The sequence below is a fragment of the Populus alba genome, chromosome 3 (assembly GCF_005239225.2).
Source record: "Populus alba chromosome 3, ASM523922v2, whole genome shotgun sequence".
Taxonomy (NCBI): Eukaryota; Viridiplantae; Streptophyta; class Magnoliopsida; order Malpighiales; family Salicaceae; genus Populus; species Populus alba.
In genome coordinates this window covers 12,276,713-12,397,592 of record NC_133286.1, presented here as the reverse complement: position 1 = coordinate 12,397,592, position 120,880 = coordinate 12,276,713, and the positions used below count along the sequence as shown (strand labels likewise).

The 120,880-nt window shown below is 33.7% G+C and overlaps 11 protein-coding genes and 1 pseudogene across 17 annotated transcripts in view; 4 read left to right on the top strand and 8 right to left on the bottom strand.

The window, feature by feature from the left end:
* Positions 1 to 8,429: 8,429 nt before the first annotated feature.
* On the bottom strand, positions 8,430 to 13,640 carry LOC118062948 ((S)-ureidoglycine aminohydrolase). Of its 2 annotated transcripts, none has more exons than XM_035076841.2 (13): positions 13,342 to 13,640; positions 13,107 to 13,256; positions 12,822 to 12,909; positions 12,632 to 12,708; positions 12,078 to 12,117; positions 11,919 to 11,985; positions 11,383 to 11,468; positions 10,940 to 11,021; positions 10,685 to 10,741; positions 9,861 to 9,899; positions 9,372 to 9,442; positions 8,754 to 8,807; positions 8,430 to 8,663 (listed from the first exon to the last, which is right to left on the bottom strand). In XM_035076841.2, the coding sequence occupies exons 1-13, from the start codon at positions 13,391 to 13,393 to the stop codon at positions 8,594 to 8,596; spliced, it is 933 nt and encodes a 310-aa protein (XP_034932732.1). In that variant the 5' UTR covers positions 13,394 to 13,640; the 3' UTR covers positions 8,430 to 8,593. The 2 variants fall into 2 exon arrangements, with proteins under 2 accessions (XP_034932732.1, XP_034932733.1); XM_035076842.2 differs by having other exon boundaries at positions 13,107 to 13,241.
* Positions 13,641 to 14,406: 766 nt separating this feature from the next.
* LOC118062852 (subtilisin-like protease SBT2.6) lies at positions 14,407 to 16,488 on the top strand (annotated as a pseudogene).
* Positions 16,489 to 24,228: 7,740 nt separating this feature from the next.
* LOC118062947 (light-harvesting complex-like protein 3 isotype 1, chloroplastic) lies at positions 24,229 to 28,351 on the bottom strand. Of its 2 annotated transcripts, XM_035076839.2 has the most exons (4): positions 27,768 to 28,351; positions 24,798 to 24,935; positions 24,448 to 24,700; positions 24,229 to 24,353 (listed from the first exon to the last, which is right to left on the bottom strand). In XM_035076839.2, the coding sequence occupies exons 1-3, from the start codon at positions 28,153 to 28,155 to the stop codon at positions 24,450 to 24,452; spliced, it is 777 nt and encodes a 258-aa protein (XP_034932730.1). In that variant the 5' UTR covers positions 28,156 to 28,351; the 3' UTR covers positions 24,229 to 24,353; positions 24,448 to 24,449. The 2 variants fall into 2 exon arrangements, with proteins under 2 accessions (XP_034932730.1, XP_034932729.1); XM_035076838.2 differs by having other exon boundaries at positions 24,229 to 24,700.
* Positions 28,352 to 34,320: 5,969 nt separating this feature from the next.
* LOC118062946 (DNA repair protein RAD5B) lies at positions 34,321 to 40,499 on the bottom strand. Its single transcript, XM_035076837.2, has 18 exons — positions 40,190 to 40,499; positions 39,831 to 39,964; positions 39,587 to 39,722; positions 39,405 to 39,458; positions 38,803 to 38,943; positions 38,551 to 38,702; positions 38,383 to 38,473; positions 37,958 to 38,149; positions 37,584 to 37,727; positions 37,275 to 37,427; positions 36,983 to 37,050; positions 36,704 to 36,826; positions 36,498 to 36,597; positions 36,289 to 36,401; positions 35,543 to 36,194; positions 35,350 to 35,421; positions 35,170 to 35,268; positions 34,321 to 34,595 (listed from the first exon to the last, which is right to left on the bottom strand). The coding sequence occupies exons 1-18, from the start codon at positions 40,454 to 40,456 to the stop codon at positions 34,473 to 34,475; spliced, it is 2,814 nt and encodes a 937-aa protein (XP_034932728.1). The 5' UTR covers positions 40,457 to 40,499; the 3' UTR covers positions 34,321 to 34,472.
* Positions 40,500 to 41,481: 982 nt separating this feature from the next.
* On the top strand, positions 41,482 to 47,883 carry LOC118062943 (ATP-dependent Clp protease proteolytic subunit-related protein 4, chloroplastic). Of its 2 annotated transcripts, none has more exons than XM_035076834.2 (8): positions 41,482 to 41,831; positions 42,709 to 42,912; positions 43,969 to 44,024; positions 44,932 to 45,058; positions 45,191 to 45,268; positions 46,468 to 46,581; positions 46,668 to 46,782; positions 47,584 to 47,883. In XM_035076834.2, the coding sequence occupies exons 1-7, from the start codon at positions 41,550 to 41,552 to the stop codon at positions 46,737 to 46,739; spliced, it is 933 nt and encodes a 310-aa protein (XP_034932725.1). In that variant the 5' UTR covers positions 41,482 to 41,549; the 3' UTR covers positions 46,740 to 46,782; positions 47,584 to 47,883. The 2 variants fall into 2 exon arrangements, with proteins under 2 accessions (XP_034932725.1, XP_034932726.1); XM_035076835.2 differs by lacking the exon at positions 47,584 to 47,883 and adding an exon at positions 46,958 to 47,098.
* A 2,764-nt stretch (positions 47,884 to 50,647) lies between these two features.
* On the top strand, positions 50,648 to 52,340 carry LOC118062944 (expansin-like B1). The gene is made up of 4 exons (XM_035076836.1): positions 50,648 to 50,901; positions 51,061 to 51,167; positions 51,466 to 51,777; positions 51,908 to 52,340. The coding sequence occupies exons 1-4, from the start codon at positions 50,769 to 50,771 to the stop codon at positions 52,106 to 52,108; spliced, it is 753 nt and encodes a 250-aa protein (XP_034932727.1). The 5' UTR covers positions 50,648 to 50,768; the 3' UTR covers positions 52,109 to 52,340.
* A 1,697-nt stretch (positions 52,341 to 54,037) lies between these two features.
* On the bottom strand, positions 54,038 to 57,814 carry LOC118062942 (histone-lysine N-methyltransferase, H3 lysine-9 specific SUVH6). The gene is made up of 2 exons (XM_035076833.2): positions 57,571 to 57,814; positions 54,038 to 57,167 (listed from the first exon to the last, which is right to left on the bottom strand). Exon 2 carries the CDS (start codon positions 57,148 to 57,150, stop codon positions 54,157 to 54,159), a length of 2,994 nt encoding a protein of 997 aa, XP_034932724.1. The 5' UTR covers positions 57,151 to 57,167; positions 57,571 to 57,814; the 3' UTR covers positions 54,038 to 54,156.
* Positions 57,815 to 70,610: 12,796 nt separating this feature from the next.
* LOC118062941 (GATA transcription factor 26) lies at positions 70,611 to 76,743 on the bottom strand. The gene is made up of 8 exons (XM_035076832.2): positions 76,177 to 76,743; positions 74,450 to 74,809; positions 73,408 to 73,840; positions 72,986 to 73,058; positions 72,612 to 72,715; positions 72,041 to 72,227; positions 71,800 to 71,920; positions 70,611 to 71,221 (listed from the first exon to the last, which is right to left on the bottom strand). Exons 1-8 carry the CDS (start codon positions 76,214 to 76,216, stop codon positions 70,917 to 70,919), a joined length of 1,623 nt encoding a protein of 540 aa, XP_034932723.1. The 5' UTR covers positions 76,217 to 76,743; the 3' UTR covers positions 70,611 to 70,916.
* A 19,782-nt stretch (positions 76,744 to 96,525) lies between these two features.
* LOC118062879 (bax inhibitor 1) lies at positions 96,526 to 98,539 on the bottom strand. Its single transcript, XM_035076745.2, has 6 exons — positions 98,341 to 98,539; positions 97,942 to 98,085; positions 97,761 to 97,852; positions 97,239 to 97,425; positions 96,967 to 97,122; positions 96,526 to 96,848 (listed from the first exon to the last, which is right to left on the bottom strand). Exons 1-6 carry the CDS (start codon positions 98,455 to 98,457, stop codon positions 96,801 to 96,803), a joined length of 744 nt encoding a protein of 247 aa, XP_034932636.1. The 5' UTR covers positions 98,458 to 98,539; the 3' UTR covers positions 96,526 to 96,800.
* A 1,892-nt stretch (positions 98,540 to 100,431) lies between these two features.
* On the bottom strand, positions 100,432 to 107,349 carry LOC118062910 (uncharacterized). Of its 2 annotated transcripts, XM_035076794.2 has the most exons (16): positions 106,776 to 107,349; positions 106,638 to 106,699; positions 105,376 to 106,260; positions 105,161 to 105,224; positions 105,017 to 105,079; positions 103,992 to 104,055; positions 103,803 to 103,896; positions 103,644 to 103,727; positions 103,473 to 103,562; positions 103,328 to 103,355; positions 102,449 to 102,943; positions 102,309 to 102,370; positions 101,775 to 101,884; positions 101,599 to 101,686; positions 101,187 to 101,518; positions 100,432 to 100,968 (listed from the first exon to the last, which is right to left on the bottom strand). In XM_035076794.2, exons 1-15 carry the CDS (start codon positions 107,218 to 107,220, stop codon positions 101,201 to 101,203), a joined length of 2,952 nt encoding a protein of 983 aa, XP_034932685.1. In that variant the 5' UTR covers positions 107,221 to 107,349; the 3' UTR covers positions 100,432 to 100,968; positions 101,187 to 101,200. The 2 variants fall into 2 exon arrangements, with proteins under 2 accessions (XP_034932685.1, XP_034932684.1); XM_035076793.2 differs by lacking the exon at positions 100,432 to 100,968 and having other exon boundaries at positions 100,985 to 101,518; positions 106,776 to 107,348.
* A 978-nt stretch (positions 107,350 to 108,327) lies between these two features.
* LOC118062876 (vesicle-associated protein 2-1) lies at positions 108,328 to 114,265 on the bottom strand. The gene is made up of 8 exons (XM_035076742.2): positions 113,777 to 114,265; positions 113,499 to 113,592; positions 111,271 to 111,341; positions 111,091 to 111,172; positions 110,589 to 110,704; positions 110,351 to 110,485; positions 109,457 to 109,525; positions 108,328 to 108,642 (listed from the first exon to the last, which is right to left on the bottom strand). The coding sequence occupies exons 2-8, from the start codon at positions 113,557 to 113,559 to the stop codon at positions 108,508 to 108,510; spliced, it is 669 nt and encodes a 222-aa protein (XP_034932633.1). The 5' UTR covers positions 113,560 to 113,592; positions 113,777 to 114,265; the 3' UTR covers positions 108,328 to 108,507.
* Positions 114,266 to 120,305: 6,040 nt separating this feature from the next.
* LOC118062875 (putative glycerol-3-phosphate transporter 4) overlaps positions 120,306 to 120,880 on the top strand; it is a 5,433-nt gene continuing 4,858 nt past the window's right edge. For 2 of the 3 annotated variants that reach the window (XM_035076740.2, XM_035076739.2), the window contains exon 1: positions 120,306 to 120,880. This exon is cut by the window's right edge and continues 953 nt beyond it. In XM_035076740.2, the coding sequence (XP_034932631.1) occupies positions 120,801 to 120,880 (80 nt within the window). In that variant the 5' untranslated portion in view covers positions 120,306 to 120,800. The other variant, XM_035076738.2, reaches the window with a different exon arrangement.

Below are 120,880 nucleotides of genomic sequence, written 5' to 3'. Positions count from 1 at the left end.
TGTTTTTCGTTTAGAAATGCATTAAGATAATATATTTTTTAAAAAAATTTATTTTTAATATTAGTACATCAAAACGATCCAAAAATACTAAAAATATATTAATTTTAAGCAAAAATAAATTTAATTTTTTTTAAGAAATACAGGTTGAACCGATTCCAAACACTATCAAAGTTGAGGGGTTTCACGATGTTGGGAGACAAAACTAGCATATAGTTGTTACACTTCATTTATAGTAGAAGCACTTATATTCATCGACCCAAATCTATATTTTTATTTAAAATGATGTATTTAATAATAAGCAATAGCATGTATGGAAAGTAGGTCAATGGCAATTACGAATAAGCTCAGATTCACAACAAACAAAAAGAAAACTCCCCATTATAATTAATAGGCTTGATGTATTCGTCCTTTACACCAATAATTAGGTTGGCTTTTGTAACAATGGAGGGTAAAAACATAGCTCTAGTTAAATAATCAATATCTGGATGATGGTCTGCCATCATTGAAAAGAAAACCTATATATATATATATATATATATATAAATGATCATCTTCTACTTGCGATAAAGATCAAAAGCAAAATAATCATAAAATAATTTTGGCATGATCCACGCGGCACTAAAATCCAATGAGAGGTGGTCTATTTGCGTTTTCTTGCATGGAAAAATAAAACCCTAGTCTTGAATCAAATCAAATGATCTACTAACAAAGTGCCACCATGATCATCACCTCTTAATTTCTCCCATTATATCAGCTTATCTACCAAGAAATTTGAGGACAATGAGAAGACAGACGGCACCACGGATATTGTTAATAAACCATATTGAAAACTTTTTACCAAAAGATCGCATAATAAGACACAGATTTAGGGGGTGGAAAGCACAATTATATAGTTTGAGACATCTAGAATTTATTTCGGCACCCATAATCCAAATCCTTAATTTGTTAAGATTTACCCTTCAACCGACCCTTTTAATTAATAATGAACAAAAACCCATTTATTTCCACCTTTTAACTTGCTTGAAATTGACATCCAAATGGTCCACGTATTACAAGTCAATCATGTTTCATTTTACTGTCCACTTTGTTTTGTTATATCATCATTTATGTTTCTAGCTACTTTGTTTCGATCATTTATGAGGCATGCATATTGTAGGGCAAAAAATGCAAAGTTTAGTTTGATGTGATGTGATGAAGATAGTTATCATGCAATATTAACAGCCGTAATGAAGCTAAACATGTAAACAAAACTGATTTGAGTTTTCCACCATCCACATAAACTACATATATACAATAGTATTAAATATCTAGATGGCCGGTGGCCCGTTTATATATATATATATATATATATATATATTCTAGAAAAACGATGTTAAAGTGTTGCAAACATGATTTAAAGCAAAATAAAATTTCAAGTTATATACCTCAATACTAAAGGATGAATATGAAAAAAATGAAAAAAAAAAAAACCATAATCCAATCCAAGTTAGCATAAAAAACTTGTGACTTAAATTGTGAGGTTAAAACTTTAACATAAAATGCATATAGAAAAAATTAAAGAAAATAAATATTTAATAAACTTAAAATTAAAGATTGAAATTGAGAAAAAAAAAAGATGTATAAAAAGATAGAAAAAGAATATTGATGTCAGTCCAGGCTAACATCTCATACTCGTGACCTAAGTCATGAGATGAGGTTGATCGCTTAAAAAAAGTAACAAAACTCATTCTTCAACAATTAAAGGAAGGTCGAGGCTGAAAATCAAAAATGAAAATCAATTTAAAAGGGATAAAAGAACAATTAAAAAAATGAAGAGTAAATTTGACATAAAAAAAATATATAAAAGCCTTAAGTTAATCCAAGTTAGAATGACAAATATGTGACCCATACTACGAGGCTAAATAACATCATAAAAGCAAAACAAATAAAAATAAAGATGCTTAGTCTTTAATAAACTTAATGTTTAATAATGAAATTAAAAAATAAAATCAATGAAATATATATATATATATATATATATATATATATATATATATAAGATCAATTTCGATCCGGGTTAAAATTTCATACCTGAGACATGAGATCAGGGTCACCACTGAAAAAAAATTAACGAATCCCAATTCTAAACAAATAAAATATTGAAGGATGAAGTTGAAAAAAAATTCAAAAAAAAACAAGGAAAAAAACAATTAAAAGAATAAAGGTTAAATCTGATATAAAAATCAAATTAAATTAAATTAAATGATAAAGGATGTAATTGAAAAACAAATTAAAAAAATAACAATCAAAAGAATGAAGATTAAATTTGATAAAAATTTAAAATAGAATAAAATTCTTATAGATGAAATTGAAAAAAAAAAAAAAAATAGAATTCAAAACAAATAAAGTGCAATAGAAATAATAAGGGCCACAATTGATATAAGAAGAAAATGGAGAACTTTTAATTTTGGTTAGGCCGACATGTTTTTCGAGGGGAAGAGAGAGAAAATAAAGGGAGAGAAAAAAAATCTAACTACCACCTAACAACTACAAGAAGTGTTACATACGTTGCCACATGAACCATTGGTAAAGACATTGGTTGCTTGTTTTTGACCTCTAGGAGGCACCGCACGCACCACTCAAAAAGCGCTTAGAACAACTTTTCTTTTTTTATATATTTTATATATTAAAATACCCAAATTCCCAACCCTACATGATATTAACAAAAAAACCATAATAAAAAGACCAAAAAAACCCTCAACCTAAGCTATAGTTTTTTAATTCTAAGGGTACCTTATTACTTACACCATGCAAAGAAAGTTGAAAAAACAAAAGATGCCCCTACTCAAAGAGTTAAAGAGATTTAACTTTTATGGGTATTTTATGCATTATCTTATGCAAATAAAAGGCTAAAAGATCATTTTATCCCCATTCAATCTTGTAATGACAAATGAGTCCTATGAAAAAAAAAACAAATTTACCCCTACAAGTTAGTTATATGGTTTCAATTATGGAGGGAAAATGGTAAAATTACTCTGTGAATCCATAGTAAATTTTGAGTTTGTGCACAGTTTATTCCTAATCTCTTTTAGCTTTGGTTTTAACTATAGCATTGGTTCGCACTACGCCGTATGTTGGATTAAATTTTTTAATGTAAAAAAAATATTTAAGCATTGTTAAAATATTTTCTAACAAAAAAAATAATTTTGAATTCAAAATCTAATACTCATTGGATGACATATTTTAAAAACATATTGAGATGATATTATATTGAATCAGCCCTGGTCAATTACCTTGCTAAATATGCAACCCAAGTCATGAGATTGCGATAGCCCTATAAAAATTAAATAAAAATACATATATAAAGCCAAATATCGAATGATGAAAGTTGTCATAACCCATTTCTAAGTTATTCCCTAAAATATACTTTTTTTTTCTTAAAAAAAATCATAAAAGACAAAAGCCAGAATAACAAAAAGACGCAATGTGGCCCAAGTTGGCTAAAGAAGATCCTAGGTAAATACAAAAAAATCAAGCTGAAATTTTAGATAAATTTTAGAGCATAATTATACTCCATTGTACCCGAGACAATGGAAATAATACAGATTCAATGTCAAATTAAATTATTATTGGACAAATCTACATAAAAATTAAGTCTATGGACATAATTAGATTTCTAAATAGGCCAATTTGATTTAATTATGGGTCAAATTAAATTTTAATTATGTTTAAGAATTAATATGAGTCCAATTAAAAGATTTAATTAGGTTTAAGGACTTCATTGTGCTTTTAATGAGTCAAACTAATTTTATTAGGGACTTAATTGGTGAAAAAAATAAGTTTGGGTGCAATTTGAGCTTAAATGAGAATTTTAGAATTTTAAAAGACCAAATTTAATTTCTACAAAGTCAATTGATTGAAATCAGAGGTAAAATCGCAAGAAAATCAAAGCTTAGAGTCAATTAGGGATCAAATTGAAGAAATTTATAGCTATAAACCTTTTTTAAAAAAGGCGTTAAACTTTAGGGACTTAATTCGGTTGAAGACAGAGATGAAATTGATGAAATTAAAATTTTAATGATCAATTAAGGGTTAATTTGCATAAATCCAAAACCAATAACTATAATGAAAAATGCATTGAAGTTTAAGGCTGATGTTTTCATTTATCATGGGCAAAATTGCATGAAATCAAAAGTTTGGAGTAAATTAGGGATGCAATTGAAAAAAATCAAAAGCCAATAAAATAAATTGAACTATGGTCAAATTTCTAAATTAAATCCTTAATATCCAAAACGATGTCATTTCATTTAAGGGAAACAACACATTTTGACCAAAATGATGCTATTTTGCCAAATAGTAACAAAAAAAAAAAAAAAACAAAGACCAGACACCACCATGATGATTTAACATTGTACCATACCCCAGAGCAAGCCCTATTTTTTTTTCTTAAATAAATGGGACAGATGACGTGTTGCATGTCTCATTATCTGACAAAATAAAATAGATAACACATCGCCTGAAATCCCTAGAATCTAGCCATTGTGGTAGCCAGAAAAATAGGGTTGCTGGTTTTTCTCTTCTAGAAACTCATTTTTTACCTAAAACACCTAAAGAATACCTTAGAAACCTTGTTAAACAAATAAATAACCTCCAAAAATGAAACAAACCACGTCAAAACCAAAAATAAACTCGAAATAAGAAATCTTTCCATGCTCAAATCTCTTTTTCCATGCACTTTTCAAGGTCTAAAGATGCCTAATTTAAACTCCCCTCATTATATGAAATCGTTTGGTACAAAAGCATTCCATTTTGGTGGTCAAAAACACGCAATGAAAACTTCTCTTTCTATGCCATAATCGACGAACCTCTCTCTCTCTCTTTTCATGCCCAAAAAGAACTGAAAAATGATGAAAATAAAGTTTAGTACCGAAATTAATTTTTCTGAAATTAAAAAGACCTATCAACTGATAGATAAAAGATATGGGGGGGATAAAATGTACTTTTCAAATAAATTCTAAAGAATCACCTATGTTACTTAAGTTTTTCACTTCAATCCTCTATTTATCAATTTAACCTTTCCTCCGAAAAAAATCATGTAATTAGGAGCTCTAAAGAGCTTAATTGTGTAAAGAGAAAATTGAAAGACCAAAATGAAAAGTTACAATGTGGTTCACAATGCAAACACTCTATATACACAGTACCAACATGGTAATTTCACCACGTGTTTTAAGTTATAGTATAATAAGGAAAATCTCAATTTCTTCTTATGTTTAAGATTCAAAATCAGGCCTCTCTTCATCCAAATCTCTTAATGGTTAATTGTACATTTTATGGGGAAAAATGTGTTGTTATTTCAAAGGAAATTTGATATTTTTAGTCTAAAAATTGTTATGAATCTAAAGCAAAAGGAGTAATTTAGAGTTCTTGAATGTTTAGGAACCAATTTAAGACAAAAATTATTTTAAACTAATATGAGTATTTTCTATTATATATAAAAGTAATAATTTGACTCTTGGATTTAAAAAGTTTTGAACACACTTTATTAGTATGATCATTTAATTCGACAAAAAAAAAAAGAAGAAAAAGAAAAATATGCTTGAGAATACGATTGAAATCATATTTTTTAAATATTTAAAATTAATTTTTTATATTTTCAGATTATTTTATGTGTTGATGTTAAAAATAATTTATTTAAATAAAAAATATATTATTTTAATAAATATTTATAAGTAAATATATATTTTAAACTCTAACCGAAAAGGAAGAAGTTAAGGACCACAATTGGCATTTTTTAGAAGAACGATCGAGATTCCTTGAAAGATCAATTATAAGTTTAAGGAATTTATTAAGTGAATGCAGCTGTTAATAATAAACTGCAATCATTATACATGCCAAAAAAAGATTTGACATCTAAACATTCCCTCCAGCTATGAACATATAATGATCACAGGAACTGGTCCAGCAGAGAAGCAGTACAGGTAGCCAACCCCACAAGGCATTTAAAAAAAAATAAAAAAATAAAAACTTTTCGAGAATTGTTCATGACAGTTGTAGTAGTTATATTTTAAAATTATTTTATTTTAAAATAATATTTTTTATTTTAAATATTAACATTGTCTAGAGTGATGAATGATGCTGTGAGTCGAAACCTAGTCGTGGATATTTTCACGCTGATCATACAGCGCCCCCAAAAGTCACACCTTTACTTTAACCTTACCTGACTAAAGACGCTCATCTAGAATGGATCATTTAAATTATATTTTTTAAAATTAAATCTTTATAAATTTATTTGGTATTGTAATAGCATATTTAAAATATTTTTAAATATGATGGAAAATATTTAAAACGGGGCATCCCACTCTGTAAGTTGAGTCCTAAAGAGGGGGGAAATTTGGAGAAATGAGTGGTGAAGGGAATGGGACGGTGGTGGTGCTATAAAATGCTACTCCATGAGTGCTAGTTCTCATTTCACCAATGGCGATTTCTTGGGTTTATTCCTAGGTGGTCTATCAAGTGCCATGTGGCAGCCTAGGAACCAGTCTTTTTCTAAAATCTATGCCCATCATCATGTTGTTGGGGTGCGAGGATGCTGGCCTTTGAAAGGTTAAACACAGCATTTGATGATAATCTTGATAAATTAGCTTAAATCAAAGTGATTCCAATATTCCCTAATGGTGCTTCGCTACAGCATCCAATTGGCTTCTCGACCACAAATTCTGGGACTAAATTAGCGATCTTGCTTCAATTAACGTGGCAATATCTGCATCTTAATCGTGGTTTCCGGCTTCTAGTGTTGTTCCTCTTTCTGGAAGGAAGATAAGGATCTGCTATCTTCGTCACTAACGACAGTTTTTTATATGTTTTTGCACAGTTCTTGACCCCCCAGAATAATGCAAGAGAATTTCGAAAAGGCTGGTCAAGTCCCTGATGATGAAAAAGAAAAAGGAAAAACAAATTAAGTGTGGTTTTTCTTGGCCCAGCAAACGGAGGAATCTGGGTTCCAATATCATCTTGTGATTATCGAAACATTTATCCAATGATCATAAAGGTCAGAAGAATCTTCACATGTCCAGAGATGATTGGGTGCTAAACGATCTCCACTGGATATATATTTTTGCCAAAGATCCCTCCATTGAAGGACCTCCACGCGCCTCTTCACTCCACCGCGGATCATCCACCGTACAGCGCCAAGAAGGCGTTACTGATTGAGAAACTATGAGGTATTTTCTTGCAGAGCTTGACAGCATCCATCAAAGTCTTCTACGGATAAATATCCAGCACCGACAGAGAGAAGGCACTCACACAAGTTTATACCATGAACATAGAAAAAGGAGGGGAAATAACCTTTCATTAAAATAGAAATCGAGATGCTTCTCCCCAATTGAATATGTTTTATCAGATAGCAGAATTTTCAAGACCAGCATCGAGATATGTCTTGCTGTCACAAAATCTTAGTCGCACAGACAACTAGTGGATTTGCCATCAGGTTTCTCATATACTGCACGGTGCTTTTGTTTTGAGATGGTCGCTATCTCTCACCATGAATTCCAGACAACTTTTTGGTGGAATCATAACCGGGCTTTCTTAGATTATATGCCCGTGCTCCATTGCTTTCTTTTCGAATTTTTTTTAAAAATATATTTAAAAAAATGTTAAGACATTACTGTTGTTTTTTTGTTTCTGGTATAAAAAATATAAATTGTTAAGAGGCTGAACTAATATAAGCTTGGTTTATTTAAGATATTTAAAAATAATTTAAACAACTAATAAAAACATAGCTTAAAAAAAAATCTAAGACAGCATTTCTTAAAACATATTAAGAGATAATATATTAAATTAACCCGAATTAATTTATCAAAATCCACAACTTGAACCATAAAACATATCAAGAGATAATATATTAAATTAACTCGAATTAATTTGTCAAATCCACAACTTGAATCATAACACCATAATAATTTTATAAAAAACAAATTGAAATAAATTTTAATTTATATTTTCAATCAATCCAATGTTAAAAGATAAATTAAAAAAAATATACATTAAAATAAAAATAAAAATCCATAACCCGGATTATAACATCAGGACAATCTCATATAAAGCGTGAAAAAGCTTAATTTCAATAAATCTAATGTTAAATAATAAAAAATTTAAAAAAAAAAACCAATGAAAAAAAACACTAAAAATTACCTAGATTAATCTCATGGCTGAGACTAGAAAATAAATTCAAATAAATAATAAAATTTAATTTTCAATAAATAAAATATTTAGAAAATAAATTAAAATAATTAATAATATTTCATGAGAAATGCTAAGTAAAAACACCACCTTTTTAGTTTTAGCAAATAATAATTTTCATCTTTGAAATTACAGGTGCATTCCCACAATTTTCAGAATATTTTGTTTTTCTTAAACAGGGCAGAACAGCCACTTTTTTACCAAATAAGATCTGCAAGTTCAATTCCTTCCATCACGATTCCATTCACTACATGAAGATGACCATCATTCAGCTAAATAATGTTTACAGGCGTTATCTTTGCTTCAGAAACTAATAAATATATCCTTACTAGAATTAGGTCAATGAAACCAAACGACGGCTTTTCACGGCGTCTGATTACAATGGATTCCTATTGACGTCTTTGTACAGCAAATATCGTGAACGGGTCTTACCAAGTGCAGCGTACCTGAAAAGGTAGCAAAATATATCAGATTTGGGTTTGCAGGAGGAATAAAAATTCGTGTTTGCAGGGAGAAAGAAGGCTATGTTTTCTCACCATTGGGGTACAAATGGAGCCATCCAAATGGCATCCCCAGATTGAACTGGGTACCTGTAATAAAACAAAGTATATTGTTAAGCTACAAGAACACATTTTTTGAGAAGTTGCAGAAAACAGACTAGCGGGAACAACCGAACCGAATATGCAAGCTGAAACCAATGACTTAAAGAAATGTCTCAACAAATGAAGTTCCAGAAGCTCTGAGAACCCACTTAAAGCTTGAGTGTATTGTTAAAGATCCATGCACAGACACACAAATTCTTACCAACAAAGGAGCTTCCCAGCTGAAAACAAAATATCATTTATTGAATATAAATCTCAGATTTTTCTTTTTTCCCTTTCCCTTTTCTTTTATCTTTTTTCTTATTGTTTTTTTCTTACGTGGACAAAAGGTCCACATCTTTTGGCTAATACATTTGAAGCAGTTTATAAAAATGTTCTGTCGAAAAGCTTCATAGCATTGGAAACAGGACTTTTAAAGTGCTTTAGAATGTTAAAAAAATTCAGAATCTATCATATAGGCATTTAAATAGCATTAACACCAAATGGTTCTGGGGATTGTTTAAGAATGGCATTAATTATCTGAGAATCACAACTCTTGATTAAAATTCTTACCAGCTATCACCCAAACGATAAATACCCTGTCCCTCTAATAGCAGCAAACCATGCTGATTATAATGCACCTCCTACAAAGCAAACATGCAGGTGAGAAAAACGAGGAACATTATTCAAAATTCACATCACAAATTCAAGGGATATCAGCCAGAAGAAGCTGATGAGCTCCTTTTGTATGTCAGCCAGCCAAAATTTCACATAACAACTGGGCACATGTGGTAGAGAAACATGACACTTAAAAGATTATTGCACCATGAAGATGAACAGGCTGTTCATTTTAAATTATTTCCCTAAAATAAGTTCCTTCTGTACGTCAGCATTTGGCTGGACCCCAGACTTCTTAAAAACTGGTATTCACATTCTGTGGATTTTTAGGCCCTCTAAAGAATTCAATCAGTACATTGGTGAAACAATATAACAAATAACACTTACAACCTAAGATCTTGAAACAAATTATGGAGTTTCAATCGCCAAACAAGGAAAGCATACCTTCACATTAAGGAATTCTCCAGGTTGAAAATCCATTATCTGCACACAGGGAATCATACCAACCAACAATCCAGCTTATTAGAAAGAACACAACAATTCAGAAATGTTTATGATCCAATATTTCATCAATACTACCACAGAAGTTTCCTACATGATGTGAGAAAAGGAACCTGCACATGGCAAGTGATTATATGCATGGAATTCAGAACTCTTGAATTAAAACCATAGGATTGGGAGTTTCTAACAATTTCAGAACAACATTCCAGTACTGCACCATAATCCTAAATTTCTTGTCAAGATATTGTACAGTATAATATTTGAAGCATTGAGATATTGAAGATCCTACCCTACTGGCCCTTTTAACTTTGCAACCGACAACTTGTGTGATGTTTAAAGCATTAAACTAATTCTGTAAGGACTTCTTGCATCCAAATCTTTTGACAAGGTGAAATGTGAGGCATATAAATAGCTCATTCTATCATCAATCCACATTCTCATTGCTTCCAATCAATTGTGATTCATGTGTGCAAATATTGCTGGGAAGCATGCAAATGATATATAGACGTGCTGATCAAAACGGCTACTCAACCAAACAGGTTCATTAATCAAAGTTACTGTGTGCAGAGATATCTGAGTGTATAACTTCCAAAAATTGCTTATAAGTGCACGCAAATTTTGTCCAATTCTAAACCCTACCTATGAAAGCAATCTAAACTAATCTGTGAAAAAGTGCATCTCAGAAAGATAAGTTCCTCGGCATTTTTTCAAAATTTTAACCTACTAAAGTATAAAGATCGAAGGCTAGGAAGCAAATTAAGGCTTACATGGATATTGAAGTCATATGGCAATGATGGAGGCAGAAGCTTTCTGAGTTCAAAAACCTGTCAATAAGTATAGAGTGAGCAATATTGTCGCTTGTGCACACGACTAACCAAAATTTAATAAAATAATAACAGCACAATATGCTCAGGACGAGTAATAAGTATATCTATATTTATTGTTTGCTAAAGAAAAACACATATTTGTGTGTCATAAAATCCAAGTACCTTACAACAATAAGAAAAAAAATTGAAAGGTACCTCGCCTGGAGTTTCAAGAAGTGGCTGCTGGTCTGTTGAACCAACAATTTGCTTAGTAAAATGATTTTCAAGAGGAGAATACCTAACAGGACAAGAAACCCTTTTGGTAAACATAATTATTAAGGACAATATAGTAACTAGACTGCACTAGCAAGAAAATACTAAACTTAATGAAAGACATCTTTTTGACAAGCCTGATCAAACAGATATCTAAATAATAAGCCCTGCACCAACTTTCCCAGTCTTAGCAATGTCTGGATATTATGAACTTAGATGCCACCATAAAGATGCTTAAAGCAGAATAAAATTTAAATAAATCAATAGCGAAGGTGAGACAGCTGTGCATTCAGTAGATCACACTTCGAGGAGACAAGAACCTGCGTTCAGAGACAACTAGACTAGCTGACACATCACAGTCGATCACACTTTGAGGAGAAACGAACCTGCGTTCAAAGACAACTAGAGTAGCTGATGCATCACACTCCAGAGAATGTTTGGAATTTGGGGCTAGATAAGCATATGAATCCACCTATAAAACAAAAGGTATAACATCAAAATTTTGAAGCCAGCATAAACAAATCAGATACAGATTCCCTTTCTCTAATCTGTATATGTGTGAGTGGTTGAGCTTTCAAAAACATGGTACCAAGTATCTTGGGTTACAAAAGCATGATTCAAAAAGGAAACCAAATGTCTAAAATTTGCCTTTTGATTTTAAACCTGCCTTTCATCAACACTACTGAAAATCTAAATCATGGCTGAGCTTTTAAAGCAAATAGATACACGAGTGTGTGTGTGTGGGATTGAGTTTTTAAATAATTGGTTCTGAGTGCCAGGGATTTTAAAACCACGGTTTTAGAAAAGGAAATCAATTGTCTAAATCTGCCTTTCAATTTCAAACTTGCTTTTTGTCAACTCTACCAAAATTCCACACGCTTTCCTAATGTCCATACGCCCTAAATTCATAAATCACACTTGCCATCAGTTGGTGGTGGGCACCAGATGCATTAGTCAGAGCTGCAGAACCCTGAACCACGAACAAGAACCTAATGATTTAGGAAGTATGGGTTAGCCAGGATTGTAATCAGATCAACTCCATTGATAATAGAATTCATAAAAAAAAATAAACTATCATCACCTCTCTACATCATTTGGAGGGAGTCCAGACTTTGAATTTTCTGCACATGTTAGAGCTTATGTCAGCAAGCAAGCAAGCCAAATTAGTGGAAAAGCATAATAAGCTGCATCATATTTTTCACTTGAAAGTCACATAGAAGATGAATGATTCATACGTGTACTATACGTAAGAGGGAAGTGGGTTCACATCACACGGTGAAGAGAGTCCACAGATTTCAAGGCTTCTAAATAGTAAGAACAAGAAGTGCCTCAACTATACACATGTAGGGTGGCGTGCACTTTCAAGAGGAAGAAAAACTATTCAGCCAAATCAAATAAATGCAATTACACAAATCCTACAGGGTTAGAGTTTCTGATTTTTATGTTTTTATGAGAACAGAGTTCTGCAAAAATCTAAAGATGATAGCCAATTTCAACAGAAGGAAGGTATGCAGCTGAAGCCAATACCAAGGTTGGGCAACGACATTCAAGAAACTATGTGCATAAAGATAGAACTTGAACACAATCCGGTAAAATGTAATAATAATCAGTGAGAAAGGAGGGAGCGGAGCACACCTTGCATCTTTGCTAAGTACATCACAAAGTGGGAACCCATAGCTGGAGTAATTAGATATGCCCCCAATGTATTTGTCCTGTCATATATAAATTTGAATGACTCACTAAACCACCACCCAACATGCGGTAAGACATCATTTCTTCATATAAATCAATCAATCCAAAAAAAAGGCAAAGATGAAAGTAGTACCATCCTGGTAAAGGACTGAATACATGACTTTCTGGTGTTATCAAAGCATGGTCTCCTTTATAAACACTACGTGTGAAACCTGGCAAGTCTGGATAACCATAACCAAAAACTTCAGCAAACTATACTTCTGATTTCTTCTTTAATTACAAATAAAATTAATTTATGACTTATTTCGCTCATATTTTTGTTTATTTGCAATTGAACGAAATACATACATTTCTATTTAAATAGGATAGAATTAAAAAATGAAGATTGAGAGAGGAGAGAATAAACTGACTGCCCGACCTTGAAGGTGAGAGGGAGAGAGCGTTGGATTAGTGACTTTCCAATATAGAGGTTTGGAGGAGGAGGAGGAGGCCGTTTCGGTTTCAAATACTGAAGGAGCAGAACAGAATAATCCCCCGCCATCATCACTCAAAGCTTCATTCAAAAAATCTGAAAACAATCTCAAATCATGATGAGTTAAATAAATCAATAATAATAATAATAATAATAATAATAATAAACAGTTGTACTGTACTTGATGATAGAGAGAGTAGAAGGAGGAGAGACGGTAGCGATGAAGTTAGCATATTTTTGTTCCGGCCTGTTAAATGAGCGAGTGTGGAAAAAAACCCAACTAGGAGAATCTGTGTAGCAGGAGGTTCAGTCTGAGCCTGAAGCGAGTAGTGGACTGACAGGAGTCGTGTCGAAGGACCACTGCCCAGTGACAGGGAGTGGAATCCGCTGTGGAAAAATATTGGTGACTGCTGACTAGGAGGGACAGAGAGAGTGGATCTGATGTCTGAACTCTCAAGTGTTTTAGTGGGCTGTTGCTGATTATTTTGCCACTCGTAGAATCTTCTATTATTAACTATTTATTTATTTAATAAAAATAACAAAATCATTATATTCACATTGTTTCTTTTTATCTTATTCTTTAAGGAAGAAAAAAATTATTCTTCTTTATTTTTTTTTATTTTTTTAATTAAATTGTATACTTTGTCATGAATTTTTTTTCCCGATTTTAATCTTTAACATTAAATTTATTAGGAAAAAAGCTTTATTAATTTTTTTCAATGAATTTAATTTGATCTCATAATTTAAGTCTTCGGTTTGATAAGTTGATCTCGGTTGACTTATGGTTTTTTTTTTTTACAATGTTTTCTAATTGATTTTTTTTATCCTTTTAAAATTAAGTTGGATAGAAATTGAGCTTTTTAATTTTTTTTCAATTTACTTTCTGTGATTGTGACCCAGGTCATGGGTTTTACATGTTAATTCAAGTTGATTTTATTTGTTTTTTTATTCATTTTTAATTGAATTTCGTAATTTTTTTTAATTTACTTTTTATAAAGTTATCATAATCTCAAAATCAAAGTTGTTGATTGGCAAGCTGATCCAGATTAACTTTGTTTATTTTTTGAATTCCTTTTTAATTAAATATATTTTTTTAAAATTTCACCCTCAACAACTCAATTTTTTTTTTAGTTTGATCTCTAATATTAAGTTTTTTTTAGGATTAAGCATTGTAATTTTTTTAGTGAAGTTATTCTTTTTCTATAAATTTATTTTTTTTTAATTTTAACATTCAATATTAGATATAATGAAGTTTTATAAATTTTTTTTTTTTTTTACAAAGTTATCTTGGTTTCATAATTTAAATTATAAATTTAAAATAATAGCCGATTTAAGTTTTTTTAATTAATTTTTTATTTTATTATTTAATATATGTTGAATAAAAATTAGATTTCGTAAATTTTTAAAAATTTTCTTTTTATTACACTTCTCCATCGGGCATCTAGCGTCCCATCTGGTCCTTCTGCCTTCCTCAATGTTCTTGAAACGGAGCTTTTATTTGCTACAATCAGTCTTGGGAATTGACGGAGTTTTTGCTGTTCAAGCTGCTGGAAATGGCGGCCCTTTCTTTTAGTCCTTGGGTTACAAGTGCAGCTTCGTCCATCATCGATCGCAAGTACGACTACACGATCAGTCTTGGGAAGACGAAGCTTCTCTCGCACTGGCCTTGCCCGTACGTAATATTCCAACTTTCACTGCCCCTGTTTATTGATCATGCATGTGCGAACAAATAAGATGGTGTGGCTTTGTTTTCACTTCCGCGTTGTGTTCATCCATTCTTGAAATCAATGCTATACACCGCTCAAATTGGAGTAATTATTGGATTATAAAAAAAAAAATTGCAGCTCCAAGAGCAGGAGTTGATTATGTCTTACAGAATAGCTGCAGCAGCTGATATTCTCTCATAAGAACACCACCAGTGTTCTTGAAGTTGAGAGCTGTCAACATGCATCCAGAACAGCATCGGTTCGAAACATGCTGATTATCTGCACCTATAACCTTGACTTCGAATATTACAGAAGATGGGGGCTGCAGGTTTTATAACCACAATGGATCCCGACAGTGGTTCTGAGCAAGTCAAGGGAACCATGCACAATCACTGTGCAAGTCCCTGCCATTATCCTGAGCAACATGCAATCTTCCAGAGTATGGCAAACTATCATTCAATAAGATGTAATTACTTTACATGTAACCATTTTGAATGCGTAGCTCTGCATTTATCCTCTTTTTTTCCCACACCAAATGCGTAGTATTCCCACAGGATAATGATAGTACTTCACATTGATCTCATTTATTCCTATAATGCTTATTAAATTTCCTAGATTTATGGACGCCTGATGAAATGGCATTTATCCATACGTCTACAGGCTTTGTGGGAGTATTATAGCTCAAATACTATCAGGAGCAGCAGTGGACAAGCTGTGGGTTTTGCTGCAAGGGCAAGAATGTTGGACGGAAGGAAAGCATTCTTTGCTAGGCAGGCACCAATTATTGCATCTTATTCATCTAGAGGTCCCAGGTGAACAGTGCACTTTTGCAAACTGCTGATGTCCTCAAACCAAATGTCATGGCTTCAGGATCCTCGATCTGGGTTGCTTGGACCCCCGACAGCGAAGGAGATCCTTCTGTCAAGGGTACGGACACTGTTTTAATGTTGTTTGATGGGTAAACAGCATCACTACTTATGCCCTCTAAATTATCGGATGACTGGTCTCGAGATTAGAATGCAAGACTTGGTATCTTCATCTCACCCGACATTATTTGCGGAAGCAATGCAATTTTAAGTCCCTTAAGTTTGCAAATAGACACTGTAAAGTACTTTCAAGTGCATCATCTACTTCAATAGCGAGATGATGGTGGTGATGATGTTGGTATATCTCTGGGAAGAAAGTAGCTAAATCTTTGCTATCATTCTTCTTGGTTTTACTTTTTAATGCATTCATGCTACCATTCTTGCAGGGCAAAACTCTGCACTTGTATCCGGTACTGGCATGGCTGCTCCTCACATAGCTGCTGTGGCGGCTTTAATCAAGCAAAAACACCCTAGGTGGAGTCCTGCAGCTATCACACCAGCAATGATGACAACAGCTAACATTTGACCATTCTGGGTCTCCCATTTTAGCACAACTAGGTAACCAACTAGCTCCTGCTACTCCGTTCGATTTTGGTGATGGATCCATAAATCCAGCTCTCGACCCAGGAGATCATATTCAATTCTCATTTTGAAGAATATGTCCAGTTTCTTTGTGCTGTTCCAGGTGTTGATGAAGGTTCTGTAAGATGAGCAGTAGGAACTGTGAAACCAACCAATGTGAAACCAACCACCTAAGTCAACAATGGTGGGAGTCAACAATGGTGGTGAAGCCATCCTTCCTTAGTCACAAATTGTAGGCACCAAACTTGTGGCAAACTTGTGCCACTTGCCTACCCCTTGTATTTGCATGGATGTTTGCCTATAAATAGGCAATGCATCCAAGCATTGTAAACACACCATAAGAGAGAAACAAGAGAGGAAGAGGAGAGTGAAGAGGGAAAATAATCCCACAAATTTGTGAGGTATTTGTGAGAGAGTAAGTGAGGTGTTTTCTCCTAGTAATAGAGAGATTCTTAGTTGTTCTCCTATTATTTGAGAGAGGTTGTAATTCCCACATTACTTAGTAAAATCCTTCTGTACTTGCCCGTGGACGTAGCCTAATTGGGTGAACCACGTAAATTCTTGTGTGTCTCATTTCTCATTTTAGCCTTTTGTCTTGTCGGGTTTGCATGCCAGTATCCTAACAGTGGTATCAGAGCCTTCTTGGTTGGTGTTGTTAACACACAAAAGTTAGTCGTGTATACGGTTACTATTCACGTCTACGGCACTATTCACCTATACGGCACTATTCATCCATACGGTACTGTTCACTTACGTTACTGTTGGCGTATATAGAAAGTCAGTGCGGTGATTAAATACAGTCTAGGAAGTTCTGTCTAAGGAGATTGGGTTTTAAGCGGGACCGTTTGTGACCCCTCCAATCTTTCCTGGGAACTTACTTAGTGAAGTATTATTCACACGATACTATTTTTATATACGTTACAGATCTGTGAAACGGTGATAGCTGAATAGATCTCGGTGAATACAATGGCAGCAAAGTACGAGATTGAGAGGTTCAAGGGGAGTAATTTCTCACTGTGGAAAATGAGAATCAAGGCAATCTTGAGGAAAGACAATTGCTTGGCAGCAATTGGGGATCGGCCCGCGGAGATCACTGATAATGCAAAATGGAATGAGATGGATGGCAATGCTATTGCTAACATACATTTAGCATTAGCTGATGAAGTATTATCAAGTGTGGCGGAGAAGAAAACAGCTAAGGAGATATGGGAGACTCTAACAAAGCTATACGAGTCTAAGTCTTTGCACACTAAGATTTTCTTAAAGCGGAGACTTTATACCCTTCGAATGGCAGAAACCACGTCGGTGACTGACCACATCAACACAATCAGAACTCTATTTTCACAACTCACTACATTGGGTCAGCAAATAGAGGAAAATGAACGTGCAGAGCTTCTACTTCAAAGTCTTCCTGATTCGTATGATCAGCTCATTATCAACTTGACCAATAATATCCTCTCAGACTATTTAGTCTTCGATGATGTTGCAGCCGCTATCTTGGAAGAAGAAAATAGGCGAAAAAACAAAGGAGACAGAAACAGTTCAAACCAAGCAGAGGCATTATTGGTGTCAAGAGGAAGATCAACGGAGCGTGGCTCCAGTGGGAGTCAAAGGCAGGGGAGGTCCAAATCAAGAAGTAAGAAGATGGTGAAATGCTACAACTGTGGCAGAAAAGGGCACTTCAAAAAGGATTGTTGGTTTAAAAAGGGTATAGAGAATACTGCAGAGTCATCAAGACCTCAAGGATGTGTTGCAAGCACCTCAGAAGATGGAGAGATTTTATATAGTGAAGCAGCAACAAGCTCTACAGATAGAGAAGAGCTCACTGAGGTCTGGATTATGGATTCAGGAGCAACATGGCATATGACCCCTAGACGAGATTGGTTCCATACATATGAACCTATCTCTGGAGGTACAGTGTTCATGGGTGATAATCATGCTGTAGAGATTTCTGGCATTGGCACCATCAAATTGAAGATGTATGATGGCTTAATTCGTACTATTTCAGGAGTGCGACATGTGAAAGACTTAAAGAAGAATCTTTTGTCCGTAGGACAATTTGATAGTCTTGGCTGTAAGATCCGAACAGACAATGGAATCATGAAAATTGTCAAAGGCGCGCTGGTGGTTTTAAAGGCAAGAAAGACAGTTGCTAACATGTTTGTATTAATGGGAGAAACGCATCATGGGGCAGAAGCATCAATCGCATCAGCTAGTCCTGCAGAAGAGAAGACGATGATGTGGCATCAAAAACTAGGCCACATGTCAGAGAAAGGTTTAAAGGTTCTCTCTTATCAGAAGTTACTCCCTGGGCTTACAAAGGTTACTTTACCCTTTTGTGAGCACTGTGTTACAAGCAAACAACATAGGTTGAAGTTTGGCACGTCAACAACTAAGAGCAAATGCATCTTAGACCTGATTCACTCTGATGTTTGGCAAGCACCGGTTGTATCCTTGGGAGGAGCAAGATACTTTGTATCATTCATAGATGACTTCTCCAGGAGATGTTGGGTGTATCCGATTAGAAGGAAGGCAGATGTGTTCGTAGTTTTTAAAACCTTCAAAGCACAGGTAGAACTTGAATCTGAAAAGAAGATCAAGTGTTTGAGGACTGACAATGGAGGAGAATATACCAGTGATGAATTTGATAACTTCTGTCAACATGAAGGTATCAAAAGGCAGTTCACAACGGCATACACTCCACAACAAAATGGAGTGGCAGAGCGGATGAACAGAACTCTATTGGAAAGAACAAGAGCAATGTTGAAGGCTGCAGGTCTAGAAAAGTCATTCTGGGCAGAAGCAGTCAATACCGCCTGTTATGTAATAAATCGATCTCCGTCTACTGCAATTGAGTTGAAGACACCGATGGAGATGTGGACTGGAAAGCCAGCTGATTATTCTCGATTGCATATATTTGGAAGTCCTGTGTACGTGATGTACAATACTCAAGAGGTCAGCAAGCTGGATTCAAAATCCAGAAAATGTGTATTCTTGGGGTATGCTGATGGAGTGAAGGGGTATCGCTTGTGGGATCCCACTGCCCACAAGGTAGTCATCAGCAGAGATGTCATATTTGCAGAAGATAAAATGCAAATGGAAGAAAATAATAGCATTTTAAAGGAGACTACAGAAGTCCAGATGGAAAATACTCAGAATCGTACTTCTTCTGAAGTTGTACCAGAGCATGAAGAACAAGAACAAATAGAGTCTGAAACTCCTGAAGTTCGACGGTCAACTCGTGAAAGAAGACCACCGGCTTGGCACTCAGAATATGTTACTGAGAGCAACATTGCATACTGTCTTCTAACAGAGGATGGAGAGCCATCAACTTTCCATGAGGCTATCAAAAGCACAGATGTATCTATGTGGATGACAGCAATGCAAGAGGAGATTGAAGCTCTGCACAAGAATAACACTTGGGATCTTGTTCCGCTACCACAAGGAAGAAAGGCCATTGGCAACAAATGGGTTTACAAGATAAAGCGTGATGGCAATGATCAAGTGGAGCGGTATCGTGCAAGATTGGTGGTGAAAGGATATGCTCAGAAAGAAGGAATAGACTTCAATGAGATATTTTCTCCGGTGGTACGACTTACTACAATCAGAGTAGTCTTGGCAATGTGTGCTATATTTGATCTTCACTTAGAGCAGTTAGATGTGAAAACTGCATTTCTTCATGGAGAACTTGAAGAAGAAATTTATATGCTCCAACCAGAGGGTTTTGCTGAAACAGGCAAGGAGAACTTGGTTTGCAGGTTGAACAAATCTCTATACGGTCTCAAACAGGCGCCGAGGTGTTGGTACAAGAGATTTGATTCCTTCATAATTAGCCTTGGGTACAACAGACTCAGTTCAGACCATTGTACGTATTACAAGAGGTTTGAAGAAAATGATGTTTTCATCATTCTGTTGTTGTACGTGGATGACATGTTGGTAATAGGCCCCAACAAAGATCGAGTCCAAGAATTGAAGGCACAGTTGGCTAGGGAGTTTGATATGAAGGACTTGGGACCAGCAAACAAGATTCTAGGGATGCAAATTCACCGAGATAGAAGTAAGAGGAAGATTTGGCTTTCTCAGAAGAATTATTTAAAGAAGATCTTGCGACGCTTCAACATGCAAGATTGTAAGCCAATTTCCACCCCACTTCCTGTTAACTTCAAATTATCCTCAAGTATGTCTCCTAGCAATGAAGCAGAGAGGATGGAGATGTCTCGAGTACCGTATGCATCAGCAGTGGGAAGTTTAATGTTTTCCATGATATGTACAAGACCAGACATTGCACAAGCAGTGGGAGCAACTAGTCGATACATGGCAAATCCTGGTAGAGAGCATTGGGAATACTATTAAGAGGATCTTGAGATACATCAAGGGTACCTCAGATGCCGCATTATGTTATGGAGGATCAGAATTTACTATCAGAGGTTATGTTGACTCAGATTTTGCTGGTGACCTTGAGAAAAGAAAATCCACTACAGGCTATGTGTTCATAATTGCAGGAGGAGCTGTGAGCTGGGTCTCTAAACTTCAGACTGTTGTAGCGTTATCCACAACAGAAGCTGAGTATATGGCAGCTACACAAGCTTGTAAGGAAGCAATATGGATGAAGAAACTTATGGAGGAGCTCGGGCACAAACAAGAGAAGATTCTTTTGTATTGTGATAGTCAGAGTGCCTTGCATATTGCAAGGAATCCAGCGTTTCATTCAAGAACAAAACATATAGATGTTCAGTATCACTTTGTTCGCGAAGTGGTGGAAGATGGAAGTGTGGATTTTCAGAAGGTTCACACAAAGGAAAACCCAGCAGATGCTTTAACCAAACCAGTCAACACTGATAAGTATATATGGTGCAGATCCTCTTGTGGCCTAGCAGAAACGTAAGCAGCATGAAGATGGCAAGTATTGAAAGGATAGAAGAATCACAAATGATGAAGTGTGAAGACTTGATTCAATCATCAAAGTCTTCAAGTGGGAGAATGTGAAACCAACCAATGTGAAACCAACCACCTAAGTCAACAATGGTGGGAGTCAACAATGGTGGTGAAGCCATCCTTCCTTAGTCACAAATTGTAGGCACCAAACTTGTGGCAAACTTGTGCCACTTGCCTACCCCTTGTATTTGCATGGATGTTTGCCTATAAATAGGCAATGCATCCAAGCATTGTAAACACACCATAAGAGAGAAACAAGAGAGGAAGAGGAGAGTGAAGAGGGAAAATAATCCCACAAATTTGTGAGGTATTTGTGAGAGAGTAAGTGAGGTGTTTTCTCCTAGTAATAGAGAGATTCTTAGTTGTTCTCCTATTATTTGAGAGAGGTTGTAATTCCCACATTACTTAGTAAAATCCTTCTGTACTTGCCCGTGGACGTAGCCTAATTGGGTGAACCACGTAAATTCTTGTGTGTCTCATTTCTCATTTTAGCCTTTTATCTTGTCGGGTTTGCATGCCAGTATCCTAACAGGAACTGATTGTCCAACAAAGAAATTAAGGTCCTCAGACGTATTACAAACGTCAGTAGCAGGAAGTTTATAGAGTGACTGTGAGGCAACCATCAGGTGCAAACGTTACTGTCCCCCCTAAGTTTCTATGATAAATTCCAATGCTTCCAAGCATCTTAGGATCGTGTTGACAGCAAATAAAGGCAACGAGAACTTACCATTTTGTTTGGCATGGTGATTCTGGCAGGCAGGAGAATTAATGTTTTTCTTTGTTTTGGGGGAGAGAAATGAAGTAAGACATGCATGTCTTTATAAATTATGTAGTATAATATTTGAATGCTTGCTTGAATGAGTAGGGCATAAAAATAGTGGTGGATGAGAACCGGCTGATGGAGATGGGAGGCCAAATAAGGAGGGCCACCATTAAAGTCTTTGGTTGGATCGAGCAACCGAATACAGTGATTCTGTAAGTGATAAAGTTTTAAACAAGACCAAAACAAAAAAGAATATTTTTACGGAGTGGTCTGATTGATTTGGAGCACGTAGAGAAAAATCAAATACTCAAGTAGCGGAATACTTATGGCTCGGAACTTGTTAATTTGGATCTTCGATTGATGGGCTGGAGTCACAGGTTCTTAACCCCAAAAAATCTCTCACTCATTTGTTTCTTCTTCTGGATGTGCATTTTTTGTCAATTATGATCAGTTCGACGCCTTTGAAATCCTAGAACCCCTTATGGTGAAATCGCGACTGCTCGAATCCTACTCCTTCATTGCTGCTGTAAACAGTGGCAGCCCCGCCGTTTTTGGATTTGTAGGCACAGCCTAGATAAACAGCAGGGGAGGGCTGTCTTATATGGTGGTTCCAGAGGTTTCAGAGGGCTTTAGGGGAAGCTTTTTTTAGCTGAAGGTGCAGTATATCAAAGCTAGAGATTTGAAATTCTTGCTTGTTTCTTTACTTTGGTGGCATATCTTGAATATATACAGGAGGAACAAATTTACAAGAGAGGAAAATACTAAAAACAGAACCATGGTTCTAGCCTATATATAGATTATTTTGCAACTTCATGATTTGCTAGAGTTGATTTTCCTGTTATCTTGTTTTGGAAACTCAAGATTTTCAGTTGTCTTGCTGCAGGTCGTCTTTTACAGCTTACTATCAGTGGTGCCATTCCTGGAAGCAGCCTTAACACACACCCGCAAGATTGAGCCACCATCAAGGAGGCCAATCTTGGAACGAAGTGTGTCTGTGCGCTAACGAGACAGTGGCTTGGTCAGGAGGTCACCTAACTGATCATTGGAGGTCAGCAATGGCTCGCTGTTTCTTAGAACTCCAAGAGATGGGATTGGAGCCTAGAAGAATTATATAGGCAGAGGTAGAGGTACGAATTGGTCCAACAATGTCGCGAAACTCCGAGCCAATGCCCTGAAGAACATAGAGTGTGGTGTCGCCATTGGAGACTGGACGATAGATGAGAGTGAGTTCATCAATAAGCTTTTTGACTGCATGAGAAACTCTGTGACTGAACGAGAGTTGCGTTGGATGGTAGAGAGTTCTCCCTTTAATTGAAGAACACGTGTACGCGATTTGCTCACGTAGAGCTCTTTCAGTTTATTCCAGTCTTCACTGGAGGTTGCAACAATGGCAATTGAGGGTTTGATGTTGGCACTGACCAAAGAGAAAATAGCCCAAAGCAAGAGTTCAAAAAAGTTCACGGCTTTTTTATTCTTTTTTCTATTGACATGTTGAGGTCGAATAAATTTATTCCTTTATTTTTTTTTTTTAACTTGAATTAGTTTAAATCTCAGGTCAACCAATTAAAATAATCATAGTTTTATAACTAAAATTATTGTAATATTATTAGTTTAAACACTTGATATAAACTAAAATTAAAAAAATACTATTTAATTATTTTTAAAAATATACAAGTTTGAAAAAATATATATTAATATATATTATGAGTAAAATATATTTTTTTATATATTTTTTTTTGTTTTAGAGATAATCGTTTTATCTTGTATATTATTATCAAACATAATTATCTTCTCTATCTCCACTATTTTCGTTTTTTTTTCAATCTCAAAAGAATCAATACAATTTTCTACTATAATTTCCTAGAGAATACTTGTTTCCATTTGCCACTACCGAGTATGGTGATTTCCCTTTTTTCGGTTTGATTTGATGTTATGGGCTGTCATTTGTCAAGCAAATAAATCAACATGAACTAAATGATGGAATGGGAGTTTTACACCGAGGGTCACTGCAAGGTTTCATTTATCGTGGCGTTTGGATTTTACAAACGAAGTGTTTGATAAAAAGCCTCAAAGAAATGAAATACCAATTATCAAGATTAGTTCTTTTTAAAATTTTAGCAAAGTTATAATATTAATTTGATAATAAACTTATCATATTAGTAATTTATCTAATCTTATTTTACTTTGTGTGCAAAGAGGGAATTTGAGACGTGTGATTTGTGAAAACAGTTGATAAATGAAACTGCCGACCAACCCTCCTAGGACAATTATTTGTCATCATGCAATCCACTAACATTCAGGAAAACAGCAACAGTGCTGTGCATATGAACTTCGAGGAAACCTATATTACAATGAAAATTTCGCTCTTATCAAGGATACTACAATAGCACAGGAGAAATTAGAACACAAAGAAGCAAAGTTTGAATTTTCCTTACAGCTAATCATCTTTGGGGCTGGTGGATTTCTCATCCTGCCAGGTTGCTTGCCATTGTTTGTCATAGAAGGTTGTCTCCTCCAGCAACTTTTTTATGGTTTCTAAATCCTCATTCTTCCGTATTAGAAGCACTCCTACCACAGCTACAAACAATAGAGTTTTGCAGAAGAAGTTGCTCATCTGGTCAACCAGACCAACACCAGTCAAGCTATCAACCAGGTAAGCCATGAAAAAACCAATCATTGCAGCACGGCCTGCATAATAGAATACATGAAACCACATTAAATAGTTTCTCGTGAGCCAGAGGGGCTGTTTCCTCGTGAACAATCGAAGAAAACCATCTTAACAAACCATTGAGAAGTTCTGCTTCAGGCAGATGGAATCTTCTCATCCATGTCCACCATGGTATTATTGAGGTATCGAAAACAACAGGGTCGTTGTTGCTTGATGATTCTGGGTTATACTGGAGCCATTTCCTCCTCCTAGCCTCTGAAAAGATTAACAAAGCATGTAAATATATGCTGAGTAATACCATCAAGAGTTGCTAGAGATTGGATGTCAAGGAAATAATTACACAAATCAACTAACTACTCCAGGGCTAACATGTACCTAGAACAGAAAAGATATCGCTTCATTGATAGACAGACATGAACTCTGAACAAAATAGATACTACAATACAAATCATGTTATGGCATCCGCAATAATATACTACCTTTATACTGAGTGGAAAGATTGGTTGAAGATGAACAATGAATAGACTTGTACACCGTTCAATACAGACATGAACTCCAAAATAAATCAAATCTTTTAGCACATGTTAGCGACTGCCTCACATATCATAAATATAATATTCCCTACATCGAGGAAAAAGAACCACGAAAACACTAGTTATGCTAGTTTGCATCAGTAAAAACAATAAATGCAGTTTCAAATGGAAACCAACAATTCTTTATAAATTTGGTATCCATAAGCACATCTTTCGTATATTATGTGTATGATGCCTCATTCCTCCCTGTACAGAGGGATCTCATTTAAGTAGCAAAGCTTGTGCAATCAATACAATGATGGTGGCAGCGCACTCTTTCTTCACATAGCATGCGAATTCATATCACAAACCCGGGACATAACAATAAGATGCACACTGGTTCGGAACACCCATTATTCCAAGCTGTTGGATGAGTAGTTCCTGTCTGGAGTTTGGACCCACTATTTGATCTGCCAGTCACAAGATTTATTTTTTAATATATTGATACGACCCACTATTTGATCTGCCAGTCACAAAATTTGGTCAAGTTTGGACCCACTATTTTTACATCCACACTACAAGTCGGATCAATCTTTTTTTAATATAAAAAAATATCTAAGCATTACTAATATGTTTTATAATAATAAATATTTAATCATAAATTCAAAATATAATAAATATTATACGATATTTAAAAAAAAATATTGATACGATAATATATTAGATGATATTTGTTTTTAAATATTAAGACAACATATTAAATCGACCTAAGTTAACCTTTCAAATCTTTTGACCATGGTCATGAGACTATAATAATCCTATAGAAATCAAATCAAAATAAGTTATAAAAGTTAATTTATTACCAATCTAATATTGAAGGAAGAAATTAAAAAAATATATTAAATTCAAAAAATGACAAAAAAAACACACAGGTTCACCCGAAATAACATGTCAAACTAGCAACACAGACAACAAGATTGAGATATCCTCATGGAAAAAATAAAAATATTCAATTAACTTAATTTTAAAAGATGAAATCGAAAAAAAATAAATTAAAAAAAAAACATAACTTAAATCAACTTGGGCTAAAATGTTAAACTCGAGACTTCAATCATGAAATCATAATAACTTCATAAAAACAAATAAATTTTTTAATAAAACTCCATTTCCAAAAGATCCAATGTTTAAAAAAAAAAAAAAAAAACAAACTAAAGCCAAGAGACTGGGATAACTCAATAAAAAGCAAATTAAAAAAATTATGAAGCTCAATTCCCAAACAATCTAATATTAAAGGATATAATCAAAAAATAATTAATAGAAGATTGAGTTATTGGAGGGTGACATTAAAAATAAAAAAAAATATGAATTGAGGTTAACCGTTAAACTCACAATATGGGTCATGAGATCATGATAATTGATAGATAACAAATAAATAAAAAATTATGAAACTTAATTGAAAAAATATTCAATTAAAAAAAAACTAAAAAATTAACAGTGCTAATTCGAGTCAGCTAGCCAAACTCGTGACTCGGGTAATGATATCGAGATAATCTTTGAAAAAAATCAAAAAAACTATGAAGCCTGATTTTCAACCAACTCAATATTAAAAAATAAAATAAAAAAGTCAATTAAAAAAAGTAACCCAAAAAAAAAGACCCAAGCTATCCCGAGATAAGAGGAGTCATGAAATCAAAATAAATTCATAAAAAACAATCAAGAAAAATATAAAGCCTCACTTCTAATAAATCAAATATTAAAGATTGAAATTAATAAAGATAAATAAATAAATAAACTCATGAGATTGTTATATAACCTAACAAAAATTACAAAGTATAATTTTTAAAACAATTAATATTAAAGAATAAAATAAAAAAACAAACTAAAAAAAATTAGGTTTATGGAAAAAAAAAAACAACTATTCTAATAGATGTGGCCCTTCAGTACTCTGTTAACATGGCTGTAGCCACACCGATTTAGCCACAATTTTTTAAATTCTGCTAATAATTAATTCTATGCACAGAAATTATGAACAAGTTGGTGGTTGAAGACCGTGACGCCAGTCAGTTCCAAACAACAACAGGGCAGCCACTTCCATTTTTTTCTCCTTCTACACATAAATTCACAAACGCAGCCACTAAGATGGCCATGACTTCTGCTAAGAGAAAATTTTCCTTAATTACCTAGTCCATGTCTAACCTAACAAATCCAATGGCAGATCAAACATTTATAGAACCATCTGCAAAAACATTGGACTTTCAGTTTTACACAACTGACTCTATTCAGCTGCAAATGATGTTAAATTTTTCTCCAAAGGAAACAAATTCCACAAAAACATGGAGAGAAAAGGAGAGCAATTCAGAATATCATTTGAAACTACAACACACACACCCTTTGTTTCTCCTTAATTGCATGAGAACTAAGTGGCTAAAAGAAAAAACAAAAACTCAATTAAGAAACAAAATTGCAGCACTAAGAATCCACAAACCAATCCATGCAAACAATTAGAAACTGGATGCTAGTCATGAAGCAGATACTCACTCAAACTAGAATCCAAAACCCAATAAAAAAATCTCACCAGCATCGATAACAGCATCCCAATCGGTTTTCCCATCTTTCTGAAACTGCTTCAAGTCCCAAGTCCCTGAAATCCACCTGGGGTCCCCAAATTTACTCACTTCAACCTTCTCCTCTCCCCCAGCAGCCACAGCTCCATTAGAGCTATTTTCAGCCACAGGAACTGAATCAGAAGACTCTGGTGTCTTCTGCTCCAATTTTGGTTCCTCTACACTGGCAGCGGAGGCTGAAACTCCAGCTCCTCCATTGTCTGTAGAGGCCTTGGGAGTGGATAGGAGAAAAGGACGGTTCGTGGGTCCGAGAGAGAGTGTCGATTTGTAGGTGAAATGGGGTTTGGAAGGTGGAGAGCGAGTTAGTGGCGGAGAGAACAAAGACATTGATATGGACATTGTTTTTTTGGTTAATGGAGCTTGAGCTTGAGCTTGTGTTTGTTTGTGTCAGTTTGGATCTAGTTATCCTCAACCTTACAAGTTACAAAATACATACAAATGAAAATGGGGTTTTTCTAATTTAGGTTTCTTCTCATCATATAGGCTGAATCACAGGAGAGATGGTGTTTTCTAAACTAAGCCAAATATAGGTGTTAAGCAGAACCTTATAAGATAAAGAAAGAAGTCGCTACTATTTTGTAAATATAAATTTAACACTAAACTTACTTACTTTTTCAATATTCAAACTAAAAATATATGATTTTAAAAGATCGTGATGAAATTAAATTTAAAAGTAACAATAATGATGATGAAATGTCACCTCTCGAAGATACTAGCAATAAAAATGTAGAATATTTCATCAAGAGGAATCATTGGTTAGTTAACATGTACTAAATGTTTAAATTAAAAAAGATGACTTTGGGAAGCAAATGGAGGATATTTTTCATATGATATGTTATTTCATAATAAGGGTATGTAGTATGATTATTAATAGTAAAAATTATATTAATATTGTTAGTATTATTTTTATTAGAAATTTGAATATGAACACTATTAAATAGTATAGTTCATATAGGAAATATCATGATAAAATTTTATGTGATGTGGTGTCTATACATACGAGTCCCTTGTTATTGAAAAGGTCATGGCAATTTGACAGTAAATTTTACTACATGATGAGTTTAAAAATAAATATATTTTTTGTAAAAGATGAAAAAATAATCATTATCATCAAACTAGTTTCATTATCACCAAAACAGGTTTATAAAACCCGATTGAAAGGGAAAGGGAAAGTGAGGCTAAGAGGAGTGAAAATAATAGAAAGATAGAGAAGAGAGAAAATAAGGTAAGTTATAAGGGAAAAATAAAGAAGCATATGAGTTTTTATGCAAAATTGAGTGAGATCAAAAGTTTTTTTTATCCTAACCAACCAATGATTGTACTTTTATACAAAGAGACTTTTCTTAACACTAATGAACTTGATTCTTGTCTCCCTAGTATGTTTTTTTTTTAATTATTATTATAGGAGTTCAAAAATGTATTTCCCGAAAAGTTTCCTAGTGGTCTGTCACTGATAAAGGGAATCGAATATCAAATCAATCTTGTATTTAGCATCGCTTTTCCTAACCGACTAGCTTATCAAAGTAAGACAAAGAGTTCAAAAACAAGTTGTGAAGTTGAAGGGGTATATAAGGAAAAGCATAAATCTATGTGTTGTTTTGATGTTACATGTGCTTAAAAATGATGGAACTTGAAGGATATGTGTTAATTATTGTGTTGTCAACAATACTATAATAAAGTATAAACATTTCATTCCTAAGCTTAGTGATATGTTAAAATGCATGGTAATTGTGGTTTTACAAAGAATGATTTAAAGAGTGGATATCTTCATATTAGATAAAAGAAAAAGATGAATGAAAAGTGCCTTTAAAACTAAGTATGAACTTTATGAATGGTTGGTGATGTCATTTGAACTTACTAATGTACCTAATATTTTTATGAGATTGATGAATAATGTTTTGAGTGCATTTATTGGTAGATTCGTTGTTAAGTATTTTTAATGATATCTTAGTTTATAGCAAAAGCTTGAATAAGCATTTGCATTGTGTAGTGAGTGTTTTAAGAAAGGAAATGCTATTTCCTAATCTAAAAAAATATACTTTTTGCAAAGAAAAAACTGTATTTCTTAGTTATATATATTGTAAGTGTAAAAAGTATTAAAATAAATGAGAAAAAAGTTAAGATTATCCAAAAATGACCCATACCTTAGTCAATAGCTAAGATAAGAAGTTTTTATGGTTTGACAAGTTTTTATAGGAGGTTTGTTAAGGAGTTTAGCATACTAGTTATATATACCACTCACCGAAATCGTTAAAAAGTCAATTGATTTTAAATAGGGTATTGAACAAAATAAAACATTTTATCTTCTTAAAAAAGGTTAAGCTCAACACCTTTATTAACATTAGTTGACTTTTCTAAAGCTTTTGAAATTAAGTGTGATGTCTCAATAATAGGTGTTGGGGCCATTTTAATATTAGATAAATGGTTGATTTTCTATTTTAGTGAAAAATTTAATGTTATAACATTGAACTACCCTACTTATAACAAGAAGCTTTATGCATTGATGAAGACTTTAGAGACTTGGCGGAACTACTTATAGCAAAAAACATTGTGATCCATTCAAATAACAAGTTGCTGAAACACTTGAATAGACAAGATAAGTTGAATCAATGACATGTTAAGATGGACTTTATTAGGAACTTTTTGTATGTGATTAAATACAAAATAAGGTAATAAAAATATAGTGGTTAATGTACTATTTAGAAGATATGTTCTTTTTTCTATTATAAATGTGAAATTGTTGGGATTTGACTATGTGAAAAAAAAAAATAGTATGCCAATGATAGTGATTTCACTAATATATACGTTGCTTGTGAAAAGTAAAAATTTTGAAAGTTCAATAGACTTAATGGTTACTTGTTTGAATAGAATAAATTATGAGTGTCTAATAGTTATATGTGTGACTTATTTGTTCATAAGGCTTGTGGGGGTGGTTTAATGTGGGTATTTTAATGTTAAAAAGACTTTAGATGTTTTGCGTAAACACTTTTATTAGCTTAAAATGAAATGTGATGTGCAAAAAATATGTAATAAATGCATTACATATAGACAAGCTAAGTCTAAAGTCTTATTGTTACTCTTTTGCATGTACCTAAGAAACCTTGGATATATATTTATATGGACTTTATTTTAGAGTTACCTAGGTTAAAAAAGGGTTGCTATTTTATATTTGTAGTTATAATTGAGTTTTCTAAGATGACACATTTCATACCATGTCATAAAATCAATGATGAGACCAATATAACTAATTTATTCTTTAGGAATATAGTGTGGCTTCATGGGATTCTTAGGAACATAGCTTCAAACCACGATATTAAGTTTATTAGATATTTTAAAAAGGTTTTATGGAAAAAATTAGGAACTAAGGTATTGTTTTCAATTATTTATCTTCCATAAATGGATGGGCAAACATAAGTTGTGAATAGAATTTTAACTACACTTTTGCATACTATCATTCAAAAGAATCTTAAAAATTAGAAATATTGTTTGTCATTCATTAAGTTTGCTTAAAATCAAAATGCTTGTTCCACTACTAATTATTTCTCATTTGAAATTGTTTATAATTTTAAATTAAATTAAATTCATTTACCTGTTGATGAATAGATAAGTTTTGATGGAAGTAGAAAAGCACAAGTGATAAAGGCACTCCAATAAAGTGTTTGGCAACATATAAAAAAAGAATATTAAGCAAATTGTAACCAAAGCTAATAAAGGGTGTTGACATGTTATTTTTTTACGAGGTGATTGATTTTGTGTGCATATGTGTAAAGAGAGGTTTCAATCCCATATGAGATCTAAGTTGCAGCTAAGAGGAGGTGGTTTACTCCTAGTTCTAGAGAGGATTAATGATAATATCTATAAAATAAATCTTTTAATTGAGTATGGTATCAGTGATATTTTAAATATTTTTTTTATCTTTTTCTATTTGATGTAGGTGATGATTCAAGATTGAATACTTTTAAGGAGAAGATGAATGATCCAAATCAACTTACAACATCAAAGGATCCACTAGAGGTGCTAAGTGGACCAATTATAAGGTTAAGGGTCAGTAAGCTCAAAAAGACACTTAATGAGTCAATTCATAATATTTAGGCCAAGAGAAGCTTTAAATCATCTACTTGATGATGATCAACTTAATTAATTTAATTCATGTAAAAAAAGGAGTTGATCTATGGGCTTGAATATTTTAGCAATTTTAGCTTGTAACTAAAGAGGTGGAAACTTTTCATAATGCTTCAATGATGTTTTTTCATACCATGCAAGAAAAATAGGTGGTAGAAAATAAAGAAATTAATTGTCAAAGTTTTCTTATTTGTTTAGAAACTTAAAATCAACATCAACTATTATAATGATTCCTGGAGGCTGAAGGATACAAGGGTTGGCAACAAGGCTTTTTAAGAGTATATTCTAGTCTTTGTATATTCTAGTTCATGACATATGGCATTAGTATTTTAAATATAAGACTTGAGTTTTGGTTTAAATTTTATGTTTTAGGCTTTATTTCACATATTTTAGGTTATATTTAAATTGAGTTTAATGCTAGCCATTAGTCCATTAGGTCAAGTTTATTTTAACTCTTTAAATATTTTTTTGTAAGGGTTTATTTTTTTTAATTTTAAAATGCATTGACTTTGCTAGATATTATGTGTGCTCTATGAAGATATCTCATGCCTATTAGTTTTTCATTGAACTAAGACTTATCTAGAATCAATTGTCTTTTGCCATGGTTTACCTTATACTACCGGTTTATGATTTTTTATAATAATTGAGTTGAGATTCTTTATTTCAATAATTTTTTGGTATTTTGATTCAGATAATTATTATATTAAGTTTATTATTTTTAAATATGATTTTAGCTTTTCAGGATTTGTTTATTTTACATGTGGATGCAATAGTTATTACTTTTCGGGCAGCATTATTTGTAAAATTTGAAAGTTGTTTTGTTGAAAACAATTAAATCGATTTTCAATGGTTATAGAACTCAAGGGAAGGGAGAGAAGGAAAGACCCTTTTCTTTTTATCTAATTTTTTCCGTTGTCTTTTCTGTCAAAGCTTTCTTGGCCATACGGAGAAGGAAAAACGAGTGGAAATCTGATCTTCCAAATTTTATGGCTGCTGACATTCAGTTAGTAGTCTTTTGATGGCTAATTGAAAAAAAGGGGGAAATAATTAATGAGTTAATTATTATGTGATTGGTTGCTGCTACAAAATAGGAAATCAAAATATTCTTAATTATATCCCAAAAGCAGGATATTTTCATAGTTTTTTTTATTGCTCCATGTGTTGAAAAATAATTAGATCTTCTTCACCTACAAAAAAAAAAAAAAAAAAAAAAAAAAAAAAAAAAAAAAATTTGTTTATAATTGTTTAGAAACATGATTATATTCATGTTTTTTAAAAATTTAATTTTTTTACTAAAAATTAAAATTTTTATATATTTTGGATCGTTTTAATGCGCTGATTTAAAAAATAATTTTTTTAAAATAAAAAAATATATTATTTTGATGTATTTCAGTATAAAAAAGTACTTTAAAAAACAATCACAACTACACTTTTAAATTAGACCCAAATCTTCTTATCATATTGTAACTCTAATTATTAATAGATTATTTTCTAGGTCTCCCTTACACATTAAAATGATATTCAATTAGTTTTTCAACGATTACTTTTTTAAAACAAACGTCTTGAGAGTTTGGAGGCCGTCATTACCTTGCAATATTTTTAATCCCATAACAAACGACATAAATCAAGCACTCATATAAAATACAGGAATAAGAATTGTGATTTAATTTTCACAATTAATTATGTATAAAGTTTGCAACTTATATCTGTGTTATGGAGTTGTTATATAACTATTTTGAAATGATTACGATTATTTTTCAAAGTATTTTTTGCTAAATATATTAAAATAATATTTTTTTTAAAAAATATTATTTTTAAAATCAGCATATCAAAACGATTCAAAATATATAAAAAATTAATTTTTAAAATTTTCTTTTTAAATTTTTAAAAATATAAATACAATCACGTTTCTAAACACTTAATAAAATAATATAGATGTGGTTGTAGAGAAGTATTTATGTTTTTTTTTATTTAGTTTTAAAATATATTTTAATAAAGGATAAAAATTAGTCAAATTTATAAATTATGAAATATAAAACCTATTTAGAAATAACTTATTCTGGATTCTTTCTTTCAAGTTCTCATTCCTTCACACATGATCTTTAATAGCTGCGAGTTATAAAAAATAATTATTGAATCGAAAGTTTACTTTAATTATCAGAGCCTAAAATATATAAGAAATTCATGTGTTATGTGAGGATAAATTAATTTTCAAAATCTTCGTTTTATTTCCCATGCCCTTGCAGTAAAAACATCACAAAAGAAAATTCTTGGAGCCACGAGCACAATACTGCATGAGCTTGTGTATATATTTGTAGGCTGGCAAAACGTTCTGAAATTGAAGAACACAATTATGCATGTGTTCCTGTGTGTAGAGAGAGGTTATGAAATGATGGATAAATCATAAATGCCATAATTTACAAAATGGGCCCTCACAGGACTCTATACATGAAGACACCGTAAGTGCATATGTTTTCAACATATTCTGATGCAGAATGGCTTTAAATTAATGATGACAACGTAGAAGCTGTAATTTATCTAAAGAGCATTTTGAGTTCCTCAATCCTGGCGGACCTGACTTCCTCGTCGGTGAGGGCACCGGCAATCATTCTCTGCTTCTTCGCCTGAACTTGCTGCAGGCGTTCCTCAACTGTGCTCTGTCACATCGGTCAGTGGCAAAACATTTGATTAGCAGCTAAGAAAGTGGAAGAGACAAGAATTTATGAGCACAGGCAAGATGACACTTGATAATACTCGTTAATGGACCTTTTTGCCAATCGAACTCCTGGCTACTTCAATTAAATGGTTGCCAAAGTTCGCAAGGTACTTGTTAATGAACCACTCAGTCACACAACATCACAAGTTCGTAACAGTAACTGCAGTTCATTACAGACCAATAATACAATCTCAGCAGCCTCGAGAAACAACTCAAAAGGTGCCTCTATCAGGAGCTTAAGAATCACTGAGATTTTTTTTTGGCTGTTCCAAGGCTTGAGCCTAATCCTCTTCAACTAGGTTCAGATCACCCACTTTTCCCCATGGTTTTGTTTTTTGTTCTGAATAATGCTTGGCCTAGATTACTTTGGTTCCTAAACTAAACTACAGATGAGTGTATCTTCATCAATCCGGCAAAATATAAATTAAACTAAATCACATTTCTGGTCCAAATGTTCACATATTCCAACTAGAAATTTGACGAGAACCCAAAGAAAATCCAAAGTATAATCTAACCTCAACAATGAATCTTCTAACAAAAACTGTTCGCTTCTGTCCTATCCGATGGATTCTCATTATTGCTTGCTCCTCGACTGCAGGATTCCACCATGGATCCTACATATTTTAAAACAACAGATTTTTAAGATAAAGGTGGGAAACTTTTTCCTGAAAAGAAATTAAGATATGAAAATGTACCATTAAGAAAACATTTGAGGCTGCAGTAAGATTCAGGCCCACGCCACCAGCTTTTAAAGACATCAATAATACCTGAGATATAGGAGTTAGGTATGACGATAATTGGTTAAGAAAATTATTAAACCATCGAGAACTGCAAAGACATCAAATTCCGGAAGGTAATTAACTACAACAGGCACTTGAAACTGCTTACCATTTTTTCCCTGGTTTCATTGAACTCCTTCAAAGTCCTCTCTCTCTGCTTCTGTGCAAGTTTTCCATCAAACCTTAAGAACCCAATTCCTCTCCTTTTCAATGGGATCTCTAAAAGATCAAAAAATGAAGTCCACTGGCTAAAAACAATGCTCTTTTCACCAAAGCCTGACCTATGGATATGTTCCAAGCATTCCAGAAGCTTGGAAACCTTTGAAGACTCCTTCCAGTCATTCTCAACATCAACCTGGAACTTACCCTCTGTTGGGCATGCTATCAGGTCATTTGCTTTCAGTGAAGTTCGACAGATTGGGCATATCCCTGATATTGGTGTTTGCCAGCAAGAGATGAGACATTCCCTGCACATCCTATGTACACATGGTGTGAGCACGGGGTCATCTGCAGACTCCATGCATATGGGACACTCGGTATTTTCACCCCTCCGGATGCCCTCAACAACCTCTTCAATGTATGCCGGAGTAGGTGCTGATGGACTTATGGTGGCAGAACTAGCATGGCGGATGGCCTCAACAACCCCTTCAATGCATGCTTCGGTGGCAGCTGACTGCCTTGGAGTGGAAGAATTAGAATTTGTGTCCACAAACCTTCTTGCATACTTGTTCAATTCCTCATATCGTTGGATATCAGTTCGACTGCACACTCACCATTTAGAAACAAAGAAACAAAAACAGAAAATTCGCTTTCTTTTTAACAAATAAAGGAAAATATCTTCAATTCTAGTCCCACCTCATAACAAGAAATGGGTGGTTGCAACACTGCCTCAGTCGTAGTAGCAGCTCAAGGACAGATGCATAGTTGTGCAGAACCTTGCCCTGAGCAACAAACTCGTCAAACTGGACCTGTTCAGATTTAAAAAAACACTCAGTTGAACTCTGTTTCCATCATATATTCAATATAATTCATCCTAATGGAAGGTGACAATAACTAACACTTACTTTTGATCTTCTAAAAAGGGCATCATAAAAATCACGTTCAGCTTCCGATTGTTCACACTTGATTATTTGAATGTCAGTTGGAGGAAGAACAAGTATGGGCCTAAATCAAATGCATCAAACAACAGAATGATGAAAAAGGGTTTTGCTGCGGTAAAAAATAAATAATGATAACAATAAGAAGAAAGGTTGAAAGACCAAGTGTTCACCTCCCCTCCTTATCCTTTGTATCCTTGGTCCTTCTCAACATTAGCGGCCTCAAAATAGCCTTGATCAACTTCATGGCTCTAGGGTCTCCATTTTCATGCGGTCTTTGAATTAATTTGTTCCACCTATTCCAAAGTCAGACCGTATTATGGACAAAGACATATGAAACTAATCCCACAATAAATGCCTGAGTAAATGATTAAAGTGCAGTCTAGGTGAAATTTAGAATCTTATTATTTTTTTACACCAATCAGCAAGGGGCAATGAGCGTGCAGTCCTACCATGGCCAGTTGCACCAAGGCTCAACATGCAAGAAGCACAGAAGGCTGTACAGATCTTCCAAGGTGTTCTGTAATAATAGATGAAGACAAAATTTTTTAATTGCTCAAGCAATGGGCATCCACTTTCTCGTTATCTAGGACACCAAAACCACGATAAATTGTTGAAAAAGAGAGTGCTTCTCAAAAATAGTTACTTAGAAAGGATAACATAAAGCAAGAGGAAAAACATTTAGTACTTCTGTGCATCAGCAATTTCAGAGAAAAATGTGCATTAATGAATAAGAAAACAGACCTGAATAGGTGTCCCAGTAAGACACCATTTGCAATATGACGACAATGAAAATGTAGCCTTAGCAGCTAAGGTCTTCCAGGACTTGATGGTATGAGCTTCATCTAGCACCACCCTATGCCACTCAACCCTATTAAAAATGCTGTTCTCCATATCCTGTATCAGATCAAAAGAAGTTTGAAGTTGGGAGAGAAACTACTAGAACAATTACTAAAAGAAAGATGAAATAACTGGTAAAACTACAGCTTAATAATTTAAATCTCTTGATATCCATATGAAATTGATTAATAAATGAAAGAAGTATGTTCTTACATGCTTGTAAGCTTCAGTTAGGACGCCATATGTTGTCAAGACCACATCATATCCAGATATAATCCTGGGGTTATTTGTTTTGTACCCGCCATAGTGAACAAAAATGGAAATGCTTCCTGGCTCTGAATGGGTTTCAAGCTCATCCTGGCATAAAAGACCTAATAAGATGTAGGAAAAAAAAAACATAAAAGAATAACAGTATCTCTACAATGTAAAATTCAAAGCATCTATCAATTAATTGAATTATTTTTCACCTTAGATATTGTGACACCATAGTTCGAAACATTCTATCTCGTAATCAGAGACTAGAAAAGAGACAGAGATATTATACATGATTCTTTTCATTATCTTACAACATGAGGGAAGAGATTAACCTTCCACTGGCCTAGCAAAGCCATGGGGCAGATAATAAGAGTGCCACCCTTTGCTTTAGGCATGGTTTTTGTGCGGGGATCTTCTATTCTGTTTACTCTTTCTTCGCAGTCAGAGCTTCCTTTGCCTGGTCTTGCTAGTATAAGAGCAATTGTCATCACTGTCTTTCCAAGACCCATTGCATCAGCTAGTATCTACAGAGGCACTTATCAAGTCAGACAACAACACCAGCTCCCCTCAAGAAAATGCACATGCAATGTGTCGCCCATGTGCAAATGAAAGGGAAAATGGGAAGAGTAAACAAGTCGAATCTCAACACAACATAATTATCAAGCAAGGAAAACAAGAAAAAAAACAATTGTTAGCACTATAATATGAGGCCAAGGCATATTGATCTGAGAATGAGCTGGACAGTTTAGAAACATACTCCCCCTTTTGTCATCTGAGATGCAGTTGGAAATTGAGTAGTGGCTTCCCCAGAAAATATGTTTAAATAAATGCTTGGCGATGAAGCCCTCCTGCATCAAGCATGCTTGGTCAAGTTTCATAATGTTAGCATGTGGAGCATACACTTCATTTGTTAGAAACTACGTACTTGTCTGATATGCGATACGCTGCCCAACATGGGTTTAGAGTTTCTGCTGCTTTCTCAGCTTTATTTCCCTTCTCTGATGCAGCCATCCAATAGAGAGCTTGTTTCTGATACGGTTTCAAATTACAGGTTAGGGTCCATGGAGGCTCCATCTCCTGCACAATTAAAAGAGAATGATTAGGGAAAGATGCTAAAGATGAGATTTGGAGCTAGATATTCCCTTGATCCTGGAAATAAGAGATTTAAAACTTTTACCTCCAAGTCATATGTATCTACGGCACCAACAAGTTTATTCAAAGATGACTCAGAGAAAGCTTGTTCATCCTTCTCTTGATCTTGCTGGCATCCTGATCCCCTTTTTACTACATGCAACATAACGGCATCTTCCTCTGGATCCTGTTTTTATCAACAATTTAAGTACTCGCGCTAAAATGAATGCACTCATAATTTATCCATATGCTTTAAATAGTTCAGATGCTGGAAACAACATTACTTTCAGCTCCATGTTATGAGATAAATTCAGTCATTTCAATAAGACTTAACAGATTAACAGTAGTTCTTTTTGTAAAAATTGGAATGTTAGAAGCAACTTCCATATGCACTATCAAATTCAAGATGTCAAATGCTGTTGCACGAAGGTTTCAACCACACGGAGCAATACAATGATAAGGCCAGATGCACTAAATTTTATCCAAGGTACAAAAAGGTCATCTTTAAATACCAGCTCTTGACATGGCATTTAATTAACCAATAATAATAACCGAAAATTAGATTCATAAGGTACATTTACATTCACAAGAGCAAGTGGAATATAACAAAACAACTCCATTGTTGGACAAAAGTATAGGCATACATACTTCATAGTTGAGGGGTCGCTTTCGAGAGTCAAGCTCTGCAGGACTAAATTCAGCCTGATTGAACAGGAACAAAAGGTCAAGAATAAAAAGCAAAAGTCACTTAAAAGACTCCATCAAAATCATAAACTGGTATATAACAGTTAAAATTTAACATTAGAAAGGAAAATAAAAATTAATGATACCTTCTGATATGGTTTCATGTCCAGTAACTTGAACAAGGTAGCAAGGGGGTGAGCTGTAGGATCAATGTTTGAAGGAGCATCTAGCCTCCAGGTTGAAATGCACAACTCAGTGAATATCGATTGGTGAACATAGAAACTGGCAAACAAATTAAAATAGGTACTATGAAAAATCAACCAATCAAGTCAAAATATTTGCCAAACAGATCCAAACTGAAACAATAAGAGGGAAAAAACAGAATTTTACCTCACATACAACACAACATCCTGCAACATTTGAAGGTTCTCTGGCGCAGCTACACATCGTCCACGAACTATAACCTTTCCAGAACTCACAAGTGGAACAACACTTTTTCCCCACTCCATCGGAAGCCTACCAATCTAACAAGAAAAAAAAAAAACAAACAATCAGGTGATTCGCAATCCTTGAAAATGAAAAAACCCCATGTTCAGAAATATATATTCAAATAAACAATCAACTTATAGCTCGTAAGTACTCTTGCACAGTTATAATACATGATAAAGATATAAAAAAAAGTTAAATCTTTTTTTATATTTCAAAAAATCTAAGACTCCAATAAAGAAACTGATAGCAATAAAACTGACCTCTCCAAATCTTTTAGTAGAGAATCGAATAATGCCCTGTCTATGATACTTGGAGCCAAAACTAGAGAAACCAAAATGGACGATTTCATTGTCCACCAATTTCCTTCCTTTAGTAGTTGATGAAGCTGTAATAAGAGAGCCACCAACCAAGTACCAATCTTTCTCTTCTGGAAAATCATCAGTTTCCACTTCAACAACATTCTCATCAGCCAATTCTTTTCTGACATGGGTTTGAACCCGAATCCCGGTGCCTGTTCGCGTGCTCATTTAATAGTTGCTTGCTTCTGGGTCGTAGGTGTTTTTGTTTTATCGGGAGCGGCGGGGGGGGGGGGGGTATCTATTTGTAGTGGGAACTTTTTGGCGCCAAAGTGAAAAGTTTGGCTGTCCTTTTCATATATTTTTACCTCCGTTAATTTGGTTTTGGAGCGAGCGAGGGAAAAAAAAAAGGAGTGGAGTAAATACTGGATGGCTGGGCCTACAGGCATGCGATTTTTTATTTTTAAAAAATATATAAATAATATTATTTTATTTTTTAAAAATTTATTTTTAATATTATCATATTAAAATATTTATAATTAATAAAAAATCAATTCAATCACAGCCCTAAACGAAACCATAATGAAGAAGATGATTTGCATTGTTAATGGCTATGAAATACAATCACAAGTCTAATTGTATCTTTTCAGTTTCTATCAAAAAATAATTTTTATTTTATTTTATTAAAGTTAACTTAATATACTCTAAAGTTTTTGTACATGTTTAGATTTAAGTGAAGTTCATCTTAACTTTTTTTTTTAATAAATAATTAAACTCAATTTTTTTTTTATCATCTAAATTATATTTAGGATGTGTTATAACGCTCAATTATTAATATTAAAAAATATATAAATATCGACTAACATGATTTAAAATGATATAAAAATAAAATTTGATAATTTTTAAAAACATCTAAGTTGAAATAAAAAAAAAGATTGGCATTTTAAAATTGCAAAACCCTATTTTTAGCTCCAAAATACCTTTGACTACACTATATAATAGATTTATAGATAAATACAATACACGAAAATCAGTAACCTTTCAGCCATTTTCTTTTTTATTTCAAAATACAAATCTCACTTCCAAAATTGTACTTATTGAAAAATATAAATCCACACAAAATTTAACAAAATCCAATTTCATTTTTATATAAAAAAATAGTAATCCTGTAAAACTAACTGGGCTTTGATGGTTGGGCCTCTGAGCCGATGCATGACCCATCAAACATTCAAAAACCAGAAACCCAACAACAACTACTTCGCTTCACTTCGATATCTTCTTCATTTCGCCTCTCTCTCACACCCACAGTCCAACACCACCGTCAATGGCGGTCGCAACTGCAACGGCATCGAGCTTCGGGTTCCACAAGCGCATGTTAGCATCACCCACGGTATCTTCACGAACTATAAATCCTAACAGAACCTTAGCTCTCTCTTCCTCCCCTTCTACTTCTTCTTCTTCAAGGGCCTCTCTTTCAACCTACTTTCTCTCTCCCTTCTCCGGGGGAAGCATCACCTGCGACTTCTCCGGCACTAAAATTCGACCCGAATGCCTCAATCCAGCTTCAATTTCGAGTTCCAAAGGCAAAAGAAGCGTTGTTACCATGGTATGAACTGTTGACTTCAATTATTTTTATCTTAAATTTTTCTCTTTTAGGTTTAAATTAACGATAGAATGCAATTAATTAGTAATTTTTATTGTTATTGTTTAAAGCATAAACATTGGAAAGTGGATAATCTAACTGTTTTGCCTACACTTGTGGTCGTGGCTCGCTATTGAGGATATGTTACTAATGGAATCTTTTATGGGTTTTGAGAGTTGGGAAAAAAAATCGAGCTGGTAAGGAAGGGTTGCACTGTGTTTGCAATTACATGGAGTTGAGATTATTTGCGATTGAGGATTTCTTATTAATGGAATCATCTTTTCTTTTGAATTCTTTGTTGTGTCTTTCTATTAGGGAAGGAGTTTCTTTAGCTTTTTGTTCTGCATGACTTCCCCAGTGCTCTCATTTCCCTTAAGATGATGCTTTATTTTCCTCCTTATACTTTTCCTCTAACATATGAAAAGTCAGTTAGCTGGTCCATGATCGTTCTTGATTGCACACACATCATCTCTTTCCTTCCTACATCCAAGACCTGGGATGGGTTATACATACCTTTCCAGTTGTTGTTGTCCATTCAAGAAATATCAAAGTTTCAAAATTTGTTGACCTAGGAGTGGCTGTTATTGCTTCTGTTCATGTTCCTAACCTGGTTGATCTCTGAAATAAACATTGCGTTTGTTACCATAAAGTTTTTTGCAGTGTGGGGACTTGACAAGCTCATTAGTTTGCGAATTTATTCTAAATCATGTATCAATCATGAGTTGAATCTTTACGGCATTCTTTATTCTATGTTCATGTTGAGTTGAACCTTTATTTCAACTATATCATTGAAATGTTCTCATAACTGCAAGCTCTTATTTGTCTGTTTGAATATGTCCAGGTTATTCCATATACCAGGGGGAGTGCATGGGAGCAACCTCCTCCTGACTTGGCATCTTACTTGTTCAAAAATCGGATTGTTTACTTGGGGATGTCTCTTGTTCCTTCTGTCACGGAGTTAATACTAGCAGAATTTCTTTACCTTCAGTATGAAGATGAAGAGAAACCTATTTACCTATACATAAACTCCACGGGCACAACTAAGGTTGAGTGTTTTTCATGTTCTTTTTTCTTCACATGACTTTGTGCGTGCATGTTTTTTTTCTCCCTATGCCAGTGTTTATTTATCCAGAATGTCATGTTGCTCCCATAGAGTTTTTCATAGTTGACTTTGATATGCAAAGTGGGCTACACTTGTAATCTTGTTGGTGATTGTGGGCAGCATATAGTCTTCTGTTTCAATCAGGACTTACAGTCCCGAGGAGGTGGAACTCCCTGGGAGTTCAACGAAAGACTTTAAAACTTAGTCATTCTGATAATTGCTATATATTTGTCTGTATTCAATAAAGAATCCACTCTTCTATAGAAGCTTGTTTATGCCAACTTATTTTATTTAGTTTTAATTTAAAGATATGTATCTAGTTAGAGTTCAGCTTGAAGAAAAATATTAGTACTTTAAGAAAACTTGAGAATTGGTAAATAGAAAGGTTGTTGTGTCAGAAACTTTAATCGCGTATTGAACTCACAACACTTGTTGATTCTAGAATTTCGTATTGTGTTCGTTAACTCTGGGTATTATTCAGATTTATGGAAATATTAAGGGCATGTTGGAAAAAAAATTACATTGTAATTTGTCTAGTGTGGTGTAAAATGTAGCAAATAAAATAAGAAGGTGAGTGATAAAGTAAAATAAAAAGGTTGTTTTTTCTTGGAGGCAAAAATGGTATTGTTTTTCTAGTGTATGCCATCTTTGTCAACACAAAATAAGATAAAAAATTGGTGTATTTCCATTTTAACATGAATGATGGTATAAGATCACAATTTGACATATATTGTTTGGATGCCATGAGTTTTGAATTATTCTATTTCTTTTCTCTTCTACCTTTCTTTATATAATATCAATTTAATGGCTGGATATCAACAACATTATATAACTATATATGATATTAGCTATTATGTCATTGGACCCAATGTAGACGCTGGTTTCGGCTTCACACATCTGTGTATCATTTTGAAAAGACTTTAAGAAGAAAGAGAAGCTTAAAAATTGTACCGGGCAATGGTATGCTGTTGACACTTATATATTCTCATGTTTTTTCAGGGTGGGGAAAAGCTGGGATACGAGACAGAGGCTTTTGCTATCTATGATGTTATGGGGTCATAAATCACCTTACCCTTATTTATAATTCCATGTTATTATGAAATCCAGTTTTGCAGTTCCTATTTTGCATTTAGAGTATTTCTCAATGATTCACAAAACTGCCTTTTATACCCTCAAGTTCTGTAGGTGGCACTTGATTTGTTTATGGTATGAATCATTCTGACACCTCATGGTAACCTGGCTGCCTTCTTAGGCTATAAAATCTAACTTTGCCTTCAAAAATAGTCCTTAAGATCCAGTCTGAATTTTCCCAAAATTGCATGTTCCTGTACTACTCGTTGATCTTTCTATCTGAGTTTCATTACTGAAGGGAAATATGTTTAAATCAGTGGAATCAATTCTTAATTTATTTTGAAAGGCTTGAACTGAAAGGATGGAATTATGAGAATAGTTTTTTGTAAATGCTTCCAAAGCAGCCTAACAGATTATGAATTGAGATGAGTTCCCCAAGTATGTTTATTGCGTTGGACTGGATGAGGAAGATGTTTGTGTTGGACTGTATGCCATCTTATTAATGTTAGCCATGTCCATGCTAAAAGCACAGTTTACTCTCCTGCTTTCTGAGTATTAATGTATGCTTCTGTAATATTTATATGCCTGTGAGTGCTTTTAATAATACCTTTTAATTTATCATCTTCAAAGCCTACGGGCTGATGGTGAGAGAGCAGACTAGTTTAGTTCTGACCTGAGCGTATCATATGTATGCCTTTATTGGCAATCAAGTTCAGCATATATCATAGTGATAATATTTTATTGGTGGCCTTTATTTCAGTGTGTTCTCTGCTTCGTGATGTTAAAAATAAGTCAATTGACATTTATGAATGCAAACCATTACACCTTCCCACCATTGAGGAAATTCTTGTACTGTATATTTTCTTTGATGACAGTTTTACACCACTGCAGGTATGTCAAGCCACCTATATTTACTCTTTGTGTTGGTAATGCTTGGGGAGAAGCAGCCTTGCTTTTGGCTGCTGGGTCAAGGGGAAACCGTTCTGCTTTACCCTCATCAACAATCATGTTGAAGCAGGTATTTCTTGGATAGGTGGTGCTGCTCAATTCTATCCAACTTCTTTCATCTTGCAAGTTTTTCTTTCTTGACTGCAATCATTCTCTAGAATTCAGAGTCAAAACTTTGTGCACTTTCTCAATGATTCTACAGCCAATTGGGAGATTTCAAGGTCAAGCAACAGATGTTGAACTTGCCAGGAAAGAAATAAAGAATGTGAAAACAGAATTGGTAAGATTTATGGTTACTTTCTATTACTTTTTTATAAGAACAGTTATAATTTTTGGCTACAAAGTTTCCAACCTCAATCTATGGTTGCTGGTTACTAGGAACTGTTTTTTTCTTTGGTGGGGTGTAGTCCCTATTTTGTGAGCTAGTCTGAACAACGACCTAGAATAGTGATGCGAAAATGTCTTCACATCTGTCAAAGATGAATGCGAAAAGATGTTCTATATTTCCTCTCTTTAGTAAAGCGATGAGGGATAATGATGGCAATTTACCACAAGAAGACGGGCCTCATCTTGAGCTCCCTTAACAAGGTAACTTGGTGATCTCAAGAGTTGGGTTGGGGAAGCACAGGTTCTCATCTCAACTCTCCTTGGTGTGGGGCATGATGGGTGGGGGGGTGGGGGGTTTAAGTAAATAAACAATCCAGGTTGAGTGGTGCTGTGACTAGGTTGGTTTTATGCATTTTACTCATATACCAGTTTTGCAAATTTACTTGTACATTTGTATTACAGGATACAGAACCAGTCAGAACATTGAGTTCATGTAAAATTGTTTCTTCATACCTCACCCAGTCATTATTTACTGGTTAACAATGAAAATTCCCGGGACTGGAGTGACATCAGAAAGAAAGATGTGAGAAAGGGATCCTTTTCTCCAACCACAAACCTCTATAATCAATTATTGTATGGCCAGCATGTACACACAATGGGTACATCATTCATGCACTTTTGCCTCTGCTTGACCTCCCTACAGTTGCAAGTGGAAGTTTAGCAAATACAACTGCAGGCTTGTTTGCACATGTATGTGTTTTTGTGTGTCTGTCCAAGCACATCCTGGAGGGAGGGAGTTGGTGATTTGTGTGTGCAGGGATGATGGGGGGAAAGAAACTGGGGGTATGAGGAGGATGTTGAGCTTCCTTTTGACTTCCCAAAAGCAACTGATATTTAATCTTAATCCAAGGTTCAGAGCCTTGGTTCAAAAACATAAACAATTTAATTTCTGGAAGAAGATGACATAGATTTACTTCCACAATTCAGAAGGCTTGAGAAATTTGCTATCTTATCAAGTGCTTTTTGGCTGTTGCAACTGCTGTGGTTATTCTGCATGGAAATTTTAAAATTTATCTGGAGTACTTATCACATGACTTTGTACTCTGAACTTCAGCTATTTTAGAAACACATTTATCATTTTCCATTTTATAGGTCAATCTCTTGGCAAAGCATATTGGAAAATTACCTGAGGAGATCGAAGCAGACATTAGTCGTCCAAAGTATTTTAGTCCAACTGAAGCAGTTGAATATGGCATCATAGACAAGGTACTTCTGTCATAAAAAAAAAATCTTTTGTTTTTATTTTAGTTCTGCCATCCTGAATTTTACCTTTTCCATGATTTTTTTTTCAGGTAATATACAATGAAAGGACCACTGAAGACCGTGGAGTTGTTTCTGACCTTAAAAAGGCACAACTGATTTGATTTGCTGTCAAAGTCGCAATTGATGATTATTAGGAGTAATCAGGTAAGCAACAACTGCTGGTCATTTTGCCACATCTTGGATTGTGTTAAAAATGCTTTCATGCATGTAAATTTTGTTTTCATGTCATAGATTGTCCATGACAAACTGACAATCTGTGCTTCCTTTCTTCCAGCAAGTGTGTGAGATTTGTCTGATTTTTTGTAAAATTCAATTACAGCACCCGTGATTGCTGCCATTACATTTGAAAATTCTGGATATACGAATCATTTGGTGACCTCAAGACATTGATCATGCTTGCATTGAGCACAGATCATTTTTTGGAAAAGTCAATGCCTGAATATGTTTTCATGGTGTTCTAGTGAAATGGTTATTACTTCCAATTCATTTATGTGCGAACCATTTAAATACTTCAAAAATAAAAGGAGAGAGAGAAAGGAACCAATTCTCTAGAACATGTATGTTCAATCACTGTCATATACCTCCTTTTCATTTGACGCACCAGCTTTGCATCAGTCCAGCTCGTAACCAATCCACTGCTCTTGCCCTGGAATGAAATGCAATTACTAGTTCTTTTCATGGCCACACCACCTCAGCATTATTGCTTCTTATTTCCTTAATGAGACACTTGGAAAGTGTTTTGACTTTTAGCTAAATTGCTGATTTGTTTATATAGCATGTATGCGTTACAATTTGGATTTTCTTTTCAATTGCTCTGTTAAGATTGCTGGATTTTGAGATCCAGAGTGATTGAAAGAGACAATGTTGGTTAGTGGTTTTCCTTATTGTCTGGCAATAGGAGCTTCATCCCCCATCATATATGACATTTTCCCTTTTCCATCACAGATTTGCAAGTGAAGGCAGGGAATGCTGGGTAGTAACACTTAAATAGATATCAACCAAACACATTTTGGCCCCAATTATCAACAGTGCCTCATCCATTATTTGCTTCAAGCGTTATAGCCCTGTCTTGAGGGTGATGTCATACCTCACAAATCTGTTATGGTGATTGTCACTATCTTCAAATTGGCCCTCTTTCTCTTAGCAGGGATCCTTTGTTATGTGTTTGAACTGCCAAATTATGAGAATGAACCGCTGAGCTGATAGTTGTTGAGAGTTAAAATTACTCATGGTTTTCTACTTCAAGTTCCTTCTTAAAAAAAATCTTAATTTCTAGGTTATTTTAATTAGCCTTTGGCTGGATGATCGGAGATTGAGTTGATTAAAGACTCGACAAGATGTGAACAGAAAACGTGCTTTGAAGGAGAAACAAGGCTGTGGGAATGGGAACCCCAGCAATAATACACTTGTAACATGTTTGTGGCATGATATATCTGCTGGACAGATGCGCGCATCCCTGTAGTTTCATTTGCTATTAATCTTGTTTTTGCAGTTAATCTTAGATTAATGAATCACATTTACAGTGTCAGCAAACTATTCCCAGCCAAATTCTGTTTGCAGGCATCAGTAAATATATTAGCACCATGTTTCGGTCCTCGGTTTTTGAAATCTGGAAACTTTGCCGGCACAGTTTTATTCAAGATTTGTTGGGGCAAGGAATGATTAGACTCCGTGAAAGTCACGGTCTTCGCATCGTGGATAAGAATCCGGCAACTGTGAGATTTCACTACTGCGAAGAAAATCTTGGATGTCCTCAGGAGTGATTTGACAGTGGTGATGCTGGCTGGTCAAGCTGCTCTGTTTCTCTACTATTTTTCTGACCTGGCGTGGTACGAAATCGCCAAGCGGACGACTAGGAAAAGCAGCTACCTGCCCCAATTTATCCCTGAAAAAAGTAGATTAATGCAGCCTATCCTACCCGGAAATAACACCTGGTGGTATCTTTTGTTCGCCTGGGTCGGCAGGAAGTGCGTCGGAGCTCAAAAGAGTTTTCCAAAAAATCAGCTCGTTATTAAACAAAACAAAAATGTGCAAGTGGTAGCAAAATGGTGAGTGCTCTAACTCCTAATTTCGAGTCTTATCCAGATATTGACACGAAGAAGATCTAAATGCAAAGCTTACCTAGTTTGACAGGCCTCCACTCAGTGCTTTACAACCAAACAATTAGTCTAAATGACCCTATCTCACTCCTCGGTCTAATGAATCTATCTGTTAATTAGCCCATAGCATTCGACTTTGACTCGGAGTCATGCAACTCAAGATAACAAATTTCGTCAGCACATGTGCATGTATGTTTCGAGGGAAATGGGGTGGTAGGATTTTTTTGCCAGTAAACCCTCGGCTTTGATTCAGTGTAAGAAATGATGACTAGATAATGGTATGTTTCCTGAGGATTATGAACTAAAAATTCCAAGTTTTCTACTTGCACTTGATAGATATCAACTCTCGTGTAGTCATAATAACATCCGAAGAAGCCGTGGCACCCAAGGCCTCCTCGAAAATGTCCGGCCATCAGATCACTGTGCTCCACCACTATCAACTGGTGGGGCCCCTCTCCTATCTTATTTAGATACCGATTGCTTTTGGGGTTGAAAAATATTTGTGTATAAATTTAAAATATATTTTAATTGTTTTATATTGTTTTTGATACGTTGATATTAAAAATAAATTTTAAAAATAAAAAAATATATTATTTTAAAGTATTTTTAAATAAAAAAATAATTACTATCATAATATGCCAACTAATCGAGTTAAATTTTTGATTGCAAGTAACTCCCTGGATTTTAAACGATGGCCAATAACAAAAACAAAGAAATAGATATCTAAAGACAAAAGAAAAAAAAGTTACAATATCACACTTCACAAATATATGTCGTAATGTTATTTAAAGTATTTGATATTGTAATAATTGTTATTTTTTAAAATATTTTTTTATATAAATATATTATAAAAATATTTTTCATTTTTTAAAATTTATTGTAGAGATCTATACATCAAAACGATTTAAAATCATAAAAAAAAATTAAATTTTGCAAAAACGTTTTTTTTCAAAAAAAAAAAAAAAAAAAAACAGATATTATCGTGTATATTATCATCACTTATCATATAAAACCACAAAAAAAAATTGTAAAAAAAAAATCGCAAAAGCACTTCAAAAAACAAACGGGCTGATATCGTAGTGTATTATCATCATTTATCATATACCAATTGGTATTGGCATCTAATTGACGAGAAGAAGTGTTGATTTCTGATAACTCTATAAGTTCTGATAACTCGCTCGCTCTGTATTTACTGAACTCAAAAAGAAATGATCACCTGTATTTGATTTCTGCTAACCTTCTTGAATGAACGGATTATACAACATGATGTAGTAATTATGTAACTCTCTTCTTTCTTAATCCCGTCTTGGTCTCGCCGAGCAGAAACTACTCTCAAATTTGATTTCTGTGCTTGCCTTTTCGTTTTATAATAATGGCAACAGTGGTGGACACGAGTTTTGATATGAACAAGTAACAAAATTAAAAATAATTAAATATTTTAAGAAGAAGATGCACATTTGAAGGCATGCACGCACCCTATATAGTGGGTTTTCTTCTTTTCCTTTCTTTTTTTTTTCTTCTTTTTCTTTTTTTTGAATGCCCAGAGCAAGTCGTTTTTCATACATTAAGATGATAATCCATTACGAGAAGTAGAATAATAATAGCATAATAATTAAGACTTATTTTAATTAATGCTTGGAGAGATTATTTTAAGCTCGGGGAGGTGGCAAAAAAAGTGAAAAGAGAGATAACAGCTAGGCAGGCTCTTGCAGATGTATCCTCTTTTGCTAATACCATGGAAAAAAGAGTCTAAGGGGTCAACAAAGGAGTCTACATTTACACCTCGTCATTAATCTAATCCTACCACCTAATTAGTCCTATTAATTTGAAAGAACAACTGGTTTTGATTCCTCAACAGCTACCACAGCCTCTCAGACCTCAGCTATAAATAGGGGGCGTGACAGTTCATAGGCTCTCATCCATCTTCTTCTTCTTCCTCCTCCTCCTCTCATAAACCCTCTCAACTAGCTAGTTACCTTGCTTATATATATTACTGCGGCAGCGTGATAGTACTTATCACTAAGATAAGTTATGGGATTTGCATTTAAATATGGCTATTCCCTTCTTTGTATCATGGCACTACTGCCTGCAATAAGTTACTCCCAAGACTACACATTCTCAAGAGCAACTTATTATGGCAGCCCTGATTGCTTAGGGACACCATGTAAGTATATATCGATGTCTCCTATTTATTCAGAGTTCATTATATTGTTTATCATCTAGTCATGCAAATGTACATAATTGAAAGAGGACTGTGTAAGCTTATATATATATGTTTTGCATGAAACAAGCACTGACATGCATGTACTGAATAATATTGCAGCTGGAGCTTGCGGGTTTGGAGAATACGGAAGGACGGTCAACGATGCTAATGTGGCCGGAGTTTCAAGACTCTACAAGAATGGCACTGGCTGCGGTGGTTGCTATCAGGTACTTACTCAAATTCAAGCCACGTAATTATCCCAGTCTTAATTAAAAGCAATTAGCTGTTAAAAATAAACTTCATCAAGATATTGTTTTTTCAATATAATAAGTAACTGGTACTGTTTGTGTGCGTGTCAGCTTGCTCTTGCTGAAGTGCCTGCGTTTACATACTCCTCAAACAATTGGAAATACTTAACAATTTACGATTTTATTAATTATTAGTTAGGCTAATAATAATAAAAGAAAAAAGTGCTTAGCATTGATAATGCTGGTTTTACGTTTTGTTAATTAATTACAATTTCAGGTTAGGTGCAAAGCACCAAATCTTTGCACCGATGATGGGGTGAACGTAGTGGTTACTGACTATGGTGAAGGAGACAAAACTGACTTCATCCTCAGCCCACGCGCCTATGCAAGAATGGCACGTCCAAACATGGCCGTAGAACTGATTGCGTACGGTGTTGTCGATGTAGAATTCCGGAGGATCCCTTGCCGTTACTCCGGTTACAACCTCATGTTCAAGGTCCATGAGCATAGCAGGTTTCCTGATTACTTGGCTATAATTCTCTTGTACCAAGCTGGCCAAAATGAAATTTTAGCTGTGGAGTTATGGCAGGTTTGTTTCGATTTTCTTCTTCTTTCCAGTTTCTTGATGTAACCCCATTTCACATACTATATTACACAGAAACTAGCATGCGCAAAAATTGATGTGGAGTCTCTGATTTTTTTTCTCAATTGACGTGCAGGAGGATTGCAAGGAATGGAGAGGCATGCGAAGAGCCTATGGAGCAGTGTGGGATATGCCTAACCCACCGAAGGGTGCCATCACCTTGAGGTTCCAAGTAAGTGGCAGTGCAGGCGTCGCATATTGGGCCCAAGCAGCAAATGTTATACCGAGTGATTGGAAGGCTGGGATTGCTTATGACTCTACCGTTCAGCTTTCTTAAATATATTGAAGAAATAAGTTATTGGTTTGTGCACTGGTAGGGCATCCAGGAACCTCCCAAGTAATTGTTTCTTGTTAGCTTGCTTCTGTCTTTAGTTATTGATGTATTTTGTAATCCAGCAAGTGCTCTTTGCTGTGAAGTGTGAGCAATAAAAAAATGGGGTTATGTACCTTGTATTGGTAAGAATATGAATATGAATATAATTCCACTTATTGGGATCTTTTTGTTGTCATTTGAGGAACGAATTGAGCATTACAAAACCACGTAATCACAGAGAGAAGCCTAGTTATGTTTTATACCTAACTCCCTTAAAAATTGTGCTCTGCCGGTTCCAAATTCTTTGATATAGCAGGGTAAATATACTACTATCGTGGCAAAGGGTTCAAGGACCACTTGAGCATACTCGGGTCTCTCTGATCTAAGTGACAAAATTGCCAAGCTGCAAGTCAGCGGTGTTTGGACACAGGTTTGACAGGCACAGCACCGTCTCCCCCACCACACCCATGACTCTTCTAACACCACAGAGCAAGCTCTGCAGAGATGTAGCAGATAAAGGCTACCTGCTCCAGGTTTTCAACGTCAAGAGTGACTCGTGACGTACATGAGAATATAGCAAAAAACGCCAAATCATTCACCACATGAAAGGGACAGGTGAAAGATATTTAGAAAACTTCTATCGTAGCTTTTTGAGAACCATATGAAAATTACAGGATACAGCTACAATTAATTTGTTTAAACCCATGGTAAAAGCATTTTGGGATTTCCCTTCTGAAAGCACAGATCCGGGAACAACAATATTACTTGTAACTACTTGAAGATTTTAATCACCAAGCAATCAAACTATCTGGGACCCCACTAATGCACAGGTGCTGCCTCTTTTCGCAGGGCAAATCTTAATACAAGACAAGTGTGAGCGATTTGTTTACTTTCCTTTATCCTGTTTGCTTCTTGCCAAAAGGCTCGAGCACACCATAAGGCTTCTAGAAGTCAGAAGTTTGATATCTTTGCGAAGATAAGAATTATAGAATTATACTTGTAAAAAAAAAAAAAAAAAACCGTTTCCTAAGAACTATGAATGTTGAAAAAAAGAAACTCCTCTCAACTACACAACCCTATTGATCGATTACTTACAGTCACAGCATTTATCCCCAGATTGATTAAAAAGTCAGGCTTAGATTGTGCTTACCAACTTGGTTTTAACAGGATTTTGAATTTTTTTTATGCAATGTCTTGAAAGAGTTGGCAAATTAAAGAGTTCAGTGCACATAAAGAACAGACTATGCTGTCTTTGTATATCTATTTATCTGTAGTGGCTTCGTCCAGTTTGCAGACTTTAATAGGCACCTACAACAAAAGTCCAGTCCAGAAATACTGACAAACACTAGACAGAACACAACTACTCGTATTAGAGCCAAATGCACATCATGCTCTCCCACGGTTCTAGTTTTTGTGTATCTTTTTTGATAAAGGACAAGGATGAGTGCATTGAAAAAAGTAGGGTAAAGTTACGGCAGAAGACTAGCCACTAAGAAGATGGCTAGAGAAGGGCAAGGAAAATAAAAGGAAACCAGTCCAAACCAAAACCAACCTTCAGAATTAAAACAAACAAATAAAGCCAGACAACAAAAGACAACTCTCTGGCAAAAGAAACATAATCGACTCTCTAGCAACAATTAACTACTTACTGCTTGCTAAATCAATCAGCTAAAATTTTGGCCCTTGAAAGCCTACAGAGAATGTAACACTGCAGTGTTCATACAACTCTATTTCAATAGTTTGCGTATCTATCAATCTATTTGTATTGCCCACATAAACATAAATTGATTTCTTTCATGGGAAATAGAATGTGATGCATAGGAAAGGGCAGAACAGCCCTGATGCACCGGAAGTAAGCAAAAAAACATGCATCAAAAATAGAGAAGAAAAAACAAGAGAAAGCAAACATATTTATATGGAGATACTATACCCATATCCATGATCCATTCAGGAACTTACAGAGAGAAAACTATCAATACCTCATCAGAGTCCAACTATTAGCAGTCAGCCTCTCAATACATCCTACCAGTGCACTCTGGAGAGCCACAATGGCAACTCTTCTTCTTTATATTGCCATTGGAGTCAAAAACCTGATCTATCATGTAATTGTAATGGTAGGTGAGCTCTTGCAAAGGAGGAATGTTCTCGACAGCAAAGAACATTATGTGAGGAATTCTTTTGTCATCATGGTCATAAAGAACATTTTGGGCATAAAGATTTGGGGAGCAACTGTGGTTAATGAATCTCCCCAAGTTACCGCACTGTGCTGCATCAATGGTGAAGCCACTGTTCTGCACTTCTACAACAGCATCTGACTGTGCTTCAGGCATGAGGGTTGTAAGTCCATCCCAAAGAGAATTGTCATTGAACTGATTTCCAATATCAAACAAATACTCATCGTTACCAGTTCTTTGTTCAGCTTCTTTCTCTTCAAGGAGCTCTCCTGCATACTCACAGATAAAACTTCCTGAAGGAATTGAATTTAAAGATCGCACGCCCCATCCCCTTGACTCAGTTTTAAAGATTTCAAGCTGAAATTTGATACCATGCTGACTGACTCTATTGTAGCATTTAGGAGAACACTTGCAAGAAGGACCACACTCATACACTAGGGGCTTCGCTTCCACTATTGCACCATTATAGTTATATGGGATACCTCCTCCATTCTTTTCCAAACAAGGACATTTCCTAGATTCAGAGCATCCATTAATACAATCACAGCCCTTGGGAGGCAAACGGCGGCACCAATGAGGATATATCATATGAGTTGTGTATTTAAATGGTGGAGGCTTCTCATCATTTATGGTGTTCACAGCACAAATGGGAATTTTCTCTTTCCCCTGTGAGATATCATCTACACAGACACCCTCCCGCACTTTAAATTTTTTGGACTTCTTCACTACATTCCAAGCAAGCTCTGGTTGACCTTGAATTCGAACGAGCTTAAACTTAAACACCAACTTACCATGTGACCCTATTTCCTGCCAGCACTTCTCCACCAGATACAGCCCATCATAGATATAGGTCCTCCCTCTTGCATCAACTGAATCAGCCCCCTTTGAATCACCACGAATCACCCTTACAGGATTCTTTGCATCCATACTGTTCTTCAAAGCTAGATTACCTCTCTCAAGCTTCTGATCTTCAGGTTCCTTGTCTCCACTCATCATGTTGCCTCCAGAACCCGTGTAAATCAAGACATCTGAGTTATCTGTGTCGTCGTCATAGGCCCCAGATGATACAATACTTGTCGCAAGGAGTTTTCCATCTTGTTTCATATAATCTATACCACCCTGAATTTGGCGATGCAGGCCAACAATATTAAGCTCCACCCTGTAAATAAACTCATCACCAACTTCAACTCCTGGGACAGAACCAATAATGCGCTCACCTATGTTGACATATTTTCCTTTCTCCTTAAGAATCTTTGATGCTTGTAAATCAACCCTCCTACGAGTATTTCCTCGCTCCTTGAAATTTGCTTCGTCTTCATGCAAGAGCTTCCTACAGATAGCCTGGAACAAACGCAATGTCTCCCTCACTTTGTTTCTAGTAACAACTGCATCATTGCCATTACCTTTTCCATGCGAAGTGGTGGGACAAGATGGAGGAAGGCTCACATGAAAATTGTGCGATCGTGCAACTGAACGAAAATCATCGGATTCCTCACCATTTTCTAGATAATCTTCTTTGTTACATTCAGTCATTTGGCCCACACCCCCTTCCACCTTTATAGTGGGAGATGAGATCTTTTTCATAATTCCTCTATGTTTGTCTAACTCATTTATCTTCGTTTTCAAAGCAGATTTTGATCGTTCGAGCACTATGAAATTATGTTTCTGACCTTTGCTTTCTCTTGCATCACCAGCCAACATAGTAGGCTTATGCACCATCTGCCCCTTCCTCCATGGACAATTCCGTTCAGCCGGAAGACCCTGCACTACTTCCCTACCTGATGCAAGCTTCAAAACCTCAAACTTGTCCTTACACGTTGAATTCTTACTACCATATAGGTCTGAAAGCTTTCTCTTGGAACTTTTATCCTCCAAGTAAACTGTAAGGTCCTTACCCAGATTCTTTTCTGGACCACCAACTTCCATATTGACTGATTTAGAGACTGCCATGGAATTGAGGTCATGCTGATTTAGAATGATTTCTCGAGGAGATTTGATGCACCTTTCATGTCTATTCTCTTCAGCCACCTTCGCCTTATTCACAGAGGAATCAGGTTCAATTCTAAATTTATCATCATCCATCCTAGAAGCACTTTCTAATCTAATTTCATTAAGATCTCCATCTTTAACATCACTACCCATTTGTTTCACAACAATCTTCACCATTTCTTTTGTTGGATTTTCTTCGGTACCAGATTTCTCTTGACCCAAACTCTTCTTCTGCACAACAACCAGCACTTTTGCAGCCTCTACCTTGTTAAGAAGCGGAGCATTAGGTCCACAAAATGGAGGGAAGTCTCTGATAGCAGAGATTCTTCTCCGAGGAGGATAATTGTGCTGGACAAAATTTTCAACTGGAGCAACAACGTCCACCTTACACAGATTCTCTGATGCATCAGCAGTTTCATGTTCTAAAGCTTTTACTGCTTCACCCACAACAGAAGCTCCTACCGATCCAACCACACTTACATCATTCAAAGCACCTACAGCCTCTGGAAGCAACATCCCTGCAGGCTCTTGCTTCACCAATCCATGCCCATTCACCTGATGAGAAGAAACTATTGGCTCCTTTCCCTTGGTTTCCACACGATTTATTTTTTCAAGACAGCCATCACAACTTTTCTCCTTGCTCGCTGCAACAAAGTTCTCATTTTGTTTAAAAATCCGAACAGCCAATGGTCCACAGCCAGGGGGGAAATCCCGGACAGCAGAAACTCTCCGCCTTTTGAACTTGGGAGCAACATCACCATTTTCCATGGAGCACATCCCAGATTTATCGGAAGATACCACCCTCGTAGACTCCATTTGCAGCAAATTGTCCACAAACCCCATTCAATGAACCACCCAAACTACTTAAAAGAAGATAATTACCATTAGCATTACCACCCATTTAATGCAAAACACACACACACACGCAGAGAAATTGAAACTAACCCTCCCCCTATTATTAATTACCAAACCTAGAACACCAAGTAGAAAACATTTTAACAAACCAAAATAACATAAAAAAAATCCCATGAATCATCAAGCATTGTCTCCTCAGTTTCAAATGTTTGCTTAAACCCTAAAAAAATTATTTAAAAAAATGCATGTGAATTTTGGGGTTCATTGATGTCTAAATTTGCACTTCATTAGAAATTCAATAAGCAGAAGAAATTAAAAAAAGAAGAAGAAGAAGAAAATGTGAGAGAAAAAATCGAACTTTAGAAAGTGATGCTCAAAAGAACCAAGATGATGCTGATGATAACTAACCTATAGGTGGTCCAGTGACCAAGCTAGTAGCGAACCTCGCATCTTTCAACAAAATCAACGGTTAGAAATGGCGGGGAGAGAGACTCATCGGCGGCAAAAAAATCAACAGTGGATAAAGAAAAAAGCTTCCCTTTCTTTTTGGTTTGTCTGTTGCAAATGCACACAGAGGTAAAGGAGAAAATTGGTTTGTACAGATGTGGCTAGTTTGCTATAATTCGTTCAGTGCACGCTCATGGAAATGGAATTTTCCTTGCACTTGTTGGCTGTTGCATATAACTGGGTTTGGCGTTCTGGGCTCTACATTACTAGGCCTATATCAACTTAGATACGTATTGGATTTAACGGATTTAGCCCGTTTAAAAGTATAGTACAAATAAAAATTTATAAAAAATTAATTTTTTATATATTTTTTTTCATGATAATATCTCAAAAAAAAAAATATATATATATATATATATATATTATTTTAATATATTTATAAACAAAAAACACTTTAAAAAATAATTACACTCTCAAACATCATCGTACTCATTTGTTTCATCCATTTACTATGATTTATATACTACTATCATTTTTTTTGTATTAAATATTAAACTGTGTAAAATAATTCTATCCTATATGAAAAAAAAATTGTTTTCCCGATATAGAAGTTAAACTAAAATTTTATATATATTGAAATGAGTTTGATAATTACCAAGATATTTTGAAGAAATTTTTGGATAGGGAAATATTTATAATAATTTTGGTAAATACCCTAAAGGCATTAGGTTGTCGGTTAAATCTTAACTCTATACACTAGTATTCTGTTATTTATTTATTTAGATATAGGATTATTCGATCTAACAATATCTCTCTTTTATAATTAATTCACCAACATATAATCCACTAAAATAAATCAAGTGGTTTGGATTTCAAGGTCTTTGTTAGATTGTTCATCTTGATGTGCCTATTATTATATTGATAGATTTTTATTTTTATTCACAATATTTGATGGGGGTATTGAGCTTCTCTAAGGCTTCGAAAGTAATTTTATATTAATTGATATCCTACCGTAATAATCTATGGAATCATGAAGCTATATGAAAAAAATCCATGAATTTTTATTATTTTTTTCTAGTCTAAGAGATCTAAGATATGTTGCTGAAAAATAAATGTTACTCCTACCTATGAATTGCATCACTGAATCATGTAAAAAAAATGACAATGCTTTACATTTTAATTAAATATCATTAGATACGCATGGAATAAATGTATAGAATTAGATTTTTGACATATTTTATTTTTATTGTTTTACTTCCTTAATTTTTTAGATTCTCTAGGATTTTTTATTTTTATTTAATTAAGCAAGTGGTTTCTTAAAAAAAATAGTATATTTTTTCTATTCGATATTATTAGTAGTGTCATGTTTTTTTTACAATAATACTTTGATGGATGAAAATGAAATATATTGGGGTGTTTCTCCATAGTTATGATGTTATTGATTTTTTAGGGTTTCAATTGATAATAAATCCCATATCTTTCATTATAACTGTATTTCAATTAGTATTATAATAGGATGGCTTGTTTAATGGATGAAGATATTAACAAACATCTTTCCACCTTATAAAAAATGGAGTGAAAGTTGCTTGAGAACTTATGAAAGCTCGAGATATATATCTTAAAAATTTGATTAGATGAATCAATTACCAAGGATGAGGTGTGAATATTGATCATGATAAAAAGATGTACATTCCTAGAGATTCACCTCGAGGTGAACTAGACCTTAAATCTATTTATGCATATCTATATAGGTATCATAACTTTCTAGAAAAGTAGTGTTTACAATAGGTGAAACATTGAAGACTTAACTTACAATCAACCTTTCTATAATGCTTTTCTTTTTTGTATGAGGATTTTTTAAAGAAAATATTTATTAGATGATGGTAGAGTTGGAATTATATTTTTAAATGAAAAAAAAAAAAACTCCTTGTTATCATAAAGAAGGGAACACAAACTCACTTAACATTGAAGATTGGTGGTACAATATTTTAAAAGATAAGAGTTCACACTAGTAAGCAAGTATTTCTATCATGAAAAAATATTAGAAAATTATTAATTTTAGAGTTTGTATAAAATGATTACAAAGTGATTTTGTGCTAAATATATACGAAGTTGGGTTATTATTACTTGATTTATATTCAAGCTTCTCAAATAGTAATGAGAAAGAGCATAAAGCTATTATAAATTTACAAGGATGCCTTATAAAGAAGCAAAAAATCAATAAGTATTGACGTCCTTAAATGAATCACTATAAAAAATCAATAAGTATTGACGTTCTTAAATCAATAAGTAACCCATTTGATTTCTCAAGCATCAATAATTTATGTCACCTCTTGATTTTTTAGATATTAAGAAGTTTTATCTATGTTCAAAAATTAAAAAAAATGAATCTTTTTTTTGCTAAAATTGGATTTAAGTTATTCAGAGCAAGTTATTTAATACATAAATAAGTAATTATGCTATATTTCAAAATATCTATTTTTTTTTATGAAAAAGTTCAATTTTTAATAGTTAACTCAAACACGAGTTTTTATCATATAGGAAAGCATGTAGTGGGATGTATATATAAGATATAATTTTTGACATAATTATTTTTACTGTATTACTTCCTTAAATATTTAAGAATTTTTAGGATTTGTTAGTTTTATCCAATTAGTCAAGTGGTTTATTAGACAATTAATAATAACAATAAGATTTTTTTTCATGTTTTATTTTCTTATTTAGTATTATTACTATTATCTAGCTTTTCTATTTAAAAGGTTGTAATGATATTTTGGCAAGAATATTTTGAAGAATAAAATTTAAAAATTTTAGAGTGCTTCTCCATAATTATAGTGTTCTTGATATTTGAGGATTTTAACTTATAATTATAAACCATGTTATTTTTCATTATACATTGCGTTATGAGTTTTTTAGTATGTAATAAACTTTTGAAAAATATATAGATATTTTTTTTTTTATCTATACAAAGACCGCAATATATGCCTTTAAAGTTGTTGAACTCTATTTTGATGAGATCATCAACGTGTATAGCCTTTTCAAAATCATAGTCTCATGTAATGGTGTGTGATTTATAAATTACCTTCAAAAGACCATCAGGCTAATGGTTAGTACCAAATTAAAATTCTCTAGTGCCTATCACCCCTAGTTAATGGGCAATCTAAGATTGTTAATAGAAGCTTGGATAATTTTTTAAGGCATTTAATGAGTTACCATAATAAAAATTGAGATTTGGTTATCAATATGAACTAGTTTGCTTACAATAGCTCACTCTACAAGTCTATAGGTATGATTTGTGAGAGGGATGGTTGGTAGAAATGATGAATACAATAATAATAAAATGATAATTACTTTAATAAAAAGTTGATTGAAGTGATGATGGTGATTATAGAGGCAATAAATGATGGTTGTTGATATTGTCATCGTGCTAAAAGGCGGTGATAAAATGATAGTAAAATGATGGATAGATTAATAATAAAATAGTAGGATAATCGTATTTATAAGATTGATTATAATAATAATAATATAATGATAAAAAATTATGATGAGATAATTATTGATAGAAAAAATGATAACTTAGAGTGATGAATGATGGGGTGATGATGATATAGTGATGGTTCTTGTTGTATTTGATGAATATGTATTGAGTATTTTTTACGAGGTTAAAATATATTTTATTTTGAATTGTAATTTAAAAAAATTAACTGAAAAATATTTTTTGTTGCCTTTTTTTAGTATTTATTTTATATATAAAAAATGAATAAAAACATCCTGCTAAACTTGTATCGTAATAAATTTACTTGAGGAATATATAGGTCTTGAACTTAGAAAAGTAATATTGCTATGAGGACTCGTGGAAAGGGTGGGTAAATCGTTCTAAGAGAAGAGGACTTGTACTTACACTCTTCATTTCGTATGAACACAGGCATAAGTTGTTGTTTGTGAATATTGTTTATGTAATAAGCAAACCAGAAATGTGTTTTCATTAATTTCTTATGAAAAAAATTAAAGTGATGGAATTGTCCTCGTAAATATACCCAGATTTAATTCTGTTTCCAAGCCTTCAAAATGCATCAAGGAAGCTTTCCCACCACAAGAAAAAAGCATAATATGCAGAAACTCTGAGTAAATTAAACAATTAATTATAGAAAAGCGAGAGCAAGATTGAATTCCAGCTATATCTACATTGAATATTACGCGAAAAGAATATTCACCAGTAGATTCTGTTTAATTATTTATATTTTGATAAAAAAAAAAAAACAACAATTCAGAAAAAAATCTTCAATTCACATGTTCTCCACGCCTGTTCATGTATACATCAAGGGCTTAATAAATTCCAAAATATTTCAGAAAAGCACAGACAGGCCAGTAAGCACGGCAGCCACCAAAGCTAGAGGCCCCTGACCAGCTGCAGCAAGGAAAGCGGGGGATCCACTGGCGGCATTGGCGGCTTTGGCGACGTCTTCAGCAGCGTCCTTGGTGTAATTGTAGGCATTTGTGGTGCTGTTGATGACGTTTCCAGCGAAGCTTGTGGTTTCGTTCATGGCGGATCCCACTGTATCCTTGGCTGAGCCAACAACGTCAACAATAGGATTCCATGATCGGACGGTGAGAGGGGAACAGAGGATGGTGATGACGAGAGCAAGGAGGAAGAGAGAAGAGATCGAAGGATATCTCGAGAACGCATGCATGGTGTCTGATCGATATTCCCTGATATGATCTCCTAGTTACTAGCTAGGAGAAGAGGGAAATCAAAAATATATAAAGGCAGCAGAATGCAGATGATACCTAATTAATCAATAACTTCATGATTTGTCATGTGGTGTGACACAGAAAATAACGTAGTACCCACCTCAAATGGAGAGGTTCCTGTTCCAAATTAAGCGTTCAGACAGAGAGCTTTAGCTGGTGAGCAATCCCGAGAGAAAACTACTAGCTTCGAAAAGGAGTCGAGTTCTTGATGCCTCGATATTTTCAGTTGTAGCAGGTCCACCTCGTTTTCATGGAGTCGAAGCAATGTCAAGGGTTCCTTCCGAGTAGGAGACAGCTTGTTATGAATTTTTTCCAACGGTTGGCCCGCCGAGAGTGTTATTTGTACCAAATTCACGGGCATTTAAATTTAAGTTCTTGATGTATTATTTTATAAAATATAATATATATATCATGAAACCATTTATAATTCCATTACATACGAGGTTGTAAAATATTTTTTACTATTCCATGGAAATACATCAGACAAAAACTATAACTTTAATAATATTTTTAGCATGTAATAAAATTGAATAAAATATTAAGGTATAAAATTTAAAAACTATTTTTTTTAAAATGTTAAAAAAAAATAGTGAACAGTGCAAGAGAACTGCACTGTTCACTATTTTTTAGTAAACAATATACGTAATTGCACTGTTCATGTTAATTGCACTGTTCATTGAACAGTGTGAACAGTTTCAGGAAAGTGTTTTCCAAGAACCGGAAAACACTTTCCTGAGATTAATGTTAACATTTCCTTTGACCAGAATATCCTTTCCTTTGACTCACTTTCCATGTGCCAAACATGGAAAAGTGAGGAAAATGGTTTCCAGGAAAGTGAATTCCTGGAAACAAACATGACCTTAATCTCAATGATAACCCTCGTGATAATTTGATAAACAAAGACAATGAAATTGCACGTGATCTTCGATTTTTAATCTCAATGCTAAAACAAAAGTGCTCAAGTTTCAAATTAAATTATTTTTTTATTGTTTTTAATTTTTCAAAACTGATAGACTTGTAATTCTTCTGGCCAAAACTTTCCTTACACTTGGTTTTGGCTAGTTAATTGAAATTGTTTTTAATATTTTAAGTAAAGATAATGCGTGAAACAAATTTGAATTGCCTAAATTGCTTGACCAAGTAAAGCAAATTTGAGGGGAAAAAAATAAAATTTTTCAACATTAAATAAGATGTTCAAGAATGAGGAATTTTTTAGTGTTGTTATTAAACTTAATTCATCTAGTCAAATCTAAAAAATTTTGCCTTGAATTTTTATTCAATCTCAATCTAAAATTAAATTATATAAAATTAGCTCATATAATCACATTAATTTAGCAAATTTAAAGGCTAAAATAACCAAAAACTAAGATCACAAGTCAAAAAAATAACATATATGACAAGTAAAAAACAGTTTGGCAATGAAAACAAATTTTTTTTATATTAAAATACACTTCTCTTTCTACTTAAATCCAAATCAAAATTTCAATGAAAGCATATATTCACTTTGAAGTCATTTATTCATAGCATTTACTAAAAAAATACAAGTTCATAAAATTCTCATGATATCACAATAAAATTAAGAAGAAATTCAGTTCATACTCAATATCCATATCACATTTTCTAGATCACAAGCCTAATTAACTAAGTTACAAGATTTTGAAACTTTTTATGGGTTTTATCCACCAATTTCAATTAAATCCTTCAATAGGTTTTTATCAAATTGATTATTAAATTCATCTTCATCGTCATTAACTGATAATACCTTGTTAATTTTCTTAGATAAGGAGGAGTGCATAAGATGAAAGGATGATTTTGGCTTAGAGGAGGAGATCTTTGTTTTTTATGATGACGAGGACATCTATTATTGTTTGTGAAAAGAGGCTTATTCTGATTCCTTCACTATCTCATCAATCACTCTTTTCTTGCTTTATTTTAGATATACACACACACACTAGTAAATCATCTCCTTTATACACCACTAATTTAGACATCTTTTTCCATAAAGTTTTCTTATAAAATATTTTAATATTTCAATATTTGCTTCAAAGTTTCAAGCTTTTGAATTTTAAGTCCATCGTATATCAATTTTCATGAAAGAAAGGCATTATATAATCTGAACTTGATTTCTTTGAAATTACAATAAGAAAACAGATCAAAGATAAAAATAAAATTAGAAAAACATTTTGTTGTTTTTTGTCAAGTTTTTAAGGTGAACAATGAAGATTAATGATGATGATCCAAGTTTTTGTTGGTTTTGGGTGGCCAAAATCTGACAAATATGGTGGAAAGGGTGGTGGTTAGGGCTTTATGCTTGGCAAAGAAAGGGAGGGTGCTAATTTTGTTATTTTAACATAAAAAGAGTTTTTTTAATCGTTAATTAAAATATAATAAAATTTCTTAAATAATCTAATTTTTTTTATTGATTTTTATTTGTGCGAATGTAGTGTATCATACAAGTTACAAACCATATGTGATGTGAACTATAGTTTTTTTTATATAAAAAAAATAAAAACAAAGTATAAAAATTATTAAAGGTTTGAGTAATTTTCTCAAACAAACAAGAAAAAGACACAGGCGACACATTAAATGCTATAATGCTATGAAAAACTAAACATTTCTAGTTAGTTGACCTAAAATTTAGCCATTATTGTGATGGCTGGAAAATCATAAGGGTTGAGGGTTTTTTGAGTTAAAAATTTATTTTTCAATTCATTTTCATTCAAAAACACTTAATAAATACCATAAAAACCTCTCTAAACCATCTACTAACCTCAAAAAAACTATAAATCACTCAAGAAAACTAAAACCAACTAAGCCAAAAAAAAAAAATCTAAATCGAACTTGATCTTCTTTTTCAAACATGTTCAGAGAGAAAACCATCATCATCAAATTACTTTTCTTATCGAATGAAACCTGTTGACACCAAGCTTTATCATTTTGATTTCTAAAATAGTGGTAACCAACCATTATCTCTCTTTCACGCTATTTTATGTTACTTTCTCTCTTCTCTCTCTAATCCATGAACTGGAAAAAGAATAAATTAAACTTTTTTATCAAAATAATAATTGGCATGACTTTGGGGTTAACCATATATTTTATCCTTGTTTTACAATTTAGTCTTATTTCTTTTAATTTGGTAAATTTATCGTAAATTTATCTAATTAGGCCATAGAAGAATGTAATTAAAAGAAAAAAAAAAAGAGTCTAAATAGTGAAGCTCCATAAACTTTCTCAAATCTTCTAGATGTACTAAGTTATCATCTCACAATACGTACAAACAAAAATGTAAAAAAAAAAAATATTCAGATCATGGGAAACTTATTGACATCTAATGGGTCAAACATGAAAGCTCCCGACCCTATTTGTATTTTTTTAAAACTATATTTTATTTAATAATATCATTAAAATAACACACTTGTAAAATGAAGGATTAACCCACGAGGGGGGCATTTTATAAATTGGAGGCATTGTTTCCTAAATAAAAAATCTATTTTAATCTCAAAAGAAAATTTAAAATAAAATATTCAAACAAAATTTTAATATTTTACATATGATTGAAGAAAAAAAACATTTATTAATTTGATAAAATTTTATTAAAAATCTTTAAAAAAAAACACATAAATTTTATGTTAAATAAACACTCACGAGTTCTTATTTCATATTAAGTATGTTATAGTTGAAAACGGAATGTTAAAATCCTTATAAAATCCTACAATATTATTTGATAAAGATGATAAAATTGAATAATAGTTTTTTTTTTTGTAGTGTATTTAAATCTAATTCTAAAAAATAATTAAAAAATAGGAGGAAAAAAAGGCTAGACACCCAAGCCTGGTCTTAATGGCTTGATGATATGTTAGATTGATCCGAATCAACTCGTCAAAGTCGTGTTCCGAGTTAACTTGACAAACTCGTGCCCCAGGTTTTGGGCTCTATTGGGTTTAATAATATATTTTTTATTTAACTATATAGTAAAACAGTTTGAAGATTAATTCAAACTCAACTAAATATTAAATAATGAAATTAAAAAAAAATCAAGAAAACTCAAAGTTGAAGAATAAAAAAAGAAAAAAGACTAAGCTTAAAACACAATAGCCTGACATTCTTGGGTTAATGTGTTATCTATAGGGTATCAACTCAAATTTCGACTACAAATGTTGTAGTTGAAAGAATAGGGAAGATGAACTTTGGGAACTAAAATCTTTTTTTATTCAAAATATATAAAAAACATCATAAAGACTTAAATAAATTCTTTTCCCCCCTAAAACCACCCAAAAACCGATATCAAAATCAAAACTCAATTTAAAACCTAAAAATTCTTGATGCGATATGTACTTTTTCAAGCAAAACATAAGACAAAAAAAATATAATGGAACTTTTCTCATTGAAAGAAACTTATCGATATCAAGATCGATCTTTTTTATGTGGTTGGAATCAGTTGCAACCACCAATTTGTTTTTCTTTTCTACTAGAATTCAATGAATCTCTCTCCTTTCTCAAAATAGAAATTAAAATATTAAAAAATATGTATTAAAAGTAAACCTTTGAAAACTAGCAAGATCAGAAAAGTCTTAAAAGTTGGAGGACAAAAAGTAATGTTTCTTACTAAACAACCACTTAATCTCTTTATATTTTTAAGTTTGATCCCTTACCTTAATTTTAATATTTTCCTTCATTAATAAATTTTGACTTATTAGTCATTAAATTAGGTATCAAGTGCCATAATTGAAAAAAAAAAAAAATAATGAAATTGAAGAAAAGAATGTTAACTACTGTTCATTTATAAAATTAGGTAATAAAAAAGAAAAGTCGTTTACGGAGGGGAAGCCAAGACAAGTCATTAGGAAAGAAGAAGTACACGACCCGACACGGCAAAGGAAACTAAACGACAGTTCGTTTATATGTGTGAAATAAATATAAAATACCGTTTATAATCACCGACCGTTGATAAAAGAACAAATGGCGGGAAAATCAATTCATGAAAAGTCCAATCCCTAGAAACCCCAAACAATCGCCCTCTCTCTCTCTTTAAAAAGAAAAGAAGGGGGGAAAACCCTAATCTTCATCTGCAAAAAAAATGGAGGAAAACGATCCATTCGCAGCAATAACAAAGCTGTGTCAAGTCTCATCTTCCCAAGAGCAATACTTAAACCACTGCCCCTTTGCTCTAGAACCTCAAACAAACGGTGAGCTTCTCTCCCTCGACGCCGAAATCCCAGTCGCTTCTACCGCTATCACCATGGTCTCCCCTCCTCAAACTCCCCGGGATAACCACAAGGACGGCCTATATGTCAATTCTACCCTTCAGAACGACGACGTTTTCACCACTCCACCTGAAGAACCCTTCCTCTCAAGCTCCAAAAAACAGCACGAGCAGCAGCAGGAGGAGGAGGAGGTTGCCTTTGATCACGGAAAGGAATATCGGAGGTTTGAGAGAGCTGTAACTGATGAAAATATTGCCGTTGATGATGGAGATTGTGAGGAAAGTTCGCGAGAGAAGGATCTAGGGTTTACTGTAGAGGGGGAATTGACGGAGAGAATTGAAATTGAAGGCGATTCGGGTGGTGGCGAGGATAATTCTCAAGACAAAGAGGTAATTCACTGTAATTATATGAAAGGTATGGTTTTGAAAAGAGTATTAGCTTCTTCAAATAATGTTTTAGGTGAGTCTTCGAGCAAAAGATCGAAACTGTATGATAAAAATTTGGGCATAGTGACACCAGAACCTAGCTTAAGAGCTGAAATAGGGAACAGTTTAAAGAGATTGGTGAAATCATTGGAGAAATTTAAGTGGACTCCAAGTGCTAGTGTAGGGGCTGAACCTGTGAAATATGACGAGAGGTTAGTGAAAACAGTGGATGTAACCATGACTGAGTCGAAAAGATCAAAACCTTTGGATAAAAATTCGGTTTTGGGGATTCCAAGCAGTAGTTTAGTTAGTGATATGGAGAGGATAAGGGAGGATTTGGGGGATTCTGTAGAGAAATTGGGCTCTGAGGGAGGGAATGGTTCTAATCATGGTTTGAAATCACCGCAAAATGAGCAAGTTGGAGAAATGGTGATTGAAGTCAGTAATAGTGATAGAGAATGTAGTGGAGGGAGCTCAGCAAAGAGGAAGTTGCAATTTTCTACTGAGGTGATAGAATCTGAGTTTGAAGAAACTGATGCAGCTTTGAGGTTTGTTGATGGAGGGGAAGAGAGGGAAGCTAATACTAGGGAGGAACATTCTGCTAGAAAAAGCATAGACGACCTTGACAAGTTTAGATATGTTGGTCCTGCAAATGTTTATGGCAAGGATGATGTCACAGAAAAACGTGTGTTGCCAGCATCTGTACAAGGAAGGAAGGAGAATGCAGGAGCAGGGAAAGCTGAGCATGTTACTGTTTTGTCTGAGATGACCTGTATGGATCTTGAGATCACACTATTAGATGTGTTGAAGATGCTTGCAGAGAACGAGCATTATGATCCAAGTCTGGAAAAGTTAAGTATCTTGGATGCTGCGAAGATAGGTGGCATGACTTTTCCGTAGGCCTTGTTGACTGCCAAAGGACTATTGATTCGGAGATGACAAAGTCAGGAAGGTGAGTTCTTAGCAGATGTTGTTTTTTTTGGGAGATTTGGTGTGGTGGGTCTGCTTGTTAACTTTGGAGGAGCATGGATATTTTGCTTTGAAGCTTCGTGTTAAAAATCCATAACGAGGCAGGTAGGTTTTTGAACTTGGAAATTAGAAATGGTTCTGCTTCTTTAACTTTTTGCTGGACAAATATGAATGTTAGGGGATGTCCCTTGGTAATGTTAGGAGATATCCCTTGGTATTTCCCTGGTTGTGACTTGTGAGGTGTAAATGGATTATTTTGTAGCACAGAAGCTGTATTGTACAGAACATGTATAAATGAATCGTTATTGTTAGTTGATGAGATGCGCGGTCTCGCTTTATTTTTCCTTTGTTATCTTAATTCATTCAAAAAGTCAAGTCTTTACTATGTAATCAAAGTTGACTTCAGATGAACTATGCCCTGGTTATCAAACTAGGAAACCGGTAAAAGCCACATTTTTTTCTTCCATGTTCCCTGAAACCAGGGAAACCTGTGTGAAGTGTGTACATGTTCAATTGAGCCAAACAAAGTAGCGGCTACTAAGTTACAATCATGAGCAGGTAATTGTGGATGATATGCAAGCAAAAAGTTGCCTTCCAAGGCCAAGTTAAAAACACAATGATTGGCCCACCATGATGCATGCCTGGGAGGGACAAAATTGACTTCCAGAGCGTTCTTTCATTGGTTTTAACTTTTAATGGTACTGTCGAAAGGATGCGAACAAGTTTTCCTCAGATAAGGCTTTCCATCTTAACTTGGGATCATTGGTCTTGTCTATTTTCTGAGCTCGTGTTGTCTGTTGAACATAACTCTACATCCTTGGTTTCCTAAGAGCCCTGACATTGCGGGAAATACACCACCATGTTTCTTTAATTGAATGAAAATGGTATGGTATGGTATTCTCCTTTTCTTTTTTGAGATTGAAAGATTGCAGCAAAGTTAGAAACCTGTATGAGAAAGTCAATTTGATCTTTATGGTATTCTTCTTTTAAATTTTCACAACCAATCGGAGTTTGCTCGGTTAAAACACGTCACGGTAGAAAGGGTGATCAATTATTGAGAACTATTTTCATAAAACACCAAACTTCTGCGATGATTTCGCTTTCAGCATTAAAAGCCATTGGAATCCTGACCCCCTCTATTCCTTTATTTTCTTGCCAACCAAACCGCTCCACATGCTATAAAATCTGCTTAGGGAACTCACAGAGGATTAGCAATATCTTGAATATGATTCGAAATCTAACTTCTCTAATTTGTATGCAAATTTTGACTTATTCCCAACCAGAGAGAAAGGCAACCAGCTTCAACTTTCCCCACGGATCAAAGGTGGTTTTAAAGAAATAGCACCGAACGCAGTAGTCATTCAAAAAAACAAAACTATTTCCTCGTGATTCCTCCTCCTCGTCACATTCAAAAACGCTATTCCACTGCAGATTTATATTCGTTTCTCTTTTTATCCTTTAGTAGTCCGCAGGGGGGTGCATCTTATCGTTTAGATGCAGGTAGGCATCCTCCAAAAGGTAAAAACAAAAGCTAAAATGTCTTACCTTTTTTTCCCTATGCAGCCTAGAAAGCCAATCCTCCTTTTCTTTTTGGTTTTTACTCCCCCTGAGTCGGAAAGTAAAAAGGCAACCAACCAAACCAACGAACGGGTTCTCAAAGTAATGTGCAATACAGCAACTATAATTGCATATATAAAAATCTTGAAATCACCAGCTGCTATCACTTTTCAGCCATATATAACAATCTGTAGTCAACCTATACAAAAACCCACCCAAAAGTCATCTCTTAGCATACCAAGTTCAAAATGATCCAAGGAAAAAACAGCAACCATCAAACCTCATTCACAGACTTGTTGGGTTTGGCATGCAAAACATGTGTAACCTAATCACCTGATTCAGCGGAAGGTGCATCTATTTTTGGCCCTAGTGATTAAAAGTATCAATTGGACAAACTTTGTTAGGGGCGGCCTAGGTGCGGGTATATTGAGCTACTACTAGTGCTTGCCTGTTGACCAAAACTATTAGTTGGGTAAAAGAGCTCTGCCTGTGCAAATGAACCATTGGATGGGATGTCCAGCAGCAGGTCCTGATCAGAACTTTCATCCACAAAATGGAGAGAATCCAGCATGAGGGAGCTACCATCAGGAGGCAGGGCAAATAGGCTTCTTGGACTAAAGCAAGATCCATCATTGTCTATGAGTTCTTTGTTCTCATACGTAGCCTTCATTATAATCCTTTTGGGGCTCTTCATTAACTTCACTTCTGAGAGAAGACAAAAGAAAAGGCTTGTGAGAATAGTTCCAATGCATGTAAGGGAAATGGTTGCAAAAAAGAATCAACTGACGTCCATGAAGACAATCACCTTTAACTTTCACCACACATGCTGGTGGTGACAAACTAGTAATCATCTCCAGAGGGATTCTACATGTTAACTATGTCCATGAAGTGTGCAATTCCTAATTGTAGTTGGCATGTTCATTGGGTGAATATCTACATCTACATCTACATCCATGTTATATGTGTTCTTTAACATACACTGTTCTGATTAAAATGAACTTATAATAGATATGACGTGAAGGATTTGGTACACCCCTGTTACCGCCAATTCCAAATAAGAAATTGCAGAAAATTCAGCACAAGATTGATTTAACACACTTATTTGTATTAGCATGTTTCTCTCCCATATTAACAGATTCCTAAGCTTTTACAAGCAGAATTTGGTTACTCAACTTTCAGATACAATGTCACCATTGGTAGTCATTTGCTTCTAAGACAAAAGTAATGTAAAGGATCAACTTGCTCAATAGTCAATAATATATCCAAAGGTGAGTATTGCTAACCTGAAAACTTCTGACCAGGACTGTCGCGTGATCTTTTGGCACCAGCTATATTACTCATTGCAACAACATCTGGATTTGGTTCCTTTCCAACAAAAGACTTCCCATTACTATTTTTACACTTCTGCAGCCAAAGGGAGAAGGCAATAAGCCATTATAACCACATGTCCAACTTCCGAGGAATTAAATGACAAATAATATTTTCATGCAACAAAGTTCCTACTTTAAAACGATCAATTCAAACCTTGAGTAGATGATAACGCTCCACCCATTTGGATTTCAACAAATTGGACAGCGTGAGCCTTTTCAAAGTTTTACAGTCTTCAGTTTTTGCTTCTGAGAAGGACAGATCAAAGACTCCTTCTGAAAGCAGTTGCTGATAGGAATTTATGTTTTCCTTGAATTGAGGGCTATCAAACATGCTTTCAATGCTGCAAAGACAACAACACGTCATCATCAATCTTGGGTTCTGTGTATTTCAGTTGACATTAGATAAAGGGTGATAGAATAATTTGTACAACAAATACACGCACACCAACAGACAAAAAATATAATATCTTTTCTTTTTTCTGTGTGCTGACTCCAGTCTAATCCGTACTTGGCGCACTAAAGGCTTGGGTATAAATGCAAATGGTATCAGGTTCATGATGATATTGAAGACTACAAACATTGATTTAAAGTGCTAATGAATACAGATTTAAAATAAAAATGAAAAGCGATAGCAACTGACAGCAAATACAATGCCTTACATCACCTAATTGCAATACCAATCATTCCCACTGTACTAACACTTATCACTGAGGTATAAGGCTAACCTGTTGGGAAGTTTGGTAGTATCAAGTGGAGGTAGATATTTTAGTAATTGCTGTTGCTCTTCATTTGTCAAGTGCCTTGCAAACTCCCCAAAGTTAAGAATATCCTACCACAACCATAAGCAGAGTCATGAGACGCACACAAGGGGAATGATATTAAAGAAGATCTGTTCCAGACATATCTAAACATTTGAGACTTCAGTTCAATCCACAAGAGTAAAATTATATGGAGGAAGAGTCACAGATCATTCAAAAACAGAAGAGTGTTTGGAATTTGGGTGTGTGTACAAGAAAATGAATGGCATATATTTCATGAAAGAGCCTCGTGTAATTAGTGATTACAAGAGTTAGATATGGAGAAAAGAAATGCAACTTACATTCAAATCTATGTTGCAAAGTGGTGAATTATGACTTCCCAGGATATGTACTTTTTCATGTGGAAACTTGTCCCTGAAATTCCAAAGAGTAGAAAAATCAAACACTGGTGCAGTAACAGTTCCCCAGTATACTCTCACTGCTTTGCAATTCCAATACTCCCTGCATCCTAGTAGTAGTCTGAAAGGTAAACCTCTGATTCCACCCCACTCATCAGCTTATTTTATGAACATTTTCTATCCATGCTAAAACCTACCCCGTGTTGGAATTTACATTTGCACTTGAATTTTAATCTTTTGGAGGAAGTCGGGATAGAAAAACATCATATCCAGGTTCAACACTGATACTGTGGTTCTATCCTTGTTACATATTTAACACAGAAGATTGCCTTTCAAAGCTTTGAAAACATGCATGGATGAGTTACCTCTTAAGTTGCTCTTGCTGCAACCCTTGTCCTGTGAGATTCTTAGTTGTTTCAGTAATAAGATATGTTGTATTGACACTCTTGTTTTCATTATGTACAGGAGGTATCACAGGATGAGAATAAGCCTCATTTGTCAAATATTGTTTGTTCTCAACAGAAAGAGAGCTAGCTTCAGATTCCTCATCTCGAGCTATTGAGCTTGGATGTCTAATGAGAACACTTCCATGTCCTATCTCAACAGAAACCATTGGAGTTTCATTATCAAAAAGTAAATCCTCTTCTGAAGAGCCAGAGAAGCATGATGACTGCTGCTCATGCAAAATAGTATATAGATCTTTTGTAAGCTTCTCAACTGAAGATGGCTTTGGCCGATTGAAACAGGTCCTCTTCCTAGAAGGTACCAAAGAGTCCCACACAACCGATTGGGCTGGACCTGAGAAAAGAACAATGAGAATACATTTTATAAGTCAATACTACCAATCATGTTGAGAGCATAAAACATTGCATACACCTTTCTAATTTATGTCACCATCCCCTACAAAACTCAGTCAAAGATAGAGAACTAAGAGTGCCAAGCATATTGGTTCTAAAACTGCGGAGCAATAGCACTGAGGAAATTGGTTAATTTGGCTCCGGTTACACTCACACACATCACTAGTCCCAATAAAAGAGTTGTTAACCATAGTACTATTTCTTTATTCAGATAAAGTAGCCTAGCAGACAGCTTCAAGCATGCTAGCATCCTAGAAAATCAAGGAAGTCACTCGAGTTTATTCAGAAAATCCGAGTGAGATTCTTCAGAGCTCTATTTTGCTGCCGTTCGACAGCACTATGATCACCTCTCATAGTTTTCATTTCCATTAATTTGGAGCTGTTTCCTGAATCCATTATTTTCTTAAACCAACCAAGGTATTCACATGGACTGGATATGCAACTAATCCATTCAATTTAACAAATGGCCAACAATCACATTCTTTTAGAGTCATCTCTTTTGTGCAATTAAAACACAGAGAACAAATATTGATCTTAGTGGATGCTCAACCTGTCAAATCACTTGCTTCTGCACTGCCAAATTGTGCACAACTCTCCGGGTTGGATATGGCTGACCCAGAACTTGACCTATTACTAGTGTCCTCATCTACAACCTTTCTATAACCTTGGTTGTAATCCAGAGCAACCCTACTGTCATAATTCGGCTTTCTCTTGAGCAGTTTCGCTTCTTTGTTCTTGCTTATAGACACACTCTTCAATCTAGAGACCCTGTGATCCTCATAATCATCAGGTTCAGCCCTAGCATGAAGAGGGGTATAGTTTGCTAGTGTTCCCTTTGTCCTCCATCGTGATCCACATGCATTGCACAGCACTGGCTTTTCAGGAGGCCCATTGCGCCAAAGAGGTGTGCCTGTTGAAAGATAGTTGTCAGCAATATACATGCATGTTAAACAATCTTATCCACAACAGTGATAGAAGATGCATTTTAAATTAATGTGAATGAACAAGGAGGAATTATTGCTCATCCAAAACTTGACACAAGAAACCAACAAAATAATTTTGGCTAGAATTTTGTGTATCTAATGAAGAGGCATTGATGCACTGGTATTGTCCAACTGTGTCTCTAATCTGAGAATGAATCACATGAGATCAGCTCATATGCATCAAACAAATTACGAAGGGGATAAGGAGACTACACAGGCAAAAATCCAGCAATTCAGACCAGAAAAGGCTCTGCTGGATACTGATAACTCTTTTTTATATTGAACAAAACTTAAGTCCACAAATGTGGTTGCCTCCTTGCAACAGTTAATCCATCAGTAGTGGTTGGCAAACCACAAGACATTTAACCTATAGCCAGGCAGCATAGATATAAGCTCCTTGAGAAGAGTTCTAGCTGCAGCAAATTAACTTAAGATGAACTTATTTCTTTGGAGTTTACAAGTATGACCGTTACACTCCCAACAAATGCACCCCAAACAATGACCAAATTCCACTGGAATGATAAAGGAACAGCTCGGCCACTAGGAAGTTTAGACTTTAGAGCTGATTCCAGAGCAAAAAAAAAAAAATGGAATTATATTTTTCACATGAATTGAATTGCTTCATAGCTCTGGCAGTAAAAACCCCAATAAAAGAACGAACTTGACAGCAGTAAAGTTTGCCGGGAATGTAATCCAAGAGTAGAGAATACAACAACAAGTCAGTCAAGAAATTAACAGACAGGAATTGAATCACTACTTGGACATGTCAAGGAAGTACATTTTTCATTGAATTGTTAGGTTCAGCAAAGAACAGCACAATTTGACTTGGTATTTGGTCCCGTTAAAATCCTATATAGAAACAAGAAAATCGTACGAATCAAGCATAGACTAAGTAGTTCCCCAGTACTCAACAAGCTCCAAAACCAATTTGCAGTGATGTGATATGTTCAAACCTTGTTAGAGTGGTCAAAAAAGAAGAAAGAAAACAATAGATAAAGGGAAGGATTTACAGATTCATTAACAAAATGAAAAACAAGACACAAGTGAGTATCTGATATGTTCAAAGAATCAAAAGACACTTGTTGCACAGAACCCATGTATAAACAGATGAGCAAGTGTTCCCAATTTATTATGTTTGTCCATGTAATCTCTTCCTTGTTGGTTGTAGTCATTCTGGTTATAGTCATTGTGTTTTCTATACATGTAAAAATCAATTGCAAGAATCTTTATTGAAGAGAAAACAAAAGGGGGAAACCAATTTTTTGTCAAAAAGAAAGGAGAAACAAGAACTCACTTGTAACTCCACAGTGACAGCAAGGTCCTTGTTTGCCCATATCTCTCTCTTTTTTCCTTGACTCAACAAGAATAAAATTCAAAGGAGATGATAATTTACAAAGTAGAAAAGGAATAAAATATGAAAACTCAATTTGTAGACAACAAACAGTTGAGGAAAAGATCAAAACTTTGTGTAATTTTGTTGTTTTTATTCAAGCCTTCTAAGACATATATGAGTGGTTCTTGGGTATATAAGGCTCTTTTGCAGCAAACCCAGAAACAGTGCTTGCAAAATAAAGCAAAAGCCAAGAAACCCAGAAAGAGTCTAACAAGTCTTATAGTTGAAAGAGAAAAAAAAATAAAAATAAAAAAAGAGAGAGAAAATGAAACAAAAACAGCAAATAAAAGGGAAAAAAAATCTAACAAGAAATGGAGAGTATTTCCAGCTGGGAATCTATACAATCCAATGAAGAAGAGAGAAGACCATTTAGAGGAATCTAATAAATGGCTGTGGAAAGGAGGAAGGTGAAATGTGAGAGAGAAAGAGAGAAGGTGTGTGTGTGTGTGTGTGTGTTTGTCTATGTATATGACCTCTTGTTGTGTTGTTGTTGTGTTGTATATGAAGTAAATGTTTGAGGACCTTTCTTTGCTTTTGCTTTATTTTTATGTATTTTTAATTTTAATTGAAAGGTCTTCAATTTCTTTTTTTATAATGTAAAAAAAAAAGTGCTTGTTGTGCTTGGTTTTTTTAACCTTAAATTGTGACATGGTTAGGGGAATACTCTTGCTTCTATCCCTGTTGACTATTCTCCTCTACTTCTGATGTGCTGTGGAGGTTTTTCAAAACCTCATAACAAATATTATTTTTTTCAAAAATAATGAAAATGGCTTTTTTGGGGAGAAATAAAATTTATTTTAGAAATCATATCTCTTCTCGTTTTAAAAATACTATTACTTCGAGTTTATTTTTTTATTTTTTTAAAAATTAAATAGGATAATAAAAGGGAAATCATGTGTATTTATTTTAATTTCAGAAACAAATTGAAATGAATTAAGGGAGGAGTAGAAGAAAAGCTAAATAGAAAGAGAACAACAGAAATTTGGAAGAAAAAAAGAGAGAGAAGGAAACAGAGAGGACATGGCCTCTGTTCATTGGTGGTCACAGCTCATTTATCACCGTCTAATTTGCAAAACAACTTGAAAGGGGCCCACTAAATGTAACTTTGCCCTTTGAAAGTCTTTTAAAGATTCAAAGGTGATCAAGGAAGCCTCCAGCTTCGTAATATCCGGACCCTATTACTGTATCACAGCTTATTGTAAAATAAAAAAGCCCAAAAACCTGAGGCTTTAGAAAATTCAATTTTCATATTTTTCAGTACTATATTGTTTTTATTGAAAATCTTACACACCATTGGAAAAAAAAATATATTTGTTGCCAATGAACTTGATGAGTCTGTTAGTGGTAAATATTGCGTTTAAAATTATTTATATTTTAAAATATATTAAAATAATATATTTTTTATTTTTTAAAATTTATATTTGACACCAACACTTGAAAACGATTCAAAAAAATACAAAATTCTAATTTCAACCGCGTTCTTGAATCCTAACTATAGAAATATGATAGCTTCTTCTTTTAAGTGCGTTTCAAAAATGTGTTCCATTTAAAAATAAAAAAAACATCAAAATAAAATATAGAACTTTAGTTTCAATTGTGTTCTAAATCACTAATTATAGAAATATAATAGCTTCTTCTTTTAAGTGTGTTTCAAGAGTGTGTTTCATTTAAAAAAAACATCAAATTAATTTTTTTAAAATATTTTTCAATTATTTTATATATAAATGTTATAAATAAAAAATAATTTTAAAAAACAACTCCATAACAAACACATTATATAGCAATTAGATTGGGTAGTTCGTCCATCTACAGATTTTGACCTAATAAAAACCAACCTTTTATTATTATTATTTTTTATGGAAAGTAATGAAAAAAAAGGTCCATACAGCTCATTAATTATTTGGCCTTCACCCGGGGATAGGTCAATGGACTAGAAGGTCATGGCATAACATCACTCTGTATGCTTTTATTTTCTATACCATAATTTATTACATGTTTTACGGAGTATAGATTATATGATTTGCTTTCCTTCAATGAATCATACACCGAGACCATTGACAAATTTGTTTGAATTAACCAAGTATCACCCTTTCTTTGCAAAACTTTATAATGCAAGTATTTTTATTGAGAATACTATGATGATTTGAAATAAACAAAAAAAGAAAAAGTAACATTATTAGTGGTAATTATTTTCGATTCGATTCGATTCAGTTTTTGTATATAAAAAAATAATCAAATCGAATTTTTTTTATAAAAAAAAACTAAAACCAATTCAAACCGATCGGTTTTGGTTCGATTTGGTTTTTTAAGATAAAAACCTATTCAAATCGGTTTTGCTCGGTTTTTTCAAGTTTTTTTTCAGTTTAGGTTCCGTTCAGTTTTTTTTAGTTTCAGGCTTATAAAACCAAAACCGAATCGAACCGGTCAGTTTTTATATTAAGAGTAAAAGGCAAATCACGAGATGCATTGTGCATAAATTAGATGGGTTCAAATATTTTAGTTATGACTTACCTCCCTCTCCTTTTGTTTACACCTTATTATATACATCCATATCTAAACTTTAAAGTCTATAATAGATGGTCTAGTGATAAGAGTTTGAGATTAAAAAGTTTGCTTCTCATGTGATCTCAAGTTCAAACTATATGATTGTTAATATAATGATCACTAGAGGCTTACATAGTTGTTAATTTTAAGGTCCGTGAGATTATTTGAGATATATATAAACTGACCCGAACATCAATATTAATAATAATAAAAAAAAAATCAATAACTTTAAATTACAAGACAAGGCAACCTTCTCACTCCTTTCGGGCTTGCTTCATAATTACGAGGTTGCCCTCATCCATCTTAATTTTTTGGGCATTCAGTGTGAAGATCTTGGACAATGAGAAGTCATTTTCATCAATTTAGAATTAGTTCTTGTATTGACGCCATTGTTAAAAAGAAAAAAAAGTGCTCCGCATAACTCATCCAAGGTAGAATAATGGTGATACAAAAAATAAAATAAAATAAAATAGAAAATTTAGCCAGTCTCATTGGTGGGTCCCAAGCAAAAAACTCACAACTGCTGGTCCATGATCGACCGGTTCTTCTACCCTTTTTCAGGGTGTTCATATAAGTGTTTTAATGGTTGTTTTTCATGTGTTTTTTATGTAAAAATATATTAAAATAATATTTTTTTTATTTTAAAAAATTACTTTTAATATGAACACATCAAACTAATTTAAAAATATTAAAAAAATAATTTATCATAATTTTTTTTTATTTGAAATACAATTCCAAAGTGTCATTTTCTCTCGTGGTTTCCTTAGAGTGGAAGACAGAAAGACCTCATGTGTTTTCATTTTCTGTAAAAATCAGCTATAAATTATAGTAATTAATTTATATGATCAAATGTAATAGGAAAATTAATTTTTTTTAAGTTAGTTTAGAAATAGGGTTGAAATTATTTTTTAATGTATATTTTACTTGAAAACATATGAAAATAAAATTTTTTAAAATTTATTTTTAATATACACATATTAAAATAATTTAAAATAAAAAAATTATAAAAAACAATTCAATCGCACTCGCAAATACGCAAACACAAGGGAGGCATGATTACCATTGGATCTTGCATCAAGCCACATCTACAGCTAAGATGATAAGTTGCATGATTGGAGCCATATGCTGCACCGTAGGAAGCCCATCGATGATTTTATTAATCTAGTTTACCAAATAAAACAGAAGCCGTCTATTCTTTTTTTTAAAAAAGAAAAAAGAAAAAACCTAATCTCCGGTACAATCAATGACTACTTTTTATCATTTTTTATTTCGGGAAACGGATATCGTAAACTTAGTTCGAATGTACGAAAATGCCCTCGTCTTTTTCTATCCATCTGTTTTTCTTCCCGTCCCTTCCTTCTTTTTTTCTTTTTTTTTAATCCCAAAACAAACTCTTGCTACGCGACGCGGGTTTAAAAATATGATTATGATTATTTTTTAAAGTATTTTTTATTTAAAAAAATATATTAATAATATTTTTTTATTTTTAAAAAATTATTTTTGAAATTAGCATATCAAAATAATTTAAAAGCATAAAAAATATATTAATTTAAAAAATATTTTAAAAATACAGAATCAAAATACAGCGTGCTGTCCTACGCTGTTATTGCAAGCGTGCGGTGTTTACTATGGTCGCGTCACCAGGATTAGACAAGGCCTGTAATAATATAATAATAACACTCCTTGATTTTCTAGAGTATATTAGAATATCTGTATGCCCACATTGCCCTTCCTGTTGGATGAGAGATCATGGCCGTCCATTTGATAGAACTGGCTCAGACAATTGCTAGGCCAAGGCGTCCCTATTATTACAAGTGACTTTTTTTGCTGTTAATAAGGAGCAAATTGCTCTTTGACGAGTCTTTGGCGACACCATGCTTGAGATTTGTTGCTGAGATCTATAATATTGTTGTTTCTTTCAGGCAAATTATAATGGCAGAAAAGTCCATAAACTACAAGCTTTCTTTTTTATTGTGTTGTTCTTAGATTCATGCTAAATATGCCTAAGATTTGAGTGGATGATCGATGGATTCATTTCATGGTTGTTGTTTCCGATTATTTTTGTATTATCTTATTATTGAATATTAATCAATATTCTTGAGCACTGTCGCAGGGTGTCACGATGTCGTCTGGCGATGGCGGAGGCTCTTTGTCGTGCCTCCTGATGTGAGGTGTGTGTTGGGAAGGGTTTTTTGGTTTTAATCATAAAAGTATGATTAATTTTTAGGAGTCGCCACCTAGTATTATGGTCACTAGGAACCTATGGTCTGCGAGAGTCTGAGTAAGGGACTGGTTGTGCAAGGGGAAGATACATCACCCCCAGTGCACCCTACCTAAGGTAAGCTGCATTGTTGTTTGATTATTTTTCTAGGTCAGGTTTCTATTCGTTGGTCTTTTCTAAGGCTCAAGGCAGATCTCTCTTCATGAGAGAGTCTCTGCCTTATCGGGTTAAATCCTAACCGTTTTAAAGACTGAATTTTTTAGCATCACATTTATTTACATCTCGTATCTTTAATATTTGAGGGAGTGCTTTATCGTGTAATTTTACACCCCACAAATATTAAAGTCTACATCTAGACCAAAAAGATTTGAAAAAGGTTTTTGATATATTGGCTAAATCCTAATGGACAATCATAAATCGGTTACGATATCCATTTTTTTTATTAAAAAAAATATGAAAAAGATGCAATTTTTTGTTTTTTTGTTTTTACAAAAAATATGCTTGGAAAAGTTTTAAGATTTGGCCGTATGCAACAAAATATTTTTTTTTTTTTGAAAATGTTTTTGCCCTTTTTTTTTTGAAATATTTCGGAGAAAACCGGATATTTTAATACCGGATTTGTATTTTACAGTGTAAATATACAACCCGATATTATCAAAATTGGTAGAAAAATATTTGAGAAAATCACAAATTTTTTTAGAGGATTTTTTTCAATTTTTTTGTTTTTTTTTTTAAATATATAATAATAACATGTAATATATTATTATATTAATACATTGCACAGATGTAGAACGTGAACAGTTATTGTTCACGTTCTACATGCAACCGAATGGTTATAGACGTTGGAGACGGGCGGAGGAGAAGGCTACCGGCGCGGTGGTGATCTGGCCACGGAGGACATCGTGCGTTGGCGATACCGGTGGCTGCAATTGGTTGCAGGTGCCAGAGCAGAAAGAAAGAAGGAGAAGAAAATCTGCAGGAGAGAGAGAGACCGGCGGTGTATGCTTTGCTGCTGGTGAGGAGTTAAGGTGACCGTTGGTAGTGGAGACGGTGAGGGGCTGGCGTGGTGACGGTAGCTGAAGCTGTAGCAGAGATGGTGGCCGGTGTTGCTACTACGCAGGAAGAAGAAATTTGCAGAGGAAGAAAATCTGCAGAGGGAAGACGGAAAACCTCGTGGTGGCTTCCCCTACCGCCAGTGAGGATTTGGATTCATAGGGAGGCTGAGACACCGTCTTTTGGTGGAGGATAAAGGCTTCTGTGGGGTCTTTAACGGCTGAAGACGCGGTAGGGAGAGAAGGAAGAAAAGGAAACTGCAGAAATATGGCGAAAATGCTGGTTTTTGGCCAACTTTGGACCCGATTTTCTCCTCTCTCAGGCCATCAACTCCGCCTCTATTTATAGGCAGTGGAAGAGGGTAATCTCGTCTTCACCGGGGTAAAATTTGAGCAGTTGATTACCTTGTGAAAGATCCCAACCGTTGGTTCAAAGTAGCCTCCCTGAGTTGTCAAATCTACAGGTAAAGGCTGCCTGAGTTGACCTATTCACGCCGTCGCCGGCGTCGCCGTGCTGTCAATCATCCTGACCTGTTCACATGAGGTTGTAGAGGAACTGCAGGGGATCCGTTTCGTGCAAGTTTTGTTCGATTTGATGGAGAAATAAGGCATTAAATGCACCTGCAAAGTAGGCTCCCACGCTGTTTCTTTTGGGTAAAACGGGGAAGACAATGAACAGTGACCAGACGACGCGTCGTCTGGTCCTCTTTTTTTTTTTTTCAATACAAAACGGCGACATTTTGGATTGAATTAGAGATTTTAACTTATTTTCAATTTAGTCCTCCAGCTTTCAATTGATTTCAATTGAACCCCTAATTGGCCCTAAACTTTTGATTTAATGCAATTAAACCCCATGATGAACTTCAATTGCAACCCCGTATTTTACGCGCCTTTTCCAATATGGTCCTTGGTCTTGGAATTTGTCAATTTAACCCCTAATTGACTATTAAACTTTCAATTTCTTCAATTTAGCCCCCGGTTTTTGTCAATTAAGCCCCTAAAGTGTGGCGCCCCTTGCAATATGGTCCTTGGTCTCGGATTTTGTCAATTTAACCCCTAATTGACCCCAAAACTTTAATTTTCTTGCAATTTTGCCCCTGATTTCAATCAATTAACTTGATAAAAATTAAATTTGGTCTTTTAAAATTCCAATCTTCTCAATTAAGCCTAAATTAGGCTCCCAAACTTAATTTTTCACCAATTAAGCCCAAAATAAAATTAATTTGACTCATTTAAAGTATAATTAAGTCCTTGCACTTAATTAAATCCTTTAATTGAACTCAAATTAATTCTCAAACATAATTAAAATTCAATTTGGCTCATGATTAAATCAAATTGACCTATTAAAAATTTAATTATGTCCTTGGACTTAATTTTTATGCAAATTCATCCAATAACCATTTAATTTGACCTTAAATTTGCTTTGTTTTCTCCTTTTTTGGGCACAATAGGGTACAATTAGGCCTTGAATTTCCTTCAAAAATTGCAGTTTAATTCCTCAGCCTACTTTCTCCATATTGTCAGCCTTTATTTTATTTTTTTATTTTTATTTTGAAAAATAAGTTATTTTTTAGGAATAACTCAGAATTGGGTTATGACAAGCACCATTTACAGAGAAGAGAGGACACAATCCTGTAGACACTAGTGATGCCTTAACATGTTTAGATGCGCATGACATGAGTGAAAGGGTTAGGGCCTAATTTTATAAGAATTAATTAACAAAATCACTATGCCATGTGGGTGTTTGACTGTAGCAAACTTTGTTGTCTATTCATTCTCTAACAATTTATTGTGGATTAGAGTAGTTTATTTTTTTTAAAAAAATTAATTTGATCCTTAATTTTTTTGGCACCATCAAACTCTTTTGAGTCCAAATTAGCATATAATTACATGTTTTCTTTTTAGGGAGGGAGTGTTAAATTGAAAAAGAGAGGACTGAAGTGAAAAAAATGGGTAAATTAGATGACAAATTTATTTGAAAAGTTCATTTTAGTCCTTATATTTTTTAGCTATTAGGTAGTCGATCCCACTAATTTCTAAAAATTCAATTTTTGTTCCAAACTTCATTTTCTCTTTTTTGAGTTCTTTTTTGGTGGAGAAGAGAGAAAGGCTTGCTGAATTCTGGTTTAAAGAGAAAAATTAATCATTGAAGACGATTTTAGCCACCAAAATATATAGTTGATTTTGGTGTCAATGAGTTCTATTTCATAAAAGGAATTTGATCTAAATATTTTTTTTCTATCTCTTGCCCAATGAGATAAATCTAATCGTGAGAATAATTTGATCTAGCAGTTCTATCGATCATTATAACTTTTGCAACTCTACCACCCACATACCACGTGGTTACTTCAAAGCTTGTTTGGGAGTATAATTGTGGGTGCTTTTTAAAGTACTTTTCATGCTGAAATGCATCAAAATAATGTTTTTTTATTATTTTTTAAAAAAATCAATTTTAAGATCAACGCATCAAAACGATCCAAAACATATAAAATTGTTTTTGCAGAAAACAATTAAATTTTTCAGGAACGCGGTGCAACATTCTCTTAGTTTGATGGTTAGGAGTATGAGAGAGATGGGTTGTGAGCCATATTTATAGGAAGATGATGCAGAAATTGTATGTAAATGGATTCAAAAAGTGAAGAAGACATTATCCCATATTAAAGTACTGAAGGAACTTTGGGTGGGTTATGTCACTTAATTACTTTTTAACAAACTGCAATCCTAATGGAAGACTGTGTTACTAAGGAGAGCTATTAAAATGCTGACTTGGGATAATTTTAAAAAAGAGTTTGAGAACAAGTCCTACTCTAGATACTACCACAAGATGAAAAAGCAAGAGGTTTTGGCCCTAAAGCAAGGAGAGATACCAATGTTGAAGTATAAGAAAAGATTGCATGATCTCTCCATGTTTGCTCCATACTATATGCCTATTAAGCAATATTTTATAGAAAGACTACTAGATGGATTCAGATAGGAGATAAAGCATGGGTCGGTAGCCTTATAGTTGAGGACAAGTAGAGAATTAATTAAGGCAACCCAAGCTCTAAAGGCGTGTATGGGTGAAGGTCAGTAGGACCAATTTGAGTTTGGAAAAAAGAAAGATTCATTTTTTCTCTAGTAAACCAACCCTTATGAAGAAATGCAAATGAAGCTAGTTCAATTAGTTTAGGAAGAAATGAGGGAGTTTTAGACAGGAAAAAACATCATTTGAGGCCTTCAAACATATATGTGGAGGGTTGATTAGGGACAGTTGATTCCAAAGCCTAGTTCTGCTGGAGTGGTCTTAGAATAAAAAACTATTATTTATCCTTATTATGTCCGATATGAGTAGAGATACCCGAGTTATTGTTATATTTTTAGACAAAAGGGATACACATGGTGAGACTGTTAATATCTAGACTGATAATGCCATTATTACGGAGAGCAGAAACATTTTAAGAAGAATTACCCTAAAAAAACCATTAATTATACTTAAGAATAGAGGTACTAGACACAAAGTTAGTAACAATTTATCATGATGGACAAATCTTTCTGGCCAATACAATCAAGGACTAGTTATAATAGGGGACGACCCAGGACTTAAGGGGATAGAACATAAAGGAGAGTGCTCTATATGACTTAGGAGGATGTTAATGTTGCTTATAATATAGGGGAGAGTGTTCTATGTACTATGATTGAATCCTATATTTGTATATACATTAATTGATCCAAGTGCAATACATTCATATATAACAAGTAAATTTATGGGAAAACCTTGGGAAAAAACTTGTAAGGTACAAAAGGGATTCACTATCGGTATCTCTTTAGATGAGAGTGTAAATATTGATCATGTATACAAAGAAGTAAGGTTTAACATTAATGGGCGTGGGATGAGAGTATACTTTATACCACTAGAGCTACATAATTTTAGGTAATATTGATTATGAGTGTAATATTATGAATGAACTGGTTAGGCATGTATAAAGCTCAAATGGACTATTTTATGAAAAACAATGACCCTTCAATGATCAAATGGTAGGAGAGTAATATTTAAATAAGAGAAAAATATCACACCGAATTATATAATTAAAGCTATGATTATTAGAAAGATGATGAGGTAAGGTTGTTCTTAGATGATAGACTCGGAGAAAGATGGTGTTAAGTTGTCAAATCAGCCTATATTAAAAGATTCTTAGGATGTATTTCCAAAAAAGTTACTATGATTATCTCCGGAGAGGGAAGTGAAGGTCTTTATTGATATACTTCCAAATATCTCTCATATAGCTCAATCATCATGTACGATGTTCTTGCAGAGCTAGTTAAGTTGAGGACTCAACAATAGGAATTATTAGATAAATGGTTTATATGCTTAAGCAATTCATCACGAGGAGTTCTAATATTGTTTCTAAAGATAAAAGATGACATATTTAAACTCTGTATTAACCATATGCAATTGAATACGGTGACAATAAAGAATAAATATCAACTTTCAAGGATAAATGATTTGTTTAACTAGTTAAAGAGAGTAAGAGTATTTTTAAAGATAGATTTAAAGTCAAGGTATTGAGAATCAAGGAAAGATATATCCTAAAGACTAGTTTCAGGACTCAATGCACACATTGTCTATCATGATATATTGTCTACTCTTATCTTGGAAAATAAGTTGCTCAAGAGGGTGAACTATATGAAGTTTAAAAACAAAGATTAATGTTTTGGTTTAGGTTTCAAACCTAATAATAAAGACTATCAGAAGATGACAAAGTTGAAGAGAGAAAGATAATAGATGAAATTAAAAGGTGTAAATCTAATGATGAAAGGATAGATGTTTATCACATTTGCAATACCTTTTGTCACCTTCCATACATCATCAATTCACTATAGAAGACTTAAGCTTGGATTAATTACTCCAAGACATAAGAGTGAGTATTCTATTAGAAATGGTGTTGAGAACATTATAATGAACTCCACACCTACAAGTACTGAGACATTGACTCTCCTACAATATTGACCATTAGTGAATTGAGTAAAGACATAGATGTAGCTCAATTTGTTATGAAATGTTCAGAAGCTGAAGGGCTTGACAATTGGCTCACTAAAAAAATCCTTGTTATTTTCATGTCCAAGTAATTATCATTGATTTCTTTTGTATATTTTCAATAATTCTTGCTTATGATGTTGGGAAAAAAATTTCTTATTTATAAACTTATTTTTTATCCATGTAATTTTTTTTTGTGCATACTGATCGCTTTCTTTTATTTTCTTTTTCTATATTTTTATTCGCACTAGCTTTGTAGAAATATCCAAAATGATCACTACCTTCAATACAAAATAATTACTTTGAAAGTAATTTTACCTAATTTTTAAGAAACTTAATTGAAATGAATAAAAAAAATGGGGCGAGGAAGACGTGCATGAATTTGCGAGGTTAATTGAAAAATCTTCAAGGCCTATAAAACAAAACCAATAATAATTACAATTGATGAATATAGGCACCAAAGAGAATGAAAGATAGTTAAAGGTTAGGACCTTGGTTTGTCTAGATGCAAAGAGAAATACAAAAAGAATATGCATGTATTTGTATACATGGTCACAGTGGATATGCAGGGCGGAGCAAGAAAAAACAATTAAGGAGGACCAAATTAAAAGAATTATTTTAAAAATGTTAAAATTTTAGTTATTTTATACAAGGAAAGCGCTGGGGAAAATTTTCTTGCAGGGCCCCAGCCCCCCTCCTCCGCCACTGTGGATATGACAGGCTTGGCACTAATATCATGTTACACAACAAGTTATCTTTAGTTCTGAATTGTATAGCAGTAAACCATAAGCTAAAGAAATCAAATTAAAAGAAGTGATGTGTAAGCAATGAAAATCTAGATTATTGGAAGTGGATGGATATTGATGTATTATGGCGATTATAAAGAAAGAAAGAAAGAGAAGAAAGTTAGAGTGTGAGTGGATTTTAAAGACTTAAATAAAACTAGTTCTAATAATAACTTTTCTTTACCTCATATTAATATACTTATGAATAATGCTGGCAAAAATTCCAAGTATTCTCGTATGCATGGATTTTCAAGGTATAATAAATGAGGTTCATCACAACTTGGTCGAAATTAAGATGGATTTCCGAGTCTTCGCTTGATTACCATTTAAGACAATTCAATGTACCTTTATCTTTATTGTAATAATTAACTAATTTTCCAAATTACAAGATGACCACATTGCCGGTGACTCCTGATCTTGCCTTCATTTGAGGTCGAGATTTAAGAGGTTCAGGCGCCAGGGATGATGGGCCAGAAAACCCCACTCGAATTGCCTGGACAATTACTACCATACCATGTGTGCGGGTGTCATTGGTGGAAAGATGGAGATTGCAGAGATGGCGAGCCACTAGATGCCACCCACCTCAGCTTGCCACAAGCCAGGCTAATTGATAGATAGCACCTCGTCGCATCATGGTTCATGCCTGTCCACACTTGACCATGATCTGGAATTGTCACTGGAGAGTTGAAACTGCGAGCCTGGTTGAATATATTTTTCCAAGTGATGGAAACAGAATACATCAATAATACACCAGACGCCGGATTCCAATGACAGACAATGACCTTTGTTTCCTTGGGGCACTGAAGCTACTCTCTGTCTCTCTCTCTCTCGGGTCATCACTGAAGCTACTTAACGAGTGAAGAGGTTGCTGGAGAGTTCCTCCATTTCATCTGGCTGAAAACTCAAAAACACTGTCATTGTTGTGATCGGACATCAATTAGAGTGCTATTATTTGGACCGACGATATGTTCCCACGATGAAGAGGTTTCACCTTCAAATATATCCTTGAAAGACTCCATCTTTCAAGGATATATTTGAAGAACTGCCTTTTTGGTATAAGGTCCGTAGGGACATTCGATGAAAAAGAAGAAGAAGAAGAAGAAGAAAAGATGGCTTGCATCCCATGCTTAGACTCGTTTGGTTCAAGCTTGAAAGTGACACAATTACACATACTGAGAACATCTTTGGTTATAAGAATGTTGCCTGGGCTTTCATAAGAAGTGCCAATAACACTTTCTAAATACAATAAAGAAACTGAATATTTCAAAGTCAATGTAGCCTTCAAATTAGATAATTGAATGGCTTGCTGTTTTCATCTACTGATACTCCATAAAACCAAACATTTGTCTCAAGACCTTCTACCTACGATCAACTACCAGAAACGTGTACTAAGAAGTGCCCTGGTTCCCATTTTGACAGCATATATAGGTTTTCTCAGGCAATGGAGAGAAGGTTTCTTTGGTGCCTGTCACATGTTATTGCTTGGAAATAAATAAATCATGATTTGCGTGTTTGCTAAGGACAAAACTCGCCACAAGAATCCATAAATAACTAAAAACAATAGCTGTATTGTGTGCCTCGTATCATGTTAGCGTGTATTAGGTCAGTCATAGGAGTATTACGTACGTTGTTTATCTAGACACTAACTGTGCCCAGAGTTTAGACAGATAGAAACAATATTACTCTGTGAACACATAAAAGTCTTAATGGGAATGACTGGGTCGGGTGGTAGAAGCCTTGCTGGTATAAAATGCTATTGCGGATGGTGGAATGTGATCAGGATTTGCATTTAATTAATGAGACACACAGTGAATGGGGCCAACGAATAAGTTAGGGTTCTAGAGAAATCTTCTAAAAGATACCTACTAAATCCAAGATAATGCACCAATCTAATTAATCATGTCTTGAATTGCCCTTGTATGAATCTTTGAGATCATACTTTTTAAGAGAAAGGGAAGGAAAGCAGCTTCTACTTTTTCCACAGCTCTGCTACAGAACAAAGGAGCAAATGTCAGATTTCGCACACTCTGTTTTCTACGTACTGACTGCTACTTGCTCCATGCTTTCGAATAAAAGAAAGGAAAGAAAAGCAGCTTCTACTCGCTACAGAACAAAGTAGAAAAGGTCAGATATTGAGCACCCTCAGTTTTCTACTGCTACTTGCTTCATACTTTCCGATGAGAGAGTCCGATGATCCATCAGAACCCCAGTGGCTCCGGGGGGTTCTGTGCAAAAGGCATGAACAGCATTCTGTTAAAAGCTTTTGAGACCTAGCACAGTACACTGCTGGGCTTGCTTATTTCAGGTCTAGGGCAAGACCTGGACAGAATAGTTGGTCAAATATGGCGTGCGACTCCATGAACGTCACCTTTTCTCTCCGTCGCAGTTTTACCTTCTCCTTCCCGTGTCGTTTCTTCCACTTCCACTTGATAACATTTCCTTTTCAAGAGATGTCTTTTCTCCTTGTTATTCAAAGGGCTTTTATTGTGATCCATTCATGGGGTCTGTGAGCGGAAAGAAAAAGGAGAGACAGAGAGAGACCTTTACATAAAGACAAATTAAGAATGTCAAACCCTATTTGAAACCTTTTTTTCCCGTCATAAACCTTCTACAGATGACTAAAGTAATTGGATATGAATTCAATTTGTCAATAATTTGTGGAAGAAGACTCAATAATTCGATCATACTTGATAGTCTACGCATTGGAATTTTGTGCAAGATGGTAGACTTGGGAAACTCGGCTGAAACTGCGTTTGAGAGATTTTTTTTTTTACTTTTTAATATTTTTAAATTGTTTTAATGCGATATTAATGTAAAAAAACAAAAAAAATATTTTAATATATTTTTAAATAAAAAAATAGTATTAAAAATAGCACAATATTCTTAAATTGTATTTGTTTCCTCTAACTTTCACATTAACAGTGAATTAAACACAACGATATATTTGATATTAAAGAGAATTATTGTGATATCCATTAAAAAATTAAGTTTAAAATATATATTTTGTGTAATAGTTTTTACATATTTTTTAATTAAATTTTGTAACTATTTTTTACTTGTCTTTTTTTAACTTATTGTAAAAAAGTTAAAATATTTTATCCAAACATCTTATACATGATTTTTTACTATATATAAATTTTAACCATAATTTTTACAAAACATTCATTAAAAACATTTTTTTAAAAATTTATTTTTTTAAAATTATAATCATAAAAATTACCTAAAAAGAAAAAGGATTGGCTTTAAATGCTAGGAGACAGTTGTGAATCCCAGTACAGCGAGGTTGATAAACAGCACCGAGATTTTCTGCTTCCTATCTATGTGCTTTGTGCTGACGTGCCATACACCTATTAATGACGTTAATTCATGGATTTCTTATCCTAACTATATTGAGAAATAATTCAAATTTACGTTAGTACTCATTTTTACTTTTTAAAAATCAAACGAAAATTTAGTATGGAATTGTTTGGATTTTAAATATCAAACGTTTTAATGTAATAAACACTCAAGATTACTGACTTATAAATAATCCGGAAAATATATTAGAAATAATATGAAATGTTTGAATATATAATACGCATGTAAAGCATATAAAAAATATTCTAAAATAATTTAATTTGGTCACACAAGTTTCCCTTTTCTTGTTATGAAATATTAGTTTAATTACTTAATATATCTTGATATCATGCAATAAACGGTTTTTTTTTTTATTATTCAGTTATCCTCACGTATTTTTAAAAGATAAAACTAATCTCATTCGAGATTTGTGACTGCTCTTTCTAATAAATACACTTTCTAATAATAGAACTTTTATTCTCATTCTTATAGGGATATAGAAGTGCTTTAACAGCTAGACTAACACTTTATTAGTGCAATAAATGACTATGAAACAAAAATGAATGGATTCTAGCTTTTAATGTTAATAACCTTTAATATTTTTATAGATAGATTAAGCTAAATGCTTTAAGATTAGATATTTTATTTAAAAGCTAAATAAATTGCTTAAAAATGAATTCTTTCTCTAAAACACAAACAAAAATCATAAAAAAAAAGTAACAATAATCAAGACATTACATTGTTTTCATAAGTAAATAGAACTACTAAATCATTTACATAAGAGATCCATACAAGTTGGGAACTACTGTAATTAATATAAAATAATTAATAAAATTTAATTTTTAAATATTTAAGGTCATTAACTATACAATTAAATATTAGTTAATTACTATATATAATACAAAAATCATTAAGGGTAGTAAATTTAAAAATATTTAAAGTTATATCTGTCTTTCAAATAAAATAAGCAACCTTTAATCTAAAAAAAATTAATTCCCGTGCTTTTTTAAAATTTAAGCTAATATAACTTTAACGTGATTTTATAAAAATTACATTTCACTAATTTTAAAAATTATTTTTAAATACTTTTTTGAGACTTTACTTTAAAGTAAAGCAGTGAAAGCAATAAAAGTAGGTGGCAAATAGAGTTAAAAAAAAAAGAAGAAGAAGAAGAAGCAACAAATGGCTTCATAAAATTAGTGCTCAATTGTCTATATTTGCAGTTACAATTAACTAACTATTCAATTGAATTATGTAACCTCTGTCTAGTCCTAACCATCTCCATCAACTCTAACTCGTAAAGGTCGATTTCAATTTTTATATGTGATTTATTTTATTTTTTCAAATAATTATATGATTTATTTTATTAAATTTCAAGTCACAAACATATGTTAAAATATATATTATGTTAAACTATGCTTATTTATATTAACTGAGTTACGTGAAATATTAGTGGTTATTTATAATGCATATATTTGATAGAATAATTAATTAATTAATCACGGGTTGATGTAAATTAAATAATTAAATAAAACAATTCAAAACTTGACTTTTTGTTAATTATCATTTTAAACCTTGCCTTTATAATAAATAATTTTTAAAAAAAAGGATTGGGCTAGTTAGGAAGCTAAATTATCAAATCACTATCCTAGAAAGTTTTACCTCTAATAAACATATTTTTTTAGTTTAGATGAAATATTATCACGTATGCATAATATGTATTTTTATTATAAAACTAAATAACAATACGGCTTACCTTATATAATATGTTTTGGGATGATTTTTATCTTTCTTTTAATATAATCAATCTTTCATTCAAAAATCTTTGAAAATTCAATTATAATTTCTAGTTACTATAAAATTAAATGATAATTTTTTTATATATCCATTCACATAATTAGATCATTGAGATATCCCCCGTGACATTATGAATAGTATCATATCCTAATTTCAACAAACCAAACATTGAATTTTAGCAAAAAATTATTTATTTTCTTAGTTATTTTTATTCCTATTTAGTTTAGAAAAATATTTTTTATAGTTCTATTTTTTTTTCTATTTGGTCTAGGAAATTAACTTTTGTGCCTGGTAATTTATTTTTATTATTTTATTTAGTTATCTCAATAATATAACTCTATAATTATTATTATTTTTCTCTTGAATCTAGATATGTAACTAGTATAAATAGGGTTGTTTGACTTATATTTCAGCAAAATACTAAAAGAAAAGGTATTCAATAATAAAATCTTGAATTATAAATTTTCTATTTGATAAAATTATATATTGCTTATAATTGTTGTTTTTATCGTGTTGTTTCTCTTTGTGTTAATATGTGACAAGTGAAAAGTTTTTTTACATCATCAACAAAAAAAAAATTATATTAAAAAAAAATGAAAATTTCATAATGAAGAGCATACAAAAACCTAAAAAATTAATTTTAAATTTAACTAACAAAAAAGAGAGAGAGAGAAAGAGATATATTAATTGTCAGAAAAATGTGTTATTATTTATAATGCATCTGAACTATATAATGAGTAAAGATATGATGTATACGATCAACATGATAACAAAGAAATGAAAATATCATAAATAAATAGCGCACAAAAATATAAAATAATAAATTTTAATTCACTAAAGCCAAAAATAAATAAATAAATGTATTGCTAAAAGATGGTGAGTTATATGATAAATGTAATAAAAATTGTATAATTTTCTAAAACATTAAATTAAAAAGGACAAGAATCACCCATGCAACAGCGAGATATTGGCTAGTTTTGTTGTTTTTTTTTGGCACCAACAAGACTTCCAAAGATTTACATCTCAAGAAGTGCATGCATTTTTTTTTTTATAGTTTAAATTAACAAATAATTTTTCAAAATATGTTTTGGCGAAACAGTTGATTCTTCCATAATAATATAAAATCTTAAACTTTATTTGTTCTCCATGTGCATCGAAATCACGAGCAATTTAATTTTCTAAGTGATGGAAGGATTTTTAAAATCTTTGCTTCATATTAAGGCAGTATTAGTCACTGTGGTTGGAAATTGTTTTTAAGATAAATTAAAAAAAAAATTATTTTTTATTTTGCTTTAAATAATATGTTTTTGATGTTTTTATATTATTTTAATATGTTAAAATTAAAAATATCTTTTTAAAAATAAAAAATATTATTTTAATATATTTTAAAATAAAAAATAATTAATATCATACTCTCAAATACTCTCTAAAGCATTAACGATGCTGCATTTGGAAGGCCTTGCGGAGCTTGTAGAAAGCAATGGATCTTCCTTTTGCCTGTTGATGAACTGTCTCCTCCAACTCTTTGTATTGATTCTACCCTTAATATTGTCCGATGCCTTTTATATTAAGTTTCATGAAGAAGAGTTGGCAAATCCCTCAAGTGTTCATCCACGTATGAATCTCACATTAAATATAATGAATTAGTTTTTATTACTTGAAAACAATACACACACATGTGAGATATCATACCCATGCGCTGTCACGAGCTTATAAAATAAATATATTTAATAATATAATAATTGTAAATTAACACTAAATAAATAATAGAAACTAAAGATATTATAGAGAAAATATTTTATTATAAAAAAAAAAGTTGTGTTGATGATAAAAACTTAGAGATTTAACAAAATAATTTGTAGCAATACACAATGTTTTATAAAAAAAGATGTAGTGTTTTCACCATATAATTCAACTTTTTTATTAATAAAAAATAAAAAAATTACAAAACTAAATTTTTTATTAATTTAATATTAAAAGAAAAACCAACAAAGCAGAAATCTTCCCTTCTGGAAATCTCACCTCACCCATCTATTGTCTTTCAGCGGACAATGTTTCCTACATATCACACCATATGTAAACCTCTCTTTACCTGCCACGTGCATTCCAGCTGACTAATATCGCCAAGTGCCACCCAAGGGAGATCGTGTTAGTACAGCTGATGCCCAAGCAAAGAGTGGGTGGCACTTTGGCGATATTAGTAAGCTGGAATGCATGTGGCAGGTAAACAGAGGTTTACATGGTTAAAGGGATAGGGATTCTCCATTGTTCAGGTGCGTTGAAATGAGACAGTACACAGGTGCTGAGAATGATAAAACGTAAAATAATTAGGACGGAGCAAACAAGAGAAACAGTGAAAAGGAAGTTTATGAAGGATGAGATCTGAATTCAAAATGTAAACAACCAATAACAATTTGCTTAAACAGGATTATCTGATGATAAAATACTGTTGCGAAGAAAGATTATCTTAATAGACACTCAATTTGCTTAAACCTGCAATTATTTGCTTTGGTTGAGATCGTCAACTTTATTGGCAATTGGGGAGGGTTTTACTTTCTATTTCTTCATTTATATAGATAGAAGCACGCTTAAAGTTGACAGGTCTGAGTTCTCCGGCGTGTTTAATTATTCTACCTTTACGTGTTCTTGTAACATTTGACACCTTCAATGCTCTTCCCGTAGGTGAGGTCTGGTGCACAAGCCCACCTGTAGGATCAATAGGACTATATATTCCACTTTATGTGAAAACCATTAGCACTCAGCGACTTCAATTTCATTTTATTTTATTTTTTTCCATTGGTAAGTTTACACGAAGGTGTCCCAGAAACAACCATTTTCCCACATTTGTTACAGTTTTTGTTTTCGAACTTCTTTCAACCCGAGCCATGTATATTATTGACACTTGATGCAAATAAATACCTGTTTGGGCGATGGTGAGGTGTGTTTGCAGGCTAGTGAGCACAAGACAGGTGCAGTAATGGAAATAATATGAGGTGGAGAAAGGGTAGACTGAGGAGTGTGTGCGACAGTATATAATGTAAAATTAATTATACAAATAATTGAATATAAAATATGATAAATGAAATTTTAAAATAAAAGGTATTATCGTGAATTCGTGATTCTTTTAGTGATTCATCTTTTCCTAAATTCCCCATGTAAACTTGTCTACTTTTTAACTTTTAAGATCAACCAAAAAATAATTTATCGTTCCAACTTCTCTTGGATCCCTGTCTGAGAGTTACCAGCAGCTTCGAGGGTCAGAGACAACATAACTCCTTATTGTGTCATAACTCTATTTTTATTGACACATGGACACACGGACTAAATAGCCAACATGGACACATGAATTAACAACGAGTTTGAATGAGATTAAATAGAAACCCATGTTAAATGATAATAAATTAGCCCCGTGCCTCCCTCTCCCTGTTCGTGTATGTTTCTTTCAAATCGCAGAGTTCTATTTATGTCCCAAGGCATCAATTATCAGATTCGTAGCTTGAGTTGAAAGAAAAACATACGCTCGTGTAAAACAGAACTTACAAAATGAGGTCACAATATTGAACACCAAGATGCATGGTAGAGAAGAACTTAGGCCTCATACTCATGCCACGATCCTGCAAGCAACTTTCAAGCATTTACAGAAAACCAGACAAATGCTACTGCCAACACTTCTACTATATTACAAGTTCAAACAATTGACACGAGTTTTGCCCACAGTCAAGAAACAGAGAACCGGGTTCATTTTATCGAGCACATAGTCAGTCTTCCACTCAAACTCAATCTCTTCTTTTCTTCTTCTTCTCCTTCTCAGTTGAATTCTTTAACTGCACAATAAAGATAATTTATCAGCGGATGGAATATGATAACAGAAAGAGAAACAAAGAAAAAAAAGAAGCATTGATGACAGTAATCCATTTCTTTGGGCATTTCAGTTCAGCTTACCATGATTATAAGAATTCGGACAAACACGGCAACAAAGTCAGTGAAAAGCTTCAGGGCATGCTTCACATAGTCCCGATCACCAAGGTGAGCTTTCTCAATGATATCCTGGGTGTCAACCACCACGTAGCCCACAAACACCAGAAGCCCAAAATACAGCTGTGAAAATCATCAAGAAAAAAATAACAATCTGTTAGAATCAGAAAAACAAAAGCACTTACACATAAAACTCAGAAAAAGATCCATGAAAAATTTCACAGCCGGTGAGTCCCTACCTCAAATTTAAAGAGGGCTGCAGATCCCCCAAAGATGGAGGACGCAAAGTGCAGCCATAGAAGGATGGACAGGCCAGAGGAAAGCAAGCCACCCAAGTAAAGATATTCTCTACGCCTAGCCAACATAGCTGCAGCTGAGAAACATCCAAATGCCACCGCTGTTCCCACAAATGCCGTAATCAAAACACTGACATGACAAGAAAAGCATCCACGGATCATGTTATAATGGGCTATATAGGCATAATTTTCCTAGCAACAGAAAATGTAACAAATGAGTATAATGCAGGCAATGGGACTCCAAATGGAAGGACAGTATGTTTCCCAGTACCACCAGATTCACCTAAACCAACTCATAAAGTGAACAGACAACAGCCATTGAAAGAGAGCAATAACATTTTAAAAATCTCTATTCACAGAATGTCCAAAAATAAGCACACTATCGTCCATTTTAGACCCAAAATCCACAACTTTCTTGTTTAACATCTATATGTATACAAAGAAAATTCGCAAAGTGATATGTACCTTGGATCAATCTGAATGGCCAAATCAATCAGAGGACCGATGGATGCCCCTTCAAAGAGTGCAGCTGCCATCAAGAGAGCAAGCCTCTTTTGCTGCTCATTTTAAAAATAAAAGGAAATGAACCTGGTGAATAACGGAAACATAAATATAGACTACATCAAAAGCGAAAAGACTAGAATACCTCTTCATAAGGAGATATGGAAAGTAGCCAAGTCATGCATCCAAAACATGCAAAAGTTGTTAATAGACCACCAATGTTCCACAGAATATGGAGGTATGCCCCAGCAGCCGATGCAACCAGTGCACAACATAAAGTCAGATAAACCTGCAAATTTCACAAGTTTTGATCCTAATCAAAAGTCTCATAAGAATCGAGAGAGCCTATTCCTTCCATATAAGTTTGTCGTTGAGGATTTACAAATGATAATCAGGAAGGGAAAAAAAAACCCTCAAATCTCCAAGAAAACAACCTCGACCGGTTAATTAAAAAAGACCCAAGAATCCATACACCTGAAGCAAATTCTTCATCGATTTTGATATCAAGAAATGGAAAATAAGATGTTGGAAACCATATAATTACCTGCTTGAGATGAGTCTGGACTACAGGAGAGATCTGACGGAAGTTCTTGAGAGAGTCGTAGCTCCAACGATTCCTTGAAGACGATTCAGAGTCAAAGAAGGAAGCGAACGATTCCATTGTTTTGAGAGAAGGAAATTTTTCGACGGAATGTTGAGGACAGACAGAACCAAATCCCTAATTTTGATGTCTTTTTGGGGATGTGTCCGTTTTATATATTGTCCGGTAATCGGCTGTAGTTTGTTGCCTGGAAATTTCTAGATGGTTCGAGTTACGATACTGCCCCTTAGTTTGATGTACTGAAGTTACAATTATGTCCTTCTTGTGATCGACTTGACCCGAACGCGTTTACCTGCTGAGAGTTGAATATTCATGAATTGTTCCCATTATTATATTTTGTTTTGTTTTTTGAAGGATTAAAGTTTTTTTATTATCAATAATGGAATGCTGATTATTGTTTATCGTTTTTATATATTAATTTTAAAAATAATTTTTTTAAAAAATAAAAAAAAATTTTAATACATTTCAATATAAAAAATATTTTAAAATATAACCACAATTATATTTACAAACAGATTTATGCTCTACAGAGTTATGTTGACCCAATGAAGATTCATTTATAATAATGGATAATGTGTGCTAACACACAAAAGAAATTTAAACAAGCATTTAAATACATTGGTATAAAATATATCTATAAATAAAGATAAAATAATATGTATATAATAGATATATTATTATTTTATATAAAGTCAAATGTTATCATCTTGGAAGTGATTTTGTTGTTAGAATAACAGTTTATGTATGATAAAAAAAAAAAAAAAAGAATTAAAAAGGCATTGCTCGATTTTTTTTCTTTGGTATGGCTATAAGTCAACATTTCCAGGGTCTCTGACGAGAGTTTCGATGCCTTGAAGAACATGAGCAGCCTCGTACTAAGGCCATGTCTAGCTTGAACGTTGCCGTTGCGGCAAGGTCAAACAGTTTGACCATTTTATGCCCTCGTCTATGCGCCTTGCAGTTTGAAAAAGGATCTGGATGTTTTAGAGTTTGTGGACCTAAACCGATTTGAAAACTAGAATCTAGTCAGTTCCTTGTGCGCTTCCTTCTTTCCAGTTTCCATTTGAAACAGAGGGGAGAGGGAAAATAAAATTATGGATAATTAAAAAGTTTCGGTTTTTTTTATTGGTCCCTCAATTTTTTTTTAATTTGATCATTTTATATCAACGTTTTTTTGTATTGGACTTGATAGTTATTTCTTGTTTCCTAAACATGGGGATCCCATCACCTTGAGGAGAAATTCATACAAGAGTTTGATGTTTTCCAAAAACTAAAATAATTATTGATCTAAATTAGTTAAAGTTTAAGGGATTAATTTTTTAAAAATAATTCCAGGTACTTAAAAAGATGAGAAAGGCAACTTGGTTGGAGTGTGCATGCGCCAATGTGTGGGAAGAGGCTATCGTGCTCTAGTGGCGCATGTGATTTATTTTAGTAAATCAAAATCATTGTTCTCAGTTATGTTAATATTGTCATGATACAATTTTTCCAGTAGTTAAGCACGTATTCATGATAGAGCGACAACGAGACTTGGATGACCTTTCTTTCTTTCCTTTTCTTTTTTCTCTTTCACCATTAGAATCTTGTTAGTCATTCAAAGTTGAAAGATGTCATTTTGTTTTGTATCAAATATTTTTCTTAATTTTTTTATTGTTATTTGTTTTATTTTGAATCTTTTTTTGAATTGATTTGTTTCACAATATCATCATTTAGCAATTGATTTCTTTTAATTTTTATATCAAATTTGATTGCTATTTATGTTATTATATATATATATATATATATATATATATATATAGACACATATATATTTTGGTTTATTAGGAATTTGGGTTTGTGGTTTTTCTGGATTTTTCTTCTACAGGGTAATTGCAATCTCATGACCTGGGTCACCAATTTAAAAGATTAGCCTGAATTGATTTTGGTTTTTTTTTATTTAATTTTTTATTTAATTTTATCTTTCAATATTAAGTGGATGAATATTAGGTTTCTTGATTATTTTTTTTCACTTTTCTTTCTATGAGTTTATCCTGGTCTACATTCCAAGTCGTAGTCTTGACGAGTTAACATGAGTTGCTTGAGTTTTTTTTTTAAAGATTTTTAATTATTTTTTTCTCCCGTTAATACTGGATAGGTTTTAGAGTTAAGCTTCACAATTTTATTCAATTTTTTTTTTTTATGGTTTTATGTGGGTCTTACAACCAAGTTGCTAACTTAGGTGGTTGATTTGGATGGACTCAGGTCTTCTTTTTTTTAATTGAAACTGTGAAATAGAAACCATCAAGGCTCAAGCTCTTTTAAGCGGCTTAGCTGGAAAAAGGAAAAAAAATTAAAGCACTATCCTAGCTAGTGTTCAGAAATCAAGGACGCCCTTGCCGGGAAAAAAAAACGCAGCAGCAGAAAACAATGGAAAAGAAGAACACTGGAAAACAATCTTAGTTCCAGTGTTTCAGAAGAAAACTGGCATTGATTCACCTGGAACAAGATTGTAGTTGAAACGGTATTTTGCACATTTCACAGTAAAGCTAAGGTTACACGTACCAGTGTTATCAAGCAGCCATAGTTTCTGCTCTGAAAATAAAGCACATTTGTACAATTATATATTCATTCTTGTAATCAATTTAGTTACAACACACCTAAGAAATTCTATAATGAGCAAAAAGGACAGCAAGGACTGGCTTACAGGGGTAATAAATTCACTGATTTACAGCAGTAAAATATGCAAATATCCTATCAAAGAGCTATGGATAGAGGGTTAACCTAAATCAGATTAAGTTAAAAAGACATACCATCCATAATCTGATCAGGGCCGCCTTTGATAAATCTTGACAGGTCTGGCAATGCTTTGTCCATGTGAAGGAATATTATTAGTTCGAGAATCCAGGCTGTGTCCCTGCCTGAGCAGCTTCTGCTTTCGAAGGCTCTCATGGCATGGAGCAAAGAACTTATGCTTTAGAGCATCCTCTGCACTGATCCTCAATCTCGGGTTCACCGTCAAGCATTTGTCCACCAGGTCAATAAGTGAGCTTGGCATTGCATCCAGGAAATCTTGTCTTTTTGAGTTCAGCTTGCACCACTCCCATAGTGTCGTGGGTGGCAAAGATTGCATATTATACAGGTCCTGGGAAAGAAACAATGAGCTCTTGAACATGAATTAATTTTCTTTTCGTAATTTACGGAAGATCAAAACAATGGGAATACCGCTGGGAATGAGGATTCCCGGTCATGAAGCTTTGAAATTTCCCATAGATCTTCGCTGCCTCTTAACTTTGCTATATCCTTTATATTCCTGATAACGTTAGTGATATGGTTAACAAAAGAAAATGAAACGAAGTGCACAAAAACTCTAATGAAATTTTTTACAAAAAAGTTCTTACTGTTCTGGATCACCATAAAAGGGTGTTTTTCCTATTATCAGGTATAATAAGGTGACCCCAGCAGACCAAATATCAACCTTGGGGCCTTGATAGAGAGATCTGAACAAGACCTGCGTGAACCGCAAACTCCACTTTATCATTTTGACAATCATAAAAAAAAAAAAAAAAAAAAAAAAAAACAAGTGCTCTTATTGAGAAGTGAGATGTTTTTATCATTAAATCTTGACACTTTACTTTCCTTGGGAAGTGGAACCTGGAGAACACATTCTTTACACGACACTGACCATACTCTATCCTACCAAATTCTAACTAAGACCATGTTAGGCCTTATTCATAACATGAGCTCGAAGCATAGATGCAAAAAATATCGGCATTACTCTTCAGATCATACTGTGAACAAATGAAGCTGTTAGTGATTATGCTCATAACTTAATAGCCAGTGCACATTGTAATTATCTACCAAGAATCTTTTAGTAGAATTCTATCAATTCTATATAAAAAACATGCAGTCTCGGCATCTCAGTTGATACTCACCTCTGGAGCCCGAAAACCTTTAGTTCCAACACAAGGGCCTTCTTTCTTGTTCTTCCCATTCCCTAATGACAAACAACCCCATCACTGAAACAGAGACAAACAAACCACATTCTCAAAGGCACACACTATATGAAACTCACCTTTGTTCTTAACTAAGCCAATGCCAGCAACTGCGATGTCAGTCGAGTGCAGAGGCATTGGAGTAAGATAAATATGTCTTCCATCTATTTTTCCAGGAGGTGCAGCAATCCTCTTCCTAATAGAAGCCGGAACACTGGATGCTTCATGATTTGGACTCTGCATTGCTTCATGCAACAAGCTGATAAGCTCCTTTCTACCTTGGCATGGCAGAGGCTCTTTCAGCCTTTCTGATGAAGGAGTCCTAGCACTTGTTGCATCCTTGACTGAGGTTACGCCAGAGCCATCTGCTCCCTGACTTTTCATACTATTCCTATCAGGCTTCCTTTTTACATTCTTGGCTTCCAAAGTTGAGTTCCAGCCTTTAATCGCCCCCACATCAACTGCATCCAAGAATTTAGTGCCTGGGAACCTCCTACTTTTAGATGGAGGAATATATTTGGCATTGGAAACTGCAACATTATTGAAGCTTGTGTCATTTTCCGCCTTTGATTTGTCTGCAAAAAAAGAAGAAGAAGAAGCTTCATCAATTCAGATTTTCAAACATTTGATCCTAAGCTTCATCAAACCTATGTCCAGAGAATCTGCAATGAAGCACGTATAAGCTAAGTTTCTCCTGGGTCTAAAAGCCTGAAAACTAGAAGGCTTAGCAAAAAATGCTCAAAAGATAAAAGGTCAAGGGAAAAACATACTTTTCAGGCTTTTTAGTAGCGAACAAGCCAACATATAAAAGTTGATTATTTCATTTTGCAAGTTCACTAACTGATTATCGCCTATCAATAAAATCTTCAGCTGGAGACTGAATACTTCATGCTCTAAACTAAATCCATGTTAATGTCATGTTTAAATATAAAATCTCAGATAAGAGAAAAAAAGCTCACTGATTGCTCCAAGCTTTTGATGCAGATCCTGTCAAAACACAATAAAGACCAAGATAAGTTTTCCTAACTTTTTCAGAGCAGTGGAGATGTGAAACAGATTTGACACATAAATAGTCATGCAGATGTACCAAAAAATATCACTAACCAGGGCAAGATTGAAATCGATCAGATAACCTTTACTGGCCTTGCAAGAGAAAAGGAAGTTGCCAGGTTTTACATCCCTATGGACCACTCCCTGCTAACAAGAAAGGAACTAGTGAGTTTTTTTATGTGTATAACTTCAAATCATAATGGATGTGTTTGCAAAACTTCTCACCTGCTTATGAAGAGTTGCAAGGGCTCTGAACATGCAATATCCATACCAACGGAGCTGAAAAACATCTATTTCCTTCTTCAACACCTAAAAGTTAGAGCAAAACCAAGATCAATTAATTGATTAAACAAAGGCGTATCCATTGAAGCATATGTTAATCACCTCCGGTCTGTCATGCTCAACATATGCCAAAACTAAGCAGTCAGAATTTTGGTTCTTGAGACAGCCTTCATATTTTATTACAAAATTTTTGCCCCTGAATTGGAAGAATAAACTTGCAGGTTAAAGAGCATGAGACTCAAAATGCAACCGTATATCTTTTCAGTGAAACAAACTTCCCAAAATGTTTACCCAAAGCGCTCCAGCATCCTTAGTTCATTGATAACATGGTGTCTGTGAGCATTCTCGTGAGGGCCTGCAAAGCCAGAAAAAAAAGGGACTGGACATCAGTAAATGTTTTTGGATTATCCCTACAACATATAAAGTAGGCTGAATGGTATGACTTGCCATTTCCATTTATTAGATAAGCAGGTTAAAATTAAATGCATTAAGTAGTGTTTCTAACGTATTTACTTCACTTGTTTACAACTATATGAAATGTAGCTGTTAGCTCCTTGGAGTATTGCATGCTTTAAATTCCACATTAACTTGGATAGAACAATATGGTTGCTGACTAAAATTTAATTTATAAAAGGCAAGATGCCAAAATGCTCTTGAATAGAAGAAAACAGAAACAACAATTTACAGTACGACAAATGCATACTCCACGCTGTAAAGGAGCATATAGATTTCCAAATTTCCACTCCCCATTCAACTCCATTCAGTGGGGTGGTAACTTGACATTTCAAATTATTCCAAGGAAAATAAGAGCATATGAACTTTGTACTCAGAAGCACTGCTTTCAACATCCACAATGATTCCCTTTATTATGATAGTAGATAACAAGGAGTCTTGTAACCTGGGTTGCGACCGTGATCCACACAGGAGAAATCCTATTATTATCATTAATTTATGATCATCGGTGCAGGTTTCGTGGAGTTCAAAACAGAGTTCACAAATTTTCCAATTCCCACAATTCACCAGTATGAAAATGAACAAAAAGTTAAATTACATCATCAGAGATTTGCATTGACTCCTTTTCTAATCTACTGGACCATTTTCATGTCAGAAATTGTAATTCTGATAACAAGTGCCAAACAAATAAACATTCTCAATTTCTCTCATCCTCAAAATAAAGGATTCTAGCAATCAAATGATATTCAAATACTTCTTGATGGAGATTAATAAATGGACGGTATAATTTATAGATAGTAGCCGCTACAAATTGTAGAAGATTAGCCTTAATCTGATTCTGCATTTGAATTTTTCTTACATACATTTGATGGCAACTGTGGTCCCGTCATGTTTCCTCGTTGCCCTGTAAACCGTGCCATAACCACCTGCCAGTTGGGGTTAAATGGAATATAGTTAACTAACGAGCATAATATGATGTGGTCAACAAACAAAGTACGATTTCATACCCGAGCCTTCTTCCTTTTCAACAATATAAGAATCAAAGCGTGGAAAGTCTTTGGATCCCCAATCCTGAAAGGAAACCATCAATAAATCCTATCAATGAAAGGAAAACAGCTATACTAGCCAAGTTACTCTTACAGAATTAGCTCCATTTAGGGGCATACTAGACAAGTGCATGCGTAAAGCATATGAACATAGAATTTGCAGGATTTGAACTTACCTTGGGAGCATTAAGGGCACAATCCTTCTTTCTTTCTTTTGTATGAGTATCATTGCACGCCTGCTTTGATTTTTGTGCCATGCTGTTTTTCATTTGATCTTTTTTCCTGTGCTGGTTCTCTTTGGGAGGGTTAACATCCTTCCTTTGCTCTAGGGACTGGCGAAGAGTCTGCTGTCTTGGAGACACGGCAACACCAGTAGTGACCTTAATCTTGTTGGAGGGTTTTGGGTCTTTTGACAACTTCGGGGGGACACAGAGCTCACTAGTTGAAACCTCGGCCTGATTTTTCATATGGGTAGTTATTGTCTCTTTATCCAGAGAATTCAGCTCATTCCTCCTAAAGTTTCTTTCTTGTGGCGTATCAAAAACAGTATTACTTCGCTGAAAATGGTTTATGCCTTCTCCTTCCGTTTTACCATAATCAATTACCAGTTCTTCCCCAGTTTCAGTTCTTACAGTTTCAACATGACAGTCATTTATAGCATTACAAGCACCATTAACACTCGTAAACTCCACCAATAATCTGCTGCTCCATTTGACATCATCCAAGCAACATGTAGCATTGACATCTGCTCTACTTTCAAGATCTATCTCATTCACTTTAGCTTCTTGGAATACAGCTTCATTATCCGACCTAATAATGGGAACAGCATACTCTCCATCAATCTCACATGCCGTGATTCTCTTATCCTTCCCGCTTTCCACAATAGCTCTTGTATTCCTCTCACCTTCTACATGTTCGATATCCCTTAATTTGCAACTTAATTCACCCACTATGGTTTTAACGAACAAGTCAGGTGCAAGAATCAAGTTATCTGGCTGGATTGGCATGTAAGTTGGCTCAACATTAATCCAATTGGCATCCTCACTTAAGTGAAAAGTTAACTGCATGATTTAATAATAAAACATCTCAGAAAGATCGGAATTTGCAGGGTTGTATTATAAGAACCGTGTCACTCAGCTATAGAAAAAATATCATTTCAGCAATTTTTTCTTTCTGAACAGAAACTACTTTCGTCATTTTGAATATTTTAAGAAAGATTTCACAAGTTCCCAACAAGTTTCAAATAAACTTGCTTTGCAAACACAAGGGTCGAAGAGAAAGCTTACAGGTTCTGAAATGGCCATATAAAATTGCTAAAATAAAGCAAGCAAAATTTAATTATATTGAACTTGTAGATTTTATTTTAGCTCTAAGTGGAGAACAAAAATTCTAGCAAATTGGTCAAGTTCATAATTATGTAAACCAGTTCGAAAGTTACCGTCTTGCTACCATTTCGAATTCTTTTCGACGAAGTAGAAACTCCTTGTTCCTTCTGGTACACTGCAAAGCAACACCGCCATGACTCAATAACCGAACCAGTCGATGACCGAAAAAACAAAATAAAACAGAAATTTACCATCTGCAGGATCATATCCAATTCGCTTCCGTTTCCTAAAATACATCCTCACAACGTCCTCCAAAGGAACCTTGGGCCTGCAGATTGCAGTCCGGATCCCAGTCGCAAACGCATCAATCAAGCTGAGATTGGATACGAATTGATTCAAAGCGAAAAGACCAAGTGGAGAAATGGTGACCAGGAAGCTATTGATACAGTCGTCACTGTTGAACGTCAAAGTGATAGGTGAGTTAGGGATTGAGCAGAGAGATTCGATGAGATCCGGTGATGCATTGAAGAGAGTGCAGTGAGAAGCGAGCTCTAGAGCTGGAGTTGGGTTGCCGATTGAGAGGAGGAGACCGATTATGTGCCATGCCTTCTCTTGCAAATCGGACTCGGTGGAGGTAGTGGCGGTGGCGAGCGAGTCGATGAGGGCGAGTCGCGTGTTGGAGGAGTGAGTTTGCATAGCGAGTCTGGGTGGGGAGCGAAAGAGAGAGTGAGTGTTTTAGGGTTTGGACATGGATGGATTTGCAGAAATGTGGAGGGAGGCAAGGAGGGATTTTGGAGTTTTGATTGTTTTGAGATTCGGCACGTGATAGTTTCCCGCCAATCTTTCCATTAGTTTGGATTTTAAAAAGACAGCTCATTAATTGAGGTGCATAAATATCAGTATCAGTGCTAATATTCGGTATATTAATTGTAGTTTATATCGAAATACAAATAAATAAATAATGAGCTACGTAGAAATTTTGTTTGAGAGCTTTCCAAAAATGCTATCTATTTTTTAGGAATTTAAAATAAATATTAAAAGGATTGCATTTTATTACATGATTAATTTTGTTTTACACGCAACATGGTCTGAAACCAAGAGAAAAAAAAAATAGTATATGAAGCATTGAAATTCTTGGAGAATGGAATATGGTTTAATAAATAAATCAAATCAATCGCAAGACTATAACCGTAAATGAATTCATTCGAATAAAAAAAAATAACATTTAAGATAAAAAAAATATTTTAAAAAATAATAATTATTTTTTTAAATATTTTTTACTTGAAAATATATCAAAATATTGTTTTTTATTTTTAATATCAACAAATCAAAACAATAAAAAACATAAAAAAAAAATTTATTTAAAATAAAAAAAAAAAATTAAAATTTTACACAACGATTTAATATCAAATTAGAGCAAAGTCTATGAAATTCTTTTTTTTATATTTTACGCTGAGAACACACTATACATCCTCATAATAATAATAATAATAATAATAATAATAAAAAGGAGGAGGTGGAAAGGAAACTTATAGAATTCATTTTTTCATAACATAATTCTCCGCGAGAAAAGTTTCCATCTCTTTAACACAAATAAGAAAACTATATATATATTCCAGCATCTGTACTGGCCCAAGCTACCCTGCTTGTCTTTAAATTATTTTAAAAATACTTTTAAAACATAAAAACAAACATTAACTTAATTATTGATTGAGGTGCAGGGTTAAAATTTGAAATGCAAATTTCTAAACCGTGCGAAGAAAGATTTCAAAAGCTGCAACAGATAACACTAACAGTAACATATCAATGAGAAGAGATGAAAATATATTTGGCCACCTGACAAATTTGCAATAGCAAATATACAAAAAGAAGGGAGGAAATAGATCGATGTCCCTTCCATCCAACAGAACACCAGACAGACACGGATTGTACAGTAAATTAGAAAAGAAAAAAATGTCTCCTAAGGTCCTTGATAAAGCCCAGTCATTCTGTAGATGGTGATGACAATGAAAGGTTCAAGAGGAAGCCAACCATAATTCCAATAAGTCCAACAACAAATGCAAACATGAGGGAGAAGCCTGGATCGCTTTTTCGATATCTTCGTCTCCTCAGCAGGTCCTGTAGGAAAGAAAGCTTAGATATGTTGTTGCAATGGTTTCCTTTCGTTATCCTACTAATTTGTGCATGGCAGTAAATACACATTAGCTCTTACATAGAAAAACTCTTTGGGTAGGGGGGTGGTTCTATGATATGAGAAATTTGGTATCATAACACTGTTTCTTGGCATGAGATACAGTTCATTTGAATCCATTTGTTCTCTAACAGAAAACATCTAAAATATCCCCAGTGTTTTGGTTGTTCAGTCATCCAATGAGCTCTTTTTACATCTTCAAGATCTCATGGAGCCATCTGAGAAATGAATTCCATGCCTACAAGTCACTTAATTAAAAAGTTCCTGCTCTGCTTCATTTCAGTTGCACTATCACATTTGAACAAGCATTGCCTGCAAATGTCTATTTAAGGATAATTAACCCTTAGAAGCGGTGGAATCCATATCAACTGAGCGAGTGTTGAGTAAACTCTCCACAATAGACTAAGGCTCATTTCAGGGAGGTGGGAAGTAGTAACCATAAACAATTTCTGCATGGTTACAAGGAAACCAGCTGTTCTAGTACATAGAACAGCAATTTTCCAAAATTATTAGTATACCAGATTAAGAAGCATATTAAGCAAGCTGATAAGTACTGGTGTGATGATAAAGTCTCGGGCTTGCTATAAGGGCGCAGGTTTATTTCTCTATAACTTTATTGCCAAAACTAGCTCCAAATTCTCACACCAGTGACAGCAACTTGGTAATAACCTTTTTAACAAGCAAAGAAAAGCAAACGAATAATAATCAAATAAACCAGGCTGAATCAGAAAGTGCACTAACCAGTTCCTGCTGTAGTAGCTGGGTTTGTCGAACAGCTGCATCCCTTTCATCCTTCAGGCTCTGTACAGCCTGATTCAAACATGAAACAGAATGCTTAGAAAACTTACAATACAAAAAATAAAACTTACAGGATATACTCGTATGATTTACTGCACAAGGCAATGCACAGAAAGCAAACTTACAGGATGGTGACAGTCATGGTGCTTGTTGAATAACATGCATATATGTGTGTGTTTCCTTCGAGTAGTTAAAAATGACAATTCACTACAGTTATTCACAATTTTGGAGAATCAAGGAAGGAGCTCAATTCTAGCACATAGATTCAACAGCAAAGCAAAAAAAAAGCAGCCTAATACTAGGAGTAGACCAATCAAAACTGCACACTTTATACAGGTAAACTATTTATGTACTGTGACAAGATGGCACCCACAACTGCAGAATCATCACTCTTTTGTTATTGTGATGATAATATTTATTTAAATGCAAATAATAGATGGTTCACAAGCTTTATCAAGTTCTATTTTGTCATTTCCATACACCTTTTGGAGCATCCATAATCATTCTCATTTTTTGCTCAGGAGCAGCGTGTTTAAACATTTTCAACTCTCAGTTTAGAATCATTATTTTTTTCTCATTAGTACACGTCAATATTAAACCTTTGTGACATGGACCAATATGACATCTTCGATCAATCTCTAAGTGCTTTCTTGAAGGAGATTTTAGTTGCATTGGTGATGATTTTTATTATTATTATTTAAAAAAACTCTAGTCAAGCAACGAATTGTGATGCAAAACCAACTCCAATGAACTCTGTCAAACTCCTGAGTTGTGAGTGCATGCAAGTCCATGATGGTGAACTAAAATAACCACACCCACAAATACAATAAAACTTACAGAGTTAGCATCAGGACTTTGAGTGGGGCCCTTCAACCCTTCATCTTCTGAGTTTCCTTGAGTTGATGAAGGAGGGATGTATACAACTCTAAGCTTCCTGTCATGTATCACCTTGCCATCACTATCCTTATTGAACTGGCAACAAAATCAAACATCATCGTTCAAAAAATAACTTCATTTCAGAAAGTCAAGCTAGTCAAACATGGATATTTTTTCTTCTTCAAGTTAACACCCTTACAGTATCTGGTGGGAGCTCATCAACATCAGCAAGTGGAGGCACAATGGTACTCTGTAAGAGAAACTTATCTTTGCATTGCATATCTGAAGGATATTCTCGTTGAGCTTGAAGAGTAACTGAAAATACAGTAGTTTGTAAACATCTAAAATGTTCTAATCAACAAGGAATATTACAAAACTGTGTTGGCTGGCACATGGCACACCAACAATTCCATATACTGGTCATAGATAAAACTATGGTGCTTGGTTTGGTTGGTTACCACTCTACTCACATCTTTCATTTCCAATAGGTGAAAGCAGAAAAACAAAATCTAGGCTGTTAAATGATCGCCTAATAAACATCTCACAAATGGTTGGTTACCACTCTACTCACATATTTGACGTAGGAGAATTGTAACCTTTAAGTGGACAACAAACATAAGTTCACAGTCAAATAAAAAATTCCTAGTTTAAAAGGATAGATAAGTCCTATAAAAAGATTAAGCCTGGGGAACAAGTAGCACCTCTGATGACGCAAGAATCCCAAGGCTGTATAACACCAGTGTTGGGCCTCACAAAGTACTTCTTAGGTGAAGTGGTTTTAACCTGAAAAAAATCGAAGTACAACAAAATGAATTTTTTAAAGGCTATATAATGCACAGCAATATTATGTTTGTAGATTTCATGTGCGGTTAAGAGAGTACCTTAAAAGCAACATGGTGCTCTGTGTTGTTCGCAACTTTAAGATCACAAAAGCTTTGCTTTTCCAGCTCAACTGATTACACATATATAACACATTCTCAGAAGTCCGACTGAACTCCATTAATAAAATCAAATCTGAAAATTTTAAAACACATGAATTTCTACACTTTCAAAGGGCATCGGATTTTTCAAGAAGACAGCTTACGATATTCAGATTAAAGTTATTAGCATAAACATTTGCGTCCATTATTCATACTTCATGCCATCACATATTTGCCATGGATCTGTTGGCAATATAATTTAATTTCTATCTTTTGGCATTCTTCTTTTTGGCAAACACATCTCCTTAATCAAGTTGGGTTCCTGTGGATGAAGCATGTCTTCTATGCCTGCAAAGCTTTCAAGTTCTAAGACAAGTGGATCAGAACCAGCTTGGCTTTTAGTTAAACTGCGCCTCCATCAAATTGTTCTTCTTTAAATCCTCACCCTCCCTCCTTGAACAACTAATCATTTTCACTGTGTTGTGAGAGATATCACTTGAATATCAGGCATCTGGCTCACTGATACAGATGAATTAAAAAACATCTGATAACAGGTTAGACGTTGAGCATGCAGCTTGGTGCAATAGTCATAAGATTGAATGAAGGTTTGAGACTTGAGAGCAGCTGCTTGATAAAGGAGTGTTGAAACATAAAAGTCTTTCTTTTCTCTATTCAAAGATCCTGCTCCAGTAACAACATAACTGGGCAATGGTCGCTACATATGATAGGAAAAAGAAAACTACAATGAAATGTCAATGGCTCTCAGTGAGGTTGGGGAGCTTCCTTAAAAACAGCAAGAAGCTCCAGTTTTGCCAATCAGAGGAATGGACTGTTCATATTTCACTGCGGATCTTTCCCAAGTTTTGCCAAGAGCGAAGATAGCATCCATGAAAAAATCATGCCTAAGTCGGGCATTAGTTAAGAATAAACATGATTGATACTTGCCTAAAACTATGATGGCAAAGGGGAGTTTTTAAGGGCCCCCATACTGAGATAGAACTAGAATTATAATTTGAGGTTGGGTTATAGTGTCATTTCTATCACTTTTTTAGTTTACTACATATCTGAAGCAAGTCCTTGAAAAAATGACCACCGATACTTTCATGTTGAGCAATAACCATCAAGATTTGGCAAGAATAATTCCTAAAAAGCAATTTGAAGCCACTCGTGCTAAGATTATCCACTGTTCATATCCATTTGTAGCGCTAAGTCTGCAAGTACACTTCATATGATGATTGATGATTCTGAGTCACTACTCATCACTAAAATATCAACTCAGCCGAAGCTGAACCATGAATTTGGACATCAACAATAAATGCTAACAAATGATATTCTTTTTTGCCAATTTTGAGATATAATTACACATGGCAATTAAACAGCGGTACTCTATTATCATAATCTCTGTTCTTTTATCGTGTGTTACTTTTAAATCAAATCACGTCAATCGTAACACAATTACTACACTTGGTTGCCGGGGACCTACTTCAGTAATCCCTTCCGTGGAAAATATGACAAGAGGCCCTAAAACAGCCCTTAAACTCTAGAAACTGCTAACAGGGCAAGCCCTGATTACAGAGTTAACTAATGCAGTAGTACAAAAACCTGGTGGAATTTCACAAAAAAAAAAAAAATGAAGACAGCTAATTTTCTACTTGGCCTTTAACTGTCTTAAAACACTTTCATGGAAGGTTAGACAATAGCTTTGACTGCCAGAAAGTCATATTCCATCTTAAGAACAATGGCAATATTAAATTAATTAACGATTCACGGTCTACTGAAGGCAGTAAAAAAGATAGCTGAGACTCCCAACGAAATCAAAACAACCAAATCCATCCTTAGCCACCACACAAGCCATCTCAAAAATCCTCATTGAACAACATCCATGGCAATAACTACTTTTTGTAAACCTTTATTACGCATTATCCTCGTCCTTGCAGAATCCATGTTATTTGATATTTCAGTAATCTGTTGTTGAGTCTGCTTGAATTCGCCAGTTAATGCATGAATAAGCACAATTAACTATAAGAAGTTTTAATCTCCTAGCCAGGAATTATCCATAAATTAGATTCCGATGCGAGAATTTAAATAACAAATAGATAAATTATTAAAATTGTTATTTATAAAAGGAAAGGAAAGGAAAAGAAAATTGATACGTGCAGATTTTAATAGAGAGAGTAAGGGAGACTTACAAATGAACTTGAGGTCCTCGGGATGCACGGAGATCAACTGATTTCCATCACCAGCAGTCATGTCGGCCCCACCAGTATCACCAAATCTCAGAATCTTCCACAAAAATCCAAATCAAATCAACACAAAGACGAACAATAAATAAATTATTCACTCTTTAAAAAGGAAGAAAAAGAAACCTCCCAAATCAATCGAAGAAATTACTGAAAAAAGAGTGGAGATAGATTAATAAGAGAGACAGAGAGAGAGAGCGGGAGCAAGAATATAAAAGAAAACTAACATGTGGTTAAACGAATGTAAAGGATTTGTTAAAAGCAACGAATGGCTCGAACTTTTAGGCACCAATTTCGGCTTTTTTTATCGGTTCAGGTGGTATGCGCTTCGTTGAGAGAGAGGGGGAGCAAGAATCTCTCTGTCTGTTAAAGGAAAGAGAGGGGGGGGTGGCGGTAGGTTGGTGTATTCGTGCACCCAGGAACCAGAATCGCAGAGCTTTCTTTCTTGTTCAGGACACAGAGAGAGAGTGATAGAGTTGACACGTGTATAATAAAAAACCGGGTGAGGTTCTGTTCAAAATGGAGATCCCCAGACTGGAATTGGGTCCCTGTGACGTGTCACTTATAAAAACTGTCACTCATTTATTACCGATTTTGTGGTTGAAGTTTGGATTAAACAATTTAATATTTATTTTCAAGGCAGGGAGGCATTTTCATGTCTTCCCGAATTGAAGAAGAATATAACTTTTTTCAAACAAGAAAGCAACGGGGGAGCAGAGACGAAGAAGAAGAAGAAGAAGAAGAGAAGAAAACCAGCTGGCGTGTATCTTCCTTTTTATCATTTGTTAATGTTTACTGTAAGTCGGTACATTATATTATATTAACCCCTTTATTAGCTCCTTTTCGAATAAATAATCAAGTGCCAGCCAAAGTGTTGGGCCGTGGACGGGTTAAATCTCATATTTATTTAATTGGTGTTTGGTATTGTGGTGTAATTATATATTTAAAATATATTTTAAATTTTAAATTTTTTTTTTGTTTTTTAAAATATTTTAATATGCTGTTATTAAAAAATAAAATAATATTATTTTAATAAATTTTTAAATAAAAATTATTTTAAAAAACAATATATATTTATTCCATACAATAGCTCCATTACTTCTAGGTAGGTGGATGGGAGAGTTGGAGAGAGGGTGCACCTTTGCACCTAATCACAGTTAATTAAATGATTTTTTTAAGTTTTCACATGCAATTGATTTTGCAGCCTTTCTTTTCTAGGAAATATTACATTAATTCTTTTTATAGTTTTGATTTTATTGTAAACATTAAAATTTATGCGTGTCCAGAATATTCCATGGCTCTTGCTTTTTACTTTATTACCCCTCTAACTAAGAGTATGTTAAATAATTTACATATCAATATTTCTAAAATGCACTTTAAATGTAGAATATTTGAAAGCACATGATTAAAAGACATCAAAACCACCAAATTAAAGAAGAAGAAGAAGAAAGGAACAAAAATAAAATAGAAGGCAAAGACTAAAGACCATGCAAAATACTAGAAAACTCTCTCAAAATAAATCAAGTTTATTAAGGAAATAAAGGATCAAAATCATGTCCTTCATTTGAATCGAGCTAGTGAAGCAAATGATCAAAAGTCTTTTCTTCATCAAATCAAATAAGTTAAATTTATACATTATACAATTAAAGCTTTTGAGTTCGGGTAGATATTTTTTATTAAGTTAGATCAAGTTAAAATTTCATAAAATTAAAGTTTTTAAACTCATATTAATATCTTTTTATCCAAAATAAGATCCATATCTGATTGTTAATCAGATGATTCATGCATGTGAAGAGCGCTTCAAGAGAGTTTCCTTCCTTTTTTATAATCAAATTCATTATTGTAAATTTCTCATTATTTTAGTGTATTTTAATATATGAAATTTGTGTGCATGGTGTTGATATAAAAAATGAGAAAAAAAATCTAAATTTATATATTATTTTAATACATTTAAAAATCAATATAAATATTTTAAGAAGTATCATGTGCTGTATTACCAAACAAGCACTTAGTAACATCAATGATAGCAATTATGATGTTCATATTATTTAAGGGTTTGTTAAAAGTTAAACTTTTAAAGACTAACAAAATTCTAATTATAGAGAGACATGTAGAATATTTAGTTTTTATATATCAAAATGTTATTCCAACCTTTTACATAGAAAAAATATCAATACTAAAAAAATAACAAAGAAAATATTTATTTTTCCAAAAAAAAAAACTCATGAATCAGTCTTATTAGATCGGAAAGCATTATTCTTCGAGTTCAAGTTGTTTATGATTTTTTTAAAATAGCACAGTGGATAAAAAATATACCTAAAATAGCATAACTGCAAACTTATTTCTCACTATAGCACAATTACTTGAGACACACAAGTCTTGTATACGCAACCTATCAACTAGTTTATTTTTGTTTGTGTTTAGCATGCGTGATAAAAGCGCTAATAGAACTAATTTTGATGGTTGACACATGTGATACACGCACTAATGAGTTAGCATGTCACCGCCTTTAGATGGTGCATGTGTCTTCACTGTCAACTTCAAACTTGGCTTTTTCTGATATTTATGGATTTGTCTTGTCAAAATTTTTTTGATAGTCCCAGGAGTGCTTCCATCAAAACTCCAATATGTCTTTGGTGTATTTTTTTTTCTTTATTTCCTATTCTTTTTGTTATCCTTTCATGTATTTTTGTGTCATCTTATCTTTTTTTAAAAAAAGCATTGGATTGTTTTTTATTTTTTTACAACCATTGAATCTTCATAAAACAATTATGTTGAATTTAATGCATTTAAATCCATGGATGGAAATTATATTTCATGGAAATGCTTGGATATATAAAAGTAAAAAATGAATCAAACGTGTTGTATAAGTTACACCTCCACATTTATTTTATGAGATATATTTGATGGTGGTGAGTTTTTTTTTTCTAAACATATATGAAAAAAGATATCGAGTTTCATTTTGATTTATTTATTTATTCAAGCTTTTTGGTTGATTTAAGATATTTTAAGAATTGGCAGGTGGTATGAGAAGGTTTTTACTGTGTTTATTAATTTTTATGGGTGAAAATAGTTTGAAAAATGAATTTTTTTTAAGTAATCAGATAACTTTCATATGTTAGGATTAACTTTACAACTTTGACCCGTATAAAAACATGTTATTAACATTAACAACAACTAACTGAGACGAAGAAATCAACATTTCCCTTCTCATAGATCATTGTTTATTAGACTAATGATATGTTTTTTTTAAAAAAATTAAATTTTATCTATTAGGGTTACTAGGGATTAAAATTCATTTTTTTTTTATATATATAAGATTATCTCAATATCATAAACCAAGTTGTGAGTTTGGTAGGTTAACCAGGTTAATCCAAGTTTTTTTGTCATTTTTTTAAATTGATTTTTTTTATCTTATTTTATCATTCAACGATTGCTTGAAAACTAAACTTTATAATTTATTTTCTATAAGATTATTTTAGTTTTATAATCCAGCCACGAACTTTATGGGTTAACTTGGTTAGCCCGAGCTATTTTTTTAAATTGCAGCCCAAGCTATCTTTTTAAATTGCATCATTCAATATTGGATTGATTAAGAATTAAGCTTTATAATTTGTGTTGATTTACTTTCTATGAGGTAATCTTGAGTTAAAGACCTCGATTACAAGTTTGATTGGTTATCTCAAGTTGACTTTGGTCATTTTTTTTTAGTTAAGCTTTTTTTTTAAAAAAAATTCATCATTTAATATTGAGTTGATTGTAAATTGGAGTTTGTAATATATTTACTTCCTAAAAAGTCATCCCAATCTCATGACCTAGGTCTTGAATTTGATAGGTTATCCCGTGTTAATTTAAATTGATTCAATATGTTATTGTCTAGATATTTTTTTTTAAATACCGTTTTAAATTCCTTTTGAGTCAAACTATATGTCTATACCTGTAAAATCAACTAGGTTATATTAAGTCAATTCATGCATAATTTAAATTTTTTTCTACTAGAAAATATATTAACAGCCTTAAAATATTTGTTTATGCATTAAAAAAAAAACTATGTAACTCGCAACATGGCGTGCTAGTTCATACTATAGTGGAAACTAAAAAAATCATAAAAAAAACTAGTTCTCCTAATCAAATTTAAAGTTGGAAAATTCCACTATGATCTGAAATTTAAAGAGGGAATGCACTTGCACTTCTAGACATGGACCCACCCCTTGGATTGCTGGGGCTACTTCTAACCACTCGGTTTCACAATTTCACTGGACATTGATTGGCAAGCCCAGAGATTTACCTAATTCTGCCACTTCAAGCATCGGCATTTAGACGCTTGCAAAACGGATGTCAAGGTCGCCGAGACAAGAAATAAGGCACAAATTTGTTGCTTAACGCAAGGTTTTTTTATTCTTAAAGAAAGACATATCCCACAAGATTCCAGCAACGTTGGAGAGCCAGTAAGAAGGAAAATAAACCATGGAATCTCAGATATCAGAACTGGTAATTATTTCCCTCATGAAGACAGCAGCACTAGAAAATGATGGATCAGAGAAGCACTCAAAATCAACATTTAAAGTCCCTTGAAATGAATCAATCCAGAAGGAAACATGTCGCATTTTAATCAGCCGTTTGTAAGCTGACTGCTGATGAAGACGATGATACTTCAAAAGGATCGTGGATTTTTCACGACTAATCTTGGGCTTGGTGTGAGCTTGGATGCTGGGCTTAGATTCTGGCCTGATATTTTCCTACAATGCATCCCCCCTGTATGATTAGGGATCCTCTTGTGATTAATTTAGTAAAATGATAAAGAGTAAAAATAGCGAGAATAAAAAATGAATGATATTAGTGAGAAGGAAAACTAAAAAAAAAAAAAACAACAAAGCAAAATTTTTAATGAAAAATGCTTAGTGATGAAACTAGAAGAAAATAATTTAAAAAACAAAGAAAATAAAAGATCATAGTCAATGTTATTGGAATAACCCACATAAAAGGAAGTAAAAAAAAAAAAAAAAAAACGCAAAGACTAGTTTCAACAAAATTAGATGTTTAAGGGTGAAATTTAATTTGTTTTTATTAAATGACTTAAAAAAAATAACGATCAACACATGTCAACTTTAAAGAAGCATGATCTAGTTATGGGCTGAGAATAACCCCATGGAAATGTAAAAAAAGAAGCAAGAAGCAAAATTTTTCATGAAAATTATTGAGGGATGAAATTGATAAAAAAAATAAAAAATGACCTAAAATAAAATAAACATCAATAAAAATAATGAAGATCAAATTCACTGTAAAAATAATTTTAAAATAATATGCAAGGGATGAAATTGAAAAAAAATCAATTAGTAAAGAGATAAAAAAAATCAAAAGAATAGGGATCAAATTTGATATAAAAAATTTAAACCAAATGATTAAGAATTGAATTGAAGAAAAAATAAATCAAAACAGGATAAAAAATAAATAGCAATAAAAAAAATAAAGAAAAAAAGAATAAAAGAAAAAATCAAAATAACAAGGACTAGATTAGATAAAAAACAATTAAATGAAATAAATTGTTGATAGATGAAATTAAAAAAATAAATCAAAAGAATGATGAAAAATATTAATCAAAAAATAAGAACCAAATTGAATATGAAATTGAAAAAAAATATTTTAAATAAAAAAAATAACAATAAAAGAAATGGTGACTACGATTGATATAAATATAAACAGACACGGTACAATTTATTTTTAGAAGGACTGACATGAAATCCAAGGTGAAGAGAAAAAGAAAAAAGAGGGAAATAAAAGAAAAATCTATTAGAGCTTAAGCTCTACTCTACTGTGCACATGCGCTTGACCACCTAGAATGAAACAACACAATGCTTTCAACGTTGCCATGGAAGGTGGTGTTTGATGACTGAGAGATGTCACACGCTTTGCTCAATAAGCGCGTGAGCACCTCACAATAAGCACCACAAAAATTTATTTATTTTTAATTATATTTTTTTAAGAGATTTAATTGACATTTATTCAAATTGATTATTACTAAAACATCAAGAAGAAAATACAAAAAAAGCCATAGTTATCATTTATTTTTTGCTTTTAAGGATAATATGATTATTTCAAGCTATAAAGCCCACAAACCAAAGTTTTAAAGAATATCCAGGTTATTTTACAGTGCATCTAAAATGTTAAAATAATTGCTTTGTCCCCCGGTTAATATAATAATAACAAATAAATCTGATAAAAAATAACATTTTTACTTTTAATAGCTAATTAGATGACTTTTGTTTTAGAAGAGTAAAATAACTATTTTACTATTCTAATTTTCAATCCACGTTGAATTGTAAAGGTGATTGAGAATGTATTAACAATTGTTTTTTAATATATTTTTTTGTTAATAAATATATTAAAATAATATATTTTTTAAAATTATTTTTGATATTATCATGTTAAAAAGATAAAAACAATATAAAAAAATAATTTTTTAAAAAATTTAATGAAAAAACGATTGCACACCCAACTAAACACTCCATTTATGTTGGTTCACAGTGAAATACTGATTTTTTTAACCTATTTTTTAAAGATATTCGTGGAAATATTACATTTGGATTTTTTAAGGCCGGACACATCCTACTTTAGCGAAGGACCACATGCCACGTGGAAACACGAAAAGTCCATGCGTAAGCATAACCGCTTTGTATCATTCCCACTGTCACAACCGCTTTGTATTACTCTCTCCCCCTCCCTCTCACTGTCATCACCGTTGACTGCGTGGCACCTAAGCACGTATTATTCCAGTTCAAATTCCCAGATCCCGCCACGTACCCTCCGTTGCCCTTTACACCCTGTCCTCTCTCCCGCCATTCTCTCTTCCCCTCTCATCTCTCACATACCCCCCCTCCCACCTCCGAAAGCAAAACTTAAGGAAACCCTCTCTTCTCTAATACACGCGCTCCAGTCTCTTCTTTCTCTCTCGACTTTCAAACTCAAAGAACTCAACAGCTGAAGATTAATTATTGCTGGAAGCTACAATTTCTTGAAAAATTGGCTGGTTTTTCTAGTGAATTAGGTTCCTCTCAATCATTCATTGCTATAAAAACATAGCGGAATCTTAATACTTGCTAGGAGGCTGAGGATTTGACTCTGTTTCTTGTAAAATACCATTGCTTCCATACATGGAAATACCTGTCTTCTTTCTCGAAGAATGTGACAGTAGCTAGTTTATATTTTCTTTCTTGGTTTACTGGCTTGATAATCTTGCATGTTGTTTTAGATATGGCTAACAATTTAGACACAGCGAGGAATATCCCACCTGGGGTTTGGCTTATAAGGAAAATAAGAGGCAAAGATTGGAG

Excerpts from the sequence above, each read along its gene's own strand:
- LOC118062948 (XM_035076841.2), bottom strand. The coding sequence starts at position 13,393 with ATGCTAACTTCATCGCTACCGTCTCTCCTCCTTCTACTCTCTCTATCA. Across the intron at positions 11,469-11,918 it reads GTGCCCACCACCAACTGATG|GTGGATTCATATGCTTATCT; the intron begins GCAAGTGTGATT and ends TTTGTTTTATAG. Across the intron at positions 10,742-10,939 it reads TTCTTGAAACTCCAGGCGAG|GTTTTTGAACTCAGAAAGCT; the intron begins GTACCTTTCAAT and ends ACTTATTGACAG.
- LOC118062947 (XM_035076838.2), bottom strand. The coding sequence starts at position 28,155 with ATGTCCATATCAATGTCTTTGTTCTCTCCGCCACTAACTCGCTCTCCA. Across the intron at positions 24,936-27,767 it reads GGATGCTGTTATCGATGCTG|AGGCTAGGAGGAGGAAATGG; the intron begins GTGAGATTTTTT and ends TAATCTTTTCAG. Across the intron at positions 24,701-24,797 it reads TGAAGCAGAACTTCTCAATG|GCCGTGCTGCAATGATTGGT; the intron begins GTTTGTTAAGAT and ends TCTATTATGCAG.
- LOC118062946 (XM_035076837.2), bottom strand. The coding sequence starts at position 40,456 with ATGAGCACGCGAACAGGCACCGGGATTCGGGTTCAAACCCATGTCAGA. Across the intron at positions 39,459-39,586 it reads ACATGAAACCATATCAGAAG|GCTGAATTTAGTCCTGCAGA; the intron begins GTATCATTAATT and ends CTGTTCAATCAG. Across the intron at positions 34,596-35,169 it reads TTAGAAGATTCATTGTTGAG|AGCACAGTTGAGGAACGCCT; the intron begins GTTAGATTATAC and ends CCGATGTGACAG.
- LOC118062943 (XM_035076834.2), top strand. The coding sequence starts at position 41,550 with ATGGCGGTCGCAACTGCAACGGCATCGAGCTTCGGGTTCCACAAGCGC. Across the intron at positions 44,025-44,931 it reads GCTATCTATGATGTTATGGG|GTATGTCAAGCCACCTATAT; the intron begins GTCATAAATCAC and ends ACACCACTGCAG. Across the intron at positions 45,269-46,467 it reads AGAATGTGAAAACAGAATTG|GTCAATCTCTTGGCAAAGCA; the intron begins GTAAGATTTATG and ends TCCATTTTATAG.
- LOC118062944 (XM_035076836.1), top strand. The coding sequence starts at position 50,769 with ATGGGATTTGCATTTAAATATGGCTATTCCCTTCTTTGTATCATGGCA. Across the intron at positions 51,168-51,465 it reads GCTGCGGTGGTTGCTATCAG|GTTAGGTGCAAAGCACCAAA; the intron begins GTACTTACTCAA and ends TTACAATTTCAG. Across the intron at positions 51,778-51,907 it reads TAGCTGTGGAGTTATGGCAG|GAGGATTGCAAGGAATGGAG; the intron begins GTTTGTTTCGAT and ends ATTGACGTGCAG.
- LOC118062942 (XM_035076833.2), bottom strand. The coding sequence starts at position 57,150 with ATGGGGTTTGTGGACAATTTGCTGCAAATGGAGTCTACGAGGGTGGTA.
- LOC118062941 (XM_035076832.2), bottom strand. The coding sequence starts at position 76,216 with ATGGGCAAACAAGGACCTTGCTGTCACTGTGGAGTTACAA. Across the intron at positions 73,841-74,449 it reads AGAAGCAAGTGATTTGACAG|GTCCAGCCCAATCGGTTGTG; the intron begins GTTGAGCATCCA and ends TTCTTTTCTCAG. Across the intron at positions 72,228-72,611 it reads ACTACCAAACTTCCCAACAG|CATTGAAAGCATGTTTGATA; the intron begins GTTAGCCTTATA and ends TTGTCTTTGCAG.
- LOC118062879 (XM_035076745.2), bottom strand. The coding sequence starts at position 98,457 with ATGGAATCGTTCGCTTCCTTCTTTGACTCTGAATCGTCTTCAAGGAAT. Across the intron at positions 97,426-97,760 it reads GCCATTCAGATTGATCCAAG|TGTTTTGATTACGGCATTTG; the intron begins GTACATATCACT and ends TTGTCATGTCAG. Across the intron at positions 96,849-96,966 it reads TCCGAATTCTTATAATCATG|TTAAAGAATTCAACTGAGAA; the intron begins GTAAGCTGAACT and ends TTTATTGTGCAG.
- LOC118062910 (XM_035076794.2), bottom strand. The coding sequence starts at position 107,220 with ATGCAAACTCACTCCTCCAACACGCGACTCGCCCTCATCGACTCGCTC. Across the intron at positions 104,056-105,016 it reads GACCACAGTTGCCATCAAAT|GCCCTCACGAGAATGCTCAC; the intron begins GTATGTAAGAAA and ends CTGGCTTTGCAG. Across the intron at positions 101,885-102,308 it reads AAGGTTTTCGGGCTCCAGAG|GTCTTGTTCAGATCTCTCTA; the intron begins GTGAGTATCAAC and ends CGGTTCACGCAG.
- LOC118062876 (XM_035076742.2), bottom strand. The coding sequence starts at position 113,559 with ATGACTGCTGGTGATGGAAATCAGTTGATCTCCGTGCATCCCGAGGAC. Across the intron at positions 111,342-113,498 it reads CGAGGACCTCAAGTTCATTT|TTGAGCTGGAAAAGCAAAGC; the intron begins GTAAGTCTCCCT and ends ATGTGTAATCAG. Across the intron at positions 111,173-111,270 it reads AGCACCATGTTGCTTTTAAG|GTTAAAACCACTTCACCTAA; the intron begins GTACTCTCTTAA and ends GATTTTTTTCAG.